This window comes from Amblyomma americanum, chromosome 8, assembly GCF_052857255.1.
Source record: "Amblyomma americanum isolate KBUSLIRL-KWMA chromosome 8, ASM5285725v1, whole genome shotgun sequence".
NCBI classification, from domain to species: domain Eukaryota; kingdom Metazoa; phylum Arthropoda; class Arachnida; order Ixodida; family Ixodidae; genus Amblyomma; species Amblyomma americanum.
In genome coordinates, this window is record NC_135504.1 from 50,191,230 (window position 1) to 50,334,136 (window position 142,907).

The 142,907-nt window shown below is 45.4% G+C and overlaps 1 protein-coding gene across 5 annotated transcripts; it reads right to left on the bottom strand.

The window, feature by feature from the left end:
- Positions 1-21,681: 21,681 nt before the first annotated feature.
- On the bottom strand, positions 21,682-107,969 carry LOC144101598 (luciferin 4-monooxygenase-like). Of its 5 annotated transcripts, none has more exons than XM_077634742.1 (11): positions 107,780-107,969; positions 57,335-57,484; positions 48,784-48,991; positions 45,877-45,983; positions 39,323-39,519; positions 35,654-35,822; positions 34,963-35,134; positions 33,418-33,518; positions 32,196-32,340; positions 25,648-25,905; positions 21,682-21,854 (listed from the first exon to the last, which is right to left on the bottom strand). In XM_077634742.1, the coding sequence occupies exons 1-11, from the start codon at positions 107,780-107,782 to the stop codon at positions 21,715-21,717; spliced, it is 1,650 nt and encodes a 549-aa protein (XP_077490868.1). In that variant the 5' UTR covers positions 107,783-107,969; the 3' UTR covers positions 21,682-21,714. The 5 variants fall into 5 exon arrangements, with proteins under 5 accessions (XP_077490868.1, XP_077490870.1, XP_077490869.1 ...); XM_077634744.1 differs by having other exon boundaries at positions 57,335-57,477; positions 107,780-107,968; XM_077634743.1 differs by lacking the exon at positions 107,780-107,969 and adding an exon at positions 70,419-70,571.
- Positions 107,970-142,907: the final 34,938 nt, after the last annotated feature.

Sequence of the window (142,907 nt, forward strand, 5' to 3'; positions counted from 1 at the left end):
TCTCGTAATCATTGAAGCGACTCAGGCTATAAAGGACGCCGTAGTGAAGGGCTCCGGAAGTTTCGACCACAACCACATGGGGTCCTTTATTGTGCACTGACATCGCACAGTACACGAGCCTTTAGAATTTCGCCTCCATCGGAATTCGACCGCCTCGGCCGGGATCGAACCCGCGTCTTTCGGATAAGCAACCGGGCGACATACCTAATCAGCCATCGCGGCGGCTTGAGGCACAATGGATGGTGTTATAACCGTGTTCACTTTGAGTGTGGGTTTTGGAGTTCTACTCTGCAATGCGAGTCAGGTTATGGGGGGAGCCGCAGTGAAGGGCTTCGGTAGTTTCGGCGGCCTGGGGTTCTTTAACTTACACTGACATCACACTGGGGGTGTGGATTTGAATTTGGAGGACGAGCAGACGAGACCTTTGAAGACTTTTCCGAACGCGCAGCCTGGTGATAACACGACGGCGTCGCCCCTGCGGGCTGGGGATGGTGAACACTTTCAGGGAGCTTCGGGAGGCCCAGCTCACCAACCAATACACTCGTCTCACAAAGACAGGGTCGGGTCGCCGCCTTCTAGCCCGACTGCACATCCAGCACACCCAATTCACAGAGGAGAGATGCCGCCTTCCCGTACACTGGAGACGCGCCCTCCACGTGCGGCCTCTCCCCACCAACATGTCCAAAGAGGACCATAATGGCAGGCGCCAGGCGCGGGCGGAAGCCTTGGACCGCCATTTTGGGAATAAACCAGGAGTCTTCTACGTGGACGCCTCCGGCCCGGACCCCAAGGAATGGTACACGGCCGCGGTCGTCCACGAGGGCAAAACAGGAGACGCCCTTACTTTCAAGGCCCAGTCAGCAATTCACGCAGAAGAGGTCGCCATCGCCCTGGCAGCCTCAGACTCCTCCTCCAAATACATAATCACCGACTCGCGAGGGGCTTGTCGAAACGTCGAGCAAGGGTGGGCTACTCCCCTGGCTTATCGCATCTTTCAAAATTGTAGCAGAGACTCCGATCCTGCGCACCGATCTATTATTTGGGCTCCAGGTCACCAAGGCCTCCACGGAAACGAAGCAGCCGACGCCGCCACCCGCGCGCTCTCTCTCCGGGCGTTTCCCTCGGGACCCGACGATGACCAGGACTCCGATTTCAATCCGGTTTACACTTTTAAGGAAATATGCGATTACTACAAATCCACCCACCAAACTCTTCCCACTCCTTGCAAAGGGCTGGGGAAGGCCAACGAGCGGGTACTCCTGCGCCTGCTCACTAACACGATGCTGTGCCCGGCAACTCTAAATCATTTCAACCCTCAATTCGACGGGCGGTGCTCACACTGTGGGGAGGTGTCGGACACCTACCACATGGTGTGGGCCTGCCAGCAGACCCCATCCCTACCCCCTATCCCAAACACCACCCGAGAGGACTGGGAGGCGACCCTGTCCGGCTGCTGCACCCTCCAGGCCCAAAGGGCCTTAACGCAGCGTGCCCGGGCTGCGGCAACCGCCAATGGGGTGCCTGACTAGGCATCCCCACCTAGTGGTTGTAAGGGCGTGACCCTTCAGGTCACGGACCCCAACAGCTCTCTCTATAATTAATAAATGTTTTTACCACCACCACCACCACCTGCGGGCGGCAGCGTGGGTGCAGCCCATTGCTACCTCTTCGGGCATCAGGCGGTTAGGCAGCGGTGACCGGACCTGTGTACATTGTTTTGCGCGGGTGTCAACCACTGCGATGTCATGGAACCCGTACCACCCCAGTGGTTGTGATGACGCCTGTGTGTGCAGTTGTGGCCAACGAATGCGATGCCAACGGAGCCGCACGAACTACGGCGAATTCAGTGAGAAAGCTTTTTTGTTTCATCCCACCTTCATCCCCTCCCTCACGGCGCGGTTCTGTTGTCCACAGGGATATGTGAGACACTTGCTGCCTGATGTCATTTCCTTTCCTCAAAACCAATTTTCATTTTCATTTTCACTGCAGCCGTTCGTAACCTCTTCGGGAGGAGGATGGGCTGGTTTCAGACGCCTCCTAGAGACCCCGAGAGTTTTGTCCAGCGGGCAAGGCGTCGCGCCGGACGGGCGATGGCGTTGCGTGGTCTCCCTGGCAGCGCTGCAGCACGCTGTCGCGTTCCACTCCTAAAGGCGAAGCTTAGGCGGCCTGCAATTCTTTTTATTTTCGAAACTTCAAATTTCAGCTTCTCCCTGGCAATTAATGGAATCATTAAAGGGGAACTTCTGGAAACCGATTCTGGGCGTTAACCATCAACTAATCACGGGCGCAACGTATACACATTTCTTAATGTGTAAATAGTTTGTGCATATTACCTCTCCCCCTATCCTCTCTTCCTGTCCCCTGACCTCTTTAATTTAATTTCTCCATTCTGCCTGCTATCCTTTATTTCCGCTGCCCCAGCTCAGGTGCTTCAGTATCAATGGCAAATGCCGGGGCTAGCAAAAATTTTATGCTGCCTTTTTATTACTTTAATAAACCACTACAACTACTACTACTTAATTATCATTGTGGTGAATGCTGGCAAATACGCCCGACATAGGGAGCTAATTGCGTTGGTCGCATGGGTGACAAAATTTTCTTATTCAAAAACTCTCGGTGCCGGCAAGCAAATTTAGAAATTTTGTCTTTCTGAAAAGTTCAGGTGTTCGATCTATGACGAGATTCACCGAGCCGACAGTTTCAAATTGTTTGGTAGTAGACCAGAACGCAGAAGAACCGACAACTGAGCGAATTGGTGCATCATGGACGTGGTAAAGAACAGCGCAGCGACGACGGACACGTACGAAGAAAGAAGACGGACAAGCGCTGATTTACAGCTGAGGTTTATTTGTTTATTTGAAAAAACGCAGGTAATATTACACCCCAAAAAACAACCAGGATACATGCTTCTCCGAAAACACTTCTAATCATGGGAGAAGAGATACTTAATCTCACAATAATGAAGAAGCAACTAAGCTGTGCTTACACGTTTCACCACTCAGGTGGATGTGATACGCCTCACACAGTTCCCTTGTTAATTTTTCCTTATGCCTGCAAATAACTTTTGCAGGCATAAGGAAAATCCATCATAGCTAATCCATCAGAGCCGTCAGACATGAAGAGACATGCGGTCATGCCATATCTTCAGCGTTGTCACATATATTAAAAAATGTAGGCGCCAGATATGGCATTCAAGTGCTATTCTCAGCTATTCCCGAAAAAAACATGGAAAAATATTTACCATAGTAGATAGGAAAGCAAAGGCTAAAAAACAAAAAAACAACCGGGAGTATAGCCTGCAAGTTAAACCACCAGAACAAGTTCACGCCATGTGCTGAAAGGGTAGTCTATAACATTGAGTTTTCTTGTGGCAAGAAATACGTAGGCCAAACGGGAAACTGTGTGAACTCCCGTCTACGTCAGGATAATACCTCGTTAAAAGCCCCCCCATTGTCCAACCTTGAGTTACATTTCAGAGATTGCCCCCTGAATAATATCCCGGATTCCCCGATAAGAAAATGTGCACTCCTCTTTTACATGAGACAAAAGTTATGTTGGTGCGCCCTGAATCCATCGAGTACATGGCGCACCAACATAACTTAATACTTGTCTCAGTTCATCTCATTTATCTACCCCCGAACAATGCATATGAACTTGTTCTTTACTTGGCAAAGAATGCATCAACAGAGTTTACTCAAATGCAAGTAAACATATAAAATTGAAATGTTGCATGTTTGAAAAAAATTAAAATGCTGTCTTTGTTTGTGCTTTATTTTTGTGCACTTGTCTCCCATGGCATTACACTTTTCCGGGGCTGTTTGATTCACACCGTCGTTCTTTAATATCGCATAGATAGCTGCAAGTAGACTACAACTGCAATACCTATATTACTCAAGAAAAGTGTGGGCTGGAATACAAGGACAGCGCAAGACAAAAACGACCGACAAAGAAAAGGAAGAGAGACGCAGACGCTTAACTGATAACCAAATTTAAAAAAAAAATAAAACGCCAGTCCTATGTTTAGCGCCTGTCTGTCTGTTTCTTTGCCTTTTCCCAAAATGCAGTCAACTACGAGCAGTTTATTCCTCTTCACAACCACTAGTATACAAAGTGAGGTTGAGGTGCCCATTGAAAAGTGTTATTCCTTTTGTGTTATGTTGGAAGACCTGGTAGCCGAGTAGCCTTTAATCTGGTACAAAGTCTCCAAGAAGAGTTGATAACGTTATATCTTTAAGATGTTCAAGAAATCACTGGAGACCTTACATTGTGGTTTTTCTAAAGCCACCTTGCGTTTCTTGAGTAGCGCGGTCGCGATTCATATTTTGTGGTACGCTCTGGTCATTTTTTTTTCTATGAATTTCTTGAAATTTCCTTATTACATATGCTTTCGCTTGTGGTTCAACGTTCCAAAGCGACTAAGCCTGAGAGTTCTGTTGCGTTTCTTCCCCTTCCAGTGGTTTTGAAAGCTGAAATGTTCTTACCACAGGATCAATAGCCTAGAATCAGTGACTTGTCTTTGTTCTTCCATGGTCATTTCAGCGCTGGTAGCTTTAATATCCCTTTTAAGTGACTCCACTAAGTCCGCTGAGGTTTTTAATTCCTGTGTCTGTGTTCTTGCTTTAGTCTGGAGTTGTCCCAGTCCGTAATTTTTGCTTTGTTCAAGACTGATTTATGCTTTGTTTTCTACAAGGTGGTAGCTATAACGTAATGGTCAGCCTAGCGTGCGTCCTGTGTTAGTCCACTTTCCAGTTCGTATGTTCCTGACCAGGGCGATGTCTGGCGAATTGTCTTTACGTGCTCCGTTGCCTAGCCTCGTCTATTTTTCGGGGTTGTTCAGAAAATTTAGGCCCATGTTTGGAACTGCCTGCCATACATTGTAGCCTTAGGGGCTAGCTCTAGTGTAACCCCATTCACGGGTGCGGTGCGTCAAAGTCTTCTACTATGAAGAGCTGAGCTTTAGCTGCTAGGTTTAAAGTCCTGATAAGTAACTCCAGTATACCAGTGACCTTAACTTTCGGTAGGCTATAGGCATTAAGCTGGAACAAATTTGTATCTCCGCGTTTCTTGGGGACGTAGTCTTCCTTTTAAGTTTCTATGTTATGTTGTATTGCCGTAATACTGCGTTGTATTAATACGACGGTGGACACGCCCGTGACTGTGTCGGCATTGTAGCCTAGTGGTAGATATGTGTTGTAGCCCGTTAAGCTGACCGCGCCACTTTTTTCTTGCTTTGGAACGTCCTGTGGACGTTATTGTGCTTGAATGTGAAATTGTAGACTAGCCCGTTTGAGCCAGAAGCCTCTACAGTTCCACTGCCGTACTTAAATTTGTAGCCAGGGGCCATATTGTTAACCCACATTTTGTTGTAATGATGGTAAGCCTTTCTCCAATGCAGTCAGCTTTTCCATCACTTGTTGGAACATACCATTACTTGTGTCTGGAACGTTCTAAATTCTGCTGTTAAGGCATCTACTTTAGCCTTTAAGTTTCCTACTCTAACCTCTAGGTTGCTTACCTTGATCTCTATGTTATCCATCCTTTGGTAAGAGCGTTAAGGACAGCCCTTAGGGTTCGTGCGGCCTTAGCTGGCTACAGTATATCGCCTTCAGAGGCTTCAGCAGCTCATTTGTTTAGGGTATTCTCTGGCGGGGGTTGGGGGCTTTTAGCTGGGGTGCATTTCTTCGTTTCGTTAGCCTCACACGCAAGCGTGTGTGTTCTCGGAGGGGTCTGCACAACTTTTGGTTGGGGCTGTGCTGCCATCTCTTTCTCTAGTCTCTCGTTTTCTTACCTCGTCGCGCGCTTTCAGTTGATTTTGGAATTGTTTGTGAGTTCCTTTTCCCGAGCCCTCATTTGTTGGGATGCCGGACTTTGCCAGCTCACCATTTTGTTGGGTCTGCTATAGTGCTTGTGCCTCGGCTTGGCTTGGGCTGATGCTCCACGTTGCACGGCGGCGCACCCTAGCTAGGCTAAGGTGGTTGGCTTTTCCGGACCACGAAGCGTTGTTTACAGTTTCGGATTTCGGTGGGGTGCACCTTGTGAAACTATGCAATCTGATATGCATGAGAGTGGCTCCAAATCAGGAGGTGCAGGATGGTCCTTGGCGCATCATTGACAAAGGTTAGCCTTGGGGTCAGTAGCATACGTAGGCTCCCCATCCGACTCTTCTAGAGTAGTAGCAGGATTCTATATGTTCACGGCAAGGGTGAACACGAAAGACTGATCACCAGTAGTAAATCTGGCTCAAAATTTTCTTCATTTGGAATATGAACTAGGTCATTTTGCAGGGACCCATTCGACGAGCGTCGACGATCATGACGAGTCACGTTTCATGAAGCCCTTGTCGGACCTCCTCCGGTGAGCTTCCATCATATGCTTGGTAAATTACGCCTCGGACAGAATCGTCCGTTGCCGCTACATACGTCGCCACCGCAAAATTCTGATTTTCCACCTTTAAAGTTCTGACTCCGGAATACGCTGGAGCTCGCTAGCGTGCCGGGGTTCTCACGATGAGCGTGTTATTGATGGAGTTAACACGAATGGTATCTTCAGTTGGCGCGACCTGATTCGGAACCTTGGCTGCCTCGCACATGGCGAGTTCGAGTTGGTGTGGTGCAAAGGTGTTTAGATTCCAGCGTCGCGGACGGCAGACTACTTTATAGTCGCCCAGGAAAAGTTGTGGTAGCGGCACTTATCTTTTAGTAGCGGGCCGCTTCCGTGTCTTTTCCGCGGGAGCGCCAGAGTTAGGCTTGTCCCAGTTTGGTCCTCGCGGGCGGGGTGGCTTGGTTGGGGGCGTCTTGCTTCAGGCTCCTGGCGCGGTCTTGTAGGCGATGAATGGTTTCCCATTTACCGGAATCAAGCTCTGTAGGTGAAATGTCGTCTCCCTCGCCTCGACTGTGTAGTTTATCGTTGGAAGTTGTGGGCTGGCTCGAACAAGCGAGCACAAGGCCCCGACGGCCGTGAAATTCACAAAAAAAGCACGGCGACTTGCCGAAATTCGTGTCCACGGGCGCGGGGCGGTCCGAAGCCCTTATCAAGAACGGCAAGTCCGAGGATGCAGCACATCCGCCAAAAATTGGCTGTGAAGCGGGAGCTTATGTTGTTGCTGTTGGAATCATAAAATGACCTGTGCTTACAAGGGAGATTGCCAATAACCAGGCGGTGATTACCTGTATTGCAAATTGCATGCAGCGATCATGGTATGATCTAAAAAGAATCGGCAACTCAGTTTCCGTGAGATGGGTGGTTGAGGGTTGTAAGGTGGTCTAGTAAGCTGACGTTTAAGCGAGGGAGTGAGTAAAAGAAAGGAGAAAAAACACACGAATGAACAGGAAAATTGAAATATAAATATAAAGGGTAAAAACTGTAGGAGGCTTAAACTTCGTCTTTAAGAGCAGGGCGCGACAGCATGCGGCGGCTTTGCCAAGGAATCCATGGAACGCCATCGTCTATTCGGCGCGACGCCTTGTCCGGACAATTTAAGGAAAGGAAACATATCTTGGTGGGCACAACGCAAGGAAAATGAAAATAAAATTGGTTTTAAGGATAAGAAATGCCGCCTGTCTCACATATCTCGATGGACACCCAAACCGCACCGTAAGTATAAGAAAAAGTACCCTTCTAAGACAACACCGTTTTCACTAGACGCGCCTTTGTTCATTCCAAACCATCGAGCTGGTGGATGAAGTTATCGAGTTGATGGGAGAGTTGTGTTCTCTGAAACTGTTTTGATTTTCTCACGTGAGTGAAATGCATGTCCGCCCTTGATGTTTGCGAATGTAGCGTAGAACATGTTTGTGATCTGTTGTAAACTGTCGAAACAGGCAATTAAAAAAAAGAAGCTGGCGTGGCGGAGTGGTTAGCGTGCACGTCTTGCCCTCCGGAGGCCCTAGTGCGATTCCCCAACTCGACCAGTCTCCTACTGGGTTTTATTCATTAATGCTTCTGGGATCTTCCGCTCATGGCCAACACCGCCGACGCCGGCGACATCGGTTTGTCTGCGACACGGGACCCTGAACGCTATCGCATTAAAAGGGGCATTACGATTTTTTATGATGGGATTTCTTTGCTGTTGTTGTTGCCTCTAAAGCGATGACATGAACTCACGGTGGCGGATTGGCCAGGGTTTAGTTCTGATTCAAACAGGTGAACATTCATGCAGGTTTATTTCAAGCGGCTCATAAATATAAACAGACGAAGCTGTGAAAACAAATAGCGAATTTTGAGAGATCTTGTTGAAATCGGAATGACAATCGAGGAAACAAAGCGGTGAGGGATGAAATATTTAAATTTTGTAGGAATAGTCATAAATAAATTAATTTTGCGAGAAAGTGCCGGAAACGAAGAGTTAACCCGAAAATCGCCCAGTTTCAATAACTTACCTGTGAGGGAGCTCACACACCTGCTTAAGGGCGTTCCCTTTGACGGTTGCACCGATGAAGAGAAGGAAGGGAAGAGTAAACGACAACCCTAATTGAGCGAGAGGCACCTTCGTCTTCTTTTCGAAGTACTATTAGTTCGCCCCCCAAAATGTTACGTTCTGAAATAAAAACGAATAAAATTTCAACAAATTTCCAAGATATACAAATCGAAAAGCGCTAAACCTTATGTATGACGCAATAGCTAGGGAAGCACTTTTTTGTCCATGTAGTACGCAATACTCTCCAAATGACCATGAGGTTTTAAACGCTTTGTGAGTTGTCATTTTAAATGTGAGAGCGCAATCTCGCTTTCAGGTACACTCTGGTGGCTCGAGCTGTATGGTTAATGCGTCACAATCAGATTTCACTACGATTCCGGCCGCTCGGCCGTAATTTAATGTACAGAAGCGCGGCCATCGCAACGAAAATGAGCTGACCGTAACTTACCGGGCGATGTGTGGTTAGAGAGTGAAAGCAAAAGCGAAAAGTAAAAGGACGCGGATGGCGGGGCCAATTATGTCTGTCAGTTACAGAGATTCTGCTTGAATAATACACATAAAAAGCAGATCATTGAAGCTAAACAAGCGAGGAGTGCATAACCACTAATACTACCATATGCACCATTCAAGCGATACTACACCGCCCTGCTTTGCGCTGTTTTGTCGTCGCGCTTCCTTTTCTCTGTGATGTTTTGTCCCCCTGGTGTTTTTTTCCTTGCTGTTTTGCCGGCTACCCGCTTTTTGCCCGGTTTTCACAAGTGCTGTTTTGTCGTAGGCTGTTCTTTCACGGTGCCATATTCACCATAAGGCGCGGGGGGGGGGGGGTGCAAGGGGGGGCGACCTTTTTTTTTTGGCTCAGCGCATTCCAATCCTGTCGTAAGAGCGATCGCGTCTCTTTGAGTGCAGTATATACACGACTTAAGACCTGCACGCACGTGGCTTAGGGTATTTTCCGTAATCAGATTGACAGGCTTCAGTACCCACCGGTGATACAATAGATACAAGCTTTCCCCGGCCTGGTGCTCTTCTTGTGTATAGGGTTAAATGCTTGTGAAATGTTTGTTTTATCACACCTTGTGCAATAAAAACCCTTGTACCATGGCGCTCTGTAGCCAAACTGCTCTTTCGACATAACAGTCATCATCAGGCTTTAGTGCGCCAGCTTCCCAAGCTCTGTCATTGTTGGTGTACCCGAAAGCGTGCTTCTAAACATTAAAGGCAGAAATGAGTCATGCCGAAACTATGAATGACAGGCGCAGCGGTGATCCCACACGTCCACCAAGTGGTGCATAGCGTGACTAATGTATAAATAGGTAAAGTGTGCCTATTGCTTTCGCGCAAGAAAAGAATACTCAAACGCATCGCGCTAGAACAGAATACTCAAGGCGACAGCAAGAGTGCCATGACCTGCGGTGCCTGCGCGACGTGCGTGGCCTTCAAAATACCACTGGCGTGGGACGGGTCTATATCGGACAGACAGGTCATTGTGTCAACGACACAGCACGGTAACAGGAAATATCATTAAAAACAGGATGTGAGTCTAATTTACCATCGCGTTGCTCTGTGGCATTCGGGTACCGGACACGAGTCGCGATGTTGTTGTGCGCGAGATCATCGACGCTTTACAGATTGGAAAGAAATGCGGCATGAGTGTTAATGATGTTTTTATTCCCGACCATGGAAATTTAATCGCTGCCCTTGACCGCTTCTTGCAAAGGGACTTTTTGTCAAAGCGGGTACCACCGGCAGCGGCAGTTGCACTTCGGTGGAGGTTAAGCCTGACCATGAATAGTGCCGACATGCGATGGCTACCTACTTTCTTAAAGGAATCTGGTTGATCTAAGAGGGTATGACTAATATATTTCTACCCTTTAGCGTTAGAGTTTATTGCAAACGCGTGATTTGGATTTGTGTTCACTCCTTCCCCCCCAAAACATTATTCTCATGTCGCTTTGAATGCTTCGCTGCATTTTTGGAAGCTGTTGCTTTCTTCCCTGACCACTGAAAAATTCTTTTTTATTTTATATATCATTTGAGACCCGCGGTAGTACATTACATATCTGTCTCAATCACACTCTGCAGTTGGTCATTTGAGACACCTGACACAGCAATGACATCAGCAATTCGGATAATACTGAGGCGTTTACCATAACCCTTTACGACTTCTTCCCCCTCTGCTTTTCGCGACATATTCTTGTAAACCCGGCCGCTCTGAATGCTAGTGGAGGTAGTCTCTTGCAATTGGAGGGAGGCTCTTGCCATTGGAATCTTGTTACTTACCCTTTCTGAAACTTTGGCAATGAGAAGAAAGGCAAAGGACGATAGCCCACTGCGTCGTACCAGCTGCCTTCCTTCGTACACAGCCCCAAATTTCTGAATTTTTATTTCACCGATAAGGAAAAAAAAAGTTCAGATGATTTCAGGTTTAAACTGAATAAATTACAAACTACAAGACTTGCCTACACTACTGATGATTTTGGACTTTGGTTAGTATTATATAACGGATATACTGAACTGCAGTTGAAGCACTTCTATTGTCACGTGTTGATGACGGCAGTAAAGCAGTCTGGAAAACAGCTAAGAATGGCTTTGAAAAAAAACTATTTATTCGACTGGCTAGTGCGCAGAAAGAACTGAATGGCTCGGCAGCGGCGTAACGGAGAGGTTGCTCTGCGGTCGTCGAACTGAATGCCTCCTGCTGTCGGCCACGCTGAGTTCAAACCTGTCAAGGACCCTTCGAGATACAAAACAAAAACAACGCCAACAATGCAGAGCAATGTGAAAGCAGAACTGCGTGGCCGGAATCAATCTAGATAAGACTGGTTGCATATCGCGTCAAAACGAAATTATAAAGCCACGTGGCAGCGGCTTTAAAAGGAACAAATAAACAGTAGAAAGCTCCGCAGCAGTAATCTTACAAGATACAAGAGTATACTGTGAGGTGCCGCCCGTGTGTCGTTACGTTTGATGTTGGAAGTTTTTCAGAGCTGAGTGGTATATATTACGCCAACTGCAAAGAGTGTTTTAGAGTTTATTACATATTTTTTACACTGACCACAAAATGACTGTTTGCATGCACTTACTAAAAAGTAGAACTATTACGGGGCTAAAAAGGTTTATGAATGCATCAGCTTAGTATAGATACCTCTTCTTCCCCTGAGGCACAATAGCTGTGCTCTTCTCAGACCTCAACGCATTACGCGAAAGCATGGCCCAGCAAACCTGACAATATTATAAGACGACGGCACGTTGTGTGTGTGGACACAGGTTCTCATTTATAAACTGATTAAAACAAGAATGTGTGCTATCTTATGCTTAATCTTCGGCCTTATGTTCCATATGTGTCTTCGTTGGTGGAGGTAAAACTTTATTTTTAAACAGATTCCGTAAATAATACAAGTGCTGCGCCATATAAGAACGCTCCGCGTTTCCATCTTCCGTAAAAAAATGTTTGCCCACTTCCGAAATCAAGTAGTTGCCTTCGCTTGCTGTTCCAGATGTTAGGAGCATGGTCGCTGCACAAATGAATAAGAACATAGGGCTTTCGGGCTTTAATCTGGGGCTGCGCTATATTTAAGCGCTTAGATCGTAATTGCATAAAAACCTACTTCACCTAATTCTTGCATCAGATTACTGCCTAAAAATGCACCTTCTAGAAACGTAAATCTCCTGTAGTCGAAGCTCAGTTCATTGCATGAAAATCTGCGGGTCTGCAGCGCCTATTCAGAAGTGTTTTCTCGTGAATCTATTTTAAAACTCTTTCAAGGACAGTAACATTGATGTTGCTCTGATCTTAAAGAATGTTTCCGCAGTGTAGATAAACAGGCAGGTGGTCTCCACTGACAGCGGTACTTTTCTCAGAAAATAATAATTTACTCGACAAACTAACTGTAATTACTCAAGAGAAACAATCTATTTCGCAAAGGGTATTGTAGTGGATCCATTACTCGCATAATTTATCGCGCCCAAAAAGAAATGAACAGTTAACATTTAGGGTAAACAAATAAACTAAAACTAGTAATAGAAGTGTGCGCGGAGTAACCTGTTGTTAACTTTCTGAACAACGCGAATATTAACCCTAAAACGAAGGTTTGGTTTGGTTTGGGATTTTGCCTCCCAAAGCGACTTACGCTTTGAAGGACGCCGTAGTGGAGGGTGCCGGCAATTTCGACCACCTGGGGTTCCTTAACGTGCGCTGACAATTACCAATGCACGGTATTCTAGCATTTCGCCTCTACCCAAGTGCAAGCACCGCGGCTGGGATTGGACCCGCCTCTTTCGGGTCAGCAGCCGAGCACGATAACCACTGAGGCACCGTGGCGGTTGAAAACGAAGGTTCCTAAATATATGCTTGAAATATTTGAGCAGATATTGATAGCGCCTAAATAATTATTCGGCAACAGATGAGAGCATCGCGCATTACAAAAACACGCTGCAGATACATTGACATGGCAGCTGCGCTGTCACTGTTCAGACCGCTGACTGCTGTTTAGTCGCAAATTTGTCGCCTAAAAAAAAGTGTTCTTGAAATACCCAGTATTTAGTTGCGGCACGCTTCTTGGTAGTTGCCAAAAATCATAGACATACTTGTGGTTGGCCCGAATAAAAAGTAGCTCACCTACAGACAGACATGGCTTTTCCAGGTCAAAAACAGCAGATCAGCGTATATTAAGTTACGTTGTCTCAACGACACAATGCAGTAAGTGCGATTTTTCACGTGGCTTCGTTGCATCGGTTAAACATTCGAAACAGCCGATTTTTTCAGTTGATAAGAAAAAGTTATAAGATATAGGTCGTCTCTGTAGAACACTCCAACTGTTGTACGACTCGCATTTAACACAGAAGCTGAATGAAGCTTCGCTAGAGTAAATACAATAACAAGAGCAAAATCGCTCATTTTCAATGCGTTACAAAAAAGGGCAGTTTTTTATCTTGGAAGAAGACCTACAATACTGCAATCAGCTTCAGAAGACCCTCTATAATCTTTGCATATAAAGCCAGAAGTTAATATGCAAGAAAGAGTTGTTTCGTACAAATTTATTCTTATTAATTTAGGTATTTTAAGCAGCTAATTCGGCCCTAACACATTTGCGGGCCAAAATAAAACATCACAGAGACGCTCGAGTGATATGCCTCTTCCATTTTTTTCCGCAGTGTGTTTCTGTCGGCGAAAAAATATTTGGGCAGTTTACTTACATTTTGACACTTTCAGTGCAATCCTATTCACCACTCAAATTTCATTTGTGCCCCACTGCTTGCGAAAACTGGTTTCCAATAGTGGCTGCCGGAATATCTTTACAATTGGTCTGTACTTCGAGGCCGGATATTTGACTGTTTTGCTGTGCAAGTTATTCAGAATAAATGATTTTATTAGTGCGCATCCATAAGAAAAGCCACCAGGTTGATGAGTCCTCAGAGGCTTGCCATAGCTCTCGATAACTGTAAAGAACGAGGAAAAGCTCATGTATTGTAGGGTCTTAATTGGGATACCTCGACTAGGATTCCAGGATTTTGTGACTCTTTCAAAGACTCTTACTCTTTGAATACAATAGTTAAGAGTGAGCTGCGAGTACGCGAAAATTACGCGATGCCGTCACGCGACGAGTGGCGCTGTTGCGAGATGCGTTTCACCCGTCTTACTTGCCTCGTCGCTCGGGGCCCGGAAGTCCACAGCTATTAGCCAATAACACCTCCGCACGCTGTTTCCGGTTTGTCGTGTAACTCTTCCCACGGTGTCTGTGTTCGCCTGAAAAGGAACGTCGTCTTCGCAGCGGCGAGAGTACGCGGCGCGCACACCAGCTGCGGGCTATGACGTCCCTCCACGCATGCGCACAGCTGGCGGAGCGGTGGTGCCACGGCTCAGCGCCCAGCTACGCTGACCTAGAAAAAAGCAAGAGGGCCTTTTTTCCGTTATTTCAGTTATTGGAGATTTATTTTTGAAATAACTTGGCACGACGGGTGTAATAACCGTTTTCGGAACATAGAGGTCACAATGTCACGACTATCCTCATTTGCACGTAAGAGTACAAAATTTCCAAAGGTGAAGTTGATTTCCCAAAAAGCACCTTTCGTTGTGCTTCAGTGCTCATTTCGGCGAGTAGTCCAATGTGCTGATGGCACTCATTGCAGGTGCATGTAATCTAAAAACATGCCTAAAAATTACCGCCATTTTAAGCGCTATTCCTTCAGTAATATAAGGCTGCTCATTTGCAGAAAAAGTCGACGCGTTTTAAATATAAATTTTTATTTTGTAAGTTAGCCTGGACGCTGTCGATAAGCCTTATATTTCTATGGTAATGTGTTGCTTATCACCGAGAGAAAAACATTGCCAGTGCGAAATCTCACACCTCACAATGGCGCCTTTTTGAAGGAGCGTCTCCCGTGCTGTGAAAAGCCCTAACGTATAATGAAGCGAAAAGAGCTAACATAGTCGGATGACACACGTGAAAATCTCGGCGAATGTGATTTGTTCGAAACGAAAGGCGCCTTCCGGACTGTTACCTCGGTAGTCCGAATTTTATTTTTAACAGGACTACACTGAACGCCGTTAGAAAAGAGTGAAAGAAGAATATGAATGATGGAATGACACTCGATGTCATGATCACTTCAAATGAGGTAATTATGAGTAACCGAGCACTATAATAGGCCAACGGAAAGCTGAAGATTTTATTGTTGTATTATCTGTTGTAATTTTATGGGTATAGACTATCATGTAAATCTTCCTGAAGTGTACTTGCTACACATAAGGGGGTATATTGTAGTCGGGCATATTTGAAATGCGATTGACAGGGAGCGTCACTTCAGCGAATATCAGATTCATAGCCTTATTTGGTATCATTGTTTTATTCAGAGCACTTTCAATGGGTAACCTACTAGCTGCAATTTAACAGTGTGTTCGCGGTTGCTGAATAAAATAATCTAAAACTATATATATTCTCCAGACATATTATTCCTTCTATTGCTAAGATTCGCCGTAAGAAAGGAAAACCTGAAACCTAAAAGTTGTACTGTTATTTGAATGAGAACGGCAAGGTCAGCTACTACTAAATTCAAACATGGAAGAGTGACCTTTTGTAACACTGGCTATCATGATGACATTATACTACAACGCGCTCCAAACCTATACCAACCTCACTATAACTGATCTTTTAAATCTCCTGTTTTAAAATCTGCCAACTAGAAGATTGTAGGGAGGAAAAAAGTTAATATCTAAGGCGCCGTGGCTTGGCTATGTCTGCTGTAATGCGAGCTTAGGAAAACGCCTTTGAGAACACAGCTTAGGAAACGCCTGCATCCGAGAGGAGGAGGAAAAAATTTTATTGTGTACAGTGTACTTGTCTTCGTGAGTGGAGTCTTCATTCCAGGGCTTCATGTGCCGCCGCAATTCTTTGTGCCAGCCAGAGCAGCTGTCGTTGGTCTATCTTGTCCGTGCTGGTCAGACAGATCTCAAGAAGAAGGGCTCCCACTCCATGACCCCGTTGGCCACTGACATCTTCTCGGCACGCTCAATGACCCGGCAATGGTCGCTCGGCTCCGTGCTGAACAGGTTATCTTCCCAAGAGGAAGAGGTAAGGAGGGATATGGGTGGGACATCACCGGGTGGTTTTGTGCAGGCCCTAACGGAGCGATACAGTGTAGGTCGGTGTTCTTGCCACCTCCGGCATTTGTCTGGGTAGAGGTTGGGGAAAACCAAGCGTTTGTGGCATAGGCTTAGATACGTTTCAGTTTGAAGTTGACGCCATGCCACCGCTTCGGCCTTGGTTAGTGTAGGGTGCGGTGGTTCTTTTCTTGGCACAAACTATAGCAAAAGCAGAAACACTTCGAACTCGTCACCAAGCCATCGTTTAAACCTTACTGCTTCCATTTCTATAATTAAAGCCGCCCCTCTATTCCGGTCCCATTCGGCCATGAGGAGGAGCTTAAAAACCCTTGCGGTTCTGAACGCTCGGAAATGGCACTGCACGTCTTATGGATGAAAACGTACAATTGCCTATATCTACGAAAGACGAGAGAAAGCGCGAAATGATTAGATGGCCGCTGGGTGCCGCAATGAGTCCGCGACCAGAGTACTAGCGCTCAAAATGGCACCTCTGCTAAAACTTTATGTAAGCTGCTTTTTCGATTCTCATAAACAGAAGTGAATAAGACGAATTGTAACAATATGTCAGTAATGAAGTTCAGCGACTTGTGCAAGTATATTAAAATCGACTACGTCTACAGCAGAGGCGAGCTCGCACACAAGGAAGAGAAAATAAAGCATTGATAATAGTCTTGCGTATGTAATTAAAATTAAGGACGGAGATGTTATCAGTATTGTGGGCAAGATAATTGCGGTCGCCGAAGCGTTGAATGTATATTTTCACATTGTTCCATTTATTCATGCCTTTAGTAATACAGGCACTGGTGCAAAAAATGTACATTTTTGAATAATAAATAAAGGCTTAAAACTACCGAGACGGGATGTGGGAAGTAAGATAAAATTACTCAAGGTGTATTGAACAAAAAATTGGGGCATCGAATAGGAACATTTTCCAAGTTTTCAAAGTGAACTGAAACTGGTCACAATGAATATATGACCTCAACTGAGAGCTCGCCGGAGTTAAGATGAAATTAACACAAAACATTGGTTGTGGTTTAGCTCTGGTTAAGCCTGGAGTGGGGCGAAAGCCACATCTGGCCGAATGGAACTCGCTCAGTCGAGTTGCAAAGTCAGTCTTTCGCCGCTCCGTTTCGCTGGGCGTTCCTTGGTCATCTTTATCCCTGGACGTGCATTCACTCTCTCTCTCCCTCTCCCCTTTTCCATTCCCCCCTATCGACACGGCGCATGCACCCAGCTGTTGCAGCTCGGTTTCACGGGCGCGCCGCGCCGCCGGCAGCAGCAGCTGCTCCGCACCACGTGACCAACCGGCTCAAAGCCACGGCGCCGCCACGGAGCTCAAGGAGTGCCACGCTGAAGTTTCGAAGAGTTGGCGTAGTGTAGCTCTCGCTGCAAAACGATAGATATGTCATCACTAGATGTACCACAATCCACAGTCGACCTATTCAGTACAGGAACACACGCGCTGGTGAAAGTTAAATCTAACACAGATAGGGTTTGTGCGCGTAGAAATGTGGCCAAACCAGAATGCATGCATGAAAGGTTGTTATCAGTAACCCAATCCCAAGGGCGCTTCCCTTAGGTATGTGTCTTATAGCCTCACGACACAAGATGAGAATTAAAGTCGCCGGCCAAGAGAACTGACTTCTGACAATTAAGGAGCAGGAGATAAAGCGGCCTGGTATCCTGTACACCGCAAGGAAAATAAACATTCACCAATGAAAAGGAATAGCACCCTGGAATTTAAAAGTCTAAAGCCAATAACTCACAGTCTAGAGTCTGTTGTTGTTAGGAAAAAAGAAAAGGAAAGTGCACAGGCCTGCTCACTGGCTCAAGCCTAGCCACAATCGCTACCACGTGCAGATAGTAAGAGAGTTGAAAGATGGGATAGAAAGACAGGATATTAAAGACGCGCTAAAGACAAGGCCGAACCCGGAGGCAGTAGTGCAATACCGGGCCAACCGGTGGCGGAAGTGAAGCATCCTTCAAACTCCCCGCCACATTTCCAAAAATAAGTCCAATTGGACCCGTAACAGATACTCTACGGGGTCCGGACATTCGCAAAAGCACATTGCGAAAAGGACTGCTACAGTCTAGAGTAGAGGACTGAAGCGCAATCTTAGACAAAATTTTGAAGAAACTAGTGTGAGTAACCCTCCACATCTTGACTGTCGATCTTGTCGAAATGAAGAATAAATTTATAAATAGAGATGTTTTTAAGTCGTAAGCCAAGTTTCTTGTAAAATAATTATGTGTGGATTATGTTGAGATGTAAGGTACAGTAAGTCTGTTGAAGCTGAAAGAAGTGGCCGACAGTTCCACTGGCGAACTTAACACCCGTATGGCTGTGAAATCTGGGCAGTAGCAACTGCCTGCCCAAAATATTTTCTTTTGGCTTAGAGTCAATCTGCTGCTTCTTTGATTTCGGCCGAGGAAGTGGAGAAGGGTTAGACATCGGGGATCCATGCGTTTGACGATTCGCGTTTCTGAATACACCGTCTCTGCATCATGAATGACTTGAACATAATCTGAATTAGCGGACTGAGGAAGAGGAGAAACAGCAGTAATTTGTTCCTGGGCTGAGAGGGCACAGGCAAGGAATGTTGGGTCATTAACGAGGGCATGGCTGACATGGTAGAAATCGTTCCAATTTGCATGGCCTGGGTAATCTGAGTTGTCAGAGCGTTAGATATGCGCTCTGTAACAGTGCACCCTATCCTGTCAACCATCTTAGCAATATAGGCTGCCACAGCAATCGCTATAGCTCGCGAGATAGACGAATCTAGTGTCACTCCTTAACTGGCTGACACACCTGCATAGCCGAGAGCACTCTCTTTTATTTTTGATATTGCCTCGCGCCGCGAACAGCGTGTGCGGTCGGTTATGTCTAGAACCTGTAATTCATGATCCCGAGAAGGAAAATCCATAGAGTTTGCAGCGTGAGATCCACCACAAAGGTAATACTTGTCGTTTTGATCAGAGCGAAAAATCGATGGATGGTCACTGCCGCATTTGCAACACTGCAAGGTGGACTTGCAACCACCAGCACTAAGGCCATACCGGCAGCAGTTGTTGCACTGCAGTGGCTTATAAGGAAGGGGATCTAAAAGGTCGAGGGTCTCAACTGGAGACAAGCAAGAGTCCACACCGCGAACCAAACCTTTTGTGCAGACCAGATGAGATCGAATGAAGCTGTTTACCAGAAGAGACATAAAAGAACCGCAGTTTAGAAGATCATCTAAGCACGAGAGGTCTGGTGAGCCACCTTACCTGAGTGGTTACTTCATGAAGGGAAGTGGCTGCTTAAAGAGCTGCTGGAGCAGGCCCAGGATTGTTAATTTTGATAGCACCATCATCCTTTGGCACTATCGCCACAGGAATGTTGCGGACGCCAGATCTTTGAAAAGCTTCCAGGGGCATCTCATGAGGCGATAGGGATGGCGACTAAGGGGAGCTGCCCTGGTCGAGAAACTGCGTTGACATTACCTCATATTTACAAACTCACCGCTTGCGTTATCCACACAAGACAAAAGGCGCGAAGGAGCAGGGTGAAAAAAAACAGGGCCAGCCGCCCAATACTTAACCGATCCCGCCAATGGCTCCTCAGCGTCACACGCAGCTTCTTTGCTAGCCCAGCTGGCACGTGACAGAACTTTCACTGACGTTCGGTGTCAGCGTTCTGATACAGAACAACTCCTTTCTCTTCTCCCTGAAGCCTCCAAGATTGTGCTAACTGCAACTGGGAGCATCAGTGAGTCGACAACTACTTTGTCTAAGAAGAAACTAAAGCTCTTGGCGCGAAAGGCTGGTGGTGGCACAAGTTGCGTGTTCTGATGACATTGCCATTGTTGACTTTCGGTTAGATTCATCAAGCATGCATATATATATATATATATATATATATATATATATATATATATATATATATATATATATATATATATATATATACATACACACACATATGCTCCTGGTCATTAAGTCTTCAGTTGAAAGATACCTCTCGTCCGTGTCCTCACGTTTGACCTGTCTTCTTTTCTGCGCTATAATTTCTTTTAAGTGGGAAAAAGAGCCTCGCTAAGACAGGAATGAAGTAAACGTGTTAAACCTGTGGTGTTTGGCTCTTTTTGTGTTTCTTCGTGCTTTTTTTCCCAAAGCAAGCAAAGTCGCTGTGATACAACACATTCCAAACTGCTGAAAATAATTTACAAAGCCCCATTTGCTTCCTTTTGATTTAGGTTTTATTCGCTGCATGCACTTGTCAAACTGCGTGGGAGATTCCAATCGGTTCGCCAGAGAAACGAAAGAAGGCTCGCCAGCTCACAAGGCAACAAGGCGTATTCGAAATTTCGATTCGCTGAAAGAACCTAATGTTGTACCGGCTCAAACTTACAGCAAACTACAGCGCTGCAAGATTTCAAATATATTTTAAATACTCGATATGAAGAAAGACAGCAGTTTTCTTCGATGTCTGTTTCTACAACAAAGCGCACTTCGACGCTTTGCAGCACGCTATCCCGATCGTGGTCTGCGCAAGAGCGAGATTTTGGCTCTGCGACGCCCCGATGCGGTGCGGCGGTGTGAAGATTTTCAATGTGTCGCCTAGAAGACTGCAACGGTGCAAAGCATATAGCGATTTGTAGGGATCTCTACTGCAGGTTTCGCTCGCACAATATAGCAGCGACCATTCTTTACAAGTAGCAAGTATTAGTACGAACATTGCAATAGTGTGCTGTCCAGTAAAACAGCTACATTATTCGTATTAGACTAGGATTTGAAAGTGCACTACTTGCACAACACATGAGCTATGATGTGTTGAAACTGAACAAGCCTACTACCCTTTCCACCGCTTGGTGACGTCTTTGTCTAGTCCAGCAAAATATACGGGAACATAATTTACGCTGGGGTAAGTTGTACCAGTCAAATAAAAATTCAGCAGGCCCCATGCTTCGCTGAAATTGCGTTCTGCGCGCAACCAAATTAGAATTAAACACCTTTTTGATTTTTCTCTTGCCAGATTCAGTTTCCAATGGCGGCCTGCTCGGAGCGAGAGATTGTTAGCACCCTCTACTGCGTCACAGGTCTAACCGCCACCTTGGTCAGTGGCTCCAAAGCCGCTGGGGACTGATGGCCAAGGGTTAATTGGTTAGTCCATAGAAGGTTGTGGCCCAGTACTAAATCAGGGTGGACATGTCCTGTTCTGATGAGGGAGTGCGTTATCGGTTTTGATCACCGGGATCAGGCCGCACCTCAGGCCTGGCTATCTAATTCCATCGACACGCGGCGTTTTTCTTTCAAACCCGGTGGAGAATTGCGCGGCCCCGGGATTCGAACCCAAGTCCTCTTGCGCGCGAGGCGTATGCTCTACATCAAGGGTACCCAGTTTCAGTCGTTTTTTATTTTGTTGGGAGGCAGACGAATATTGTTTCGCCAAATATCAGTCGCAGCAACAATTACAATCAAGAACTTTAACCTAAACATAACACAAAAACACCTCACAAAGTGCAAATATTGGGTGTCGTTTCTATGTCCTTGATTTAGGGCGAGCGGTGAGTTTCATTGTTTTTGTCTTCAGTAACTCACAGAGAATGTGCGTCGGAGCAGAATATTGACAGTGGCTATTGCAAGACCAAAGAGAAACAATCCTTAAAGTATTATAAGCAAGGGACACATGGCCGAGCTGGTTTATTTCCTAAATCCTTTAATTGGCCGTAGCAGCTGCAATCCTCTTCAAGTATGCTTCACAAACCTCTCGGCGTAGGGCCTTGCCAGTGTCAGTCACCGGAAGCTTGTCCAGGAACTCAATGCCGCCATGAAGCTGCTTGTAGTTCGCCACCAGTCCTGAAAATGTGGGTGCAATAATAATCAATACGTAGTTATCGACGAAAAGCTTATAGAAATTCGTCTGATAATACAACAGCAGACAAAAACGGGCATTATATTGACAGGCAGCAGCAACGCAGTACTTAGCTCGCGTATAAGTTGATGTGAGTCGCACGCGCATAGAAACACCTTCGCATATGTGTGTGTGTTTTTGTGCGTGGATTAGGGGGTAGGGGATGCAGGCCGAAGGCCTCAAGAAAATGTCGCGGAAGTGAACATCGCGCCTTTGTTCTGTGCCTTTCCAGGTCTACCCGCCGTGCTTCCTCAGCGGCTCTGGAGACTGCTCACCTGAGCTGAGAGGGTGCAATCCCCGCGTCATCTGCTGCTCTTAGCGGAAAAAGAAAAGTTCTATGCCATCTCACCTTAAAATGAAAAGCCCCAGGCGGTCGACCCAATCCGGAGTACTCCGTTCAGACGTTCCTCATGACTCGTCTCCCGCTTCAGGGTGGCAAAATTTACATCGAAATGCACCTTATGTCCTGCTGTGTTCAGTTACAACCAGCCCCTTGCCAGGAACGTGATTTTGCACCTCATGTGTAATTTTATATTAAAATATCAAATTATTAATTATGCCGCTCTATCTCTGCAAGAATGTGTTCGCGGCTGACATACATGAAGGTCATGCGTCTTTGAGATCGATACACAGTTCTTAGCTATGCAACCTAACCAACAAGTGCCTTCTTTAGGAGAAGAACGGCCAACGAATGAAGTGTCGAAAAGCACAACAAATATGTTGATTTTAATTAGTGGTGTCCGTTACCTCAATAATACTAATTCCAGAATGCGCATAAAATAAATTTTGTGGGATTGTAATGAAGACGACAACATGAATTCAGAGCACTCTGCCGTGACAGACCTCCAGGCCAAAGCTTGCCTCAAGGGCAAAACACGCATTTTTTGGATTAGTTGCGTTTCCTACGTACAGCCTTGAACCGTGTCCATGGGAGTAGCGAAGAGAGAATTTTCACTCACGAGAGTACAAACAGTGCGTTTCATGCGGACTGAGCAAGCCCAAAAAGGAGGGCGTACACCACGGCTTGGTGAAACCAACTACGCATTATTTGCTGTCGAGTTTCATTCTTACAGTGGAGTTTAACAGCGATAACACGATTCTGATGGGTTTATCCCGAGCAAGGTCTTGGAATGTTTGTATGCATTAGTTGTTTTGTGGGTGTGTGCCAAGTGAAAGTAATAAATAAAAAGAAATCGAAAAAATATCGATGACTGCGAGTAGAACCAGCGGCGGCGCGAAGAGATCAGCTTCGCAGCACTAGTATATCGCCGCGTTCGAACGCGCTCCGCGTTTAAGTGCAACGCACTGCCACGCTGTGCATTGCGCATTGGCTTCTTCGTTTAATAATACTGCTATGAAATTAATCGCGTTTTGAGCTATATGGCAGTAGTAACAGATGTGCACTGTGGGCATCGGCTTGGACAACGTTGTGGCAGAAACACGGCACTAGAGCAATATATGTTCACTTTGAGAACATTGGTGCAGAAACGTAGGACTAGAGCATAGGCCTCCGGCGTACATTAGATAAACTGGCATTCACGATAAAAAAAATTGAAGACGCGCATAAGTGGCTCCCTGGGTCAGTGTGTACATCAGTCGCGCCTTCAGGTGCGTGGCTATGGTGTCCACCTGAGAAAAAATGTGCATTCGCTAAATATTACGTGCTTAGCAATGCCAAGTCGCCGGCACTTTTTTATGCCCAAATAAGCGGTATTTAGGTTAGAATAATTATGCTAAATATTTAATATTCATTTGGCTCCAAAAGCTTTTTATTGATATTAAGGGGCGATCCAGCAACAGGGATTTTCTTGTAGCAACGTATCTCCTACGTGTTCCTTATTTCCAGCATTGAAGAAAGCCATCAACGTAACAAAATCGCTAATACACTCTCATGCTACCGTATTCCGTACTGAAAAAGTTGTATGATGCAATAAACTGATATGGTTTGTCACATAAATGTCATACAGTAATCAATACAATGTCACACAAATGTCAGTCATTCTCGCAAAATCATACATTTGACATACCTTGCCATGCAGTAACATACAAATTGAATGACATTTGTATCACGGAGCCTGTATAAGCTTATTGCATCATACAACCTTTTCGAGGAGCGTTATAGCGTTTCCAAACAGGTTTGTTGGAAGCGCCACGTACAGATGCCCACAGAAGATTTCGGAACGCCAAAATCACGAAAAAGCCGAATTTCCTTGCTACGTAGAGGCACAACCAAGCATTCAGAAGTGTATTGTTCAGGTCGCGTAGAAAAGTACGGAGCAAATCCACCACTTTATGACTGCAAACTTAGACTCGCAAGAAATTAAGCCTTCTTGTGCATACCTATTCGTGCATACCTATTGTGCATACCTATTCGTGCTCACCGCCTCAAAATGAAAGGCCGACACCGCTGTTGGCGCAGTCTTAAAATTGATCCACCGCATTTATTAGGAACATAGAAAGCACATGCCATGACGTGCGATATGTGCTAGGCATGCAAGGCAACGGAACCCAGTTCAGACAGAGCTTTCATTTGCCCATCTCAAAGACTTAACTAAAAAGGATAGGAAAGTAATGAAGTGGACTCGCTCATTGTATCTTCTGTGTTCTTTATGCTACCATTGTGCAGCCCATCTAGGTGAGCGGCGGTCGCCCACTTAGGCAGGGTCACGGCGCATGTTTCGTTTATTCAAAACACGGTTACAGTACTATGATAAGGCTGTGCAAGAGCTCAACAACGTGTTCTTTTTTATATTTTGGAGCCCCCCTAGGAAACTTAGCAAAAGAAAACTGGTTTTAAGGAAAGGAAATGGCATTGTATCTGTCTCACATCTCGGCGGACCCCCGAGCCGCGCCTTAAGGGAAGGGATAAAGCAGGAAGTGAAAGGAGAAAGGAAGAAAGAGGTGGCGTAGCGGATGTCACCGGAATAATTTCAATCACCTGGGGTTCTTTAACGTGCACTGACATCGCACAGCACCAGTCATAGCCTACGCGGTCGCTCAGTGGTTTTATGGTGCTCGGCTGCTGTCCCGAAAGACGCTTGTGCGATATCGGCCGCATAATAATAATAATAATAATAATAATAATAATAATAATAATAATAATAATAATAATATTAATAATAATAATAATAATAATAATAATAATAATAATAATTGGTTTTGGGGGAGCGGAAATGGCGCAGTATCTGTATCTGTCTCATATATCGTTGGACACCTGAACCGCGCCGTAAGGCAAGGGATTAAGGAGGGAGTGAAAGAAGAAAGGAAGCAAGATGTGCTGTGGTGGAGGGCTCCGGAATAATTTCGACCACCTGGGGATCTTTAACGTGCACTGACATCGCACAGCACACGGGCGCCTTAGCGTTTTGCCTCCATAAAAATGCAGCCGCTGCGGTCGGGTTCGAACCCGGGAACTCCGGATCAGTAGCCGAGCGCGCTAACCACTGAGCCACCGCGGCGGGTGATCTCGGCCGCAGAGGTTGTATTTCGACGGTGGCAAAATGCAAGAGGCCCATGTGCCGTGCGATGCCAATGCACGTGAAAATACCCATTATGACAAGTTATCTGAATTATTCCAGTACGGTGTCTCTCATAGTCTATGTCGTTGTAGTTCGTTAAATGAAATAATCCATAAACCAAATCTGCCACTCTTTTTCTTCAGCGTCCCTCATAGCCTGAGTTGCTTTGGGACGTTAAACCCCATACACCATCTTTATCTTTAAGCAATTCCCCGCTTACCTTCGATGTACGCCTCCAAGCTCTTCTTAGTGGCCTCGTCCTGGCTTGTACCGTCTCTCAGTACCACGAATGCCCTGGCGGCCTCTCCGAACTTCGGGTGGGGCACACCGGCCACCACCACTTCCCTGACGTCCGGGTGCGACAGGAGGAGCGTCTCCAGCTCCGCGGGAGCCACCTGCTGGTCCATGCACTTGATGATGTCCTTTATGCGGCCCGCCACGTGGAAGTGCCCTTCTTCGGTGTAGTACCCGGTGTCCCCTGCGTCACGAACGCGTGTGAGATTAACACAAACCTTCGCTGAGTTTGTTTCTTTCTGCTGGAAGCCTCCATATCGCCGCTTTATCACAATGTATGTTTAGAGGCGACCCGATACGGCTGGAATCAGTGCCGCCGCGTGCAACTGGTTCTACTGCTTTCGGCGTTGCCGTACGTTCTTTCGGCGCCTTATCTCCAGAGTTCTTTGTGAACTTAAATCTAAGAATGACCAACAGCGGCGGTTCTTAAGCCGTTGACCAAGCAATCTACTTCTTCTTATCACCACCGCCAACTTTCATCGTTTTAGAGCATAGGTTGGGACAATAAAGTTTAGTTTAGCACGCCTCTCTTAAACCTTCATCGTCAGCGTCATTGCATTCATGTCAGCCGAATGACAGTTTTTGGGTTTCGTTTGGTTTGGTTTATGGGGGTTTAAGGTCCCAAAGCGACTCAGGCTATGAGAGACGGCGTAGTGAAGGAGACCAGAAATTTCCACCACCTGGGGTTCTTTAAGGTGCACTGATACGGGCCTCAAGAATTTAGCCTCCATCGATATTCGACCGCCGCGGCTGGGATAGAACCCGCGTCTTGACAGTTCTTGGGGTAACGCAGGCCCCTGGAAAATATGATAAGAGCCCTACATTTCCGCTAGATGTTTCTAGCCACTGCCAGCTTTGTTTTTCTTCTATGCAATGCAGAACACATACTCGGAACTATTATTAAAGACCGGGGGAGGTGGTGGAATTTGTGCAAGCATTTAGAAGGGTGGAGAAGAAGACTATGCTTTCTCAAATGCAATGTCTTAGACTCTTTATTCAGGAACACTTTGTGGACAGGATTTGGAAATAAATATCCTGTGTGTTATATGTTGTCAGACACAGCTACGTTCAGGTGCACACAATAAAAAGATCCAATACTCGAGACGAATGTAGACTCTGCGTATATTGATAATGATCCCTTATTCAAGAGCGTTAGCACTTACTCATCACGTTTCAAGATTTTCTGGGGTCTGCTAACACCCTTGATCACAGCGCCATCTGTGGCAGCCACTACTCATCACGTTTCGAGATTTCGTGAGGCCTCCTACCACCTTGAGACCAAAGCGCATCTGTGGCCGCAAGTAGAAAACATCGCATCTCGCATTGAGACTTGTAGCGCCATCTCCAATAGGTACCCCAACCTAAAGTTTGCCGCGCTACGACAGCGCCGTGCTCCTCGCGTAGCGGCGGAATGCTGAAGCGTCGATCGAGCAGGACGGCGCCGGGGCGCTCTGACTGGCTGTATTCGAATGCTGCCCGCGCTTTCTCCGCGTACTTCTAGCGCCCGTCTCCTCGCGGGCGCGGCGTATGCGAGCGCAGCCTGACGACTGCACAGTGCGTCGTTTATGTCCATCGGTGTGCAGTGTTTACGCGGTGATCGAAGTGGCACGCGGCACCGTGGTTACACAAATGTGGGCAGACGGACGGACGGACGGACGGACGGATAGTTGGATGGATGGATGGATAGATGGATGGATGCCTGGATTGACGGATGGATGGATGGATGGATGGATGGTAGGAGCGTCCCCTTTAAAACGGGGTGATGGCAGTTGCAACCCTTGCTCAGTTTTATTCATTTATTTTTGTTTAACTGTCTTTAAAGTTATTAAAATTCGCCATTTTCTTTAAAATACGCCTTAAAGTTTTTAACCTTAATACACCTCTCTGCTTTAGAGCCATGAATCTTCCAATCGCTTTTTGCTAATTTCCACCGCAGATATATTTACATGGCTATTGTTATCCGCGAACCCTAGGGCCTCATGAAGAGTTACTGTGCCTGCATCGACATCGGGATGGATACCATCACATTCTAGTATGAGGTGTTCTATTGTTTCTTCAGATTTACCACACACAGATGACGCCATTTGTTGGCGCCATCTGCTGGCGATCTCCAGCGAACAATGCGGAAATCTATGACGATGCTTTAGACTTGTAATTTTGAGGAATCTAGAGACTACCGGTAGAATGTGTGCGAACACGGTGATTATCATGACCTACTCCTTCTCGTCGCTGAAAAATCAGACCTATAAAACTCTTACGCTCACACCAACTATTTCCAGGAGGAGGAGGAGGATGAGGAAAGGCGGGGAGGTTAACCGGAAGAATAACCGGTTTCCTACCATGCACGGGGAGAAAGAGGTGAGGTGATAAAAAATGAAGGAGAAAAGAGAGAAGCAGGAAACTGAAGTCACCAAGCTTTCCCTAAAGTCACAGACTATCCTGTAGGCGAGATGATCTCAAGAACAGGAGCAGCGCCTTGGAGGCCTTCGCCGCCGACTATCGCCCCGGCTAGTGGCCGAGAATCTTCATTTCCGTCAGTTGGCGTTGATCTAGACGCTCCAGTGCACGCCAGAGAGGCATTTTTCTGGGCCAGTTGGTATTAATCCATGATTTGGGCCAGCATGAACTTTGGGACACAAACGAAGAGAGACACGTGGAACACGGAACACAGCAGTGTGTTCCGTGTTCCACGTGTCTCTCTTTGTTTGTGTCCCAAAGTTCATGCTGGCCCAAATCATGGACGCCAGAGAGGCTGCTTTTGGGGCTGTAGGCAGGGCACCCACGAATACTTGCGGCCAATGGCCACAGAAATCCAAAGGGATACACCAAAGCGTCGGAATTCCTGCGATGATTTAGATCTTTCAGCGCCACGCGGCACGTGGTTGCGGCCGTGTAAAGTAGAAGGGTGTCTCCATATTTTCTATGCTCGTTAACGAGCAGCAATGGCCATGAGTTCTTTCTTCTTCTGCTCCTCCCGGAAGGCTTAAACCAAACAAGAAGATTCAAATCCGATCCCGTGGAGTGGTGCTCAGCGCGTCTGGGCTCTATATCAAGCGGTCGCGAGTGGCGTTCACAACTTCTGCAACGGTTTCCCGCCTTACTTTCAAGCCTTAGTTTGTCATGCCACGTGAAATGTAATCTGAGGCAGTAAATGTCTCCACGTTGCAGCAACAGCTCGAAGCCACTGTAAATTTGCACCTTAAAAATGCTGAAATCTGGCGTCTAAGCATTTTCTTTTGCATTTTGAAGCGTGAAGAAATATTTTTTTAAACATACCTGATAATAGCGTAAATTAAAGGGTCTCTTAATTTCCAATGGGAAATGGACGTAGCTGCGGCTTTATCCTGCGCCTGCTCTGTAACCTGTCATCTATACGGATCAGAATTCTCGTTTGCACAAGTTTGTGGCCGTTCTTGTTTACTTTGCAGCCCGAAAGAGACAAAACAAAAGACACGAAGCGACAGGGACGGGCGCCTATGCGGCAGTTCTGTGCGCCAGCTCGAATCCAATCAAAAGCTTCACCCTACAAGAAATTTGCTGCTCTTAAATTTTGCAGTTTCATACGGGGTTCGGCTACGCCTCGCCCATTGCACTCATACTGCGCCACATTTGTGTAGACTCTCCCAAGCAGCACAGATAATCAGCCCAATATTGGAAATGGATGGTCTCACTCTGGTCCTTTGTCGGACCGGCCTTTGACAATGTTTTCAATATTGGGCTGATTAGCTGGGCTGCTTGGGATCTGGGGCCGTGTAGCTGCTAAGTTGTTTTAATCTACACGCCACGGAATTTAAGCCACGACCGCCATACTCGTACTATCGAATCTGGTGGCAATGTAGAAACTTATATAAGGGCGCAATATATGCCAACCTCAAAAAAACCCTTATTAATGGTACGAAGAAGTTGTGCACTATCTCCTTCTTGATGTAGCAAATAATACTGATAGAAATGGCTGTGGTTACAATTAACCTGCAAGCACAGCCTGATATAAGAACGAAGAAAGGTTAATATTTGTAACGCAAGCCCTATTAGATATACCGTTAACAACCTTCGGCCGTTGATCATTATATCAATAGAACTTCATTTATGGCATTCTGCTACCCTTGATTTGATTTTCTCCGTTTAATTATCGATTATGCCACATTATTGGGTTATTAAAATGAAATATTCATGCTGATCTTGTAATACGGTTCAGGAATTACACAGAGTAAAGGCAAAATTTAAAGCTGTACTCTAAATCAAATCTGTTACGCTTCTACCGCGGCGCCTACAGTATTCGTACGCTGCTATCAAAAGCACAGAGGGTGACATTGCACAATGATGATTGTGTCATATTAGCGGTATTAATCTCACTGCACAACTGCATTGCGCAGTGCTCTTCGTTACTACAGGGTGTTTCACCTAATACTTTGCACAATATCTAATTTTTTTTAAATTGGTTTTGGGGGAAAGGAAATGGCGCAGTATCTGTCTCATATATCGTTGGACACCTGAACCGCGCCATAAGGGAAGGGTAAAGGAGGGAGTGAAAGAAGAAAGGAAGAGAGAAGTGCCGTAGTGGACGGCTCCGGAATAATTTCGACCACCTGGGGATCTTTAACGTGCACTGACATCGCACAGCACACGGGCGTCTTAGCGTTTTTCCTCCATAAAAACGCAGCCGCGGCGGTCGAGTTCGAACCCGGGAACTCCGGATCAGTAGTCGAGCGCCCTAACCACTGAGCCACCGCGGCGGGGCCAATATCTAAATAGGAAGAGTGGTTTTTCGGCATTTGCGTTGTCAGTGGCCTAGTGCATCAAAATAGAGGTATGAGGTGCTAACTAGCAGGTTGGTTAACCAATATTGAATAGTAAGCTGTTTTACTATTACAGTTAGGCTCCGTAATTATTGAGAGGCGTGTAGACTACTGTAAGTAACATCCATATCAGTTTTAGAATTTCAAAAACGCGGTTACCCTCAGCGCTGAGGGCGAACAAATTTTGGCTACATCGTGGCAAAATACACGGGCTTCCGAGAAGCTTGCAGGCAAAGCAACCTCTCCAGTGCACGTAGCTCGTCGAAATCTCCGAAATTAGCGGGACCACAGCGCCGACGGTAACCGCGTTTACGAAATTCTCAGAATCCAATATGGCCGTCATTTAAGGTGGGCTACACGCCTCTCAATAATTAAGGAGACTTAGAATAACAGTTAACAAATTAAGTATTCAATATTGGACAACCAGCCTGTGAGCACGTCTAGCTGTACTGAGATCTACTACACAGCTGACAATGGTATGCAAAAAAAAAAGCTTTCTTCTAATTCAAAAAGCCTGTTTTTAAACACTGTGTAAAATATTAGGCTAAACGCCCTGTGCATGATTACCCTGCTACACTGAATGAGTTCTCCAAAATTTTCTAAAACCGACTTCTTATACGACAAAGTAGACATCGGTTTTTTGTCTGGTAGACAGAGGAACAAGAAAGGGTGTTCGGATTATCTGAGGCTTCTGGAAAATGAGAAGGTTACACAGGTTTCTTCCTCTATTAAAACATTGCAAGGCGTAGGTTGTTGCCTACGCATTCAAATGAGGAGAGGAGTCTAGTAAAATTTCATTCAGTCTATGCCAAACTGAATATTAGCAAAGCCACAGAGAAGCCTCTTTCCGCAAAGTTCACCAGACCCCCAGCAGAGAAATTTGGCATTAGGACTTTTTTAGGCAACATTGGGCACCGAAAAATTTTTCTACACGCTGCATGCATTACATACAGTGCAAAGCGATGTTTCTTGCCCTCCACACAACGATCATCAAAGAGTGCATACAGAATATTTTTTTGTGTGTGTTAGTCTTACAGTCACGAAGTTCTCTATTCACTTCCTTTTGACACAATGTTGTTGAAGTGCAGTGTTTCATTTAAAAAAAAACGCAGTGTATCATAGACCTCAATTCTGCATGTTGCAAATATGTCAGTAACCGACACATGCCTGAAATTCTGGAAAAAAGTGATTTGCCATGTCAAAACTGCACGTCGCCGCTACAGCAGCAGCCTTTAATAGGTTGGATTATATGCGGCGAAGACGCGACGGAGGCTAGCTGTTTACTGCCGTACTCACCGCTTTCCGCTTCGGAAACCAGTATGCTACCACTTGCATGTGCTGTGACAGGCACATGTATTCTCCGAGCGAGACATTGCAGACGAAATGGGCAAATTAAGCTGAACAAATTGATATGTAAATAAAGGTCATAAGTAATGCAGGCAGCATATAAAGATAGCTACAGCGTGAAAGGAAACAGTAACGTTCTAAAAAGAAAATGATTTTGGCTGCTGTTGCCTTTTAGTGAAGTTGAAAAATTATGGTTCAGCATTATTTAACAGAATAAAAACTATCAAGGAGGACTAATCACTGGCGGAACATCTGTTACGTGTTCCTTCAATATCGAAGTTGCCTGTGCATGCACAATGGACAGTGAGATTTGGCTTGTATTTAGTGTCACCTGTGCAAAAAAACCCGTCCTCGTCAAAGGCCTTCGCCGTGGCCTCAGGCATATCCATATAAGCCTTGAAGACGGTTGGTCCCCGGATACAAATTTCACCGCACTCCCGGGGTCCGAGGATTTCGTTTGTAGTCACGTCCACTACCTTGAGAAAGGACAAAGGGCGAAACGCCAATGTCTTCCGGCGTACGACAGAACAAACAAAATACAGTCCCCAAGTAAAGTGCACACAATGAAAAATACAATGGTGCCATAAAGATCGCAGGCAAAAGCGTATTTGCTCAATAATATTGCGAGAAAACGGTATATACAGGGCCATGAAACACTAATATGGCGAGTTTTGAAGCGGAAGGTTCAATACGCCAGATTTTCAAGAGAGGCCGTCAGTACACCCTTGAACAACTTGGGTTGCACAATCCCTACGGGGGGCTGTGATAGGAGCAGCCAACTGCCAGTGCTCTGGCGCATCACTTAACCGCTGCCGCACTGCGCTGGTAGTGGTATGAGGACTCGCTGCCATTTATTAATGTTAACTAGACAATGAGAAATTCCGCATACATCGACATTAAACCACAAAATACATCGCCTCAAGCCCTTAAGGCGGATTTTAAGTGCCTACTGCAATTGACGAATCACCGCCTGTTTTCGCACATCTGCTCGGTGTAACTAAGTTACCCCCCTACCAATTTTTCTTTTTTGTAAGGCTCTATCGTGACGGCATCAAGCTCTATGAGTTCATTTATGGCAAAGATGGCCGACTTTCATTCAGATAAACATAAAAAAGATAGTATGGTGATTTAAATGTTCTAGCACTGTGCCATACGTCGTATTCTGGTACGTTAAGAGGTGCCCATGCCTTTCACACGTCGACTCAGCTTCAATTGAAGAAGAGGGCAGGTTCATGGCTGCACGACTTGAGGAATAATGATTGCGACAGGGCATGAAAACGCCGTGTCACAATCCATGGAGTTCAGCATGCAGAGAGATACACACCGAGCGCAGAACAGATTGTTATCAGCGGGAAATCACTTTTTAAGAGACGTAATGTCCAGAATGCGTAAAACGTGGAACTTTCAGTCAGGACGCTCAACAGTTCTCGTAGCTTAGGTGAGAAATGGCTGGGCTGACTCAGTTCTGTGCATAAGTTTTTTTCACTAGCATTTTTAACTCTTCTTTGTGTTGAGATTTTGTATTGGGTGAACAAAATGTCATGATTTCTGACCTTCATCTCTACGTCAGGAACAGGTGGGCCGACGCAAGTTGCGTCTTTGCAAGGGCGTCTGCAGTATGCAGCAGCTGCAACCACTTCTGTGAGGCCATACCCTGAAATAAAAAAGACAGCATGACTACTGGTGTTGCTGCTGTTCATCCCTGTTCATTGAGAGAAGCACTCAATCATTGAAGCACATTGCCCATGTTGCAATGTAATTCGCTTCAGAACTACACAAAAAAAACAAGAATTCAGCAATTCTGTGCCTGCCCGATAATCGATTATATTACGCGCTCATCTTCGGAAATGACAGTGACTGCTTCGTTGCCTTCGGGCACTTTGCACGCAATGCTTTTGCGATGAGCTCTTCATCAGTCAGAGTCATCAGAGTCATCCGTTTGCTACTTTATCATTTCGGAGAACGTCGATCAGACACCATTGCCTTGACTTATGACTGGTCGCTGACAACGAGACACGTGAAATAAAACTTTTCGGCGCAACAATTTTTCGTTGTGACAGGAGTTTTGATGTACAGTTACAGTAAAGTACTTGATAGGCGTCCGCACGCGCACAACAAGGAAAAAAAAATTAAAATGAAAATGCTAAAAACGTAGGTTCGTAGTATTTCAGTGGTTCACCAAGTTACCCCCTAGCTAAAGGCTCAATTAAAGTACATTACATTTAAAATTACTTTCTTATTAATTTATGGCCCAACAATGACAGCTAACTTGAAAGGATTACAGCAACTGTGCCTAGAATTGACATCATAAATGACTGGGCATTTGTTTCAGGGTTACCTTTCCACCTTAAGTGGAGAGTTCAGGGATGAATTCTCTGCTTAAATGCCAATATCATTTGGGTAATAGCAGTAACAATGAGGCGAAAACTAAGAATTTTCACGTTATGCTTCCTTTTCTGCACCTATTTCATCGCAACTGTTTCTTAACTTGCTTGAAGTATACAGGAGCAAGAGGTTGAAGGTAATGTGCGGTGCACCCGCGCATTCTCCCCAAATCTGACTCCTCTACAGACATCAGCATCTTGTACATTCCGAATACGAAGGTGCACACAAGAGCCGGGTTCTCATATATAGCGTCACATGGCTGGTCCAGTATGCTACGCCAAATGCCATACTACTTCGACGCCATTACGCTTTCATTTTTTCGCTGTTTGAGACTGTGTCAAGCAGCGCGGCATCACACGATCTATTTCAGTTATTGGCCCAGATTTAAGTGGTGGAAAAGAGGAGACAAAAGAATTTGTTTCAAGCTTAATTCCTGGGATTCTTTTTTAGAATAATAACAAGCGCTTCTTTGATTTTTATGTTTACCTTATGCTTGTGAGCAGTGCTTTACAAAGTGAAATTTTTACTACAGTGGAGTATATATGCAACCGACAGATGCAATGCAGATCACATAAGAAGTTTTTCTTTGTATCCTGCATAAGTTTTCCTTTAGATATTTGGCTGCCTAAACTACATTACTGCTGCATTCCATATTGTCCAGGTAAATTTGTGCGCAGTGTAGAGGCATTATTTGTAAACTGATTTTTACTCACCGCATACCACATTGGCGTGGGGAAACATAAGAGAGAGTTCTTTCAAGTGCTTTGTCGGAGTTGTGCTTCCTCCGATCAGGATGGCCCGCACTTCGCTCAAATCCAAAGTTCTTGGCACAGGAGCCTCCGTAAGGTAGCGGACGTACGTTGGGTATAGGAGCAACATAACATTCTGCAATAAACGCCATAGAAACATTGACCTATAGTTAATTGGAACTGAATGACATCCCCATAAATAAAGGTGTGGCATCACATTGCGAAAACAGTGCGCTATGGACATCTTAATGGTGGCGGTATGTTGCTCGACCGCCCTAATTAAGAAAATACTTTAGCATTTGGTATGACATAGAACAAGCACAATGTTGTCAAACATTGTTTTCCCGTAGCAATGGGAGCCTTTTCGTATTCACAAGTTTGGCATAAAGTTGTGAATCTAAAAGAAAGAGCTTCGTGCTTTCTGCGTCTATACATAACCAATTGTTACAGAGAACAAACGACATTGTGTCGACTCTTGTTACCAGCCAGTCCTACTAGCGTCACTGAGCTTATGTTACGAACTAGAAAGAAAACCTAGTTCGCAATGACTCCGTTAGACAAAAAGACCCCTTACCCGCGGTCCCGAAATCAGGAACTCGTCCAAAAACCGCACCTAAATACTACATTTGTAATCAAGAGTTTACTTTATCCATACCTTGTATTTCTGCGCCGCTGCGAGCAGTCGGTCGATGGCCATGGTGCGAAGAGTGATTGTCTTAGCTCCGAAGATCAATAGAGTGGAGCTAACAAGCACACCCATGGGATGGGCCATGGGCAACAGTGCTAAGTAAACGGAGACCTCATGGAACATAGAGTCTTCGGACCTGAGCATGTATGAACAGGAAAAAGAACTCTGCTTAAGGTTTTGCCTCGTGGTCACAACTTCGTAGACAATCAAAAAAGAATAACTTAGGCTCCGCCTAACATTATGACGCTACACAGTTAATTGTTATTTGATACATTATTAATTACTTCCTCTTTCTAATTAGACACTCATTAATATACATCAGCAGCTATACTAGACAATGCGATACAGAACAAGGCTATCCAGGTCTACTTTTAACGAAGTCAAACAAACGTGCCTTAATGGCCTAGTGTTAGCCTGTCTGACTCGAAACCAAAGGCCCATGGGTTCGAATCGCAATTAGTTTTCACAGTGTTCTTTTAAGGGTGACTAATTTACTTCACATCCCTATATGTAATAATAAGATTTCAGTCATGCTGGGACAGCCGCCGCGATGGCTTAGTGGTTATGGCGCTCGGCTGCTGGCCCGAAAGACGCGGGCTCGATCCCTGCCGCGGCGGTCAAATTTCGATGGAGGCGAAATTCTAGAGGCCCGTGTACTGTGCGATGTCAGCGCACGTTAAAGAACCCTAGGTGGTCGAAATTCCCGGAGCCCTTCACTACGGCGTCTCTCATAGCCTGAGTCGCTTTGGGAAGTAAAACCCCCCTTTAACCAAGCTTAAAAGTCATGCTGGGGCTTCAGTGACAATCTAACTGAGTTTTATTCAGTGTCATTCCACAGCTGAACGTGTTACATCACAGCCCTTTCGATCAATTCTGAATTAGTGTGAAAAGGTGCACGGCGTTTCCTCTGAAAGTCTGCTCTAAGGCTATCGCGTTAAAACAAGCCGATTCATCGGGAACTGCAATGCACTGTTTACTAGTGCTGACAGCGCCTGCAAAGAGTTGAACTCGACGGCGGCGGCGATATCAATACGCGTGCTTGGTGGCAGTCCAAGATGTCAAAACCCGCTGCTCTTGGCCTCGCTAAATGCAAAATTGGCAACAAACCTCGGAGTTACGGCGTGTTAAGTAACCACAACAGCATAGGCAGGAGTAGAATCAAAACGGCATGGCTGCTACCATTTAAAATAAATCTAGTCTTATCCCACGTAACAAAGCGATAAAGCCGCGTGGCGGCGGGCTTTTAGCATGAACTAATATACATTATAAAGATTTCGGCAAATTGAGTATGCTCGATGAAACCTCGCGATTAACTTTACAGGTGTGAACTTTTCTTTGTTTACTTTTGAAACATTACTGCATCAGCATTTAAGATGTGATGGTTGTACGATGGTGCTCCTGGTGATAGGCACAAGAACAAGCAACGGTTATTTTGCAGGCCAACCTGTTTTTCACTGTCCAAAAATAAGTGCTCAAGCGACGACTACCTCTGTATTCAGTTACCTCTGTCGCCCTTATTTAATTGCAAATTGTTTACGGACTCCTAGCGAAGAGGCTTGATTGTATCTGAAGGAAGCACTCTGGTGAATTTTGAGTCTTGCTAACAAAGAGAAAGCTTGGTCACAACAATTAGGTTCCTTTAAAGCAAAATGACGGTTAGACGGCTGACGCCTCACCCCAGCTCAAATGCAATGCGGCAAACCACTTAATGTGATAACCTTGACATGGAGTATGCCACATTGATTAGAACGGTACGCAAGAGTATCTTTGTATTTGAACCGACACGCGAAAAGAAATAATGCCAGGAGAAGAGACGTTATATAATAGGAGTTTTGTGCACAAATCCATGAACCTTTGCAATGAGGCCGCACGACCATATTGCTTTCTCCTTCTTTTAGTTTATTGGAGTTACTATGAAGATAATACCGAAAGAATATATTTTTCTGAGTCTTACAACAGTGCGTGCAACAATCGTTCCCCCATCTTTTTTTACTGCTCAGCTCTGTGTTGCTGCTACTTTTCGATAAGAGGCAGTTACTGCAATCTGTTAACTGTCAGTCCCGGCAATCCATAAGGCTGGTTAAAAAGGAAATATATTTGGCAGCGACAAACAACCACTAAATAGTCTGTTGTTATAATATCGCTGTTTCTTATCTGTGAATGCGTGGCTTACCTAATAGCTTCGCACTTCACAGATTGCTCCTTTACATATCATGCGGAATCCTTTTCGTGATCCCTTTTATTTCTCAGTGACTCAGTGGTTATGGTGTACGGCTGACGACCTGAAAGACGCGGATTCGATCCCGGCCGCGGCGCTCGAATTTTGATGGGGGCGAATTTGTTGAGGCCCGTGTAGTATACGATGTCAGCGCACGTTAACGAACCACAGGTGGCTGAAATTTCTGGAGACCTTCGCTGCGGCGCCCCTCGTAGCCTGAGTAGTTTTGGGACGTGAAATGCTCTAAACCCTAAACCATAAACCTTAACATTGCAAAGTTTACATCAATATCTTTTGTTAGAGGACTATCTTCACGTTACAACTCCTTATGCAATTGGTGCTTCGGAAGAAGAATTAATAATCACAAAAAGCGGGAGCACGCTTTGGGAAATTCGTCGCCCTATATATGTACAATTAGAATACTTTAAAAGCTTCTCCGCGGCTTCTTAAGCTACAGCTTTCTTCTTCGTAAGCTTACCTTTAGATTGACCATCGCACCCCTCCAAATCAAAATTCTAGAAGGCCTCACCTGGAAGTGTACCCGTTCCTTCTTTTCTTCCCAGCGATTTGTTGAACCATGCTACTCTTTGCAACACCCCATTCTGCAGGTGATAGAGATATTGTATGCGGCACATCCAGCGTTCGTGCGCGTGTGCTTATGGCGCAAACATTCGCATTTCTTGGGAGCTGGCCGATGAACATTTGCGATTGTACGCCGCAGATCGTGGAGAATAAAAGAACACGCGCCGCATTATAGCGGCAGAGTACATTTTTTGGTATTTCTTTGTGTGGTGAGAGCAAAGAAGTCGGGAGAACTATGCTACTTCCGGCTCTAGAGGCTCTGGTCAGTTTCTTTTTTCTCAGGAGCAAATATTGCCTGACACAAGTTTCATTGTAGCACTGAAAAAATCTAATGGCTGAATTGGGTCGCCATCATGCTGGTGATGCAGAAACACGCGAACAAAAAGCTTGCATCAGGCGCCGAGCTGTATAACAGCGTATAATAAGGGCCTCTTGCTATAGGAGCTGACTTACCGCGATTCATAAACATTTCTAGCTCTATTACTCCGAGCAAAAAGCCTCCGCGGTGGCTCAGTGGTTATGGCACTCGGCAGCTGACCCGAAAGACGCACGTTCGATACCGGCTGTGGCGTAATTTCGGCAGCCCTTCACTACGGCGTCCCTCATAGCCTGAGTCACTTTGCAAAGTTAGACACCAAAAACCTATTCTGAGAAAACGAGGGTTCATTTGCAAAAGCACCCCTTTTTCTGGGTCACTGTACAAAACTTCGCAGCTAGTAGCACGAATGCAATCGCGTAGATGATTGAACATCTCGCAACGCTGTTGAGCTACTTTTTTTTTTGTTTTCCACTTTGCAGTCAACGTTGTGCTTTGGGCAATTGGTACCCCCGCTTACTTGAATCCGAACATTATGGCGACGTAGTTGCGGTGTGTGATGAGCGCAGGCTTGGGGTGTCCGGTCGTTCCGCTCGTGAAGAATATGAAGAGCACGTCTTCAGGATCCCTTGGTTCGGGTCGCTGGATCTGGTCAGGATGGTTCTTCAGCGTCGCGAGCGAGACCATATCGTCGCACTCATCGAAGGAGACGAAGGCCTTAAGGAAATAAAAGGGATTCGGAGCGCTGTCACCTTTAAGAAGACGTCGTTTTTTAATGACTCCACGCCTTTTAATTAAAACAAAGTCAGACATGACTCAAGACGCACAAACAATAAACATCAAAATTACCTCCGGCCTCGCGAAGGAGTTCTGTGTTTTCTGTGTTTTGAAACGCATTATAGATTGTCTTCCACACTGCCAGCGAAAAAAAATTCCTTAATTTTCTTTGCTTAGGAACAGAAGTAGTAACCAGAAAACCGGCGGTAATAATCAAAACAAATTCGAGAGAATGAAAACGATCACCTACAGAGAAGTATGTTCTCCTTGCTCCTTACTTCTATCGCTTTAAATCCACGGGAGATACATTAAAAAAATGCGCATGTGTTTTCTTTGCGCCTTGATAGCTTTAACGATTGCAAATATTTCAAAATAATGCAATGCTTTTTCGTGAACTCTACAGGGCACGCCAGGCGTAAAAAGATTCCGGGGCACATGTGTCACCTAAAACATACTAACGATTACGATTCTCCATAATACGAAATTTGAGCGTTGATGTGTCGGTGCCAAGGCTCTGTAGTCTCATTGTATACTTTGATGGCGTCGGCACGTCTGGGGACGATATTAGTTCGACAGTAATACCAGTTGATGAAGACGACGATTTCAGACAGAAAAGAAAGGCGCTAAAGCTAGACAAACACAAGACGTACGCAGGACAAGCGCTGATTTCATCTAACTTTTTTCGCTACCAAGCCAGCAAATATAAAGAATTCCAACGCATGCGCAGAAACAAGAACAGGAGGCATCAACTAAACCGTTAACGATATGACATCTCAGTCTTGAAAAGGCAGACGGAAGTATCGCTCACACAGTCTTTTCCTCTCTTTTTTTATGTCGTACGCGTTCAGAACCTCCCGCGCCTTTGTATCTCTGCTCCCACCCAGAATCTTTATCTCCCAAAGTCGTGGTTTGACCCGCCGCGGTGGCTCAGTGGTTAGGGCACTCGGCTACTGATCCGGAGAACCCGGGTTCGAACCCGACCGCGGCGGCTGCGATTTTATGGAGGCAAAACGCTAAGGCGCCCGTGTCCTGTGCGATGTCAGTGCACGTTGAAGATCCCCGGGTGGTCGAAGTTATTCAGGAGCCCTCCACTATGGCACCTCTTCCTTCCTTTCTTCTTTCACTACCTCCTTTATCTCTTCACTTACGGCGCTGTTCAGGTGTCCAATGATCTATGAGACTGATACTGCTCCATTTCCTTTCCCCAAATCGAAATTATTCCGGAGCCCTCCACTACGGCACCTCTTTCTTCCTTTCTTCTTTCACTACCTCCTTGATCCCTTCCCTTACGGCGCTGTTCAGGTGTCTAACGATATATGAGACTGATACTGCTCCATTTCCTTTCCCCTAAAGCCAATTATTACTATTAAAGTCGTGGCTCACACGTCTTGCAGTGCATGCATCCCTTTTCCGCCGGCGCATGTTCTGCCGCTCGGATACCCAGAACGAATTTTGCGCAATGCCTTGAAAGATGCGCACCTCCTGGTTTTTTTCGCGGTCGTGCATGTTCAGCTGAACGGTCATTTACGGAGCGCAATGTTTGGCCCACATGTGCTTTTCCCGCAGCTCTGTGGCATCTCGTACACTTTCACTTTCACTTTATTACCTTAAAGGCCCCCGGGATCGGGGGTATTACATAAGGGGTGGATTACATGTATAAATAATATTTAATAAACAAAGAAAACACGTAAGGCGCATAATATCTTCGCTGTAAATATAGTCGCTAAACAACATTTATACAGAACTTCAAATAATGCTTGCCATGCTTTTTATAGCAACACCTCTTCTTTTCATCGCTCGCAACGCGCGCTTACCTGTGCAAGCTTTTGTGGAGCAGAAAACACGACTCGAATGTCACGTCGATTCGCCGCGTTTTTCACATTGTGCGCGATCCCGTGAACATAAGCTTATGTACCACTTCTGGTTTCACGGTTAGCTTTCTCGGCTCACACGACTTTTGAAACATGCAACATAGGATTTTTCGTAGGAGGGCTTCAGCAACTGCGGTGATGACCGATGGCGGGGTTCTTTTGGTTAAGGAACTGCGGCACATAATACTTCCGAAGGCGCTTGCCATATCTGGTCCGTGCCTTGGGTGGTACAAAGTGATCCTGATTACGAAGATCGCGAACAAGAACATAAGGTATACAAAACTGTTTCGTCCAGATATAATTAGACATAACTGTTTCAAAGAACAGATGGTTAAAGTCAGGCATCAGCAAATATTGAAAAACACTGCAATCTTCATCCCGTGTCATACCGTACATTACAGATTTAAGGGCTGGTTTTACTATACAGTTGACCGTCTTTCTCCAAATGGTTGAGCAAAAATGAAAGCAACATATGCCGTAATGCAACACACTGTAGGCCAAGGCGTGCAAATTTTCTTGCGAATATAGACAGGACAATTTTTTTTAATATGCAAAATGGGAGGACATTAACGTTGTACACAGTCCGTTCGCTGAAAAAAAAAATTAGTAACTCTTGAGAAATAACATACTGATTGCTTTTTATTGTTCACTGTGATTAAGTTATTGCGGAACAACTTCGTGACTTGCTCGCAGTCGTGTTGTGCGCATGATATTGCATTCGGATAGTCCCTGTGTGTACCAACCAGAAATTTGTCATCGGCATACTGGAATACGCGGAAATGTTTACAGGCATTGCTCAACTCCTCCACATATATGTAAAACAATATAGGCGCTAATGCAGATCCTTGCGTAACACCAGGTATTATTTGTTGTAAATCACTTTTATGTTTACCTAGCGCAACGATTTTCTTCTCATAATCCGTATCAGCGCTCACTACCAGCCCTAAGTAGACGTTTTCCGTTACCGCTTAGAGCACCCCGCTACGAATGGTGAACTACTGTTCCGTTTCTAGACTGTTAAACATTACTTTCGTTTTCTGCATGTTAATCTTCAGATCCACCGTTCTGCTCTGCTGGTCTAACTCATTGATCATACTTTGCTGTTAATCTCCTGAATGGCTCAGCAAGGCAATGTAATCAGAAAATGGAAGATTATTTACGTATTTCCCACTTATTCTTATCCCCGACTATTCCCAATTCAGGCTTTGGAATAGCTCTTGTAATTAGGCTGTGAATAGAATTGGCAAGAACGTGTCTCCCTGCCTGACGCAATTCCTTATTGCAATTTTATTGCTGACTTTATGTATGGCTATGGTAGCCGTGCAGTTGCTATAGCTATCTTACATTATTTTTCCATAAGGCTCTTCTACACCATTATTCCGATATGCTGGCATGTCTGCAGGGGTTTCCGCTGAGTGAAATGCTTTCTCATAAGAGATGAAGGCTATTATAGGCGTTGGTTATATTCTGTGAATTTCTCTGTCACTTCATTGATGGTGTGAATAAGATCTACTGTGGAATATCTTTTACGAAAGCCTGCCAGATTCTTTGGTAGATTAAAGTCTAAAGTTGCCCTGACTCGATTAGCGATTACCTTAGTATATGCTTTGCAGGTTAACAGACAGTCAGCTGATCGGTCTGTAAATTTTTAAGGCCTTGGCGTCCCCTTTCTTATGAATTAAGATATCATTAGCGCTCTTCCAAGCTTCTGGTACGCTGGAGGTCATGTGGCATTGCATATACAGAATGGCTAGTTTTCCAGCACAATCTCCCTTTCGTACTTCAACAGATCTGCTGTTACCTGATCCTCACCAGCTGCTTTTTCTCTCTGCATTGCTGCTGAGCCTTTCCTTATTCCTCTTTTGTTACTGACACAATGACACATTGCTGTGCTCAACTGTCTCTCTTATTAACGTTCTGATTTTGTTGGCTACTGTATAGAATCGTGTAGAACTGCTCGGCTATGTTAAGTAATTTATCCATATTGCTATTGACACTGCCCTCATTGTCTATTGACGCATATATCTGGTTTTTACCTATGCCTAGTGCTCTTCACCGTTTTCAAGCTACCTCTGTTCTTTAGAGCATGCTCAATTCTCTTCATACTAAACTGTCTTATGTCAGCTACCTTGCGGTTATTTATCAACTTCTATAACTCTTCTAGATCTATTCTCTCTGTAGGGTTTGACGCCCTCGTGCTTTGGCGTTTCTTAATCGAATCTTTCGTATCCTGAGGTAACTTGCCGGTATCCTGCTTAACCATCCTTCCGCCGTCTTCTACGGTGCACTCCGCAATAATAGCCGTGAGATTATCGTTCATTGCTTGAACATTAATGTCGTCTTCCTCAGTTAGACCCGAATATCTGTTCTTTATCGAATTCCAGAATTCCTCTGCATTCCCTCTTAACGCTAACTCATCAAGGCGCTTCCGCTTCACTATTTTCTTGCGTTCGCTCTTCAAATCTAGACTAATTCTAGACCTTACCATTCTGTGATCGCTACAACGCACATTTCCGAGGACCTGCACATTCTGCACGATGCCAGGGTAAGCGCATAATATGAAGTGTGTTTGATTTTTAGTCTCGCCATTGGTGCTCTTCCAAGTCCACTTCCTGTTTTCTTGTATGCGGAAGCAGGTATTCATGATCAGTAAACTATTTCCATCTGCGAAATGTACTGATAACATTCTCCTGCTATTCTTAGAACCAATCGCACAGTCGCTTACAGTGTGGTCCCCAGCTTGCTTCTTGCCCACCTTCGAAATGAAGTCGGACATCAGTACAGCGTAATGTGATTTTACTTCGTTCATTGCTGATTCCACGTCTTCATAGAAGCTTTCAACGATCTGGTCATCATGGCTTAATGTAGGCGCGTAGGTCTGCACCAGCTTTAGCTTGTACCCTCTATTGAGCCTAATTACGTTAGCTGCCACCATTCAGTTATTACAATAGAACTCCTCTAGGTTGCCAGCTATGTCCTGATTGATCAGAAATCCAACACTTAGTTCGCATCTATCCGCTAATCCGCAGTAGCTCAGTGTGCACCCGTCCTTTAGTACTGTATAAGCCTCACCGGTCCTCTTAACTTCACTAAACCCTATGACATCCCATTTACTACCCCACAGTCCCTCGAACAGGACTGCTAGGCTAGCCTCACTAGATAAAGTTCTAGCGTTAAACGTTGCCAGTTTCAGATTCCAATGGCGGCCTGTCCGGAGGCAGTGGTTTTTAGTACCCTCCACTGTGTCGCAGGTGTGACCGGCGCCTCGGTCAGTTGCTCCGCAGCCGCTGGGGACTTGGGGCCGAGGGTTAATTGGTTTGTTCATAGAAGGTTGCGGCGAAGTACACAACCAGGATGTCCAAATCCTGTTCCGGTTATGGAATGCGTTGTCGGTTGTGGTCTCTGAGATCAGGCCGCACCCCAGGCCTGGTTGTGCAGTTCCATCGACAAGCTGATTTTTTTTTTCAAATCCAGTGCAGAATTGCAGGGCACCGGGATTCGAACTCTGGTTCTCTTGCAAGCAACGGGAATATCCTACCCCCTACGCCATCGCTGCACTGCTAGGTAAAGTGTTAGGCGCCATTCCATAAGGAAATCAGAAGAGCAATTACCACATCAAATCAATGTGTCGTAGCACGAACGCATTGACGTGTGTGCGCTCTTTCGATCAGGATTTTGAACGCCAGCTCCATCGTGAGTTCACTGCATGTTATTACGGGAGAAAAATGACTGCCGGCGATGGCGTTTAAATAAAAAAAAATGTTTTCTCGTTTAAATAAAATTTCACCAGCAAAAACGATTGGTAGCAACTGCAAATACCGAAGCTGTCTAATGCATTTTGTATTTTTACTTAGAACACGTCTATGCGAAATTTAAAGCTGAATCTCAATAAATTACACTGTTTTGCTGCTTCAAAAAATACGCAATATTTTCGGTACTACTCGAGGTCAAAAATTCCTACCACGTGTTAAATAACCAAGCAAGCCGAGGAATTCTTTTATAGCGTTGAGAAATGAAACCTAGATTTTCTATTAAAAAACTAAAAAATAGTATTTTTTTGCTAAAATTTAAGAGCTAAATATGGACAATAATATTGTTCGTTGCTCAGTTTTACCTGTTCCTGAAGTGCAATGCTTAAACATTGCTCATGAATACTATCCAGCTAAGAAATAAAATAAACAGTTTAAAAAATTTCATTATAGACCTGCTGTTCTCTTTTTTGTGAAATAAGTACTTTTTTCACCAAAAACATTGAAGGTAATCATTTTCTCGTGGAAATATGGGAGGGTCGACCGCAAAGTGTAGTGCGTCTGGCAAGGAATGACTAAAGTTGGTTCCTAAAATAGCTTTACTAAGTAGTGAGCAAATATTTGATCCTGTTCATTTTCGTGTGACTGATGACTAAGATAGCATAGAAATAACTTACCTTCACTGATGTCAGTATTTCGCGTTGCTCTCTCACTTTTTCGGTGTTATCGCTATCGCAAAAAACCATGGTTGGGCGCAACTTGTTGAACAGATTTCCAACTTCCCCTGTAATGAGGAAAGATAATTCCGTTTGTATCGTTAACGGGCTTTTCAATTTTATTGATTTAGGCGGGCACTGTGTTAACATTTGTTGAAAGGGTGCTTCAAGGTCGAGTAATGAGGCGGAGTGCTTTTTCTTAGCAGAATTCCTTCAATAGAACCAAGGTGGAGGGCAGCACATATCGTCACCTTGAAGTTTCAATTTCGCTACTACAGTTATTCATTATAGAAGTTTTAAGCATCGAAAGAGCATTCAGAAGCAGACTTTCAAGCTTGGAAGAGCTCACTATTACAACTAAACCAAAAGTAGCCCAAAAACATCGCGCCAATGTTGCCCTATTGGTTTTGTTAGACGTTAATGTATTGCTCTTATTGTAGTTTTGTCTAATATCTCTGCAACGTTTTAAACAACCTTTAAAACACACACGCCATAGGCATAAATCAACATTACGCTAAATAAATACAACTTTCTCAATGTAAAGTTACAAGAGCGTGCAGGCCCGCCAGTTGTGAAGGAACACAACTTAATGAAAGCTTTGTGAAGAAATGCATTAAGGGCGGCACGAGCTGAACAGCACACCAGTGGCAGTACATGCAACTCACTTTCCAATGGATAACATGGGGCCAAGTTTATATAGACGTCATTAAAGTGTGTACCATGAGTTATAGTGGCGAATGGGGAATACGAAAAGTTGTAACAACACAGTTGCGCTGTGCATGCTGAATATGGCAGCCGCAGTCGAAAAGATTTAATTGTTTATGGTTTATGGGAGTTTTATGTCCCAAAGTTGTAGTGAAGGGCTCAGGAAATTTCGACCGCCTGGTGTTCTTTAAAGTGCACTGATATCGCACAGTACACGGGCCTCTAGAATTTTGGCCTCCGTCATAAGTATTGTGAGTTGAGGAATATATTTCCTGCAGGAACATGGAGACAGTTGTAGAACTGTATGCTTGAAATATATGTGTAATTATGTCTTATAGTTGTCATTTTAAAAGTTTAAAATTGTATGAAACTAAATATCATAACATTGCTAACTTTGAATAAAAGGCTTATGGTTTATAGCATATCTAGCGTTATTTGTTAATTATTAACATTATAATAGCGTTTAAATGAAACATCTAAATTCACTGCAACATACATCACAATTTCGTCACCATATTTTATTCTGCACTGCAACCAGAAAATATGCTTGTTTGTTTTTTATTAGCAAAAAATATTTTTGATTAGAAACGAATTTTGAAGAGAAAGGCCGCTTATAACGAGTGTTTCAGGGAACCGAGCGACTGATCGAAAAAAATTGCTTTTTTGAGGCAAATATTTGACACTTGCGTTATTGTATTAACAGTGTTGAGGTACGCCAGTTTCAAATGTGTCATCATTGACTGAATAGAAAAAGTAATCTTTTTAACAGTAGACTTTGGGACTCGTTGCAATTAGATATTTACAGTTGGAGATTACTAACAGCGATGTTATTTCTTATAGTTTAGATAATCCGTTTACATTGGCTGTGTGGCTCAGAAAATTTTAGAAATTTCGCGCGCGAATTAAAATTTGCACGCCGACTGTGAGCCTACGGCGATGCCCAACCTGAATGCGGCAGTGCTTGGCGTACTTGCCACGTGGACATCTCTGTGCCGGGTGCGCTAGATTGCTCGCCACTGCCCGCTTCACAAGCCGAGGCGTTGTGGTAAAGACCACCTGACACATGCGCCATAGACAGGCACGCAGGTGGACACCGCTGGGCGCGCACCATTCGCGCGCAATTTTGGAATCACCCGCCAAAATTTAAAAATTTATTCAGCCACATGTCATAGGCTATCACATTATCTAAATTATAAGAACTGAAGACAATTACTAATGACAGGGTAGAGATCTCCGTTGACAGGCAGTGCCTATCTCTAATAGTTAAAAAGCTAGGTAGTCAAATTGAGTTAAGCGTGTGATTAATTAACATTGTTCGCATTTTTTTGAGACGTCCATCAAGACTGATGTTACCAATGCGCAGATGCGATATTAATAGCTCAAAAAAGCTTATTTCAGAGAATTAATTGTTGGCTTCTGTGAGACAACTTGTACAACGATGTTTTTTAACGGCGGTAAAAGAGAATGCTCGAATGTTATATTGCACCATGTCCCTTCAACCAGAAATTTCAATTTTTTTCCAAACGATCAACAACAAAGCCTAGTACTCCTTACTGTTACGAAGGGGTGCGATTCAGTGCGACACATTTCTCAAGCAGGTCACCCTGTATCATTCATGACCTAAGCTTCCTCAAGATTCCTATACAAAACTTATTTATTCAAAAGTCTTAGCCGCCGCGGTGGCTGAATGGTTACGGCGCTCGGCTGCCGGCCCGAAAGACGCGGGTTCGATCCCGGCCTCGGCTGTCAAATTTCGTTGGAGGCGAAATTCTAGAGGCCCGTGTACTGTGCGATGTCAGTGCACGTAAAAGAACCGCAGGTGGTCGAAATCTCCAGAGCCCTTTACTACGGCGTCCCTCATAGCCTGAGTCGCCTTGGGACGTTAAACCCCCATGAACCACAAACCACAAAAGTCTTAGGGCGCATAGTACGACTGGAAATCTTGGGGAACCGATGATATACAGAAAGTAAGTCCTAATTCCAAAATTAAATAGATAGTACATCATGTATCCATAGCTTGCTATCAGAACTTGGCTTGTAACTTTCCGAGCGAGACCAATCCCCTTCACAAGCTTTCTTAAAGACTTGATGATGCCTTCGTTTTGGGAGCTGTTTCCCATGTGGATATCGTTACCGATACATTTTTATCGGCCAGCAACTCACGTCCAGTGAGGTTTGTCTTGATGAACGTGACCTTGGCTCCAGCGAATATAGCGCCGAAAAGAGCCACCACCAAGTCCAGGGTGTTCGTAGAGATGAAGGCGGCCACATCGCCCGGCTTAAATCCCAAGCTCAGCATGCCAGCCGCCACGCTCCTACACTGGCGATCCAGCTCGGAGAAAGTGCAGCTCTCGCCGGACATGTCGTCCACCTGCGCAAAGTGAGGAGCCAGCGTCATCGACACGGCCCTTAGGGTCTCCTTGCAGCATCAAAGCAACGGGGCTCCCGTAACGCGTACGCTAACATATGCTTAATTTTTTGTAAACAAACAAATGGACGCATGCTTTCGAAACACGGTGAGACGCCACAGCATTCGTAGAAAAAAAAAACTTATTCGCAAAACTTTGTTGCAGGCGGGACGGAACATTTCAAGGCAATCGATGAAGCTTTCTGAAGAGCGCGGCTGGTGCAGTGGTTGCAGGGAAGTTGAAGGGGAGCGTAAGCTTCAAATTATTTTAAACGGCGAGCAAAAGCCTACCGAAAGGTTGTAACAAGATGAATGAATTAACTAATTAGTGTAGAGGACAAACAAAGCAACTGCCGCAGACGTTTTCAAAACAATTTCTTATGTTAGGAATGAAAACCTGTCATCCAGTCACTGTGAAAGCGAGTTTTTTTGCGCACCCAGGAGACCAAAGTATACGAATACAATGTACTCTTACAAACTCACTTGAAGCACAGGAGATCAAGAAACAAAAACCGGATGTCTCTCACATCGGAGTTTCACGACGAGTGCACCATGACTCGAAGAGCGATGCAAAAGAGAAAACTGGTGGGTTAATGCAACAAAAGATATCGACAGGAACATATGATTACTTTATTTTTTGAAGGCGGAGAACAAAGTGAACAACAGCTTAGGCGAAACCCTGAGCTCGCTTCGCGAACATTTCGACAACATGGCTTTGCCCAGACAAAGACAAGTCCTGTTGTCAAAACATCGTCTTCGCAAACTAAGGCGGCCCTTCAACTCTTGCTCACTTTGATTTGTGCTGCCTAAAAACCCATCAGCCTGCTCTCTTTCTGCTAGGTGTCGGCTCTGCGATAGCAATGGAAGCTTTTTATGCCTTTACCGGAAGTGACGCCCTTCTTATTTTGGTGGCGTCACTTCCGCCCAGGAAGTGGCAACGTCACTTCCCTCCATCCTAGGATGGGGCCCCATCCTCGGAACCGAAACAAATTACCACAAGAGGCTCCTTCTGGAATCCTGGCATATCCAAACCACCCCGAACAATATCAACCGCACAAAAGGAAACCTGCCCCCAGTATATGCCCAGGGACTTCGCTCGTCAACTCAACGAAAAAAAGTCGCCATTCAGCACCTCCCTGCAGTGCGCCAGCGTGACTAACAAACTAAACCCCCATACCCCTCCCCCGCGCATTTTGCGACACAGCTGTCGTTCTTTTCACCCCCCCCCCCCCCTCCCTTCCATACTTAAAAGACGCTAGCTACTGCCCTTAGTCACCCCTGATGAAGGAGCCGAGTCGGCTTCGAAACGTTGGGTTACAGTTAAAATTTTGGTTGGAGGTGTGCAGTTTATTATAACACCTACATTTTGTATGCAGCCTGTTCCTCTGTGCTTAGTGCAATTCCTTACTTATCTTTTTCTCGCACTGTTATGTATATTTCGTTTGCCTACACGAAACTACGAAAACTATTGAGGTACACCTTCCTGCACCCCCCCCCCCCCTCCCCTGCAATGACCCTGTGGGCGAATATTTTCAGCACATATGCAAATGTGTACTGAATGTATAGGAATACATTCCTTACGCGAGGTTATACAGCTGAAGATTGAGTGTTATCAAAATTTGTAAAGATTTAGCCCGGTTATCAGTGTCTACAGCAGCCCCATGGGCTGTGAGACGTCATATGCAATGTGCTGAACTAACCCACAGGGGCCCAGCTGAAAGCACGCGCATCTGTGGTTAGAATTTGGCTGTCAAGAAGATACAGGCAAATGGACATCTGGAAAAGTCATGAATGAAAAATAGTGATTTCATTTGACGAATATAAGTTATTGTCATGCGATAATGATGCTATTAGTTCTATACGTCGCCCCGAGCATAATTCATATATATAAACGTCCCACGTTAGGCCACAGAGACTTAAACGTAATGCCACGAGGCTTTCTCCGCTTGCGGTAATTGTCGGTTTGAGTGACTTTAAAGTACCATAAGCAAACAGGTCGATTAGGCAATTCCTTAAAGGTTTATGTTTCCATAGGCATGTGAGAATCTGGTATCTGGATATGTTTAAACAGAATGACTACCACAAGCAGTCTTCTACGCTTTTAAAAAATTGAATGAAGAGTGCGGCGGACTTTACGGAGCGGCCACGGCAGCTTTCTGAGATTTTTTGAATGATATATGTTTGCATAAGCGCCGCGCATCGTCCGAGGGACAAAAAAAAAGCCAACAGCGCCGGTCAGACAGTGCAGAAACTGCTTATGGACTCTATGCTTCGTCGGAGTCAAGAAGTCATCGCCAGAAAAAGCTTGTGTGTGAAGTACTGATACGCTAGGTTATTATTGGCAGTCTTGAATTTCTTGCCAAATTTCTTAATAAAAAAACATATGTTAGCCGATACTATCACGCAGCGTAGGAAGCAGTTCTTCCTGTAAGAACTTGCTGTGAATAAACCTGCTGTGAGAACAAATTTCCGCTTAATACGGTTACAAACAGTGGTAGCCATTTTGTAAAATTTCTTATATTGTCTTGCCACGAACATAGTGCGTAAATTTTAGTTCTGTTAGAAAAGTTAAATTCCAAATCTGAAATATCACCTTTTGTTCTCTATTGTATATATAAACCGCAGAATTATTTCAATGAAGACTGAATAATAAGGCGTCTCCATCTGACACTTATGTTAGTGTCAAGTAAAGAAAAACAGGTACTCGAGATTATATAGAATCAAAATAACATGCCATGCATTACAGGTTTACATACCCAGAAATTGTGACATGTGCATTTTTTCAGCGGGAATTTGTTTATGAACACAATTTTTGGCATATCGTAGGGTTTAAAAGCAACTGTTACTATATCCGCAGATCCCTCCTCGGGGCGCTTGTAATTTTCTGCTTGTCAGTGTGAAAACGCGTCGCATTGGTTCTCTAGGGCAGTCTTAAATACTCGGTGCGAGCGCAGCAAAAACTTTAGAAGCTAGACCTCGCCACGAGTCGGAAAAATACACCAACGATGCCCATCAAAATGTTTTTAACAGTATTATATCATATTCCACAGTTGTCTCACAGAAGCGATGTCCAAAGAATGTAGACTTGCGATAAGTAGTAGCACTCTCTAGAGTTTCTTCCTGTTTGATTCAATCTTGAAATTTTGTGGAACTGAGTGTGAACCTGCACCTGGCGCCGAGCTCGGTTTGTAAAATATGTATAGCAGTATTACCGGTGCTATTGATGTTACCCTACCTCAGTCTTAGTTCTAGTCTAACCTTGACCCTAAAAAGAAGGCGCCGCGTACGTTAAACTACTTCAGTGAGCAGCATCACACTCGTGCTCTTCCAGTTCTGCGTGCACTCGACAGGTCCCTGACTTATTATGCCCCACAACACTGAAAGCAGACTGGGCAGGATTCTAAATACTTAGGGAAAGAGAAAACACTTCCTGACTTGCACGCGTGAGCACCTTCCGCTAAGGTGAGAGGCTCCCACGCGATCGGAAAGCTTTTGCCAATGGTGGGGCACTGAGTAGAGTTGCTCACGGAGTTTGCTATTTATTGCACCAGCCGTGGATGCGTGCCTCTTCACTGTCGAAAGGTGCATGACCATGTACTGCAGTTGGAACTGAGGCAGTGAAGTGGCGAGCTACGAACGGTGTGCTTTATGAGGCCATGTGCCGCAGGTTCAACGGTGCTCACGCACTGAAATGGCTGCAGACCTTATGGAAGTTTCCTGTTTAATTGTCGTTTCGGTACGCTTTAAGCGACGTTTCCAGTTGTAGGGCGCTCATAGCTTTTTAAAGCGATAGCCTTTAATGGCTCATACTCGTGGTGGCCGTCCGTCCGTTACATCGCCACCTAGGTCACGTGACCTTGTGATGTGAAGTGATCTTAAGGTCACGCCATCTTAAGATCACTGACACGTTGCGCATGCGCACCGTGACGTGAACGCTTCCTTTGCAACGCTCGCGCCAGCTGCACTTCTCCGCTGTTGTGAAATGAATTCAAGCGCGACAAATTCAGATCAGTGCAATGAGCCGCAAACGGCTTTCGCCTCCCCGCAGTTAAGAGATATCGAAGTGCCTCCAATGATTTTGTTGCACCAAAAGGATATTAAAGCTTCAAAGCAACATAGAATATTGCCATTTCTAAAACCGTGCACAACATGCTTAGACAAGAAGGAAAGGCTATTTGGTTATTCGTGGAATCCATGCGAGATTGGAATATTAGGAAGATTAAGAAGAAAGGCTAGATGAAAGGAGCAGTTCCTCTGGGTAGTAGGTGCAGATGGCATTTTGAAGTGGTCGCATCAAGAGTTTCGCTTGTGTTGCTGCAATTTTTTATTTAGGACAGATTTGATGCAACGCTAACTACTCCTCTACACAGTATATACGTAAGCTACGCAGAAAGGGTTGTTTTCAATTTCACTTTTTGGAGAAGCACAGTGTTCATTCATACTTTGTGCACATTCAGTCAGGCATGTGCAGAATATTCGACAGCCCTGTTTTTATGACGTTAAAAGCATCCCACGACTTTTTACCTAAGAAACTAAGAAACGACGCAAAATATTTAGAGAATCATGCTCATGTGTAAATATTTTTATTCGACAAGAGGAGTTTCCGACACCCGCGGCCATTCCTTTTGCGATTATTCAGTGCCACCACATTGGTCTCGTGCACAGCGCTTGTTCGAAAAGCTTGAGAAGTTAAACGAGTTCTTCCGAAAATTACGTTCTTTTTTTTCTAAAGCACTGGGCGAAGATCGGGAAACATAGGCTTTTGCAACGTGTAAATTATGAAAAAACCTTTATACTTTTTAAACTCTTTACTTTCTAAACCCGGTGCATTTCCTCCACACTGTTTTATTTTACGGCATCCGATCATTAAAAAAAAAACGCTCGCCAGGGATGACGTAAAAGCAGGGAAGCGGGTTCATTGTGCAAAAACCGTTATTTGTTTTAAGACAATGCCCAGCAAAGCCAAAGTTTTATTTAGTCGAAAAGTAGATTGTTTAGAACACAGTACCGGAAAGAGTGCGCCGCATGTCACCAGCTTCAATTTAGGCCGATTACCACAGGTGAAAGGAACCGATTATGGCCCGGGAACCAAAAAGAAATGTTCATTTCTGTAAAGGTCCTGAAAATGGCTGAAATTATGCAGACGCGGTATCTATGAAAAAATGTGATAACTAAAATTCAAGCGAGCGCAGGAAATCACAACGTTCTGGCTTTAATTTTGGAAGCAAGACAGAGAGAACCGTATTTATTAAAGTCTAGAGATACACGACGAGGATCACTCAGAAAATTAAATTGCTTAATATGAATCCATGATTTCGGGACATTGTAAATAAATACCAATTTTTGTTCCAATGAGGATCTCCGTGTGCACTTCTGCGTGCAACAATTGAACAGCTAAGCTACATGATATTAAGGAGGATTTATCTAAGTAGCCCTCAGAGGAGATGTGTTCAGGTAAGAGTGTGGAAGAACTGAACAAACGTAATGCTACACACACATAGCGGGTGGTGCTGTCAGTTATGACAGGAGTAACCACTGTGCCGTTTTTAAAGCAGGAATGCTTTTAACCACTACATTTCGACTTCCAACTGTCAGTCCGGAAACTTTGCCCATCCGGTGCCCGTACGCCTCTCTGTTCGTCCAGGCAGACATCTAGGGTTTGCCAAAGTGCATAAAGTTCCCCTTAAACGAGATTCGAAATTTTCGACACCTGTTTTTTGTAAGTTTGTGGTTCAAGACATCGCCGGTACGAGGTTTGCCAATTACGCCAAAATTTAAAATTATCTCCTGCAATTACGACGTTGCGTAGGCCACGTCGGCAAAGTGGAATCTTGTACGAACAACGATAGGCAGCGCAGCTTCAAGCGACCCCGACCGCGGCGGCAGCGTTTCGATGGGGGCGAACCGCAAACGCGTACCTGTGCTGTGCGATATCAGTGCAAGTTAAAGTTGCCCAGGTGGTCGAAATTATTCCGAAGCCCTCCACTACGGCCCCTCTTTCTTCCATTCCGCTCAGAGTCCCTCCTTTATCCCATCCTTTAAGGCGCGGTTCAGGTGTCCGCCGAGATGTGGGACAGATACTACGCCATTTTCCTCCCCACCCCCACAAAAAAAAATAAAAAAAAACCAAAAGGACGTGCGCAGTGGCAGCTTGCGGCACGTGGCCGTCCAGAAGAATTGCACCTGTTGCTATGGGGGGCTATGGAATGCAGGCGGCTGTCATGACTGCTTTTCTGTTCGAAGTTGGACAATCACGCTCTGCAGCCTTTATTCGAGGCACGATTTACTCTACGCGCTTAAAGCGTCTTTTTCAGGGAAGACAGCCACTACCCACAACTGCATTCCAATGAGTTAACGACAGTGATATTATAGCGCATTTTAACAGCCAGCTACGGAATGACCACGGCTGTGAAGATTGGTTTTTCCGCTGGGAGTGAAAACGCTCTGCAGGACACATTCGAAGCAGGGTTCCGTCCTCGCATCCAAAAGGTCCTTTTTACAGAAAACAAACGCTAACTCCAGCTGCATTCTTCTGTCGAAACGCAAGTAATATTATTTTTCACCTTAACACGAAGCTCCGTACGGAATGAAGACGACTGCGAACACGACTTTTGGGTTCGGAGTGAGACATTGACGCTAAGCAACGCACATTCTAGGAAGATATTGCTGCTGGCCCTTAGAACGTCATTTTTGCAGAAAACAGACGCTACCCACAGCCGCAGTCCTGTGTCAGAACGACAGCGATACTATTGTGCACTTTAATACGAAGCTATGGAATGCAGAGGGCCATAATGATTAGATTGCCGTTCGGAGTAGGAAGATAACTCTCTGCGTGAAACTTTTCAGAGACTTGGCGCCTCGCGCTTGAAACGAGATTTTCACGGAACATGGACGCTAAGTATAGCTGCATTACTAGAGAGTTATAGCATATCGTGGCCGTGTTTACGTTACCGTGTTACCGGACGCCGGACTTTCCGGTTAGAGCGCCGCACGCCAGAAGACGTTTTAGCGTGCCGTCTCTCCCGTAACAGGTTACCGTAAGGCTAAAACGACTGATGATAATGGCAGATGCCCAGCTTTTATTGAAAACAAAAATACGGATGCATTGCAACCATTCCTATGAAGTTAGATGCTGCATGCACGTTAATAATCTTTTTCTCTGCATATAAAGACGTACTGACAACACTTCAGCTCACAGCCGATCAGCGGCTTTTCAAATGTGCCCTTGAAGCTAGACACCTTTGCCTGCCCTGGCCAGTAGACAATTTCACTACGTAGACCTCAGCAAGCTTGCATACGCAGCGCATGTTGCGTTGCGAACGCTGTAAAAAAGCGCAACAACGACACCTGTTTGCCGTGCCGCATCGTCGCTTCTTTTTGCGTTTGGATGTGACACAGTGGTGTCATCTAGTGACAGTAAGTTAAAGCGCGCCAACTCCAGGCTGGAGAAACTTTTTATTTTCTGCAATTACCGATGCACATAGTAAGGGAATTACCAGTCTTTTTTCTTGAAGGAAAAAATCATGAAATGTACAGAAAAATGTTAAATCGGGCATAAAACTGAAGAGCTGCAGTGTCGTCGTTGCTATTTGGCTATGTACACGACATATTGTTAGGCTTAACTGCTCAAGAATTTGGAAATTCTTTTAAAACCATGGCCTAGTTGTTACTCAAACCTCAACGTATGAGTCAGAGTTTGCGAATTAAAAGCGAATTCCTTCCTTTATATTGAGAAATAGCGCCGAATAACGCAGCGGCAGTGCTGTATTTGGTCTGAAGCGGCCGTGCAGTGCGCCATCATATTTGTTTACGAGCGAACGCTAACTCTCCGCAACGCTAAAAGAGATTCCGTAAAGTGCTAGCGGACCGGTAAGTGTCGGCGCATGCGCAGATATCTTAGCCGGGCCCGGTAAACGGTAACATAAACACAGTTACTTGAAAACACGGTTATTTGAAAAAAAAAAACAAAGTAACAAGCTCATGAACCAAGCCTGCGGCTCTGACATCTGCACGACTTCATCTTGCGGTATTTATGGAGCATAAAAAACGAACAATCATTCACATTAAACTGAAAATAAACAAGCACTTATCATGCAGCTACGGCAGGAGCAAAATGTCTTTGCTATGCGCAGGTTGGCTGAGCGCATGCTGTGCAATGTTTTTCTACAACCTGCACAACCTTTCCGCAAATAGAGCGCAATGGCGCGCAAGATTAAACGATAAAGTCGTCGCGAGACACGTGGTTGCAGTCCTTGCATGGACGCGGTATGCAAGTGAAAAAGAGTGACAACTCCTCTGCACACTCACCACGGCCGTTTTGTCTCCATACTGCAGCCATGAGTCCCTCATGTACGTCCCGAAGTCGACTTTTGGAATGTCCATGCCTCGCAGAGCAGGTTTGACGATTCCATTTTCGATGGTGCCGTTGCAGGAGCCGGAGGTGTTTCCTTCTTTGTCCTCGAAAAAAGACAAAGAGGCAGATACTTCTTTAATAAAAGAAATGAAGGGAATCACAATCGCGAGTTCAATGTGCAACGTGACAAACCATGAGGGAAGAACCAGGGATGTAGATAGCAGCTATACTAATACACCAAAGTTTATTAAAAACGACACGGATTATACACACCTGCCTACTGGCTCAGGCGTAGAGCACGCCAAACAAAACAAAAATTGTCCAAACAATAAAATTTATTTCCTAGCAGGGTTCTTGTCGTTTGTCCTCCTTCAAGCTTTGTTTTGTTCGTCCTCGTTATGGTTGCACTGCAGCTAGCTCATCCCACCAGCCTGGGTGTTCTCTCGATGCGCTAGTTATAGATGTATCGCTTGTTTTCCTCCTACTGCTTCGTAGCCGGTCTTCGTAAAGCGGTCAGGTACGTGCAATAGAACGCTGGACACGCTAACCAGATGCGGCATTAAACAGATGCATGCCTGTTTTTCATGCATCCTTCTCTCCCAAAGATCTTATTTTGACATAAACTATGCCCAAACGTTGTATTTCATATTAATGATATTGCCCTCGCATTTCATTCACTTATATCAGCAGCTACTAACCGGTAATCTACCTCTCTGACACAATGGGCAGTCGAAGAAGAATGAGGCAATCGTGGAGTATGCAAATAAGGCTGAGGCCTGAAAACAGTGTTTTTATACACTATGAAAGGCTATTCCTCGCGGGCAATGGCGAACCCTGCATTCGTGCTATATAGGCTGCTAAATAGCAGTAGAAAAATAAACGAAGCATCTGCAAATGACATCGTACAGTAATGCTTGGTCATCGCACCACTACTTGGTACAGCGATGGTTGGTACTTCTACCTATGGTTACCAACTCGTTCGCGTCAGCGACGAAGAATGCAATTTTGAGTTGTGTTTTTCATCATAATATGACCTACCAACACAATATAGTCAGGAAGAAAGGAGAACAAAAGGATAAGGAAACCATTTGAAAGAGAAAAATAAATTTCGTGCACAGGACGTCAACCTGCCATTAGTAATTGCAAAATAAGTCCGTTTGCTCTGATCCTTATCGAAACGTTCCACTCTTATCTGTCGTTCACCAGCAAGTTTCCGGCCTGAACAAACTGTCCTCGTACTTAACTTTCGCTTTAAAGAATAATGGGCTGTATATACGGCGCACGAAAATTGTTTTTGACATTTGTTAGGATTGCCATTTTGTCTCTGTTGCTACCACTGCGTCAAAGCTTATACCGCCTTTATGGGCCTACAGCAACATCCCTCGGCCTCCTTTTTACTGTTTTTTAGAATAATAGTCTTTGCAGGTCATGCGCGGTGTTTGCGGTGAATTTTGTATAGCTCTAAAAAATTTATGGTGGTTGTGCTGAGCACGTGGTTCTGGTATTTTTACCTGCGCGGGCAGAAGAGGGCAGCTGCTTCCTCCTTGCTTAGAACAAAAGGAAAACATTCTCAGTTCGTTTCCACTTTTAATCGCTAAAAACGCATCAAGGGCACCAAAGAACGTAGCGCTGGCTACGCTTGTCTCCTATGAATTAGTTTCCAACTAAGTCGCTCCGCTTGTTTAACACTGCCAAGACAAATATATCTGCAAATGATAACTACATGGGATAGCAACGGCGTTTCCCTTATAAAGCTTTAAGTATCTTGGTTAAACAAAACCGTGCCGCTGTATTACGGCCGCCATGACACCACCAACTCTCATGCTTATCTCGGCCACATACCAAAAACAAGGAGTATTGGAGAACGCTGATAGCCATTCCCTCCGGGTGCTTAAGTTGCCGGTATACTTGAACCACAGTGTGCCAGATAGCGCTTGCCTTAGGCCAAACACTAGACTCGACAAACAGCACTTGTGCTTAACGGCCACCTAGAAAACACTAGAAACTTGTTACCAGCGGCGAACGCGCCAGTTTTCGCAACACGCTGCGATATCATGCAGACGAACGCACATTCTCTCCATCGATCGGCCATAGAGCTGCCTTTCCCAGTAGTAGGCACAAGCCCTCAACCCCCGAGATCACCTGCTGGCCCACAAGCGTGCACATTATACAGTTGAGAGTACGAGTTCTGTGCAGTGGCTTATTTGGGCTTTGCAGACGGTTCTTCAATTTTCCGCTAAGGCTGCAATAATGGCATTAGGAACAACTCGCCACGTTCTTTACCCTCTATCACAATAGAAAGGTTAAGATAGTGCCGTCATAACGCTTTCCGCTTTCCCTGCGACAGCGTCTTGCACAAATCCCCATTCCTTACAGACATGCTACAATGATGGAACCGTTCTTTATACACCTCTTGCTATAGGTTGTTTGTTCTTTGTGATCCAAAGAAATGAGAGCAGTAGATGGAGAGCGCCCGTATCTGCTAACGGCATTGCTCTTTTCAAGCCACACTGTTGTCCTGGGCCATTTGTTTTACGTGAGCTGAAAAGACAAATTATCAGAACAGGAGAAATCCCAACTTACCCCAGCCTCAGTTTCATTTGCCTCCAGACTGAGCTAGCAGTTTCCGATTTCGAAAACTTAAAACTGACAATGCCAAAGCAGTTCGCACGGGCGAAATCACCTCCCACCATAATCGCTATAGGATAATGAAAAAAGAAACACGTACGTTCCTAAACAAAAAAGGCAAAGCTGAGAAGGTGGTAGACAAATCCCACCCTCCCCTCATATATTCTTTTGCTGAGCAGAATGAGTGTGTCTCAGTATACGAACTAGTTTCAGGCGAAAGCACCAGCCTCATCCTGTTACAACGGCCATGCTTGCCCATACAGCACATGGCCGTGGTCACGCGTAAGGAATAAACATGTTTAATTTCAGCGTAAAATCTCCACCTTTATTGGCATATTATAAAGTTCTCTTGAGTTTACGTTCGTAAAGAAATGAAGAAAGCATAATTTGCGCCGAAGACTAAAACGACGTCCATATCTCCTTTCAGCTACTGTTCGTGTTCTCTTCACGGTTAGTTTCCTCAGTCATCGCTATGAGCGCTGCTCATAGCAACAGATACGTTACAAAGCAGTTGTGGAGTCTGCAGTTGAATGCAAAAGGACGTCAGTGGCAATTAGACAGCGCGCTTTCCACGGCTTCTACACTCGCTTAAGTGACAGCTTAAGTGACAGCTTAAGTGACTAGCCTGGTAAGTGCGAAATCAAACTGCAAACGCTGCTTCAGTTACAAATTACGGCACTTCGAACGCACTGGCAGTTGCTGGAATCAGAGCCACCAGCCCGAAGGTTTCCTTTGTGCGGCCTAGAGCTCGTTTGGAAAAGTGACCGCCCATGACTCCGGGCGGTTGGGGTGAATACCGCGCAGTTTTAATTTTGTTTAGCCGACCCGATTTAAATATTCATTTGATTTTTTTGACACATCGAGCTCCATGCAAGGTTTGGTTTGGTTTGTTTATTGGGTTTAACGTCCCAAAGCGACTGAAGCTATGAGGGACGCCGCAGCGAAGGCCTCCGCAAATTTCGGCCATCTAGGGTTCTTTAACGTTCACTGACATCGCACAGTACACGGGCCTCTAGAATTTCGCGTCCATCGAAATTGGACCACTGCGGCTGGGATCTAACCCGCGTCTTTCGGGTCAGCGGCCGAGCACCATAACCACTGTGTCACCACGGCGGCTAAGAGCTCCATGCATGACGGCGGAAGTGGGCACTGGCTCGGCAAGGTTGTACAGCAGAGGGTAGCTCGAGGCCACAATTTTGTGTGGCCATTTTTTAAAAGAAGAGGTTGATATATACGCAGCAATATCTGTACTTTGGCTTGCCATCTCAAATGTGTCAACCAGGCCAACTGGCAGCGTAAAAGCTCTAACCAGCATTTTATAATATGAAAGACGCCGAGACTGTTCGTAGCGTTGATTTGGATTTGCTTCCGATTAGATTGTTACGCGCACGTTATTCCAAGCATCTCTTTGCGAGTAAACGAAGTGAGCGTTATGGTCTGGTAAATACAGCACTCAATGACTTCAGCCGTTTTGACGGCGTTACATACAGTATATGACTGTTAATAACTGTATCTGAGAGTTTTAACCAGAAGGGAGCGATAAAAAAGAAACTAATCAGGAAACGGACACAGATCAAATGACATACGCCGAACTGGATCGGCAGCACCATCGTGTTCTCGTTGGGAATTTCTTGGGTTTTGGTATATATGAAGTTCAATGTCTCAAAGTGACTGATATCTGGGACGCCGTAGTGGAGGCTCAGGAAAATTTAGATCCTCTGGGGTTCTTTAATGTGCACTTACATCGCACAATGCACGAGCCTCCAGCATTTCTTTCCCATCGAAATGCCACCACAGGGGTCGGGATCAAACCCACGTGTTTCGGGTGAGCAGCCGAGCATTATTATCACTGAGCCACCGTAGCGGCACGTTGGGGTGTTCCGGTGCTAAAAGCTTTTTATGCAAAAATATAACATTTGAACACTGATAAACTGTTCGTAGTATTTTTGATCCAATCCTGATATTGGGTACAAGGTTTAATATTTTGTTTTAATCGAAGACAAGGCAACTTCACTGATTTCTAATGTGGAATCATCTTCGCTTTTCAGGTTATCCTCCTGTTTTCTGAGACGAATTTTTGCGCATTGTTTTGCAGATAGGTGGGACAAATTTGTTTGAGCTAATATTCGCTGCATTTCGAATGACTGAATAGACGATTGACGATTTCTGCATGGTGTGTGCACTAATGAATTCGGGTCTTCACAATTATCGAATGAAATTTCATCATCAGTAAGCCTTCTCAGAAAGTCGAAAGGCTGCTTGCACTGCTTATTGCTTGCAGTAAGCAGTACACTGCTCACAGAAACATACTCCGGAGCAGTGAGAGGCTGCATTCTCCATCGAAGTCCGCTGGATCTAGCGGGCATATGTTGCGGCAGTGGCCGCTTGAGCCCTGGAGTCAGGAACCCCCTCAATGGACTCGACGTCGAATTTACCCGGAAGAAAAACAGTTTTCCTCTTATGCGCTCACTCTATCTACTAGCCGACGTTTCAACACGTGGACTTACCTTCGTCTGAGCCAAGACGAATACAAGACCTTTTGCGGAAACTTTGGCTAGTAATCTGAGGCATTTAAGCTCAACCTCGCCCTTTTAATATTTTGTTTTCTATTGTCAAGATTCTAATCTCTTTACGATGGCTACATAGAGAAAAATGTCGCCCACCCGCTCCAAATGATCATAGAAGTTGCTTGGGGCATCCACTCCTCCTTGTTCCGAAACTTATATCTGCGTTGATTACTCTCGAACAAGTAGCCCCTAACAAGTTATCACAAACGTTCCGGTAGGAAAATATATGCAAAAAAATGAATGTTAGGAGACTGCTAGTAATGCGATAGAAAATGATCGCCAAGCCGCAATTGTCATTTCAGGATACGACATAGGTATGACACTAAAACATAAACTCAAAAGACGGCCAAACTGCATATCAATACGAATGTTGCAAAATGCCGAAGTAAAAAAAGACAGTCGATTTGGGTAATTAGGCCAAATGCGGATATGTGCGCTAGCATGACGTAATACTGTCGGCTGGAGCTACGATCTACTACGCGGTGCCAGGACAACACTTAATTACCACCCCAATTTCTACCGTTTAGCTACTATACAAGCAACATTCGAATCACGTTATCGTCCTAAACGCTGCTGCTCATTGCGCTTAGCTCGGGGTGCTTAGAGGCACTCCCGACTAATTAGCGCCCCTGGTTTTCACCTGGTTCCCACCAGGTACGCCTTGGCAAGTAAGACACCCGGTGCATAGGTGAACAGTGGCGCTCTGACACAAGGCAGGTGGTATGGCATGTGTTGCCATCGGCGGTACAAGGGTTAGGTTGCGACCCAGGTTGCTCTTACAGAGCAGCCTCTCACAATTAAATGGGCTGCCGTGTGACAGAGTGGACAGGTGAGCAGCCTGCCACAAACCAGGCTTCAGACAGAGAGACAAACGCATACAGAACGCCCAAATGCGGGTAGTGGCCACTGTAAGTGGACCGCACTAAAATATTTGACGAGACACTTCACGTACGCCTTAAGACTATGATGCGATAGCATAATTGGTTAATTCCCATATTTGCTGCAGGTCATTCTCTGTTTCATATTCGTAGATCCATGGGAGTCCTCATACCCCTCCTGCGCAGTGATGCCGCGGTTAAGCGATGCGCCATTGCCCTGCGATGGCAGATTGTCCCAACGGTGAGTCTTGTGCGACCCGAGTTTTTCTTCCCGAAGGAATATTCATTAATTTAACTGCCACCTGCCACGGTGGGCAGTTTGCTCACTATCCGGTGATTGTGATGACGCCGCAAGGTCACGACACCTAGGTGGCCCACCTGCCTCTTAGGTTGCACTCTGGGGACCATTTGCCCGAGCAATCGCCATGGTTTGCCGCACACAACGCCAACGCAGCCAACGCCTGCTTCAAGAATGCCGTCACCGCATATTCTGGTGAACGTGACCTTTAACGTTATGACGTTTAACAGTGTACAGCTGACATGTATGAAGTTTGGTAGCCCCAGAAATCACTATGGGACTATGTACTAGGAGAAATCAAGGTTCGAAATCCATATACAGGAAGAGCATCTTTCTTTTGGCAATGAGCTCATCCGACGCTAAATCAACGACTTTCTGCGCACGCTCTGTTTTTCGTTCACGAGTACAGAATTCGCCAAAGCAAAGATAACTACCACAAATCCGCCGTATCGCTAAACACTCAATTCCAGAATGAATGTAACACACTCGGGATTAGCATTACAACCTCTCCGTTTGTGCTAGCTCACCTGATGGTAGCTGATAAGCGTTTCATTTACGAAATCTCCGCCTATTAGAGGGAATGTCTTCGGTTGAAGGTAGGGCTGCCAGGTTGTCGCCGTAGCTCTTGGTGTCTGTTCCGCCGCTCGTTGGGCCATTCTAGAATCCAAGAGGAGCAAAGGCCTTCGCTCCGGCGGGATCTTGACCTCCGGAAAAGCCCGGAGCCTGTTGTGATTAACCTCAGCACAACATCTGCAACTTCAACATCCTCTTTTCTGCCGAAGTAGTTGAGCGTCCGCAGAAAACTCGTTACGCTGTCGTTCAAAATTTGCTGAGGTTACCTTGGTATTGAGCGCAGTCGTGAAATGAATTACCTGACCCACTGTGTCAGTTGCATGGCGCTTCGTTTTTTAGAGTTGTTATGGTATATATACCAACAAAAACAAACAATATTTGTTGCTTTATGGCTCCCCAGGCGTAGAGTTTGAATTGTTTTCGCCACCAAGCAAGGTTTCCGGCCGATGTTTGCAGTCTCCTAGCAGGTACATTTCTGCATAAAACAGTGTGATGTCGTCGTTGCTCTTCTTCCAAAGAGGTCGACGCGAATCAACCACCTTTTTTGAGACGAGAAGAGGTGAATTAACCTCTGAGTCGAGTAACAAGTACCGCTTCCATTAGGTTTTTGTTCATGATCAGAAGCCTTCATATTGTAATTTTAGCACATTGATAGCACTCTACCAAAGTTCGCTGCACTATGATTTGCGGTTTTCTCGCAACGAGTTTGTGTTCGTGCTTTTACGCCAGGCAGCCTGCCAAAGCAGCGAGTTCCTCGGTACGAGCTGCGTAGTATGTAAAATTCTCGGATACCATGAATGCCCATTGCGTGCGAACACGTTCGGGTGTCAAATTGCAATTTTACAAAAATAGCTATTCCTGTAAAAATGATTTTCTATGGAAATTCCTCCACAGATGGTCCAGCTCTTGCGCCTGAAATCGTAAGTCGCTTCACAGGGCCCTTGTCAACATCTGTTACCATTGGCTTCATCGGCCGTTCATCACTTTCACTGAACGCGTCATTCCAGCCGGTGCCACACTACGTTATTCTGGTAGCAGCCCTCTGCTCTGCGGCTGTGTCTGCTGTCTTCAACTGATGGCTCTCGGTGCATGACCACTGTTGGCGCCGGCTTTTACGTTGTAAGCGTGCTAGTATGCAGCATTATTCTACGCTGTTACGGGTGTGCTGTCAGGTCGGACACGTGAAGATGGAGGGATCACGTGAAGGAAAAACCGCTATACAAGTACTGATTTTGTGACTAACAAAGGTGATGTGGAAAACTTTGCAACAGGGAGGACTTTCGCGAAGAACGTATCTGCACCGTTAGGTCGAGGTTTCACCACCGCAAGATTACATTCTGAGTTTGTGAATAAAGTCCATGGACAGTCTACTGGCATCCATGGAGACTACGTGTGAAGCTTAGTTTCATTTGGAGCCTGCTATCGCATTTGGCAAGCGAGGCTTGTTGTGGTAGGGCGCTCTCCTCCGGGCAGGTCGGGCACGTGCGCTGATGTTTTCGTGCGCCTCACTAAGCTTGTGCCCCTCCATATTCCCTCAGGAAAGGAAAACCCCAGTTTCCTCCACTCTTAGTGCTAGTGACAGTGCCAATTACCATGAGCGAAAGTTTTCTTTAACCAGTGACTACCTCTGCCTACCACTGAGACGGGTTGCCGTGCAGTCTCATTTCATTTAACGCGCCGCAAACAAAGCTCTTATCTGCAAGCAAAACACCAAGCAACCATAGAAAGAACTGTGTGTAAACTGCGGGTAGAGTGTCTTTACTGCGTCCCCGCTGTCAAAAGAAATACTTGTAGCTTCCACTGGCCTCACTAATAGTGGCTTCGCGAAATAAAACCAGAAGAGGTCTATAAAATAAATAGTTTCAATTCAGGTTCGCCCATGCAAACATAAAGATGCGACGATCATGAAAAATTAAACACCTACTGTGCGACACAGCTCTTTTATAGCATTCACGCCTTCGGAAGTAGTAGAAATGGATTTGGTCTATCAGAAAATTGACGCACATTACCTTACACCTACCTATCCAATACCTCACCATGTATTCTCTGCCGAAAGCCGACAAGCTCCAGCTCAAGTAAAGGACTTGTTTGGGGAAGGCTTTGTCTCTTCGACAAGTCCACGCTCTGCTCTTGACGCGTTAGTCACGAAGAAAGCCTGCACAATATACTTCTTCGACTACAGGAAGAAAAAAATCATCACCAAGCGCGATGTTTATCCTCTGGCATCATTTATACAGACCCAGAAAAAGCTAAATGGATCCACTTTTTTGTTATTTTTGACACGAGATAAGGAGACCGACTAGTTGCAGTAAGCGATGTCGACGACGAAAGATCTGCCTTCCCCGCGCAAGGCGACCTATTCCATTTTCACCGCAGTCCTGCTCCTCCTGTGCAATGAAACAGCCACGTTCCAATTCCTCATGAATACTGTACTCGGTCATTCAAAGTGGCCTATGGCTGTCATTTACACTGGCGACATTGTCGTCCAAGCCCACGGCTTTGAAGAGCACATCCACAGCATTAGCAATCGTCTGGGTGTCTTATCGGTCGCTAACCTCGAGTTGAAACACAGCACATGTTGTTCCTGCTTTAACGAACATTTTCAGCAAGGATGACATACAGCCCGACTCTGAACCCCCCCCCCCCCCCCCCCCCCCCCCGAAGGCTGTACAACCCTTTCTTCAGCCAAACACTTAAGCATGCTGTGCTTCTCTTCCCCTGCCTCCGGAGATTCGTTCCTCACTTCGCTCCATAGGGAAGTGGTCTCTTGCATCCTCTCCTGAGAAAAAGGTGATCTCTTGAACTGGAGCGAAACAGGTTTCAGGATCCAATATCTGCTGCTCTTGAGCCCCCGATCTCAGCTGATTTTATTGAGGGCACCGCGGCGTTCGTCCACGCAGACGTAAAATGTTTCAGACTTGGTCCCATCTTAATTCACGGTGATTATGACAGCGTTATGACAGCGATCTTATGCAAGCCACACACTCATAAAGGCAGGAATTTTTTGCCATTCATCTGAGTTGGAGCGTTTAGCCATCGCGTGGCCGGTGCAAAAATTAGGCTGCTACATTTACGGCGTCCGCTTCATCGCAGTCTCGTACAGCTCTACCTGCATTGGCTGCTTCCGAAGCATAACCTCTCTCACGCCTAAACTCGCACGCTGGGCCATCCAAATTCAGCAGTGCAACTTCAGTATCCTGCATCGCAGCTGCCCTGTACAAGAGTAAGCAGATCTTAAGAGCGCAGCTATTATACGCCCGTTCGGGTGTTGAGCCGCATCGCCGTCGCCGTCGGTGTAACCATGCGCAAGGGGAGCGGAGGGAGGAGAAGAGAGCGAGGGTAGTGCGTACGCGTTCTCCACCAGAACGGCCGCGCCGAGTGAACGAAAGTACCGCCGCTCGCCCATAGACGGCGCCAGAGTGGTGCGCGCCGTCTTTCATCACCCCTCCATACGTGGAGGTAGGGTGGATGGGGAAGGAGAGGAATGCCTGCGGAGGAATGCGCGCTCCCGCGCTGCCGCCTCGCAGTCGCGTCGCCCTCCCTTCCGTTGGCGGGCGGTGCCATGAAATATGCTGCACGCGATAGATTGTGCCTGTTGCCCACGCCACTCACAGCGTTTTCTTCTCAGTATAAATCGTCTGCTTAAGGGTCAGGGATTGATGCAGCACGTCAAACCTATCTCCACCCATTTCTCCGAAAAAAGCCACCTACATGACAAACACTGAGAGAGGAATGTTACTTGATGTAACAGTGCGTGTGGGAAAAAAAAAAGTGCGCTTTGCAACTGACCATGCATACACGCGTCTCTAGTTCTTTGCCTAATATATCGCAAAAAAGCAGCTCAAGAGCTGCTATCAAATTTCACATTAGGTAGTATCGTAATCGCCCCAAGAATTTTTCATCCAAAATCCCACTGAGTATCACGACTGTAGGTTTTTTAGTCAGTAATGATCATGCCCAAATAATAGATACTGCCCTGCTTGACATTCGCTCTTTTTTCTAAGGCAGATCTCGACCTGTGGGAGAGCTGTGCCTTCATGCTGCTTACGGTAGATTTGACTGGCTGGTATCCCACAATTCATCACCAGAGAATGACTACGTTCCTCTCGCCCCCCGTACCTTGTGGCCTTCTGTATTCACGACGCGCTATACTGCTCAGAGATCTGGCTACCTGGGGGAGCTCCATACTATCCGTATACTATATGAGCTCTTCTGCTGGAAATCCAGGCGCACGAACTTCAAGAAGTGTGCTGCTTTCTTTCCAATCTTCTTGAACACCAAACCATATTGCTCGGTCTGGCGCTCCCTTCTGCGCGCATCACTACACCTGGATGCCCATTCGAGCTGTCCGCCTAGATCAACTCGGTCCCTTCTGAAAGGGCAGTGGGAATGGCTGAGTTATCATCGCCATAGACTGCCCCCCGAAATGGCTAGAGTGGTAGGCAGTTCCGTACACCAAGTCTCCTGATCTGTAATTTTTGCCGGGGCACAATCTTATAAAACATAGAGCTGCCGGGGCACAATCTTGTAAAACATAGAGCTTCGAAAATGGTGCTCACCGATTGACGTACTGATTGAGAGGAATAGGAGAGAACTGTGTTGTTGGGGGCGGTCGTGGCGTTAGGAGACTGATACAGTTTCGGTCGTTTTAGCATAAAAATAACTGCTTTAGGTAAGACCGAGGCAAAACTTGTCAGCAATTCAATATCTCCCCTTTGTCCTATTTTCAGAACTATCAACAAGTAAATATTACACGGGTAATTGCCACTTCTCTAGAATCGCACTTAGTGAGTACGAAAAGGCCACCTGAAGCGCACGCAAGCTAATTTTCTGTTAATAAAAAATTCGCAATATCCTGTTGCGCTCAAACCCCGCAGTGTAAAATGAGGCAGAGAAAGAGGAAATGCTTGACAGAAATAAAAAAACAACTCCTTTCTGTCATCCAATGAATGCGCATTAATTTGGCTCAATGGGCATCAAAACCTCGTCTATGAGTCTCGCCGTAAAAAAAATATCGTGAATTTCAGCACACAACTTGCGGCCTAAACATCAAAACTTAAAATTTATCGCTTTGAGGTATATCTCGAGCTAGTGATTATATAAAACTTTTTTTATTATCTCTTATTAGAGGATCAAATGCCCAACAGTATTTTACGTGCTAGGCGTGGACTACAAACCAGGTGCAGAATATGTAGTGTGTGCAGCCGATGTGATTATATTTGGGTAACAATTGAGCACAGCAGGATATAGGCTAGGTGTTAACTGTGTAAAGGAAAGTACGCTATTCTATCCAAATGCTATACCAATTCTAAGACTCCCATCAAGCTTAGTAGTTCCACAGCCAGGTTTCACGTTCATTTTCAATTTCGTCCCTTCGTTCCCACTTTTTATGTTTTAGTGGCACTGCTGTTCGACTTGCGCTATACGTCCCTACCGAATCGAAATGTGCTACTGATCGATTTACTGTACGTTAATATGTGGCGTTGGATTTATTTGCACGCCACACCGAACCCAGGTTGCTTCATCCCTCCATTGTGTTGCACGAATAGCAATTTTGCTAGTCCGAAAGAAAAAAAACTACTTAGATCGCAACGAATCTTCGCGGAGCTACTACTATTAGCATGTGTTGATTTTCTTCTTTGGAGGGCCTATATTTTTTACCGTAAGAATGCGAGAACCAAAACCCTTTAACTTTTCAAATTTTTATAGGCATAATATATGTACCGAACAAAATGTTGGCGTTAATGCAGAACTCTGTTTTTTTTTTGTACTGTACCGTACCGAGATAAGTGGTTTCCTGGAATTCGCTTCTTATCTGCTTATTTCTTGTTTCGGAAGTCTACGTCCGGAATCCCGTTCTATCCTTGAGGCAAGCTAAATTTCATATACAGACGTGGCAGGTCATATGTGCTGAACATGCAACAATTTGTGAGTTTGAATTTAGCAGGACGTTGAAATGCAAAATGATACGTCCCGCCACATGTTGCATTTTGCCCCATGTCCATAATGTGTTGTAGCGAGCTGCTGAAAACTCTATAATTGAAATCAATTGAACAAAAAATCGGGCGCTCGAAAGTATGCATCCCATACGTACCATCTCTCTCGCTGTCACGTCCCTGTGCCTAGGTTCTGGGAAATGAAAATTCGTGCCTCTTGCCGGAGCGGTATTGTCGCTTTTGCGCCGCACTACCTTATGGCTCAGCTGTCGTTACAGGCCCACCGCCAGGAATGACGCTCAAAAACAGCCAGATATGTGCGAAACGTTGACACGAGACAAAAAAGTGTAAAAAAAGATGATCTAAATTTTGTGCTCTTTATTTTTAATGGAAAGCGGTATATCGTGATGCTCCAGCTGTGTCATATGCTTGAAGCCCGTTCACATTCTCTCCCAGTAAGCGAACCGACACAAGAACAGTTACTCAAAATGGAGAAAACCGAGCTGTGAATTACATCGGCCTAAAAAAATCTCTCATGAACCAGTTTCATTTCAATTGGCACAACGTTTTCTGTGGAAGTATTGAAATCGATTCCTGAGCTTGGCAAAGGTAACTCCCAATAATATCCATATAGCGTTACGTATGTAAGCCTAAGATGAGAACTTTGGTGTTTAATAAAGTCTTTAATCTATTTCAGTACAATCACTTAGCACGCTTTGACGAAATTTCTAGGGCTACAATTTATTTATTGCAATTATTTCCTGAACACTTTCTTCAGTTTCTTGCGCCGCTACCACCGTATTCGATATCTCGTACACGCATTGTTTTCTAGGTCGGTTAAACAAACTGGCAAATACCTCCCTTTTTTTTAAAAAAAATAATCCAACTCTCCTTCCTCATTTCAATAATGGTTCCTGATCTTCCCGAGCGCTTTTCAGTGACTACTGCTTACTGCTGCTGAAGTACAGAGAGCTTTGAAAGCTGTTATGAGGAAAAATAAAGAACTAAATAAATAAAACTGATACATCCATACCTAAACAATACAAACAGTTGCGTCGGATTACTATTCTGAGCATTACCGTAAAAACCGTGCAGCAAGTTCTCCGCCAACCTGGTATCCATCCACCTTGCTCCGATGCTCTGGAAAGTATAGGAGCCGTAGTTTAGCGTGTGTTCTTCAGTAATTAAGCGTGGAAACGTAGATGTTTTTCTTTCCTTGGTCACACATGGCTGATGAGGAGAGCTCCACAAAGAACTGAAGTTGCACAACACCACATCTCTGAACACTTGCTTGACTTCTCAAAAGGTCTCAAAAGGTACCAAGCCACTTTGCTGCACCGCGTTCGCACGGATTCTGCTCGTACGCCGGCGTCGATGTATAAGACTGGCCTAGCGTTGTCACCATTGTGTTCAACGTGTGGTGTGTGTGGTGACATAGAACATTACCTCTTGTGCTGTACTTTGTACAACGCGGAACGGGCTGTGTGATTCGGATCCCTCAAGAAGGCAGGAGTTCCTCACAGTTCTCCTCGGGACATTGTTTTCCCGCGCGGGAGCCAGTCGAGTAGAAGGGATGCTTCTGGCCTTCTTTTACTTTACCTGCAGGACACGGATTTGGCCTACACATGGTGACCTCAGGAGTGTCTATTTGGGTTTTTGCGGACAGTGTTTCTGAGATTTCTATTTAAGTGTCGCTACGGTGGAGCAATTGCCGGCAGCAACTGCAAGGCTAATCCCACCGGTAGCTTACAACCACTCACCACTCACTTTTTTCTTTCCTTTCGTTGCACCAATTTTTAAACTCCTGATTACGTACTTCGTTTTCTAATTAGACCAGATGTGAACGGGGATCAAGAGAGGGCCCAGGGTTATCTTGATGCAAACACTACAGACAATTGTTGCCGATAATGAACAATTTCCTCTTTCATCTATCTCGATTATCCCTTTAGTTCTGAACTCAGTTCGTGAAATATCCAAAAATAATTGGTGGTGGTTTAGCTCGGTTAAACCTGGAGTGACGCGATAGCTACAGCTGACGAGCCACGTGATCAGGCACGGCGTCGGGCCGCCGGCAGACGCTCCGCACCACGTGACCAACCACGTGAGAGCGTGGCGGCGACGCCACGCTGACGGCTCGAAATGCTACCGTAATGTAGCCATCGCTACAAAATATTTTTTCCTCAGTGGGAGAACAGCAAAATTCAGTCACCGTTTTATTTACGTGTGAAGAGGGGTTAAGAGATGGTCCCGAGTTTCTTGATGCAAAAACTACAGAAACTGTTGCCGATAATGAACAACTTCTTTAATCTGTCTCGATCACCCCTTAAGTTCTGAACATCAGTTCGTGAATATAAAAAAAAATTCTTTATTGCGAGAAGAACAAGACAACTAACTCACCGTTTTATTTATGTGTGAACCGATATTAAGAGATGGCCTAGAGTTATATTGATGCAAACACTGCAGCACATTGTTGCCAATAATTACCGATTTATTCTTTAATCTATCTCGGTCATTTTTTCAGCTCTGAGCTCAGTTCTTGAATATAAAAAAAATTCTTCCTCACTGGGAGAAGAACAAAAGACCTCACTCACCGTTTATTCATGCGCGCCCCAAATCAGTTGCAATGTAAGTCGCAGCATTGAATGATAAAAGCTCCTGAGATTGAAAATTTTTTGTGCCAGATGAGTGAATTTATTAATTCACTACACTGCTATAGACGAATGACCTTATTAAGTCGTTCTTCTATTACAGCGCGCTTTCTAACTCGAAATCCACAAAAGCTTCTGAGCAGTAGCGCTCCTGCAGCAGCAATGACTACAGTTAGAAATCTGCGAAATGAGATCGATAGCGAGTCCTGGCTATTTATAAGATAATATCTCGCCTCTTGATCGTTTGGATTTGCAAAATGACAAGAAAAATACATAGAATATGAAAGCACACCTGGATACTGCCTAAATAGAAGCAATATTCCCGACCTTGACGTCTCCGCAGCAGCGCACACATGATACCTCCTACGCGTGCTCCAACTTGATCACTACTGAGAAGAGATATGTCTTGTTTCGTGGCAACACTTCGCATTTCATGCTTGTGCAAAAATAAATTCCAGTACACTGACTACGTTATGCAGGCAATCCCATCTATTTGCATCTGGACACTAGTCTCGGAGTGCAATAGGGATAAGAGCTACACTATTGTGGTAAATTATTTTCATCAGCATCCTGCTAGAGTGCCCTTTTAAAACCACATTTCGCCCGATAGTGGCAGAGAAAATGCACGTGACGTGCTAATTTACACGTTCATCTTCGGCACGAATCTGTGCAGCTATCTTGAAGTCAGTGGCTTTCAAATAAAACAGTACAGCCTCATTGCGAGCCACCTGTGTAGAGCTGACGTGAGGGGGAGGGGAAAAAGGACATTTAATTACTGTTGGATGAATCCTCCTTTCATATTTCGAGATAGACTGGCGAATAATTTCTCAAATCTGCTGCACAAACAATTGCCAACATCTACTCCGGCCCCATACAGTCCTCCCATCGCTGAACGTTGGTTTGTGGTTAATAAATTTTTAAATGTTTGTCGCACACTAACCACATAGTTATCGCCCGAAAGCTTTTATATTTCACTTCATAGATAATTGCTTCCGCACTGGCAGCACACGCCACATGTTTTTTTTTTTTTATACCTGGGTTGCAGCTCTGTCGAAATGACAGCAAAGACGCCAGCCCTAACAGCAGGGGGCTATGCAATGGATCAACAATTTAATACGGCATGTTGCAACATCAGACCAGTACTGCACTAGAGTGACCGATACAAACTGCAAACTGAATTTTTTTTTAATATCCGGAAAGAACGGGTGACGTGTACGAGAACAGACGTTTCCGAACAGCCTTACTGCCATGCTGGATAGACTGAGCTTCTATATTGCAGTGGCTATGCAGGGCGTTTCAATTAGATTTCGGGAAAACACTCGACTCGGTCCAAAACTCAGTATTCATGTAGGCATTATGAAATCAAACTGTAGATGATCCTTGCGTAAAAATAGTGGAAGATATATATTAGGGCAGCACAACTGCCAACGTCCTTCAAAGGCTGTTTCGCCTAAGATTTTACATGATTTATAAAAATACAGTTTTTGAGTTAGAAGACCGCTTTTTTTCGGCATAGTGTTGTTAGCGCTATAGTACATCAGAATACAGTGAAGATGTGCTAACTAGCAAGCTGGATAACTAATCTTCATTTTTTGCCTACTTAACAATCACTGTTAAGCTCCCTAATTATCGAGAAGCGTGTAAACCGCCGTAATTAATATTCAAATCTGTTATAATTTTGGAAAGGCGGTTACCTCAGCGCTGTGGGCCAACAAATTTTGGCTATTTCGACGGGTTACACGCACTGGAGGGGCTGCTTTGCCTGCAAGCTTCTCAAAAGCCTGTGTATTTTAAGCACGATGTAGCCGAAATAAGTTGGGCCAAAGCGCGGTTTCGAAATTATAGAAACTGATATGAATGTTATTTAGGGTGGGCTATACACGCCTGTCAATAGTTAAGTAGACAAACTGTAACAGTTATGAAGTTAACCAATAGTAGCTATCCACAATGCTAGTTGTCAAGACTGATCTGTATTCTGATTTACTGCGTGCTGACAATGTCATACCGAAAAAAAGCGCTCTTCTATCTCAAAAAGGCCATTTTCAAAAACTGTGTAAAGTCTTAGGTGAAACGCTCTGCATAAGTTTTGCGTTGCTACAAACCCAGCGTGCCCACTTTCTAAGCAGGCAGAAGTTTCTGAATTATTTTTGTGAATAATATAATATGCCTCAGTGGCAATACAAAATAACCCTGATGGCCAAAATGGACTAAATTCTCGCGTAGGTTATTTCGGAACGTGCTTATTTCACAAACTGCAATGCGCTCACAAATTTAATCAATTAATCTTAAATACGGGAACATCAGCTTGTGCCGTATTCCTATCACATTTATTTCATTCTCTCATCCTGTTCGGTTCTTGGTTGCCACAAAATTCGAACATAATGTAATATAATGCAACCAAGAGGTACACAGGACAGCGCTGTTCTGTATACTTTTTTGTCTCTTTTTTGCTGCATGTTACATTATGTTTTAGCCACGCCAACTAGCTTCAATGGTTAACTTGCTGCGGTAGAACTTTAGAAGCATTATTTTGTGTTTCTTATAAGCCGCTCAATTTAGTCATTACCAATAACGGAGAAGGAACCCATAATTTCTGGTTAATCAATGATGACTATTTAAAAAAACGTCGTAGGATGTGGGTATTAATTTATGATTTCCACGTATATCTTCCTTCTTCCATATCCCTCTAAATATCATACCGCTTTCATTAAATTTTTTATTTGTACTTGCAGCTGTGGTAACATTTATTCTTAGTCTCCTGTTGAGGTGGCACAGGCTGCTAACTATATTTACTTGAATTTCGATTGCAAGGCATTTTTCTAAACTGACATTTATTACGCACAAAATTTTGAATTTCTGAATATGACTGTCTTCGTTATTTGCGCTCGTGAAAACAGAGAATGTGCGCTAGCCCACCTTTACTCTTCATGACTCAATATTGACACTAAAGCAAAAGCGCAAAGGCGTGACTTCGCACTCTTTTTTTTCGCTAGGCATAGCGAGAAAGAAAGCACAGAATAGAAGAAGATGCGAAGCGGAGAAGAAAACGCGGAGAGAAGATTGGAGTAGTGGAGGACAACTAAACAAGCTACTAAAAGAGGAAGCCAAGAAAGCCGCGTGCTAGAGTGCTAGAGAATCCAGCCAGAAATATATCGGCAACCCTGCTTTCTGGAGGTTTTCAGCACTTTGGCACTTTTGCGACCTACTGATGAAGCTATTTACTCTTCCTTTACTATTGGGTGTTATTATCTATTATCTATTATCTGCGCGTAGCCATTGGTAAATAGCAACATAGCATATTGGGCGAGTGGTTGTTCCTTCTTGAAACAATGAAAACGCGGAACTGAAATATTTATTCATTTATTATTGTTAATCTTATTATTATTATTATTATTATTATTATTATTATTATTATTATTATTATTATTATTATTATTATTATTATTATTATTATTATTATTATTATTAAAATAGAAGTAAACCTTTTGGGGAGTAAGCCACCGGCTGGATAGGATGTACTGATGTAAGGGTTCAACGTCACTGCATAACGCACATTGACTCGACGGCGTAAACACGGAACGTCATAGGACGTGGAATCCTGCAGCGCAACAGCGCCTCGGAAACTTCGCATTGCCTTGTTATACTTGAAGGCACGTTCTGAGGGAATCTTCAACGTTCATAGTCCACTATCAAGCACAGGCGCATGGCTCAGGTTGGGAATTAGTTGCAAACGTTCCAAACGGGTCACAGCGGGATAAGTTAAGGATGGAGGCAACAAGGCCATTGATGGCCGAATTTCCTATGAAATAGGCCATCGTATTTGGGGTAATACGCAATGACCTGGAATACACTGAAAACGCACTGAATATAGATGCACTGCTTTCATCGCAGCTTTTACGCGCGCTTATTTCCACCTCCGCGCCTCCGAGCGCCGCGGTAACGCTAACCTGGCGCGTCTCGCTGTACTTTCCAGTGTAAAGGAAATATGTCAGTTTTAAAGCTACTTCCATGAAGTAAACTTGATTGTACAAGAAAAACTCGTCCATCACATTTACTGGGTGGAGCCGACGAATGAGACTGACGAGGCTGGACTGAATGCTAAATGTGTTCCGCATGTTCAGAAGTAGCATCGTTCTTCGCGTGTGCCCCGATTGTGGTCTGAGCGCTTCGCGACTGCGTCATCAAGCAGGCTTTGGCTTCATTGTAGCATACTTGCAAACGTATTAGTGTGTAGTCGGTGCTGATAGTGTACATGGAAAAGTTTTATCCTGTGGGATCAGGAAAACCAGCCAACGGATACTGACTGGCAAAGTAGGGAACATGCCTGCTCCATTGAATGTAATGTTACCCCCCATTTGGATTAAGAAGTCGCCGAAATCTACAGCTCCTTTCGCTAATTCGGCCTCTCCCGCAATACTTGACCATTACTTTGGTTGGAACGCAATGTGATAAACGTAAAACTTGCCGCCCGCCCTTTGCCTTACCCGCCCTTACGCGCTTAACCGCTAACCAACTATTCCGTGGCGCTATCTATGGGAGCCACTGAAGCCCCCGCACACTCATTAAAAAAAAAAGGAAAACCTGCGTCCAAGCTGCGAATCGAACAAGGGTCTTCGGCGTTTGAGGCGGAGACACTACCGCTCCGCCAAAACGCATCTAGTGAATGCACGGGTTTCATATATTAACTCTTCCGATCCAGAAGTCGCTCCGCTTTCCCCACGTATATCCTGGCCTAACAGAGCTAGGCCATCATCATTTTTTTTTTCTTTTTGCTCGGGCCTGTACGCCTCAGCAGGTTTAGAACATATGAAGTGGAATTCTTTCTTAGCACGCCGTGGCATGTCACTCGAAAAGCTTGCGATGCGTGCATCCTTTTTTCTTCCCATTAGGTTAGTCATGACGCATTGCATCTGGCACTTATTCTTCGTATGGTAAAAAAAAGCAAAAAGAAAGCTTGTGACGTTTTACTGATTAGTTGCTGCCATTCATTTAAGGTACATATGGACTTACAAATCTTTATTTCCGAAACCGTTCATCTCGTAGTTTCACCGGCACGTCCTGCCTTTTTTGCGACCCTGGCTGAATGCATCTAAGTATGGTTAGTGCAATAGTAATAATTGTTGTTGTCCAAGAATACGTAATCACTGATAGTCGTGTTTGTTTCTGCGTATCTGGTTCCTTGTAGCGCCACGTGAGCTCTTATCTGTAACTTATTTCACACGATCACTTGAACTAGATACATACATGGGAGCATATGCTAATACGGGACAGAATATTTCATGTTCTGCACTCTGCCGACCTGCATACTTATCCCGTTTTTGTAGCGATAGCTACATTACTGTAGCATTTCGAGCCTTCAGCGTGGCGGCGCGCAACCCTGGGCTGGCGCGCCACCCTGAGGCGGAGCCGACAGCCTGTGGCTGCGCCGCCACACTGTCACGTGGTGCGGAGCAGCTGCTGGCGGCGCGGCTTCATGGCTGAACACGTGGTTTGTCACGTTGTTGGCCACATGACCAAGTTCCACTCGGCAATCTGTAGCTATCGCGTCACTACAGGTTTAACGAGAGCTAAACCACCGCCAATTTTTCATGATGCGGCCACTCGCCTTGATTGCCCTAGGGAGCGGCCGCATTCAATAACTGTGGTGTCTAATCGTTGTGCTCTCAGCAGCTTAATTATTTAATGAAGCATGCTCGATATCATGCGTTGTAGGCCTGTAGTCTAAACGATACCTTGCTCGATTGTTTCCTATTGCATGCTGCTCTGGATATCTTTGTGCTCTTTGAGCTCACGCTATTTGTGGTCTTTGTAACTGCTTGTGTGTATGAATAGTTTACCCTTATCCCCGCAGACAAAGGGCGAAACTGAAAAGTTTGTTGGGGAAGCGGCCATGGTAGGCAAAGGAGGGTGCTGATGAGAAATCAGTGGACGAGGCCTTTGCTATACAGTGGACGAAATTTAAGCGGGATGTTGAGAGTGATAATTAAAGCTGAATGGATGGTTTCTGAGCGTTCACTGGGCCGTCTCGCTGGGCTTTTTCTCCGGGCTGTATATATTTCTGGAACGCAGAATTGTAAATGGGTTGTGACGTCATAATTTCGCTCAGCTGTACCTTTCGGTACTTGAGCAATCGTTTTACCATGATCATTTTTCCTGGGCTTCCTCCTAGGAAACATAACTTGCTCTGTGGCATTTAGTTGTTGTGGATCGTATTCATTCCAAGTAATGACGAAAAAAGCTATTTAGAGCAAAAATATTTCGGGAGATGATATTGCGACTTTGGAATACTGCTAGGGGTGCATTAAACAAGGAAGGTTCAATTAATAAAGAAAATTTTGCTTCAATCTCTCATGCCTAATTGTTAATACAAATTTCATGTCATAAATTTGTAATATTTGGGCCATTTCTTGATTAAGTTAGATATATTTCGTCTGCATGTCTGGAGAACTGTCCCATTTTATTCGGTGGTTCCATGTTCTATCTCCAGCAAAATACGAAGGCATTTTCAGCAGAGTCTGCGTTTAACGACTGTGGTGGTTGGCCTTCTGATCGCGCAGTGCTCCTACACAACATATGCTACACACTGTTGGCTGCATGTGGATTATGATGCCGCAGATTGCCTTTCTCTACAGTGCAAGCGTTCAGGTTCCGCGAAAATTCATGAACGCTGCCGAGAGAATTTGTCCCTGTTCGCGCAATGAAAATGCTTTAGCCTACTTTTCTCTCGGTGCAGCCTTTTTCCTCTCTAAACTTTTCTGTGCATTCGGAACACCTGCATGTGGATGTGTATCCGTTTTCAAGAATCCCGGGCAGCTGCATGGCACGACTAAGACTTGCTGTCTTTGTTGCTTCAATGGTAGAAGTTTTTTGGTGTAATTAATCTTACGGGTAACGCACTGTGTTTTTCCACAGTATTTAGGTTATTTGCGTCCTCCAGAGCACGTCAGCGACATAGAGGTCTCAGTGCTTGACCCCACCTATGTTTTTTATTGAACTTGCATGTTTGGATGCCAACTGAAACTACAGAAGTTTAGGGCCCTTTTGGCTTAAAAAAAACCCTGCTTTTGAATGGTATACACCTCCACTAACTATTTTCAACGTTCTAAAATATAGAAGGACTGAGCTTCATTCAACGTTATATTTGTCGACAGAAAAAGGAAAACTGTGCAAAATATTTCATTTGAACAACATGGTTGCGTCTTGCCACGGTGCAGGGATATTAGCCAGCGCATCCGCAGGCAGATGTTCTGCTGTAACCGGGCACATCATCGTGCAATCAATACTATGAAGAGATTTATGAGATTTTTTTTTTTACTCAACAGCACAGCTTGTGAAAAAGGGGCATATTTCGCAAAATTTCTTAGCACTTCATTCCCCTCAGAAAAATTCAGGTTTAAATGATGTGCCAAAATATTGTGGTTTTCGACTGTGTCTATCTCCAGCGTTTATGTGTATTCTCATCTTGCCATTTTCTTACTGTGGGAGTTTTGTATAGTCTGTGTTATGCTTATTTGTGTTTTCTGTCAAGTTGCTGTAGCGCAACCACGAGCTGTCTGCTTTATGAGTAGTATTTGTATAAACTAGTGCATTCCTGCACACAAACACGTGTATTAACTACCATGTTCTAAGAATATTTACGCCGTAAACGAATGCTCTAACGCCGCAAAGGACAAATTAACTGGTCCTCGTAGTGAGCGTTCCCTACCAACAACTATTTTTCTTGACAAAAAAAATATATTGCTGCTAGTTTCTTGCCTTGGTCGAGATGGTTGATAAAGAAGTGATTAATATCGCTGTCCTGAGTTTTAGCTTAACATGTCTGGCTTTTTTTTTCTCAACTCCCTGCTATACATTTACATGTAAAAGATATTTCACTCGATACTTCACAGAAAATTATGAAGCAAGGGTGGGTTAAAGTGCTAAGTGGTTAAGGTGCTCGGCTGCTGACCCTAAAGACACGGGTTCAATCAAGGCCACGGTGACCACGTTTTGGTAGAGGCGGAACGCTAGATGCCCGTGAAGTCTGCTATGTCAGTGCACGTTTAAAACCCAGAGGTGGTCGATGTTTTTCGGAGCCCTGTACTACTGCGTCAATTATTGCTTGAGTCGCTTTCGGACATTAAACCGCACAAAACCAAACAAAGCTCAACAGATAATTGACTCGCCATGAGAAGTTATACTTCACGCTGCTGGTAGGACATTCTTGCTTCCTTGGAGACTTGTTAAATTTGAAAAAAAATACCACAAAGCCGTCTACTTCTTTTCAGAAAGTAAACTGTGCACATTGGGTCAGGACTAACCAGAGCCAAAAACCACTTCCACTCGGACTGCTCTTTAAAATCACAAAGTGTCCAGGCGTTAGGTGCATTCACGCTGAGTAATTAAAGCACGCACACTCAACAATACAAGAAACCGACACCGGCCTTTGAATCTATACCAAGATGCGGCGGCGCTGCTTTCGCCAGTTGGAGGCAATAGCTTGAGGAACGGCGTAAAGGATTAAATGTAAACAAATGTTTTCGAAGTGGTTTTCTTACGTTGTGGAACCATTTTAAAGTGACGCTGTCATAAGCACTGACCTTTTACAATCTAGAACGCTAAATGGATTTGTGGAACGTCACATCAAAGTTTACATATTTAAAAAGCCCTTTAGTATGCGCGAGTTCGAGCTATCCCGAGGTGCAGGAACAGGCTTCACGGCTCTTCCCCCCGATGAGCCCCGTAGAAACGGTGGTAAGCAAAACTTTCCAAAGAAATCATGTAATTACACAGTGCAGCTATAAAGCGGACTATCCAGCGACGGATAGCGAAGATTTTTAAAAACACTGAAAAGTATGCGACAAAGTTTCGAAGCTGATACACTTTTAAACAATCAAGATGAACAGGTATTGTCGTGCAGGACATACAAAATCCTGCTATCAAAGTGTCAGCTCGGAGACTGAGGTTCCCCCTCGACCCTCGGTTTACTTTTTATGTTCTAAAGTTCTTGGCGCTCAATCCTTCTGTTCTTGAAACCCGAATCGCGCAAAATTCCCGTGGATAGGATAATAAGCCAACCGTACATTGTAGTAGATGACGGCGCAGATTTTGTCTCCGGCCGCCTATAGCGTCCGTGTCCGCCTCCATTGTGCTAAACACGATGCACGGCTGTAAGATATTCTCAAGTTTGTTTTTTCTCTTCAACTGCAACGTGAATGCTCAAGAACTCACACGAATCATCAGTTTTGCGTTCATTCTGCTTTGTTTGCGACTTGAGAGGCGGAAAGGCTCGGAGGCTAAGAAGAAGAGATTCCGCAAGTGCAGCAATTGCGGACAAAATTTTTGAAAATTGCAGCGTTTTAAGATATTTTTACGATAATATTGGACGTAATGGTCCATTCTGATGTGTAGCAAAATATTTCTTTAAATATGTTTCCATCGGTCGCATCGAACAGTTAGGACTGCTATAGACAACCAATCGGGAAAGCTTTTGACGATAGCAAAAACGTTAAGAAAAAAAATTGAAGACGGCCGTCGGTGATCTCTAGATACTTTGATTGTTATGGTGAAATATTACATTATATGAAACAATTGCGGTTATAAATGGTTCCTCGCTCAAACATGCCTTTGTCCAGAATTCCTGTGTGTGGAGTCGGCTGTCGGAGGATGGTTATCAGCGATTTGCATCATAACCACACCAGCTACTCAGACATAACGACACAGTAACGCCCAGTTCGCCTCTAATATGAGGAATGCGCCGATACGTTACATTGATAGTAGGAGCTCCAAAGTGTATCGGATGAGGTGCTCGCTATGATATACGCATGTATGAACCCAACTGTCAACCAAATTAACGTGAGCATATGACAATAGTTCCTTTTATTTTGGTACTGATCAATCAGAAATTAAAAATGTCATCAGTTTATGCCTGAAATAAAATGCATTGGCAAGCGTAGGAGACAAACAACGACATAATTCGAGTGGGGTGTGATCGCACAACCTCCGTATGTCGCTAAGGGTGCAATGCCAACTGAGCTTTGGCGGTGGCGTTACAGTCTTCTGCTTCCAGGGGTGTTTATACTGAGCATAATCTAAGCTTGACAGCGTTGACCAGTGCCCGTCGTGCCTATAACGGTGAAAATACAATATACTCTATTGTCGTAAGTTCCATGTTGAACGTGACAGAGCAGTACGGGCGGCAGCTGCCCGAAAACTGAGATACGAACCCCCGATCTCACTATGTATATCCAGCACGGTGCTCTACCAACTGAGCATTGACAGACGCTACAAAATGGTCTCCTCATTAGCGTATTTATGCTGTGCGTAACATAACCTTGAAAGTGTCTATCCGCGCCACCCATGTCCTTAGCGGCGGGCATTGCACGTCCTCCTGTAGCGCATGTGTCACGTAGAAAGTGATCGACCGGTGAAAGCCGCAGCTCTCATATAACGTTCTTATCTGACTTCGCCAGAACTACAGCCCTCTTTGAGCTGTTGATCAGACAAGGATATGAAAATGAGGGTCTCGTTATGAAATACAAATGATTGGTTTGCTTTGGTTTATGGGGGTTTAACGTCCCAAAGCGTTATGAGGGACGCCGTAGTGAAGGGCTCCAAAAATGTCGACCACGTGGGATTCTTTGACGTGCACTGACATCACAGAGTACACGCGCATTTAGAATTTCTTCTGCATCGAAAGTCGACCGCTGCACCCGGTATCGAACCCGCGTCTTTAGGGATCAGCAAGCCGAGCACCATAACCACTGAGCCATCGCGGCGGCGACATACAAAAAAATGAAGCCAACTGTCAAGATAATCTTGGAAAGCTTATGGAAACTCTTTTTTCATTGTTGGTATAGACTAGTGATAAATTAGCAGCGCCATCAGTTCGTGCTTGTAAGATAAGTGTTTAGGAAGCACAAGAAAAGCAACCACATGCCGCCTGAAGGAGTGTGCGAATAAAAAAAAATTATGGAATACGAATCGAATATGAACCAACAACATTGAATAACGAATCGGATCTCAAATTTTTAGTAGTCGACAGAACTGATCATAATTGCCTTCCTTTTTGCTGTCTCATATTTGTGCATTTAGCGCAATTCAATAAAGTGCCGGGTAGAAACAGCGTGAACGGCATGCTTCCTGCCTGTTAGATTACAAGTTGTGACGTCACATTTGTATCGGACAAATCTTGTTAGGCTAAGTCGTTCGCTATAGTCGCCGCAAGATGAACAGATGTGGACCTTTTGTGCTTAAGGGAAATAAGTAAGAACTGCTCTCTAAAGTTACTACCATTCGTACTTCGTGCACCCAGATTGTGTGATATAGGTCACAACAGCTGCAGCAGCTCTATTTGCGAACCTAAAGTGGAAATCTTGGTCAAGTCAAAAGTCGTAGAGAAGGGCGGAGAGATATTCGAGGCAAAGCACCGTAACTCCATTTGGAATAAAAAATGAAAATATCTCATGAAGAAAAGGCATACAAATCATCGCATTCTATCAGGGAAAAAAAGCCAACTAAACGCGCTAAGAAGCAGCCGTTCTGTTAGCCTTCGAAAATGTTCTCTACACCGTAAGAATGCGTATTATCATGAAACTCACATACAGGGTTTTGCAACTTTCATGGCCTTTGCCGTGCTGTCATCTGTGAATAAATGCGAAGTTAACAACTAGAAGCTTAAGTGCTGCCAGTTGTGCAACATTTACAAAAATTGACGGTATTTGATTATTACCAGCCCCATGTGCATAAATTTTGGATCGATTTACTAACAATTGCGTTCACATTATCAGCCGGTTATTTGTTACATCGCTGAGCCCCATCAGCGAAATGAGTACAGTTTTACGCGAACGAGCATGCCAAGTCGTGCAGCAGCCAGAAAAGGAAATTTCCGAGTCATGTTTTCATGAAGCACCATGCCATGTACAGATTGTTTGTGAAGAAGGTCATTAAAAACAAAGTAATTTTGTCCTTCATGTGGCTGTTGTCTTCCGCGGCAGGAAAATTTAGGAACACCAGAAGTACGCAACGGCTCGCAACTGAATTTGAACGCAAAAAATTGGCCTAAACTCACCGTCCTAATAATCAAAGATTAAAAAGAAACATTAAGAAACGATGGAACAATAATAAAAATTCGATGGCACAACACTCTGCGCTAGAGCAGAAGAGTGGTTTTAATGTGATCTGATGGAGGGAAATCATACCATCTGTGGCTAATGCACGGCAAGCGGTGTAGCGCTCGCTGTGTCACCCGGGTCACCCGACAGCTGGAAACAGATGGTACGCAGTCCCGAGCGAACCCAATTACTAGAACGGATGTCACATATAGGATGTTTCAGTGTCTGTGCAAGTTGTGAAAGAGATTCGATGTGGAGGAGAGACCTTTATAACGAAAAGTTTATGAGCTTACCTGCTTAATACATACATCATACGAAGGTTGCTAAGAAACTACATCAAGTAGCCTATGTGAAGGTTGACTCTTGCTAATGCAAGAAGCACAACTTAACTGCTCCCGTATTTCTATTCACCCACGAACAGAAAATTTGACAATGCTGTGTAATTTCCTTAAAGGTACGTTTGATCAACAGAAATGTGTATTTAAAAGCAAACAGAAACTTTTTAAAGAATTGTAGTACATTTAAAAAGTCCAAAGAATGAAGTCTGTAGCTGAAGTTCCCTTCAAGTTGTACCTTGTCCATCCTCTATATTACACGCCAGCCTACTGATTTAATAACATCAATTAGAGCTGAATTATACAGAAACCTGTACAAACTGGCAGAAACACTTAACGGAGCGAATCTACTTCAACTTAAAGTGAAGGCTGCGCCGCAAGCGGTGGACAAAATTAAGATTGAGAGGAAGGTCACTGTTGAAGGGATCACAGTTTTTTAGACAATAGTTGTCCTTTTGACATGTTTTATTTGCTAGGATGAGCTATATTAAAGTCGTCAGCCGGTATCAGGCTTCGAAATAATATTTTGTATTCTTTTAAGCACCTATTATCCCTCATTGGTAACTCGCATACAAACTAAGGTACAGAGTAAATCTTTCGCATTTATGAACGTCAACGACCAAGTCTGCAACGAACTACAATAAAAAGTCAGATGTCTTCGCAGCCAACGATCACGAGAAACTTCAACCATGCACAAAAGTTGGCTTTTAGCAAGCATGAGTTTTGAAATGACAGGCTGTAATATTTAATTATGCCATACAATAGTCCAAGTTCACTTCTTGCTCTTATATGTAATGAATCTGTGTGCAAATGTTTTTATAAAAAACTTACAATGAGAGAAACTACCCTTGTTGGCATAACAGAAAAAAGAACATATTTGCGTTTTGAGAAAACATTCAAGGATATAAATTAAATATGTATACGTTCTGCTCTCATATTTGTTGTGTATCGAGTCGCAACAAAGGAGGAAAGAAAAAAATCTATCAGAGAAAAAGAGAATTAGTGTACTTAAGATGTGAAATCCTGAGTGTCTCCTTGAAATAGTGAGGGCCGCATTCTTCACATGCGTTGGAGAGAGCCGGTTTCCTTTAATGGGCACCTGGGATACCCTCGTTAAGACCTCCAAAGTGGAATGAAAGGCTTGCCGACAAACACAGCTTCTCTACGTACTGCAAGCAACAAAAAACTGTTTGCAAACTTTTACTCTATCTCATTCTCTCCCGGGCAACCTAAGAAGCCATTGCTCGGAAAGCCTAAGCAAACGTAGACTTTTTCTGGGCGATCTTTATCTTTCTTAGGACGTTGCGATAAAACAAGTGGTGTACATAGGCTTTTAACGTAAACCTTGTAGAGTTTTAACAAAAATGCGCTGCGAAAAAATCAAATATATTCCTCGTAACGCGCTGCTACTAGGACTGCATGTAGAATGGATGTAGAGAAAGAGTAGTTTCCTTTTGGTTCTCTTCCCATGCTTCAAATGACAACAACCCAGAGTAATATCTTGCAAAATTATACAACTCCACGGTTAAACAACATGACGAATTCGTATATAGGCAACTTGGTGAATTGAGAAGCGGTCCAGGACTATCTATCTGCAGCAGTGAATGGTCCCGGTTTACGCGAAAAATCAAAACGAAGGCAGTCTTTTTCAGCCACGTCCATAATTTGTTAAATCGAAGATAATCTTTTCCTTAAAAGTATTCCGTGAGTAAGGGCCAAATACACAAGCTGATAGCCGTAACTCCAAATTAAAGTCTTGGACCGTCTGGGCGCTGTGCGTGCTCCACTTAGAGCACTTCGCTACGGCGACTACTTCGATGTTCGTTACCGGCTCGGGTAAATTGCGGGCTTTCCTGGTGACCTCTTCAACGAGCTTAAGGCCGTTTCGGTGGGTTCCAGGAAGTGTTCTTTTCGCAACCGCCTCCCCCGACAAAAGTCGCGTCGCTGTAACCACAGACATAGAGTTGATAGTGGGAATTCAACTCAACTGTATTTTGGAGCGAACACGAATAAGTTGTGTTTGTATGACGCTTTATGTTTGACACTGATAGCGAATATTTCGGTTAAATCGTGCACATCGTGGACGAATCGAAAAAATACTGAAACGTCTGTGCGTGGTCTCGTATAGTCAGGAACAATGTAGCAACGTCTACGCGGTCACCGGTCATATAAAAGAAAGACACCTCTGAGTCAACATCTCTTCAAGACATTTTTATACAGTTCTGAGCATCCATAAATCACCACAGTGCTTGAGCAGTTTGTTCATACAGATCAATGCTGTTTTATATTTTGTCCGGCAAGCATTCGTTTACTAGATTTTCCCTGATTTCTTACATTGTGCTCTGGCCAATGCAAGAGATTGCTCATCTTTAAAAAAAATGCTAACAATTAGTGACTGGCCTTTCGTCCTACTCTTTACCTTCTCTCACTTTTTATAATAGTGTCTTTTTCATAAAATGATTCCTGTTATATAATAGATGTCCTAGGTGGATCTTGGAACGCATCCCTGTACCAGCTTAAGCTGCTTCCTACATTTGAGCTGCCGAAAACATTCATAGGATCTTTTAAATACCAGCTATATTCCTTAAAAAAAGAAAAGCAGAGGTGAAAAAGCGGGAAGCATGCAGCAGGCCCATGTGGCTCACAATGTTAATATCAGGTCGGGCTAATATCAGCTCGAAGTACAATCATGCATGATGGCAGTGCCTTGCTCGCTTCTGATCCCTGAATATGTCTGCTTGTCGATTAGCCTTGCTGCAGAGAACGTGCCAGAAGCTGCAGTGGTAAAAGCTTTCCTATCATGTTCTAGATTCGTTTCAGTACGACTCTGGGAACTGTACCAGAAAAAAAGCCGTGCAACACAGATCTGGCGTCAATCCATGCAAGCATCCTTGCACCGAGAGCTTCCTAACCTAGTGCTACCGCGCTCTAATCAAGTTTTGTATTGAAAAGCCTGCAAGTCGCATTGAAAGTGCATTTAGGCAGCCTAATATAGCGTTGAGTATAACTGTAAACACTCACGATTTAAGGGAGCGGATTTGGTGAAGCAATGGAAGCCTGGCGCTACTGAAAATGGTTGCAGATCATCAGGGGCAATACTTCTTATATTGCTGAGGTATGCTCCACGACGCTGTTGGCCACGAACTGGTGCGTCCCTTCAGCAACACGGGGAAAAAATCACGCGATCGAGGGTGGGGAGTCGTAAAATAGCAGAAAAAGAAAAAGTTCAGTCATGCTCCAATGATGCAGCCTGCCAATTAAAAGCTGTTTTTGAGAAGGATCAATAAAAACTGAGCTTTTTTTTTTTGTTTTAGACCCTCATGTTCAGTCATGCTGCAGTGATGGAGCCTGCCAATTGGAGACTGTGAAAAGTATCAATAAAACCGATTATTGTTCCCCTGCACAAGCGTAGTATCTTCAGTGGCAACCAAACTGAGAGGCATCTAATATGCAAGAGTTTCCAACAAGTTTTAGCTCAAAAAATTGCGCCGAACTCGCTGCACTAGTCAAAGATGACAAATAAATGTAAAACACAGGATGTAATATTATAAAAAATACCAAAAAATACTGCGGCTGAACACTGCGACCTTGTGCAGAAGAGTTGTTTTTATTTGATCAGAGCGCAAGAGAAAATACCATCTGTAGATAATGCTCGGCTAGCTGTGTAGCGCTCGACGTGCCAGTGAGGTGGCGCAATGGCTCTAAACATATGGCACGCATACCCGTGTGACCCTCATTACAGGAACGAATGCGTCGTGTATCATGCTCCAATATCTGCAGCAAAAGCTGTGCTGGAAATTTTAAGTGGAGCAGAGAGTTTTGTTTCGGAAAATTTATGAGCGTACCTGCTTAACACAGATATCATACGAATATTTCTAAGAAACGATATCAGGCAGCCCGTGTGAATGATCACTGATCTAAAATCAAGAACCAAAGCTTAGATACCCCTTTTTCCCGTTCACCCATGAACCAAAAATTCCGAAGATGCTGGGTGCTTTTGTACAATATGTGTTCTCTCTACATCAAGTTTATTTACAGGCAGCCATTATGTTTTTCAGAATTGCGGGATGTGCAAACCAAGGAATGAAGCCTGCAGCTCCGCCATAAGAATATTACCAGATAGCCTTAATGAGGAAACGCCCACATATGCGAAATTTGTTATTCCCAACTTCATATTCAGAGATCCCTGGGAGTCCTCACATCACTCCTTTCGCAGCAGTGCAGCATTGCGCCACTGCCATGAGATGGCAGGCGCTGTCACCGCGGTGGTAACAGCCACCGCTCGATGTAAAGGGTTCAGCCGTATCCATCCATCCATCCATCCAGGTGGTTGTGCGACCGAAGTTGCCCTACTCGAGCAGCCTCTCGCGAACAATAATTAATTTAGCAGCCATCTGCAATGCCGGTGACCTTGATCACAATCCAGTGGGCAGGTTGTCGTGATGCCACAATGCCACGTGACCTGCGTGGGCACCTAGGTCGCTTCTCAGGCGGGTGGCCATCTCAGCCACACTGTTTTCGCTCACAGCGTCCACAACGCTAATGCCAGATTTTTTAGGTAACGAGCCTTTACTGCTATCGCGTTGAAGTCGCCGGAAATGGCTCGCCTACTTTCGCGTATGATTCTCAGCTCTCATGCCTCTAGAAGTGCGTTATTTGGTTGAGGTGTTCATGACAACACAATGCAGTGATAGAGCGAGTAGATTGCTCTCCTGAAAGGTGTTTAGGGGTCCCTTTAAAATTTCATTTATTTTTTTTGCACATGTAGGTGCTAGCCTTATTTTCCAACCCTATTCTGTTCAATCAGAGAACTGACAGGATACATACATGTGACGGGAGAGATCCTTCAAGACGACGATTATCACAGTGAATTTTCCAGGTTGAATTCAAACTTTCCGCAAGATATAGAAAGTTGGCGGGTTTCTATAGGCGTCCAATGTTGAAGCGGCTGACGTCGTCAAGCAGACCGAATCTGAGCTTTGGCTGGCTAACGCAGAAGCCCTTTGCAACGCTTTTGCAATATCATACCATTACTGCCGTCATTCGCGTTCTCAGTCTTTCCATAGGGGCAGTTTCTCGGATCCGCATCTGAGCGCACATAGATCGCTGAATACGTAGGGGCGACAACAGAAATGCTGAAAAATGTAACCAGGACATTTAGATTTCAGTTAGCGGGGTGCAGGTAGCACTATAGCTTTCAGCTTTGCAACGGCACCATACAGCATTATAAATGAAGCGTATGGGGTTACAAAACTGACACTTCAACAGTGTCCGTATACGTTAATAGGCAATAGGAGTCCAAAGTGAGACAGGGAAGAAAAGCGAGTTAATTATATTGCCCCGTAATTTTGTAATGTGTATTTGTCAATGTGCAAAGCTTCCAGCACGCGGCTTTATCACTGTTGCTGGCGGGAGATTCTGCCAGATTTTTCAGCCGGAGGAGGAGGAGGAGAACATTGTGCCAGTTCACAAAAATGGTCCTCGATGCGAAGTTGAAAACTACCGGCCAATATCGCTACCCATGTGCTGTGCAAGTCTTTAGACCACATTCTTTACTCTTCCATATTTGGTCATTTGCAGGATTACCAATTTTTGTCAATTTTCAACACGGCTTCAGAGCTGGATTGTCATGTGCGACCCAACTTGTTGAATTTTCAGATGACATTGTTTTCTGTTAGGATTGTGGTAAACAGGTTGACTGCAAAGTGCTGGACTTTCAGAAGGCTTTTGGCACGGTGCCCCACTCTTTATTGCTGTTTAACCTTTACTGCCAATGTTTGCGTTACATGTTACACTGGGTGAAAGACTACATTCACGACCGCAGTGAAAAAGTCGTCGTCATCAACAGCGTAGTCACACTGTGTACCGGTTACATCTGGCGTACCGCAGGGGTTCGTGCTAAGACCACTGCTTCCCTTAATTTTTATGAACGATATCGGTTTGGGTATAACTTCATAAATTACACTATATGCAGATGATGGCGTACTATATCGAAGAAAAGAAAATGAAGAAGATACAGACGCTCTACAAACAGTAATTAACCGGATCATAGCACGGTGCTGTGAATAGAATATGAATCTAAATGCTAAAATATGCTGCCATATTCGTTTTAGCCGAAAATATACACATCCTGAATAGTTACTTGTTAAATAGTCATTAAGTAGCCATATATCAAGATGTTAAGTACCTCGGCGTTTATTTTTGCCATAATTTACCCTGGAACAAGCATGTCGGCTACATAGCAATGAAGGCTGGTCGCGTACTTAACTTAGTAAAAAAAAAAAAAACTTTCGTAATAAAACAAGTGACGTGAAAGAAACCCTGTATATCCCGAACGTGCGTTAAATTTTAGAATACGCAGCGGTAGTGTGAGATCCAGTTACTAAAATCCTTACCAAGAAACTTGAAGTGATACAGAATCATGTAGCATGCTTTGCTTTGAACACTTATGAACGTCACACAGCAGTGTCAGCGCGTTAAAAAAGCACTTAGAATGGCATTCCCTGCAGCTCCGTCGTACCTTCTACAGATTAGTCTTATTAAACGACATTACGAACAAAAAAATAGGCATTGACTGTTCCGCTTACCTTGCACCTCCCACATACATTTCCCGTAGAAGAGACCATAACCGTAAAACACGCGAATTGTCAGTCGGACTCCTGTATTTAAATCACTTTTTCTCCCAACCCACAAAAAACTAATGGAACAGCCTCCCAAATGCAATAGTTTCTTTAGATGACAAAAACTTTTCAGCCACTCCTAAAACACATTTACGGAGACTAACTGATGCATCATTGTACCATGCACCATAAGCTATTGACTGCTTTCCTTATCAAGGAGAGTTTTTGCATGCTGCTATTTCGCTTTATATATATTTTATCCTTTTCATGACTTGTCCAGCATTTCTAAACTGTTTGTTATTGTTTTTAGCTGCATTGTTGCTGGGTCATTCGAATAAATTTACAACTGTTCACAGTGCTCTCGCCTTTCACTTTGCGTACCCCCCGTACACTAATGCCCAGTGGGGCGATTTGTACTTACTCAAATATATAAATAATGAAACCACTGAGGCTATTGATCTCGTTCGCATGACCGAGTGGGTAGCTTCCTCATTCCAGGACTGTTTTGGCCATGGCTGCTGGACGAACTTGCTGCAGGAGCGTTTATTTTTTCTCCATGGTACCGCCGCGTAGCTGTACTTCCCACCGCTCAAGTGATGTGCTAGTTGTCTTTGACTGTTGGGCTTTGCATCCAGCGCCCCCTCCCCCCACCTCCGATACCGAGAAGATTGTTGCACGTGTGTTGGCGCACCAGGGGCAGACACCACGATATCTTAGTGGGTACATCTTGCTCTATCTGTTGAAGTTTGAGAATGTGTTTGTACAAGTCTGAGAGATATGACGACTTCAGTGCTGAGCTTTTTGTGGTTGGGATGATAAAGCCTGCGGTTATTCCATTGAATCTGGAAGCGCTCTTCGTGAATCAATGGCAGGAGGGTGAAGGTGAAGGGTGGGGACTGATTTGACGATTGGTTTTGCTTCACTCGTTCGTTTAACGCTCCAGCTAAGGCGTTCGCCCTTTCGTTCCCCTCATGTCCCGCGTGCACGTCGTCCACGTGATTTAATGGTATTCTTCCAGCTTCGGGCCCACTACCGGAGGCACCATCACCGGTGCTCACGCGAAGGTAATGTTCCGGCAGGCCTGTTGGGAGTCGGTGACGACGTGAACACCCTGCCCACCCTGTCCTTGTGCCCGATGATGTGCTGCGGCTATGGCTTCAACTGCAACTGGGCTCTCTGCCTGCATGGTGGCCGCGAGGGTCAAGAAGTTCCCTCTTCCGTTCGCGGCGGCTACTGCAAAAAGAACCTCTGAGGTGCGCCGCCATAAGCACGCACGTTACGTGCGGGTGGCACTTGAATTGTCGTCGCTGTCGGTCAGCGCGAGCCTTTCGCCGACCTGAGTGAGGTTCGTGCTTCATGCGGGTTAGGACGGAGTTCACCTTGATCCTACTTCTGACATCTGACATCGTTCCGGAGAGATCCTTGCCCATCGATAGCGCGGAGCTAAATTACCGTTCCGGTGCGGTGGCGGATTGCTCTGCCCGCCGGCGTGTTCTGCAGTCTGGCATTTTGCTAAGCCAGAACCTCATCCGAAAGCACCACAAAGGTGCTGTGGACCCCGAGAGCTCACTTGTCTTTCGACGTAGTGACGGGAAGATCCAGCGCCATTTTGTATCCACCTCTGATAATGGACTCGGCTTGTTCTTGGTCACGTGTGTTTAGCGAGTGGCGGCCATACCTCATGCCGTACTTCAATCTGGTGATCACCGGAGCCGAGGAGAAGCGTGTCTTCTATGCTTTTGGGGCTTCCTGTCACTCTTTTGATCATTCGCGAGATCATCTTCGTGGCGGACCTTGGGGTTTGGATGGAGTGGGAAGTTTTCATGTTGCTCTGGACGATCCGCGAGGTCTGCTTCGTGGCGGACCTTGGGGTATGGGTTGAGTGGGAGGTTTTTTATGTTGTTCTGGACGCAGAAACCAGAATTATTGTCTTGCTGCGCTCCGTGATCTCTTGGCCCTCTAGATAGCTGTCTATGAAGCCAGATGACTTGTAGATTCCTTCTGCGCGTTGCATGTCTAGCGCATGGCTTCTTGTTACGACATGGCGAGTTACCTACGGGTGGAGTGGGCATGTCCAACGCAGCCTACGATTCAGCGGTGTGCTCCCGGCTCGAACACCCGCACTTGCCGTCTACGACCGAACATCGGTGCTGCACAGGCGGTTTGCGCAGTGGGCAGCATTCCGTTTGCTACATGGTCCAACTCACGACCCTCGCCGGCGATGCGCGCACTCAGGCCACGCGCCATCACAATGGACAGGGCCATGTTTTCTAAGGGCGTCTTCATGTTTTGTGTGCTCAACTGCGGGAGCGTGTTTACGCTAGGCACCAGCCCCTCGAGCTGCACATGCAAACGCACGCCAGGATCGTGCCGTGATATGAGGCGCGCCGCAATAAGTCGCCATGTTTCTGTGCTCTGCTCACGGTAGATGACGCAGATACTCTCTTAACCAGCTGATCTCAATTAGTATGACAATCTTTGCCGTAGCATTGGCTGGAACTGCGTCCGATGTCTCAGAATCAGCTCTAATCAGCTGCGACACCTGCTCCTCCTGCGACGCCGCTACCACTGAGGTCACTGTTGAACCAGGTCAATGGTGGAACACCCCTCACGCACTATTGCGTTCACAATGTACACCTGCACCTGGCGAAGCACCCTTGTCTTCATGCTCACGCGGTTGGGCGGAAATGTCCGTCATACCCCCGCGTACATCGCCTACCGGACTGGTTTTATCGATGGACTCATTGTCGGCCTGTCCGTCCACGGGGCTCACCTACATTCCAGCAGGTAAGGACTGTTGTTCTCTTTCAACCTGGATTGCCAACACAGCAACATTCGGCAAATCAGCGCCCGATATATCTACATTGTTTGCCGGGACCTGCACTTCACCTGGAACGCTCTCAATCCCCTCTTGCTTCAAACCGCAGCCACTAACCAACGCCTATGTTACATTGTTGAGTGCGTTGTTGTCATCTCTACCTGGAGGGGGTGATCGGCTCTGAGCTCGCTCTAGCAGTACGACCGCCTTCAGCGCACTTCGCGCTTTCTGCAGAGTTTCCTTCATCAGGCGCTTGAAAGAGTCCACGCTGGCATCTTCCATTTCATTTTCGGGGTAACTTCCTCGCCTGGACGCTAATGCGCGCCTAGCGTAATAACCCGTCGACCGTACGAGCCTAGATATTGCGTCTGCTGCTACCTAACCTTACGACTCGAGCACTACGGAGGCAAGAAAAATGGGAAGGGGGCTCACTTTACCATCGCGTTGGAGTCCACGGCTTCTGCGGCTTCCTTCGATTCGTCTCACTCAGATGCCCCCTCGTCATTTCAAACAGCTTCAGCACTCTGTTGCTCGGAGGCCTCTCGTTGCGTCCACGTTTCTCCGCAGAGTTTCAGTGGTCTTCGTCCAAGGGCTCTCGTTAGCTGTCGTCGTCCCTTCTTCGCCTTCAACAGCTCCAGAGGTCTCGCACCAGAATGTCGCCTCTTTACGATCCCAATAGCCTCCGAGGCCCGTCACCAGGAGCTTGCTTACTTCCTCTGCAACGGGAGCCCAGGTGTCGGATCAGCCACAGCGGCGGGGCCTCTGACCAAGGTGTTCCCTCTGTTGGTGTCCCATAGTGCCCATGTTCGTGTCCACTCTGCAGAAAGCGACTGGAATTATCCTGTAGACTGCGCCAGTTAATTTTCATCATGATCAAATGATCGATCCATGTTGGTGATCGACAGATCGGTGGTGTTGATCTTGATGTCTTCTGATAATTCCGTGATTCAGCGAAGGTTTGCGGAACAAACTGGACAACTTCTTCGGGACACTGCGTACATTATTGCATGGACGCTCATCAGCGATATCCCCTCATATCTCCATTTTTCCCGGATATCCCTGGTCTCCGACGGTTCCTCCGGTCTCGGCCGGTCCCGGCTGGTCTCCGGCGATCTCCTGAGCCTCTCTCGAACTGCCCCTACCTATCACCCCCTTTCGCGCCAAAACACTGCCCTTAAATCCCCCCCCCCCCCTGAATTCTGGGGTCCCTTTTTGCAACCAATAGGAAATTCGCTTGTCTGAGCCGATCGAGAGAATTTCGCTCAACCTGAAGGAGCCGATAGCAAGCCGGTGCTCTTAGGGTTGTTGTCTAGAGAGCATCGCGCGAATTACGTGAAGACGTTACGCATCTCAACTTGGTTACAGCAGAGAGACACAAACGCACCAAAACAGCATCAAAGCGCACCAAGGGAAAGCGAACGCCCAGTGAGAACCGCGCGCACTGCCCTAATCGCGCACCCCCTTCCCCCTCCCCCCTTCGCTGCTCGCTCTGAGGCGTCCGGTCCCCTACGCCGCGCGCGTTAAAAGCAATGAATTTACACGCGACCCCCCTCTAAGCCCCAGGGGACAGCGCGCTAGCTCCGTTTTGCGGATCGAACACGACCTTGCAAGGCCTCGTCTTCGCGCAGCCGGCCAAGCTGCAGTCGGCTAACCGCCATTCTTCCATGCACTTTGCCATGTTTGTTCTACTAGCGAACCCATTCGAACGTCGTCAATGTGGCGGCTGCTAGAGGCGCCCGGACAAACAGCTAACACACACAAAACCAAGGGGGCCAAGCTACCGGCTTCGGGTTTCGTGCGCATAGGTCCCTGAGCAACAACTCTGCAACTCAACTGCGAGGCTGCTTCAGGAAGAAGCGAGTAAGATTCTCTAACGACTAAAACGCACAACGTCGAATCCGCAACGGCTACCCGTAGGGCCGAGTGACGCAGCAGTGAGAAAATAACATCTCCCAACGAAATATCAACGGCCAGCCCCAGCCCTAGTCACAGTACCTGACGAAGCCGTGACCCGACTTCAAGGCAAGCCTGTAATTCAGACAGGAACCAGCCACATTGGGGTCACTGTCGACAGCCGCGAGGTTACTTCCATGGTTGATAGAGGTTGAGACTCCCAAGATGCATTACTTCTGGAATAAATAAAGACGACCTAAGTACTCTGTCAACAATGTACAGTCCTCCACTCTGATTATTGATATGATGACCACATCTTACGGGCCAGAAATGGGCAACGCTGTAGGACACCTTTTAGGCCAGAAGGACAAGGCCGAGCAAGACTTACGGTTAACGAACATACTTATCCTGCCAGCTTCGTAGTCCTGCCACTGTGTTCCCGCGCCGTAATTTTGAGCACGAACTTCTGGATAAAAAATCAAGCCATTATCGCCCTTCGATTCAAACTCATAACGCTTTCAAAGGACTAATGTGCACGCTCCAAGACAGCACAAGAAAGTTGCGTTGCCCCGGATATTCTTAATGAGAAAGTGACTGTCCACACCGGTCAGTCAAAACGTGGATCATCGCGAAGATTGACTAACCTACCTCCTACGCCGAAGCCACGCTGGCCGTAGCAAAAGACCTGCCGAAAGGCGCAGCGCGAGATGTCACGAAATTTTTCGTAGATTGTGCATCCTTCCGTGATGCGGCGCCCCGAAAAGCTCACAATGGACATGTGACACGGCGGAGCTGACCAAAGGCATCCTGGACTACAGCCAAACAAGCCACCGGAGGAAAACCGCTTATTAGCTACAGGCAAATGGCCTCATCGAACAGTTCAACAAGACCATCGCAGACATGCTTGCATTGTACGTCAACGCAGAACACAAGATCTGGGATGTCGTCGTCCCATACGTCAGCTTCGCCTGCAACACTACAACAACCGAGATGACACCTTTTAGATTCGTTTACAGCAAGGAGGCAACGACCACTCTCGCTCCCATGCTTCTGAATGTCGTTGACGAGGACAATCTCGTCGTCGTCGCCTACACCCAGCGTGCAGAAGCTATGCGGATTGCTCGGCTACGGAAGAAGGAGCAAAGCATAACCGAAGGTGGCCACTACAGTGTCTCGTCGCCGATGCCGCACGGAATAAAAGCCGGGTGACCGCGTGAGGATATTGATGCTCATTCGCCCCTGCGGACTGAGCGAGACCCTTTTGCGCCGCTGCTTTGGCGCATAAAACATCCTTCGTGAAATCCGAACCTGACTGCGAAGTCGTTCCTGATGAAGATACATTTAGGTGACGGCGTCGGTCACACCTAGAAGTTGTACATGCTGTGCGCCTAATGCCTTATTATGTGGTTTAATTGACGCTTTGTGCATTTTCAGCCTAATTTTCGCATTTTCTCTCGTTACTGTGTTTGTTCTTGAGCACCGTGTCGATGTGTCTTCATAGAGGAGATAATTCCCCATAGCTTTCTAATGTTTATATTTCTATCCGGTAATCCACTCGGACGTGGCTGTGGCTTTATCACATTGCTTCAGACGGGAGATGCGACCAAATTTATGAGGAATGTTGGTAGTCACACAGAAGCCGTTTGAAGTTCATCGATATTGTTCTAGCTTATTGCAGCGCCTTATCAGGAAAGTTCTTTATCACGTTTAAATTGAGCGACGCCGAGAACGACGGCGACTTTGTCCCTCGACGATTGCCTAGCGCGTTTGTCGCTGTCGCAACCGTCTAGTTGTTCAGTGCTTAGTGGGCGCAAGACCGCTGAGTAAAGATTTTCAATGACTTCTTAAGCGCTAGGCTGCCGTCACCACTACGGAACATTCTTGTCGAAATCAACCAATAAAAGGAGATGAACATGGGCAGAGAAGCGAAGCAGGAGAGCCAGTAATCGACAGTCACCTAGGGTGAAGGAGTAAGCGACAGTCAGATGAGCTGAAGAGATAACGAGATTTTGGGAGTAGCTAGCAAATACTGGCACAGTAAAGAGTTATTCGCAGATGGGAGGGGTTTTTGTCCTGCAGAAGACGTATTTGGGATAATGATAATGGCGCCGCCTTCTGGATTTTTTCACCGGACTGTGGTCTTCAGTTTAGCGAGAGGCAGAGCTCTTTCATTCAACATGTTTTTATGATTTCAGGCAGTTCTTCAAGCAATCGTAGATACCTGGATGTTTGCCTAAGTGCCTAAATGTTTGCAGCTGATTTATTTTTTCTAGGGGGGGGGGGGGAGGGGGGAAGTATTTTTGCGCGATATTTTTAATGATACATGTATATAAAAATGAGAAGGGGGCATTTAACCAAAAACAAAGCTGTGAGAACCCGTCGACCGCGTTTATTCAGGAAATCATGGGTTGAGTACAGAAAAGAGGGAGAGAAAAAATAATCAGCTGACATTTAAGAACAGTCAAATCACTCTGCCGAGTTTATTACCGATAGTGTGAAAAGTTGTGTTTGACTGCCGTCGACTAGAGCGACGCGGCATTTTTGTGGGTGGCTGAAGCACTCAAAGACAAAAAAAAATTACTCATTCGTTTAGAATTGTGTGAATAAAGTTGCTTTGGACAAGCGGAATCTACAGCAATCATGGTTCTGTTATTGAATGCGGGGACATTGGTATTCAGAAGACCGGTGACTTTTTTAAAAATTACGACGACAGCACTTTACGCACTTGTGTAGAAGAGTGGTTTCTATTTGGTCTCAGAGCAAGACAACGTGGAGGGGCGATGGCATGAAACGCGGACACACCGGAGCCTTAGCCGTTCTCCTATTCGCATTTCTTTTCATCGCGCTTTTACTTTAGCGGTAGCAAAAAGACGCCACAGTTTCTGTGATTCATTCTATAGCGACTCTAACGTCTTTTGTTTCCCAACCAGGTAAAAGCCCAATCAAAATAAATCCGAACAACGGAGCGCTTAGGCGCCGCGTTCGCGTTTCTTTCCATCGCGATAGTACCACCTGTGGCTGACGCAATGTAAGCGGTGCATTGCTCAATGTGTCATTCAGGTCAACCAATGGCCGAAGGCAGATGGTAGGCATTGCCGCGTAGCCCTCATTAGTGGAGCGGAAGTCACATATTTCATGTCCTAATTTCAGCGGAAAAGTTTGTTCAGTAGAAGTTGTGCGGGGCAGACAGCGTCAAAATATAAAACTCACGAGCTTTCCTGTTCACCATAGAAAGCATGCGAAGGTTGGAAGCGAACAAATATCAACCAGCCTGCGTTAAGGTTCACTGTTTAAAAATCGAATAGCATAACCTACATAATACTAATTGGTTTTTGGGGAAAGGAAATGGCGCATAATCTGTCTCATATATCGGCAGACACCTGAACCCCTCCGTAAGGGAAGGGATAAAGGAGGGAGTGAAAGAAGAAAGGAAGAGAGAGGTGCCGTAGTGCAGGGCTCCGGAATAATTTCGACCACATGGGGATATTTAACGTGCACTGACATAGCACAGTACACGGGCGCCTCAGCGTTTTGCCTCCATAAAGACGCTGCCGCCACGGTCGGTCTCGAACGCGGGATCTCCGGATCAGTAGTCGAGCGCCCAGTTTTACTTTTCGTACAGGTCTACTAGTAGCTTTCGTAGAGGATACCTTCGTACCACAAAAAAGTATGTTTTTAATGAATGCTGACAAATTTTTTGTTTGAGTGCCGCATTAGCTGCTCCCAAATATCGCGTTATCGAGAAGAAGAATGATCGCCTAATTTTTTATGCACATTATCATCCTGTTATTATTTTGGGGAATGTGCTTGTACGCAATTGTTCTTTGATCGCAGGCAACGCGGGCAGTTTCAAGTCATTTCTTTAGTTTAGTTGTTTGAGCCTGGATAGAGAAATTCGCAGAATATAACTAACCTCTAACATAGCCTGCTTAGACTACCAAAAAGTATTTAACTCAGTCGGAACCTCAGCAATCAAGCAGGCATTGCGCAATCCCGGCGTATAAGAAATTTTTGTGAAAATACTGGTAGATATCTGTAACAGCTGTACAACTACGAAAGTCCTCCATTCAGTCGGCAATCAAATCCCTATACGAAAGAATGTCAGGCAGAGAGACATTATCTCGCAGAAGCTAGTTCTCGCCTGTTTAAAGCAGTATTCAAAGGCCTGGATTGGGAATAGTTGAAGATAAGCGTTCATGAAGGATACCTTAATTATCTGCGATGAGCGGATGATATTTCCTTGCTAAGTCACTCAGAAGATGATGAATCGAAGTTTACCAATATCCCCCAAGAGAAAAGTATGCAACAGTTGCACATTACCGGTGCTGACCTACGGGGCAGAAATGAGGAGGGCAAAGAAGGACAATGCAGCGAGCTATGGAAAGGAAAGTATCAGAGGTAGCGTTAAGAGGCAGAAAGAAGGCAGAGTGGGTCAGGGAAGAAATGCGAGTTAATGACATCCTAGTTCAAATCAAAAGGAAAAAATTGGTTGGATAGGGCATGTGTTACGAAAGCAAGATAACCGACTTTCCGCAAGGGTAACAGACTGCATTCCAAGAGAAGGCAAACATAATAGGGCGGGGCAGGAAGTTAGGTAGGCGGATCAGATTAAAAAGTTTGCGGTCATATTGTGGCAGCAGCTAGCGTATTGTGGCAGTCGCTAGAGTGGGATAATTGGAGAGATATGAGAGAGGCCTTTGCCCTGCACAGGGCATAGTCAGGCGCAGGATGATGATTACTTACTCTTGCGTTCCTACACGGCTCGCTATTCATTTTGTACACCACAGGAATCCGTCTTAGATGCTGGCAGCATTTTTGACGCCTGATGCAGACTTAACGCACCACAGCTGCAGTGCTTTCGACACGCTCCGTGCACATCGCACACAGTTGTCAACAACCCAGCGACTTCTTTTCCTATGGTTAAAACACTTGTACACAACACAGTACTGCCCAAATGACTTCTTTTACTTGCAAAAGCATCCTACTTACCTGTTTATGCACTCACAGAGGCTACAAAGGTCGCTTATGGTGCACGGCAAAATGCACTTCGCAGCGTTTTGGCGTGCGGAGTGTGCCTCCGAGAGTAAGTGCAAACCAGTCCTGCTGTGAGAGTATGTTATTCTGAAAGATATGTGAGGACATAGTGGCCGCGCCGCTGGCTGATGAAGGCCCATAATTCTTCTTGACTCGACCAGGTGGCTCTTCGCTAGCGCACCTTTTGGGACTTTTTTTGGAACTGTTTACGAATGCATCAGCCGCAGCTTTTATGCGACAACAATACCCATCGCTGACACTCTCTGGATCTTTGATGTTTTCAGTCTGGTTCACTACTCCGTATCAGCGGTTACTACCTGCCCTTAGAAAATTTGTGCCACAACCATTTCAAGCGCCGCCCTAACTATCGTAAACTGCTGCTTCTTTCCAAGACTACAGAATATTAATTTACATTTTTGCTTATTAATTTTTGGAACTACCATTCTTCTTTGCCTGTGTATGTCATTGATCATGTCATTGCAGTTTGTCTACAGAGTTACTTAGAAAGACGATATTATAAGGGAATCGGGGATTTCTGAGGTATTCACATTTTACCCTTTTCGCCTACTGTTTACAATTCAGGTCTGAACAGCTCTCGAAAACTTGCGGTGAACGGCATCGAAGAGATCGTGCCTATTTCCCTGACACGGCTTCAGAAATGATATTCAGTTCCTCTCTATATTGATGCCTATATTGATGCCTATGGTGGTTGTACAGTCAAAGCTGTGAAAGCTCCTGTGCCTCCCGTATTAGAGACAAAAGCGCCAGTTCCTGCTACAGTTGCGTTCTTATCAGGCGGTGCGGAATAACTGCGTGTAAATGTCCATGGAAATGAACACGTCAAACACGCGGGCACGAGACGCGTTCGCATGGTATCTGCTTCTGAATTAATTTCTGTTTCCGTGCCTATGCCAGGCTGCCGGTACCTCTCCGCTTCTCTCGACAGCTATCTGACATCAGAATACTTTCGCAGGCAGGCGGCGTTCAAGATGTCGGATATTTACATTATGTGCAGCCCGCACAGAGGCACTTGCTACTTAAACACACGCCCTACGGCTACCATCGGTGCACTTGCGTCCCAATACAAACTTACAGAGCACGAGTTTTGACCATGCAAACGACGTGGGAACAAATAAACGTGCATTACATTGGAAGAGAGGGAAATGTTGGCTACGCCTAGAATACGAAGCGGAGAGGATTCCTGAACACGTTTCTTCTTGAGCAGCGGTAACATCGGGATTTACGCGATCTATACGACCTGCCCTAAATCAAAATTTACTAGTTACCACAGCAGGGTTTGTCCGCACACTGCCTTCTGTCGGCTGACACCACAACAAGTGTCAAAAAGGCATTCACAAATGAAAAACAATTTTCAGCACAGAAGAGGAGTAGAAACTTCTTTCTTTCTCAGAATAAGTCATAAAACATTTTTGCGCTGGTAAAACCGTTGAGAAGAACAATTTTCATAAATGTGTATACGCTATGGCGCCTTGTATTATTTCACCGAGGACGTTGATGCGAAATCGCCCGAGGTAGTTATCTACAATGTTCCCATATTTCGGCCCGGTTTATTCCGAGAATCTCCTCGAAAGCATTTCCCCCAGACAGGAAGAGCAGTGGAACTGGGCAAATTTTGCACCCATTCGAAAACCAGTGGGTACCAGGCGGCAGTAAGCACCGAACGCAGCACCTCCAGAATTCAAGGTGTTTGCTTCAGCATAATGGCAATGCATTGGAAAAAAATATTAGGTACAGTCATTTCATGCTGTGTGCGAAGTTTTATGTTCAAACCTAGACCTGAGCTGAGACTCAGTCAAGTCACTCTTCGACGGCGCGGAGACTCCGCCTACCGAATGCACGGAAGCAAAACACACTGCCCATAACATTGGCAGAGATGAAGAAGGTGCTTGAAGCCCAGAAAATGTGCATCAACTTGAGTGTTGAAGCAGCATTGCACCAAGGCATACGAGCTGATTTTCAAGCGATTCACGAGGAAGTGGCATCTACTTCGGTGACCTAGGATGAGCAGATTATTTCCTTAACCTCACGTGACGAACCTTCAGATGTTATTTGTCACCGTTCGTGGCTCGCCGCGTATTTCTTTTCGTTAATGACGACAATAGACCAGAAGCCCGAAGTGCCCGCGGTAAAACGACAGCCATTTACGAGAAGCCCTCGTCGTTGTCCGGCCGGCAGCCTACAGAGGAGCGCCCCGGAGAAACAATAACTGACATCTGCCACAGCTGCACCAATCACTCTGCAATCAAACCGTCAGCGAACTTTACAACGCAAACTTATGGCGGTTCGACAGAATTTAACCCGTACCTCTGTCAGTTCTTTTGCTATAAGCCGACCAACAAGCCGGAACGTCTCAATCTGAACACGCTCGAGACGCAAATTGGTGGCAGCCCTCCAGCATCAATTCACATCGTCTTCGTGCTTTGGCGACGCCCACCGGCAGCAGTTTTACTACGCCCAGCTCCGCGTATGTCGTCATGGTTTCTCGGAACGCCTCCCTGACCTTGCTTCGGACATAGAGAATCTCTTCATGAACGCTTATCCAGGTGCCCCTTAGCTGACCGTGGAGACAATTTCTACTGCCTCGTTTATCACCGCCATCGAATGTGAGACGTGCGCTGCGGCTACCACGCCTCGACCATATTAAGAATCCGCTGACGAAATCGCTCGAGACGTAAACGTCGTATTGTCCAACCAACTACCGAGTTCCTACACGCGCAGCGTTTGAGGCGAGGTCGTTGCTACACCTGCACAGGAAACAGGCTGTTCTCACAGAACTACCGGGAGCCGCGACTGCCATTGGGAAATGGTCAGGCCAGCCAAGAGGTTTAGGGTTGACCGCAACACGTGGAATCTCGTTTTTTTTTTGGCTAAAACTTCCAGCTCGTTTCTCATTTTGCGCTGTAGCATGCTTTCCTGAAAAAAACAACTTATCTCTTCGAATGGAGCGAAGCGGCTGTTCAAAGCTTTCTGGAAGTGAAATCTGCTGTGCTGCAGCCTCCTACCTTTGATCATTCTGTAGAGGGCGCTGTGGCGTTCCTCCACACTGGTGTAAGAGGTTGCTGATTGGTGGCCGCCTTAGTTCAAAAGAATCTTCACGGCGCGAAGCATACTGTAGCATATGCAAGCCGTAGACTGAACGAGGATGAAACTGAGTGCCATTCCTTTTGGCTCGCGCGTTTAGCCGTCGTGTTGTCAGTGGGAAAATTTCGCTGTAACAGTTACAGCGGCCACTTCCCTGCAGTCTCTAACAGCTATGCCCTGCATTGACTTCTCTCGAAGCAGAGCCTTACTCACAACATCATTCGAACGCTGAGCTATCAATACTTCAGATGTACGGCCTCTGCGTCTGGCATCGCGCAGCTCTGCACATCAGGACGCCGACTTCTTTTCCGAAGTCCTACTGAATATTACGGCCGAGAGTTGCGTAGGCGACATCGCAGATGGCCAAAAGACCATTCGTGTCCTGCTCAACATGCGCTCCCGTCTCCAAAGCCGCACCTTAAGCTGTGCCAGACTGGTAGAACACTGCCTCTGTGAGCCTGCTCCTATAAAAATATTGTGAATTCCGGCAGATAGTCCGCAGTCTATACAAAATTCTGGCTTTGAGAACTATCTCCAACTGTCGACTACATGGAATTTTTTTTATAACTCATAGTACAGCGTAAAATTTCCAAATCAATTATAAAATCAAATATTTGTACCTGTAGCGGACTACACACGAAGCGGAGAATATGGGACGAATTCCTTCAGCGTAATATTTTCTAACCACAAAGGAGACAAGTCGACTATAAACTAGGTGCGGACTATATGCAGGAAATTTCGGTGCCCTCTCCAGATGCAGCGAGGCATTCTTTTGTTTTCTGCCTGGCATCAAGCTTGATAGTTTCGCGGCTAGGCATGGTGGGTTCCCTGGCTTTGCGCTCCCTTTGAATTTCTTGCTTGCTTTATTGTTTTTTTCTTTTCAGTGTCGCAGCTACGGTTCTTGCTCTACGTCCCCATCCTGAATACGAGAACAAAATACGCGAACCCGTGATGCTCGATGTGGTTGCAGGTAACAGCAAACAGACGTTCTTGCATCCTCTCAGTCTGTTGTAAAACTAGCCGCTCTTGGTAGTCGGAAATAACGAACCACTTGAATAGTCAAGAATTTCCTGCAGATCATGCTATTGAGACTCGTTAATTTTCAAGTGCGGAGGGCTCATTTAGAAACATTGAAACGGCACCGGTGCCACTTGATGGGGCTCTCCCAAACTCTTTTCATGTCTTCTTAGTGCCTATTACCAATTATTTTCTTTCTATTGCATGTTCAGACCATACTACAGAGCGTGAAAACAAAGAAAGAGCTTCGGAGAAAGTGATAACACTTTATCTTTAGACACTCTAGTGTGTCCCAAAGTTGCGCTTCGGGGAAGATGACCTGCTGATAAAAATATTCACCTCAAGAACGCAAGAGCCCAAACCCTCTAACTATTGTTAAGACGCATTTCTTAATGCACTGAATTAGTGCTTAAGGTAATGCATGACGCTGTTTTTCTTGCGCTGCACCGTACCTAAAAAGGCGGCCTGTCGGTGTTTGCTTCTTTTCTGCGTATTTCTCTTTCCCGAAGTCTTACTTTGGGAATTGTGTTCTTTCTTTAGGATAAAATTATCTTGGCCGCTTCAGCAGGTTAAAAATGCAGACGTTTCAGGTAATTTGAGGTGCATATCCAATCTGCGGGTTTTAAATTTAGGCGGCGTTAAGTAACAAAATGATGCGCTTCGCAGCCTGTTGCATTTGGCCCCACTGCCCCAAAAACCTTTTGCAGCCAGCTACTGGAATGTATCTCAGTGGAAGCAATGAAGCAATGAAAGCACTGAATTTCTTAAATACCGTCTCTATCCCGTTTTCAAGTCCCTTTAAATGGGCGCTCATAAATTAAAAGGCGTGGCTCCTACCTGAACGGTTCTGCCACTTTTGCGTCGCACTATCATTACGGCTCCGCCGACTAAACGGCTTCAGGACCGCAATGACTCTCAGCAGCAACCGTCCATGTGTGAAATGTAGACAGGGGACAGAAAATGGTAAATAAAAAAAAACAACTTTTCGCCCCCTTTCGTCGTATTTAGAAGTTATATTACCATGATTTACCAGGTGCGGCAAATGCTTGCAACCGATTACCTTTTGCTGCCAATGAGTAATCTGACAGAAGGATATTTTAGACCGAGTGAAGAAACAGAGCTTTGATGCTCATCAGGCTAAAACAATGGCCCATTTCACTTTTACGTTTCATTTAATATATTTTTTGTGGAAATATTCAAAAGTGCTCGTCTAACTCCCAAACATATCTATTTTTCTGGTATAGGGATACGCATATAAGGCTGGGATGTGGACTCAGGTGTTTAATCGAGTCTTTAATCTATTTGTTTGTACTAAATTTTTATGACCACGATTTATTATTTCTTTCATTATTCAATACCACCACTTTGGGCTAAAAGGATCTCGCCCACTTTCCTCATTTCAAATAACTGGTGCCTGACGTTCTCGAGCACTCTTCCGCTATTACTACCGAGAGCTTTCGCAGTGCCGAGAGCTTTGAAAGAGGTTTTGTGCAAAAAAAAAAGAGCAAAGTGAGTAAATATGATAATTTCATACTTTACGAATACGAACAATAACGCCTTGCTACCAGCTTGAGCACTGCTACAGAACGCGTAAAACATGTTCTGCGACCAGGTGATAGCCACTTGGGATCGTTACCCTGAAAACTGCAGACACAAATTAGTTTAAAGGGTTCGCTTGCGAGATGCACCATGGAACAGCAGGGGCCTTTTTTTGCGTTTGTTGTACCAATTCTTCTATACTCCTGATGCAGCACATCGTTTCCTAAGTAGAGTAAATTTGAACACAGATTAACAGATAGCTCAGAGCTCTCTTGAAGCACACGCTGCAGAAAAATGACCCTGAGAATAAAGAAATTCTTTTGTGATCAATCCATGTCATGGCTGGTTTTCTGAATTCAAATCGTGAATAACAAAAAAAAAATTTCTTCCTTTGATGAGAAGAAGAGGCCAGCTCACTCACCATTTTCTCTAATGTGCGCCCCGATTCAGTTCCAATATGAGCCGCTGATTTGAATGGCAAAAGCTATCAAGTTAGAAAAATATTTCGTGCTAGTTCAGTGAATTAATGAAGTCCTTCGTCTATTCCAGTGCACCTTGAAACTAGAAAGCCACGAAAGGTTCTGAGCAGTCACGCTCCTGCAGCAGCACTGACTAGACTCCGAAATATGCGAAATGAGAGCGGTACTATACCTGAGTCAAGCTACTGATAAGAGAACGTCACGCCACCTGATCATTTGGATTGCAAATGACAAGAACAATATATAAATATGAAAGCACACCTGGATACTGCCTGCATAGAAGCCAGACTCCTGACCGTAACGTCACCATATCAGCACATGTGCGATACTTCCTGCTCGTGCTCTCACCTTGATAAAAAATCCGCTTGTCGTATGTTGATACTCGGGCTGCATTAAAACTTTCGCATTATTCATTACGGAGCGTCACAATCAAGTGCATGCGCACTTACTAGCAGGGCTCGAGGGAGTCTACTTTTGTACAGGAATGGACGTTTGTATAGCAGCTTGTCTTTCGGTTCCGCCTGCGACCACTAGATGGCGTTATCAGTTGCAGGTCCGCGCTGCTTTGATCTTTGAAGTTAGTGGCACACGGTTTGGCTTAGCCTTTCGGGAGAAAGTGCATTTCATGAAGTCACTTCTTGCACAAATGTAAAGTACATACTTGTAGATTTAGTGACCATTTTCCCTTTGCATGGGTATACAACTGGAGGCCATCGATATCACGAGCTATTTACTGAAAAAGTGGTCAGATAGTGGAATAGGGTGCACACAGCAACTTTACTGTTGAACTCTTCCTTTGTGCGGTGTCTTGTTTCGTGGCAACCTTTAACATTTCATGTTTGTGGAAAATAATTGCTTCTACTGACTAGGTTATACAAGCGGCCCAATATATCAGCTGCTGGAGACTAGTCGTGGAGCGCATTAAGGTTGAGAGGTCCGCTATTCGGTTACATGGTTTCATCAGCATCCATCTATAGACTGCTCTTCTAATGCTGCTTTTTGCCCGATAGTGGTAGAGCAAATTAAGTTCACATGCTAACTTACGCGTTATCTTGGGTTCGAATTTTTGTCGGTATATTCAAAGTAGGCACAGATTTTTAAATAAAACTGTACAGCCTCAATCCGCGCAACCTATGTTTGTAAAGAAAGAGGGGGGGGGGGGGGGCACAGGGGGCCAGGGGCCATGCACGACTGTTAAAGCGTAACGAATTCTGCAGTTTTTTTTCTCGATGTGGTGCTGAAATAAATCTTCAAATTTGCGACAGAATCAATTGCTAACACCTCTTCTTCCTTCCGCACGATATTGTCAGTACTGTTACACGTTCCTCTAGACATCAGATTGCAGCTCTGTCGCAGCAACAATACTGGCGCCGACCCTGACAGCAGGCGATCCTTACAATTGATCAACAATCTAATGCGGAAAGTTACAGCTTCTGACCAGTACTGTAGTTGAGGTGCTAATACAATAATTGCATTTCTTTGTAATAGCGGGAAAGGACGCGTGATGTGTACGAGAACAGACATTTCCGCAGAGTCTCAATGCCAAGCTGGATAGAGTGAGCTTCTACATCGGAATGGCTGTGTAGGTTTGCTTTGTAACAAACTATACTGCACACTTTCTAAAAAAGGGAGAAATGCTGTAATTTTTGTACACAGTATTCACCGCCACAACGGCTACTCTTATGATCGTCGCTAGTGGATGAAATAAACTAAGTTATCACTGTAGTACGTTTAGAAAGTACTGATGTCACAAGCAGCAGTGCGATCACAAATTTATTCTATTTAATATCAGAAAAATAGCTTTTACCGTATGCCAATTATATTTGCTTTATTTTCATATCCTCCTGGACACATGGCTCCCACTCATTTGATCAATGTAATCAGAAACGAAAACGGGAACGCCAGAAGCGCACAGGGTAGCGCTGTCCAGTATACTTTTCATTACCAGTAAGTTTTCATTGCTGGTTACATTATGCTTCATCTACAACAAACAGCGCGCATTGTTACCTGTTGAAGTACGAATTCAAAAGGCGTATTTTTGTTCAGCTCAAAGAAAGCGAACTCCAGCTATTACCGAAAAAAGAGACGCCGTCCATGTCTTTTAGGCTAACTTTTGATGCGTATTAAAAGAACCTCAGAGGTGATAGGTTTAATATTTCTAATTATACCTTCTTTCTCATTAATCTGTCTATATATAAAAACACCATTAAGCAACTGTAGTTGTAGCTGCTGAAACATTCACATATATTTTTCAAAAATCTCTTTCTACTGGCATTGTCCCTTCTTCATGGAAACTCGCTAATGTACTCCCGCTCTTTAAATCCGGCAACAAAATTCGTTCTAACTATAGACCGACCTCTTTAACTGCACATTCATGTAAGATCCTAGAGCACATTATTTATAAACAAATTGCGGAATTTCTTGAAGCAACTAGTCTTCTATCAAGGGCTCAACATGGGTTTCGTAAGAGGTTTAGTACAGTGACTCAGTTAACCGAATTTTTGCACATTACAGTCTTCTCAGCATTGATGCCGCTAAACAAATTGTTGACATATTAATCGATTTCTCAAAACCTTTTGACACTGTCCTTCACTCTAAATTATTATGCAAACTAAAAGTCATTCTCAATAACTCTCAACTCGTTGATTGGATTGCCGATTTCCTCTCGCACCGCTCCCAGTCTGTTCGCTTCAATTCCGTCGATTATTCATTAGCTGATGTAACCTCAGGTGTTCCCCAAGGCTCTGACCTTGGCTCTTTGTTGTTTCTACTCTACATTAATGATTTGCCTGACACTATAACATCAACGATCCGTCTGTACGCCGATGATTGCGTATTGAACCACACTATTAACTCTGTCAATGATCACTTCCGTCTGAATGAGTATTGTGGTATGTTCTGTGACTGGTGCAACATCAATTTCAGCAAAACAGTTGTCATATTTTTCACCAACGCCTATAACCTTCTAATTACGACTAATCATCCATGCAAAGGGTACTATAATATTAATATCTTGGCGTCGTTTTTTCTCTCAACGTGACATGGTCAAAACAAATCAACCACATCACAGCTACAGCTCTTAAAAGGGTAGGTTACTTGAGGCGCACAGTACGGGATGCTCTTAAAGAGACCAAATTGCTCATGTACAAAACTCTAATTCGCCCTATTCTTGAATACACTTCAAATGTTTGGAATCCATTTAAACATTGTGAAACTGACCAAATTGAATCTGTACAACGAAAAGCTGTAAGATTTATTTTCCGCCGCTACGGCTTTCATTTTTCACCCTTATCCGCCAGGCCTTCCCTAAACGAAAGTCCGCTCGCATCCCGCCGGAAAACTGAGTCCTTAAATTCTTCACCCAATAGTGCATTCTGATAATTGCCTTTCAGAGGGTAAGCATATCTCGTTTTCAAAACCATCTGCAACCAGGAGCCATAACGATCTTAATATTCAACCTTTTTTGCCCGTATGTATACTGACATTTTCATATAGGGCATTTTTTCCGCGTACTGTGCAAAGTTGGAACTCTTTGCATGGAAATGTTCGTGCATTATCAATTTCTGATTTTTGTCGGCAATTGAGTAGTAGCGTTGTATGGTGAGTGCAGCGTTTATATATGTAATTCTTGTCATTTTATGCGTTTATGCGTGGAATTGTTCCACATCTTATGTACTCACTCCAGCTATAGCCCCTATAATGCGATGCAGTATTTTCAAATAAACAAATAAATAAATGAATAAATATATCCTTTGACGCAGGTTAATGTGGCCCAGGCTGTTATTTCTACTGATTTCAATTTCAATTGGAAGTTGTTTCTCCATGACAGCGTTTATATTACGTACATGGTGTCCAATTCCACAATCCCACTGTCTCCTTTTTTCCTGTTCGTCCAAATGGAGAATATGGGCTAAGCCAACACAACCTCTGCGTAACTCAACATCGGCATTAAAACAAAATTAACTGGCAAGTGAGAGCGCCATGTCCTGCCTTTGTTTGGCTAGGTAATAACAAGGAAGAGTACATTAAGTAGGAGATGCGAAGAGAAGAAGAAATTTCGGGGAGAAGAGAGGAGCAGAGGATGACATCAAAACAAGCACAGAGAAACAGAAGGCCGTGCGATAGACTGACACAGAATCTGGATTTTTTTTTTTTTTGTGCGAAAGCATTCATATGCTCACCAACACAGACCAAGGATATTGTCATGTTTAGGTTTGGTGATCTTTGAGTCTGGTGCCGTCGCATATCAACAGCGACGCCATGTTAAGGTAAAAAACAAATTGTATGAAAAGCGACGACTGCGAGTCGAACCCGCGGCAGTGCGAACAGGTTAGCTTGAAATGAAACCGCGCGGCATCACTTGACTATCACCGCATTTCTTTTTCTAACAAGGTGCTTACCGTACGAGGATATGTATACACAGAAGGGGCTATATACACGTTAGTTACAAAGCACTCAACTAGTGTCTGCACTGCACTAGGTTGGCAGAAGACAACACGACTAAACGGTCGGCAACGATGAACACCGCATTAGCAGCGGAAACTAGACCGTTAGATATTAATGCCCCTGAGCTGGAACATACTTCGGCTAAAATGGCGTCTCGTTTTCGTTTTATGTTGGTTTAGCGTCCCAAAGTGACTCAGCCTATGAGGGACACCGTAGTGAATAACTCCGGAAATTTCGACCGCCGCGACCGGGATCGAACCCGCGTCTTTCGGGTCTGCAGCCAAGCACAATAACAACTGAGCAACTGCGCCGCAAAAATGGCTTCTGGGTGAAACAAGAAATTCAATGTTGCTGTGTAGCATGCGCTTTTTTCACAAGGTTTGAAATGCAATGAGGAAAAACATGTCGTAGGGATCATAATCAGCTTGAGTGGCCACAAGGTAACGCACGCTGTAACAATTTAAAACAACGTCCTTCTTTGCCGTCCTTTCCTGCACGTCGAAAACAAAATCGCATCCTTGTAGTTCATACAACAGTGTTCAATGTCTGCTGGTATAGTGCAAAGACTAAAGTTAACAGAAGGCTCAGAAATGTTCTCCCTATGTAGCCTCGTGTAAGCAGGTATAGCTTCGGACTCCAGTTTATTGAAAAACGTTTTGGTGCAAGGATGAATCGGCATTTTGCACACTCTTTAACACATCATCACACTTGAGGCAAAAGCACAAAAAACGATACGAAGGCGGCGGAAAGAGCATCGTTATCAAATATCTGTATTGTTTATTATGCGGATAAGAATATAAGTGCTGGTTAGAAAATTTTATTATGGGTTTTTATGGCGCAATGGCATCTGCGGCCAAACAGCGCCATGGCACAAGGTATTTTCTATTTCTCAAGGTGGGGTCAAAGACCCATTTCCCAAGCATTTCACCCTAAAGAAGCCGAGCACCAGACCAGGGGAAAGCTTGTACCCATTTTATCACCGGTGGGTGCCCGGGGGCACTGGGGATCGAACGCCGCACCTCCCGCATGCGAGGCGGATATTCAACCACTTGGCCACCGCTGCGGTCTCGTTAGAAAATCGAACTGTCGTAAAAGCCCGAAAGATGCACAAACTTCCTCCATAAAGGCTAGTACAGAGGGGCGTTGAGGACATTTGAAGAAACGACTTAGTTTGGAAACAGGGCCATGAAATTAAACTGCAAGAATGCTCTAATAATTGGACGGGAACAATCACGAAAAAAAAAGAAACGGGCCAAAAAACGGGCATATAACTGTCTCACAAGCACGCGAACTAAGCCTAATCCTCCTGCACAAACAGGCCTGAAAAGATAATCATGCCGCATCGGTTCGAAACAGTATGCTTAAATAGAAGTCCACAATATTCGATGAAAACGCCGGAAATAATGTCTAGCACAATGCAAGACTTGGAGCGCATAATAACTTTTTGCTGCCAGAAAGGTGTTTCAGGCCTGAGGAAGAACAAAATTCAAAAGGCGATGTGAGACTAAGCTCTCAGCATAACGCTAAACGGCTGAAACTCGCTCTTTCCAATAGTGTGCACTTGAGTTAGATGCATTTCTTTTATTCTTTCAGTCCCTCCTTTATCCCTTCCCTTACGGCGCGGTTCAGAAGTAAGCGGAGATGTGAAACAGATACTGCGCCACTTCCCTTCCCCAACAACCAATTTTCTTAAATGCATGGAGTGGAACGCCAAAATAGTTGAGGGCACACACGATTATTCTGTTCCGGCAAAACGAAGTGGCTTTGAGCCTCTGAACCGAACTACAGGCCCGAACATTTAGAGCAATTCATCTGAGCGCTACAAACGATGTAAGTAGATCTACTGCGGATAAAGCTTTGTCAATGCTGTGCTTCTCAATGCAGATAAAAGCAAGATGTTTAGCTTGTGTAAGCACTTTGAGTACATTACTTAAACCAGAGAAGCTATAGATGTTACGATTACAAAACACTCAAACAAAGCGGCTCCAGTAATAGACCTAGAAACTTGCAATTTTAGTTCATATAATTTTCAGTTCACAATACTTCACTCCCTTGTTTTCTGCACGTGGTGAAAGGCAGAATGTAGCTCCAGTACCCATTGTTTCAACTGGTTTTGTAAAGCTCAGAGAGTGCATGTTTCTCGCCAGAAGGCTAAGCCTTGTCAGACGTATGTGAAAGCCTTTTGCTTTGTCTTCATAGCATAGAATGTTCCTTTTCTAAAATTTCTTGCTTTTGATGTGCAGATATTTTGAACCAAAATAAAACGCAAAAAAAGCACAGGGTACATCGGGCAGCCTTGCCTCAAAAAAGAGCTGGTTGGAGGGGATTGGATAAATAGTCATTAATAATTAAGCGAGTCGAATAATGCTAGTGCAAAGTTGTACCCCTTTAAGTACAGTAGCCCCAACATCTGGTTTGTTTGGAAGGAAAAACAGGAAGGAATGGCTAACGCGGTCAAGCTTCTTCGTAATATAGATCTGAAGCAAACGAAGCTGATCATGAAAAACAGGAGCAATTTCGAAAGTTGTACGTGCACTGTGCACAAAAAGTGCTTAGGAGCACGCTGGAGCACCTGGAACAGACCATCGCATGGTGGCAGTAGGGGTGGGAGCACAGCGTCTTGGCGAACAAAGACGTGCGTGCAGCGCTAAAGGCCGGCGGGGGGGACGAGGGGAGGAAACGTGGGCACGGCGAGACTATAGTCGTTGACATTGGAGAACGACACTGTGCATAGCGCTGCGTAGATGGCAGGAGTAGTCGTAAACGTCGACAGGAGTGGGTGGCGAGTGATAGAAGAATTCGCCAGGGACGCGTAGAGTAGTGCCAGGGAGAGAGAATGATGAACGGAAATGCAGGGTGCGGAAATGCTAGGGAACGCCCAGTATGCTACCCTTACGTGGGAAGGGGGACGAAGGGAGAGGTAGAAAGGTGAGAAAGTGTAGTACCAAATATTAGCTCGGCTTCAGAAGTGGAAGGATAACTGCAAAGCGCGGCACGGTGGCCAAGCAAAACAAAAAGAAGGCGCTCAATCCAGGTAGAAGGGAAAACTGACGCCATAAGTGATGCTTCTGACTGCCGGCGAAAACTTTCGATGACACAGTCGGAAACGGGTGGTATGAGGTCGTCTTGACGTGACTGACGGTGAGGAGCCGAGATAGGTTGGCGAATAATGTGGAGTCTAATTCACGACCATGGCCAGGCGAAATGGTAGAGGGACACCGTAGCAGCTAATCCAGAGTGATGAGTACTTTAGCGATTGACGCCGCCGTCAAGTCCATAGGTGCATCGCTTCAGGCCACATCTGACGAGCCTGCCAATGCAGTCGAGTAGGTAGCGGTGGTTCCCCCAGGGCAGACAGGGACCAAATATGTCGACATGCAAGTGGCTGAAACGGGCGTCCACGCACTGCTAGCTGCCAAGAGGAGAAGCAGTGTGTCATTGCTCTTCGGAATGGTGATAGTGGAGCCACGCAGGCGACCAGCGGCGAACGTCGACGTAGATGCGAGGCCAGACGTAACAAGCTATGACGAAGCGTTGGGTTGCGCGAAAGGGAGGATGCGGCAGAAAAAGTGGAGGGCATCAAAAGACTGTCCAGAGGCATTGGCGAGGCATGTTGAGGTGAGGACAACAGGACGACCGATCTATCGCAAACGAGTGGCATGGCACAGTCTGGGAGGAAGACGTGCTCCAACACAGGAGACGTGGCGCGCGTTCAAGCCAGTTGCAGCTCGCCATAGGCTCGCTGAGCAGCAGCCATAGCCTTGAAGTCGATGATTGGCCGGCCATGGTCCACCACACTAAAAGAGCGTCCGAGAAAGAGCGTCGGCGACTGCGTGCGACTTGCCGCTGACTTATTTCGCGAGCTTTCTTCTTTCTCAAGGGGCATAGGAGGTTTTGCTGGGCGGAAACGCGGACGTCAGAGGTGTGCAGACAGTGAGGGTGTGAAAGGTGCATCCATCAATAAAATGACGGAAGTGCTCGTCCAAATGTGCCGTAGCGGCGCTCAGAGGTCGCAAGATTCTTAAAAAACAAGGAGACTGTCTGCCAAGAACCAGCGACGAATTGCTGCCAGAGCGCGCCGACAGCAGTGTTCGATGAATCAATCATGACGGACGTAGAGGCACATTAGGGACGGACTAAGAGTGTCAGGTCGGCAATGGCTTCTTTGATGCCGCTAAACACGCGGTCGGTGGTATCGGTTAAATCGAAAAGAGCAGTCGGCTTGCTATGGCCCGAGAGCAGGTAATGGTGAGGTTGTAGTACTGCGGCACAGCAAGGAATGAAGGGTCGGCAATAGTTGGTGAGGCCGAGAAATTCGTGCGGTTTACGGGTGGTGGTGGGCTGGGGAAACTGACTTATGGCCGTGACTTCTGCTTGTAGCGAGCGAATACCATCGGCGTCAACACGATGCCGGGGAAAACCAACTCTTCGACACCGAACCCGCTTCTGGGACCGTTGACGATAAGCCGAAAGCGGCTCAGTCTTGCGAGCACCAGACGCAGGGGGAGATTGTGGACCTGTGATGTGGGGCTGAAGACAACGATGCCGTCAGGGTAGGTGAAGCAACACGTCAAAACGCTTAAGACTTGGTCAACAAAGCGCTAAAAATTCCGGGCCTCATTGCGAAGGCCCAAAGGCATCCGTAGATATTGAAACATGCCAAAATTCGTAATAATCGCTCTCTTCAGAATATCGCACGGCTCAATAGAAATATTGTGATATGCCTTAACAGTATAGAGCTTGCTGAAGATTATGCAGCCGTGAAGGGCCGATGTAAAACCCTGGTTATGGGAAATCGGGAAGCGGTCAGAGACTGTGGTCTTGTTAAGAGCACGATAATCGCGACACGTTAAACAGTCGCTGTTCAATTTGGGCACCTTGTGTGTTGGGCACCTTCAGTCCACGGTCAATGCCCGAACAATAAAGGAGGGAGGGATGAAGCCAAGGTCTAGCGTGTACTAAGTTTCTTGTTTGGTGACAGCGAGGTGATCCTGTGCGAGGCGATTAGCGTGAGCAAATACGGGAGGCTCAGTTGTCACATCATGACAGGTCACACGGTAAGCGACCGGTGCTTCAAAGAACGGTGGTCAGAATACATTCGAAGCATGGCACTGGCGCCGGACCAAGGGCCAGGAACAATGCTGTGAGTCTGGAGGAGCTTTAGAGATGAAGTGCGGCATGAAACGCCTCGGGCGACTAAGCTCGTTACAGAACCCACGATGCCGATTTGCTGCATGTAAACTTGGAGCCTATAGTGGTATAGAGCTGTAGAACGTCTGTTCCAATAATTGGCGAGCGTTTGTCCGTGATGAAAAAGCCCCAGAAAAAGGTATGCCGGATACCAATCTCAAGAGTCACCGACTTATGACCATATGTCCTCATCACCGACCTACTGAATGTGGTCAGAGCAGGCGAGCCTGAAGGACGGCATCGCTTGACCAACTTAGGTGCAAGGACGCAGATATCTGTACCCGCGCTGATGAGGTAGGGAACTTGGGTAACACGATTGGCGACTTGATACAGGCGACTGGAGCTTGGAACGAGAACACCGGCCGCGTTCAGTGTTCGGCTCACCGTTTTCCACACAGGCGCAGGGCTGGCGGCATTGGCGTTCACGAAAGCCGCAGTGACGGCGGTACCATCAAAGCGTCCCAGTCGACGGAGATAGGTTGGCAGGACTACTGGGATTGGTACAGCGGGCTGGAAACGATGAACGCGGCCAGCTCGCACTCAGGGCGGTAGCATCAGCTGTAAGTAGCGCTACTTACCTGGTCAGTTCCTTGAGACGCGCATAGAAATCGTCAGCAGCTGCGCTAGGAAACTGAGGGGTAAGAGGGCGATGAACTGCGGCCACGGAGTAAAAGCCGATGTACACAATATTATCCGATGTCCACAATCTGAGCCAGAGATTGTAGGGTGTGAGACGAAGACACGCTCAAGATAATGCGCACCAGGGAGGCAGTGGCTGCAGGAATTGTTCCCGCAGGAATGTGCTGTCGCGTGAAGTATTCCACGTCTCCAGCCAGGGCGTTCAAGCGACGCAACAGCTCCGTAGGCTTGCGATCGCTGAGCTCCTCCGAAGGAGCTGCAGCAGACGGCGTGGCTCCATTTTAGAAGTGCGCTGGATGAGCGTCGCCTTAAGGTAATTTTAAGAGAGATTCGCAGGCGGAGAACGTAGGACCTTGCGAACAGTAACAGCAGTTGTATGCGTGAGCGCACTAGTGACATGGTCTAACATAGTCAATGGGAAGTGACGCGGCGCCGACGGAACAAGGCCTAGATGATACAAAACCAAAGTGCCGAGTCGGATGACCAGAAGTCGAGGAGCTTGGGGAAGGAGACCGCGGGCTCACGGTGTGGTGGCGTAGCAGGCGACGGAGACGGTACATGAGCGGAGGAATCTATGGCAATGACTTAGACGATGGAAGGCAGGCACAGGCAGGACAAGGCAGCCGGAGTGTGGAGCTCCGGGCGGAGGTTGACCTAGCGGAGCGTCTGAGGCAAGCGCGGATCAGGAGCAGAGAGCGAAGAAGCGAAGTCGGGAGTCATCAAATTTGTGAAGAAACTATACAAGTCGTTGTTGGGTCTCCACAAATATATATTTAGGACTCGCTCAGTCAGACAGGGCAGGATAGCGCATCACCGCCATTCCGTTGTGCCCCCCCCCCAAATCGAATATTCTCGCCCTTGGCAGGCGTGCTGGGGCGTGTTATTGTCGTCTGCGGCCAGTCTACCGCACGCACGCTACATCCTAGGTGATATCATGAACACCAAACTGGGATAGGCGGGGTTGTAATGCATAGAACACATGATAGAGGTTCACTTAGGGTAATGAAGTAGACTTTATTTGAAGGAAAGCACTTCCAGCGGCTCTAGAGAGTCATCTGGGAGAGATTAGGAAGTTATCATAATAGGGCAGCTGCAGTAGGCACAGGACAGGGTTAATTGCAGGTATATGTCAGAGGCCTCAATGCTGCAATGGACGCAGTTAGGCAGCGAAGGATGATCATGGAACACTGTGGAACGTTGGTTTGCTTGCTCACGCTAACTTGTCCTTTCATGCACACATATGCAACTTTGTTACGATTGTAATTACAGACTTCGTGTCTGCGGAGCCTATGTTTCAGCCTAACTAAGCCAACTAAGCGTATGTCCGGCGCTAAGCTGCTCTGTATTTGATGTAAACATAAAGTCACGGAGAGACAGCGGAGGTTATGGTGAGCCGCACCAGTATACTACCGTCATAAAGAATTTGACTTTGGCGCTATACGCTCCGAAAGCAAAGTCGAGTGGTGGAAGTGCAGCTGACGTGAAGCGTCCACTGTTGATGTGAAATAAAATCTGGCTCGCATGTGCTCAGCCACATTAATCGGCCGGTGGCTAGGAGGATGTCACTTGCCACTGCGGATGCATTGACTTGCCACGCTGATAAAATTCCAGGTAGCTCAACTAGGACTCTCATTCCCATATGAAACCTCCTTTTGCAACCGCCCCCACTTTCCAGACAGCCATTGAAATCGGCCCCAACGTTTGCCGGCAGTACAAAACAAGGAGCGAAAAGTACTTGTTTCCTTTCGACTCCGCGCACTCTAAGCTGATAAAGCGGAACATAGCTCGTGCCTGTTTCAAGCATGCGCTAAAAGAGTCTTGCCATCACAAGATTCATGACAGCGTTAACTTGCAGGCTGCAAGAATGAAGGCTGCTGGATACTGAAGCCCATTGCTGGTCTCGGTCGCGGAAAAAAGTTTTGAAGACATTCATTAAGGGGAAGGCCACAAATTTGCAAGAAAGAGAAAAGAGACCTGTTGTTTTGCCATATGTGCATGCCTTGTCGCACAGGCTAAAAAAAATGGCTAAAAAGTATGAAGTACCCGTTGTATTTCCCGTGCCTCAGAAACTCAAAAGCATCTGTGCAAAAGTCAATTCCGGCCAAGAAGAAGAGCACGACGCATGGTCTTGTAGCGTGACGCACAAGAAGATGTTTATAGCATGCGTTGAAGGCGTCGTGTATAAAATACCACTGTCTTGCAGCAGGGCCTATGTCGGCCTGACAGGAAGGTGCTTAAATAAACGGTTGCGGGAGCATGATTACAACAACTCTCTGGTCAGTTCCCCTGACAACCTCGTGGCACACTGCGCCATGCACAAGTGCGAACCTCTTCTGGATAGAACCACGGTTCTTAAATCGAAGGACAAGACGACAAGGGAATTGTTAGAAGCAATTTGCATGGCTTCAGAAAAGGACCGTGGCAGGTTCGTTAGCGACCCGTCTGTGGTTTTAACAAAAAATAAAATTGGTTTTAGCCGGTCATCTGTAAAATTCATTACTTGCGAGGATAGTTTGTATCTCGCATGGATTACGATTGCTTATCTATCTCGGCTCGTTTTAACGCTTTTGTGTTTGTGTATCCCATGATTAGATGCGTATAAATATGCGCCATGTCGAAAATAAACTCAGTTCGAAGTTTCCGCTCGTGTCTCGTGGTATTCCTATGTAGCGTTGTCCCTTTGTCTTGAATCTAGCGTTCCTCAGTCTCAGATGCAATGCTTTCATCGCAGCTTTCCCGCGAGCTTACATGCTCTTGTGGGCCTCCGATCTCATTGCTCGCGTAAAATTACTGGGGTGTTCCACTCTATTGTCCACTATGAATAAAAAGTTCCAGCATGAGACCTATTTTTATATACTTAACTTGCTTATTCAAGAAAAAACTCAGAAATCACATTTCCTCTGTCGAGCAGACGAAGGACAGTGACGAAACTCGAGCACGAAATTGGTGCCGCACGTCCGGCAGTTACATAGCTCTTAACGTGTGCCTTGATGGTGGTCTGCGCTGTTGGCGCCTGTATCAAGAAGCATTCTTTGGTATCAGTGTAGCATACTTGCAAACGCATATGTTTGGAGTCGGAGATGGTGGTTTCTGTTCACGAAAAACATTTGGTCCTGCGTGATCAGGAAAACCAGACAACTGAAATGAACAGCAGACACGCGTCCTCCATGGGCTACAATATTAACAGCCTGCTGTAATCCGAGGCCGCTGCTATTCATCTCCTCCCATAAGTTCCGCTTCTGACGCAGAACTTGTACATGACTATGGTGAGAACATATTTTTATAGACGCAAAACTCGCCAAGCCAAAATGGTGCTGAAAGTTCGTGACGCCGACCGACGTGCGCCAGACGCGTTTATATAATTAGCACACGCGTAAACAATGTCTTACAATGGAGACTATTTAAAGAAAGGTTCATTTAGCGTCAGGGTAGGGCGATGACACTTTACGGACTGAAATGTGATGCTTTGATTTTGCTCTCATAAAAGTGAAAATGAAAATTTGTTTTTGAGGAAAAGAAATGACGCACTAACTGTATCACATAACTGGATGGACACCCGAACCAAGCCGTATGAGGAGGAGTCTACCACTATTCTTGAAAAATCTACCCAAGCACTCGTATGAACGCTCGAACACCATTTACAGTAGTGTCAACCACATTCATTCTCTCTTTCTACCAGACATGATTTCGGGCAGATAACTTTTGTGTACTTGTTTTTAGCTCCAAAAGAACAAAAAAGCGATTCTAACGAGTTTGTACTAAGTATCATAGAAGATCATGCTAAAGTCAGTTTTCTAAATCTGAACTTTAAGGGCCACTGGCCTGCTTTGGCAGTGTCACATTAGTGCCAGTCGTCCCCGTCGTACACATTCGTTTTCATAGCTCACGGATTTCCTCGCTTGGAATTCTGTGTAATGTTAAATCATCGTACAACACATCAAATTTTCGCAGCCCTGTTCTGCGACGGCCGGAGGGCTTCTGCTCTAGCCAAATGCCTTTTCGTGCAGAGCGCCTAAAGAACGAGCATGTCGAGCTACCGTAGCGGCGCTTGACCCTGCTGCGCCAAGCATGACTGTAGAGGAGTGCACGTGCCTATAACCATAGAGTTTATCACCATTACCTAGAAAGAAAGCCAGCACTACCTTCTATGCAAGTTTCTTGACGAACACTTCACCTACCGTGGAAATTCCGGGAAGAGGAGGTTTCTTGTTTGGCTTGGCTAGTGTTAGGCCGAAAACATGTATTGTAACTAAGAAGTGGTAGTGGCGCCGCGAGAATTTCTGCACGCAGGTTAGTTTCTTTGGATACGGCATTTTGCACTTATTGAATAGATTTAACGCTAGTGAGAGTTCAGTGTTAGGCGTATATGAAAACTTTCATGGCATTTCTTCGAGGTTTCCCTCGAGCAGAGTCGTTTCGTGGACTCAGCCTTCAGAAGAGGATAAATCCGCGTTTTGTGTCCAACAATAGCCAAGCCAAGAAAGAACCCTCATCTTTCCGGCATTCGTGCGCCACTCCATGGTGGATGAAGTGGATCACCGCCAGCCTTCCCTGTAGTAACATCAAGAAACTCTATGCCTAGAACTACCGTTGCTGCGCAGGGCTAGTTTCAGGGCTCAACGCTTAAGCAGAAGTGCGGCGCAATCACCCGGTGACCAAACAGATGCAAATATTCCCCATTGGCAAAACCTATTGCTCAAAGATTGACAGTACCGCAAAAAACGCAGGCAATAAGTGTTGCTGTACCTGTTGTGCATAACAAATAATGGGACAAAAATGAGCGCCTTCAGCATTTCATTTTACTTCAGCAAGTTTAAAAACAACTTCTGCATTTCAAGCATCTTGATCACACAATCACTTGCTTGAATTACATGTCGTGACATGAGAGCAAAAATAGAGGATCCTTGACTGTATCATGTTTCATGAAGCTGCGGCTGTTGTGCTTTATTTTCTGCGCGTACGTGTCAAAAGAATAGGGGGTGTATAGCCCTCGCTTTATTACGATATTTTGCCATTTATCTAATTTTCGGCTTCATCGTCTAATCATTGAGCCGAGGCACAAGCGCGAGCAAAGAAGTTGAGCAGACGTGACACCTCCGGAGCTTCAAATTCGCAACACGCGGCTGGCGCGGCGCTGTTAATTGCGAACACATCTGCCACTCCGGTGGCGCGTCACTTGTCCTAACCTAGTTTGCTCCGCTCTGTGCAATGTACAGGTTCAGGCTATACGAAAAGGAGCTCTTCAATGTTGCGCCATGGAATGTTACTTGATGGGACCCATGCGTACTTTTTGCTTCTAGTTTGATTTAGTCGGCACGCATGATGTCCGTCGCATGTTATCTTGTAGAGTACAATGGAAAAGAGAAAGTTTATAGGTGACTGCAGTGCAACAGCTGCAGTTTCTTCTTAGAACTGCTGTGACGAACATACCAACCCTTCTTGTCAAAATGTTGGCAAGCATAGCGAGGCTGCCACGCAGCCCTTGTTCCCTTTGTTTTATGTTCACAACGGCTCAGCGATCAATCTCTTGTTTGTCTCTACAGGGGTCGTTCAAGTTTCTCATGTAGCGCAATATGCTGCCACCTAGGTTAATACATTCGTTTAAATGCAAAGCATGGTCAGCGATAAATGGAAGGTAAATTTCAAACGACGTGGTAAGCCAACCACGTGCCGTGGCAGACAACAGGGACAACTATACCCCCGGCTGCCATCGCCGTAAGTGAGCGCCCCCTATATGCTAAACGCGGCGCGCAGCTATAGCAAGTTCCCATGCCTCATCTCCTGGGCGTTTGTGCTGCACAGTGCGCTGTGAGTTAGACTGAAAGGCAGAAATGTCAAGCAGAAGGCGATTTTCAGTAGATCGTCTGAGGTTGGTTCACGGCGATTTCTATCATAATTACACAATTTACCCAGAACACAGTGCACTGAAGCAGGTCCCAGTCGCTTCTATGCAGAGGAAAGCGCAAGTAAAACTGTGAAGGGTAGTTCATGAGGGCTGGTGTAGAAAACCACTCCACAACAGTGTGTGAGAATGTGGAGTATGTACGTGCTTCGTCGGATGAATTTTTACTATCCGGATGAGCAGTGAGCCACTCCACCTTTACCTCCTTTCATAAATTTCACGTACGCCACGTGTGCACATGATTTAGTGAGAAGATATTTCGGTTCACTTAAAACTTCCGACGCAGAGGTGCCAACCCACCGGCGCATCACAATATTGTGCGCGAGTCTCATTTGTATAAATAGCACAATATTACAGGCTGTGATAAAAAAAACTAATCATACAAATTTCTTCAGACTAAGGACATCCGGATGGTTGTTGAAATAACCAGCTTGGTATATTTTGATTGTGCCCTTAAAAGACGTCATGATTCGTGCAGAATCGGTCTACCAAATGGCTCACTCGTATGAAGGCTGGAAGTTGAAAAATTCAATTCCCGGCAGTCTTCGCCAGAGTCTGACTACCACCAAATCTTTTCCTCCTTGTACCCGCTCGTTTCTGGAACTTGCAAAAGCTCAGAGCTTCTCTCTGTGTTTCAAAAATAGTGATAGTCCGCCTAAGATAATCAGTCCTACAACCAGAAGTGTTTCATGAACATTTGAACGCACAAGGCGCTTTGTGCGATGTGGCATTCACCCACGTGGACACCGCTCTGATAATGGTAGACTTTCAAGTCTATCCTGAGCATAAGAAGAATCACAAAATGGAGGCCGATGCCAAGTAGTCTTTCAAAAGGGAGTTTTTAAACAAGCAGTATGGTGGAGGTCACATGTCAGAATTCTGACGGCGAGGCTGATCCAGATTTTGCATGCGAAATGAGGTGCATTAAAGAGATGAATTTTGTGCGAAAAAATACAGCAGAACTACATCTGCACAAAATTTGGTTTCATGCAGAAATCTGTAAAAAGGGCTAACTGAAGGCTAAACGGTTCTTAAAAGTTCCGTTGAGAATGAAGTAATGCATTTAATAATTATTTGGTTTAGAATAGAGTCCCAGTTGTTGGTATCCGCCTGGAAAAGTTCCATAGTTTTAGCGGGATTATAAACATAAAATATTTTGAAATATTTCGGAAATATTTAAAATGTTATTTTTTTAGTGCACAGATCTCATGGAAGAGCCCAAGCCAGGTGTCTCAAGTGACCGTGCACCACGGGACTCACATGTCGTCTATTCATCGCCATGAGATTACGCGAGGAGAAGGCAACATTGCATAGACTCGGTGGGTCATCTTCTCACGTCCTCTGCAGTAGCATACTAGCAGAAATATTTCGCATTAAATTTGAGCACAAAAAAACAAATATATTTTACGGGCTAACTTAAGATGCTGAAAGCGTCCTGCCAATGGGACCAGTAATAATACCATGCGAAGATGTGTCCCGTGTCCCGCGTACGACTATCTCTCCTCCAATTTTAGACTCGCACCCGTTTCCAATAAGCCTTGGCAGAGGCCCGGGTGCGGTTTGAATGTGACTTCGAAATGTGTACCTTCTCCTAAGCTCCTGAAAATCTGTTCCTTATTCTGCGTTGCGAAAAACGAATTCCACTAGACCACCTTTCTTTTGGTACAATTTGCTTGCAAATGATTGCAACTTCACAGGTGAATCTCATCGCTCGGTGTCCATGTAGTCTTGAGCCAGCCAGGAAACGTCGATAATTCGCAACCTCCTTTTTTCACGGCGCGCGGCTTCTGCCTTTGGGAAAATGCCGCATTGCTCAGAACGCCATCCAGAGAGCACACCAAGCTACAGGAGCGACGCTGTCCCTCCTGTGCCAAGAACACACTTGACGAACCCCACTAGCACGTGTCCGCTGCCACGTCGTCTAGTACTGCCGCGGCTGCGCTAGCTAGTTCTGCGGCTCGCCGTTTGGAGAGGAACGGTACGTACGCTGTCATCGGGTGACGAAATTTGAGCTACAGATATCCTATTGGTAGTAACTAATGCTCAAAGTCGATATACACTATGACAAAAACGCATGAACCAAGTAATTGCCCTACATTTAGTATAAACAAATTATCCCTCCGGAAGGGGTACCTTTAGCCATAGAGTTTCTTACTATTAACTAGAGGGAAAGCTGGCGGCGCTGCACCTGTACCTGCATGGGCGCGCAAAACATCATGGAGCGATTAGCTACTTGGTGTGGGAAACCAGGTTTTTCTCAGGAACATAGAGTTGAGTTACAAAGATGTTCCATTGCGTATCCACGGGGCGCTCCGCGCGCAGACTTCGGCGTAAAAGTAGTGTGCAAAAGCCATAGTAGCGAAACGGTGACAGCACACGACGCCAATAAAAGGTTTTTGTTTTTCGAAATGCTGTGGAAAAACATTTCGAAATGTTGAAGCGACGACATTTTTTTTAAAACTTATTTCTTTTCAAAAGTGTGCTTGTTAAGCATGAAATATTGGCTTTTGTGGTCTGCAATGCTTGGCCAATAGGAGAACAAGCTATTGCTTATTATCAGCAAAATTTGCGTTTACATGCTTTTCTGCTCGTTTGTTAAAATTTATAGACAGGATATTGAATGATAGGACATTCTTAATTATCGAGCAACGTTTGTTTTTTCATTATTTTTTGTCCAAAAGTTTTAGTTCTGCAGTCGGCAGCTTTCCACCCCATGATGCTTAGAGCGCCCATTGCGGTACAGCTGGTCTCGAGGAAGCTCCATGCAAACTCCCATAGGCGGGGCGCCAGCTTTTCCTCTAGTTAATAGTAAGAAACTCTATGCCTTTAGCATCCCATTTTACCTTCAACAGCTTAAAACAACTTGCAGCATCTCAATCATATAATCGGCAATAGTCTGTATCATGTTTCGTTAGCATACAATATAAAAGAAAATTTTCGGCAATGTTTCCTATTCCTTATTGCTATTTCTATAGGGCTTTCATTTTTGCGCACATGTTTCACAGGAATGCTGATCTGATGGCTTCGTTTCATTGCATTACTCTGCCTTGTTTGCTCCTTTGAAAGTGTTACGATGTAGTGACTCAGCTGAGGTACAGGTGCGAGCAAAAGAAAATGAGAACAAAAGACTCCTACATAGCGGCGAAATTTCACCGCGTGGCAGGCTCGGCGCCGCGGTTAGGGAGCGTGCCTGGCCATTTTGTGATTGGCATGTTTTTAACTGCAACGCCAAGCTTTTCCGCCTGTCGCTCCGGTCGCACCTAACTTTTGCTACTCTTGTCGCACCTGTAAGATCTACAGGCTCAGGCCATACGTAATGGAACTCTTTATTGGCAAGGCGTGGAATTTTACTCGACAAGTATGCGACACATGAATACTTTTTGCTTCTCGTTAGGTTAAGTCTGGAAGCATCATCTGGGATTCTCATTCTCTTGTAGTGTGCAGAAGAAATGCGAAAGGTCATCTCAGACTGCAGGCCAATTGCGGCCGTTCATATCGATCACTTCTAGAGTTCAGTTTTTTCATTAATTTTATATTTCTCCTACTATTTGTAGAAAAGTTTCAATGGGAAGCTTCGTCTGTGCGACGTGCTTTTCTTTCACAAACCATGCGCAATTCACTTGCGTTTGGCAAGTGTAAAATTAATAATTCTGTCGACCAAGAGGATAAATCCACTGACGGTTACGATTGTTTCTGTGTGTCTGGCGTGTTTAGTACCGCTGCATGGGGTTTATTGGTCCCCAATTTCTTCACGCAACAATTGTCGGCCACTCAGTGTATATAGATGGCGGTGCATGGTAATACGGCATCATCATTATCCTCATTATCCTGATTACGCCCACTGCAGGGCATAGTCCTCTCCCATAGCAATCTATTTGTGGAGAGTTATGCGCGTTTAGTGAAGCAGCTCCACGATGCGATTTGAAAAAGCTGCAGCCAGCTGATGGATGTGAGAGCTCTGCGAGGCCGCCATGGATATCCACTCGAAGCGCTCTCACCTCATCGTCTTCGACACTATGGCACCAGAGGTGGCGCTACAGTGCCAGCGCTCCAAGACCTTTGTTGATAAAATAAATCTAAAGAGAGTAAACAGATAGAACGGAGGAAGGAGTAAAAGTGATGGAGGCACCATGTACTATCTACTTGTATCTACAGTAAGTACGCGTTCAGGCCGTAGTCCGACGGCTAATCAGGAAAAATTAAATCTAAGCTCAGGAGGTCGCACTTCTCCAGAATGCAGAGGTCCGGGAAGCGGTAAAGCAGAAGTCGTTGTGGGTATGGGCTCGCATTCGGAAGACGTCGAAAGAGGGAAGATACAGTGAAGGTGGAAGTAACTAGCGCGGGCTGTATTTTGCCTGGCAATGTGGCATGCAATGTCTGGTGGACAAAGGCTGGCGAGACGGTGCGAATCTAGCTTTCTTGGGGAATCCACTTTGAGTTGATAGTAGCAACGCCGCCGTGGCCAAAAGGCTGAGAGCGTCACCGCAGTGGAAGTCCTTGAGACACAAATGTGCACGGCATGCGCGTTGCTCAGCATGATAGGTCCCCTTTTCATGTTGAGGTCGTCACAGCTGTAGGCTGTGGTTTAATACCGCAAACAATTTGGCGACGCGCTCGGTGGACGTCGGCCCTGATACCGCGTACTGCAGGATGCAGACGATAGAACACTTGAGTCCGGCCTTTTGAGTTGTGGAGACGGCTGCGCGGAGGAACTAGTCTCTAGAGCTGCCAGGCCGGGAGCAGTGAGATCCCCTCCAGATGCTAATGACTTGACACCACCGCTGCGGTTGAAGGTAGGAGGCGTTGAGATACAAAAGTCCATAGACATCTCGCTGTTGTGCGAGAGAACCTCAGTGCTTGAGGCACAGGAGTGTGGTGAGGGGTCAAGAGATTGGTGCGAATCCGGCGACGCCAAGTCCTGAGACGGACGTCCCAACCGATGTGAGATGGTAGACCAAAAGGAATGCGTCGGGGCGCAGAAGGACTGCTCAATACAAAGCAGTGGCTTCACTGGATCCGTCTCGGCACGCTCAAAATGCGACTGCAAGGTGACGGCCGCCTTGAGGTCATCGTACAGGGTGGGCCGAAGAGGTGGCGAAGTGTGGCGCTGAAAGAGGCCACCCGGAAGACCCTTGTCGGTGAGGTAGAACCGGCTGGCTTGGCTTACGATGCCGTGGTTGTAAAAATAGGAATCGAACGTCACGAACCAGAGTGGGGGGTTGGTTGATGTAAAGAGGCGCTAAGCCCTGAAGCTCAAGGTAATCGGTCTGACTGCAAGGCATTAGAATGGAGGCGCCATGGCTGGAGGGAGCTCGTTGTGAAGTGGCCATGGTGCCGCAGGTATCGATGAAATGACTGTGGAGATGAACTCGGCGTGAAGGCCAGATAAAGGCAGCGTTTCCACTAGATGGTGCTGACCCGCTTTTTTTTTTTTACTAGAACCGTGGTTCATTTTTTTCGGTCCGCGGCTGTACTTTGTCGTTAATACCCGTGACCAGAGGCGACAACAGAAAATTTCCTGAGGGGAAGCTCTATGGTAGGCAAAGGACAGTGCTAATGACAAATCAATGGACGAAGTTTTTGCTATGCAGCAGCGGAAAGCGGGATTTAGAGTGATATGATTAAAACTAAATATGTTTTACCTGTGCATAGGCAGCCAACAATTGTGTAGAACATGCATATTTCATGCTATGGTTCTGAGTCCTCCTCCGTCGAAAAGAACATTGCTTCAACATTTAATATTAGAATAAAACAATCGTTGCCCCCATCAGCCCCATCGGCACTCTAAGGCACACATATGGAATATTAAGCCGCAGTTCGCCTCTTCGCACTGGGAAAGCTTTTGAGTTGCATGTAAATAGCGAAATACTGACGACAGATTTCTTACACCTTCACGTACTGAAAAAGTCTTCTTTGTGTTCCGCCACAACGCGCGCTTTTTCTGCTGTGATGTTCCCATGCCGGTCGAAGCACCTGCACCTGGGACTGTATCACTTCTCAGGAGTATCGGTCAGGAGCTCTATCGCCCCAATAAGCCTTACGGCATGTGCCGCTTACAGGGGAAAATGTTTTCTCGCTATAACTAATCGTACGGGTAACAAACTTGTTCTTTTTTCAAAAAATTCACGTTTTCTTGGGACGGCTTGTTGTACACCCTCATTTCTTGCGATGAATAAACCTCACAGTTTCATCCTGCTTTCCACGTACTTTGCGAAGACAGTAATGGCTTGCTTCACGGACAATCAAAGCATGATCAGCAAGTTTTTAACAAAAATGGTAACACACAATGTGTTTTTTTGTGAAGTTGGGGTGAACCAAGTGGACACTGCCCAGGAAAAAGTAGACTGTTGGGCCTATCCTGAGAGAGAAAAGGAACTGAATATGGAGGCAGATAGATGCCAATACAAAAACAATGCTCAAGGTCTCAATTTTTGCATCCTGACGCTGAGGTCCTCATTAAACTTCCTCTGCTCTAATAATATTTTTTGCACTTTCAAGTACCGGCTTTTGTGCAACGCAAAGACCGTAGAATATTAACTTTTGCCGAACATCTCGATTTATATACAAATCTCTTCTTTGCGATAGAAATAATGCATTTATTATTTGGCTCTAAAGAGTGGCCCTGTTTAGGCTATCGCAGCAAAAAGTGCCATTCCTTTAGCTTGATTATAAAAAATAAACAAGAAATATTTTCGAACACAAAATATGCGTACTATATTTTACGTATTTTTACTTCAGAGGACGCAAGGGCGGTGAAACACGAGACGTCTTAAGTAAACGCCCACCGAGGGGCCGCCACCTCGCCATCTCATCGCTCTCTACATTGCGCGTAGAGGATCGAGGCTCGGTGCATCCCCTTCTCTCGCCTCTGAAGTAGCGGTTATGGGCTGAGATGTTTTGCACAAAATTTCCTCATGAAAAGTAGAAATACTTTGCAAGCCACCTGAAACTATTGAGTGCGTTTTCTCAAAGAGAGTACATACACTACGAAGACACGATGGGACTCACATAAACGCATCATCTCCTGCAATTTTGATTCGCACCGTTCTGTAAAATACGGCGGCAAAAACCCCAGTGTGGACCTCAATTTTCCGGAAAAATTGTGTTATGTTTGGGGCTGGCTTTCGAATACTTGTTCCTTAGTCTCTGCAAATTTAGAAACACTTTCTGCTCTTGCAGCATCTTAATCATAGATTCAAACACATTCGATATCATGCGCTTTTAGCATGAACTCTAAAAGATATTTTACTCGAATGTTTGCTATAGCATATTGCCGTGGCTGTGGGGCTTGTAATTATACGCGCATGTTTCTCAGGAAACAGACGTGGTGTTCTCGTTTTATCTCATTATTTTGATTTATTTGCTCATTTGAAAGGGTGACGACGTAGTGACTTAGCTAAGGGGCAGGCGCGAGCAAGAAAACTTGAGCACAAGCGATGCCAACGTAACGGCGCAATCGCACTATGTTGCTGGCGTAGCGCCGTTTTTGGTGAACAAGCCTGGATCTCATGTTATCGGCGTGCTCGTAACCACAGTGCCGAGCATTGTCATGCGTCGCTCCAATTGCACGTCACTCATGCCACTCTTTTTCGCCCGCGCCTGCACTCCGTGTACATGTTGAGGTCATAAGAAATGGAACTCTTATTAGCACGTCATGGAGTGTTACCTGATAAGCAAGTGGCACATGTAAGTAAGCTTCTTGCATCTCGTTTGGTTTAATTGATGAAGCAGAAACTCTATCACATATTCTCTTGTACGAACCAAAAGGAAAAGAACATATCCTGCTGCAGGCCAGTTGCTAGCATTAATATCAGCCACTTCGAGTTCTGTGTTTCTATTTATTTGCTATTGCTCCCAGAGTTCGGGCTAGATGTTTCAGTAGTTACTTGATTCTGTGTGGTCTGCGTTTCACTTTCGAGTATAGTCGCGCCATAACGGAATGTTCTAACGTTACACCGCACAAATAAACTGGTCCTCATTATGATCGTTGTCTACCACCAGATATTTATCATTAGAGAAAAAATACGGCAGCTGGTTTCTTGGCATGCCTTTGGTGCTCACCATTGATGTCAACTACACCACTGTCCTGAATTTTTGTTGAAGATTTTTAGTGTGTTTCTTGATTCTTATTTTTTCTTTGTACACCTTATGGGAAAAAAATTTATGGTGCATGTGTTTGTGCACCAGGTATTTAGATCAATTGTGAATATTGTTAATAATAATAATAATAATTGGTTTTGGGGGAAAGGAAATGGCGCAGTATCTGTCTCATATATCGTTGGACACCTGAACCGCGCCGTAAGGGAAGGGATAAAGGAAGGAGTGAAAGAAGAAAGGAAGAAGAGGTGCCGTAGTGGAGGGCTCCGGAGTAATTTAGACCACCTGGGGATCTTTAACGTGCACTGACATCGCACAGCACACGGGCGCCTTAGCGTTTTTCCTCCATAAAAACGCAGCCGCCGCGGTCGGGTTCGAACTCGGGAACTCCGGATCAGTAGTCGAGCGCCCTAACCACTGAGCCACCGCAGCGGGTGAATATTGCTACGAAGTCGAAGAAATTACCAGTCGCGCGGAACGGAGCGCTCGAACTAGGTCCGCAGCCCTTAAATCATATTTTCATCTTTCTTCATGTCGTCCTATTCCTTGGCTTACCACCTCGTACCATTTGGTGTGAGATGCGGGTTACTCATCGTCATCCTGGTCCCTGGAGCATCGCCGCCTTCTCCTCGCCCTCGTCGTCTGCCGAGGGGACTTGGACTTGACCGCCCGGCTCAGCCCCAGCTCGATCAGAGCAGAACCTACCAGCCGCTTTCCCCTGCCCTGTCCCCAACCCCGACCACAGGGCACGAGGATCAGGACCAGACGCAATATGACCGAGCCGACGACGACACGAACCAAGACGGCACTCCCGCCCAAGCTGTACGGCGAGTCCTTAACCCTTGGGATTCGGCAGTGGGCAAGCGACCGCTGGTTCTCAAGCTGAGCTTGCGTGTTTTACTTAGAGTGTTCTACCAACTGAGCTGCGGCGGCGTTGTTTCAATATTAAACTTTCAGAGGTGTTACGGTTGAGTGTAGCCTCAGCCGGAGAGTGTTCAGCAGCGGTACTTCTGGATAAACCGATGGAAGTATAACATCCTGCCTTACCGCATGTTCCACGTGCACTGGTTGAACGGTGAGGGAGGCAGCTGTTCGAAAGTGGGATCCGAACTCATTACCTTATTATGTATATCGCATGGGATGCTTCACCAACAGAACTATGCCGGAGGGAGCCCAATAGTCTCCTTCCGAGGGTATTTTTATTTCGTGTAACATAGCCAAGAGAGTGCTCACGAGTGTAAACCTCGTCTCAGTCACGGACATTGAACGTCCTATAGTACCACAGGTGTCGCCTTGAAAGTGAGCTACCGGTGAAAGGTGCAGCTTTGAGAGAACCTACTTTTGCTACTTATGGTATCACGACAGCCAGAACTAAGCACCTCTTTAAGCTATTCACCAGAGAATGGTAGCCAACTGAAAATCTCCTTACGACACATATGTGAATGAAGCCAACAGTCAAGTGAACCTTAGAAAACATACGAGATTCCCTTTTCGTTAGGTGCATTAAGAAGTGATAACTTAGTAGTGTGGTCAACTTGTTCCTAAGAAAACAGTTTTTCTAAACAAGAAGAAACAACCACATAATTTAAGAAGGAGTGCACGAATAACAAATGTATGCAACACGAAACTAGCATGAACCCTTTACGTGAAATGAGAAATCAGATTTTAAATCTTTAAAAGCGAAAAAAATCTACCTAAATAACGTTCTTGTTATCTCATGTTGAATCATTCGACGAAATTCATTAATGAGCTTGGAGGCAACAACGCTAAAGGCATCGTTCTCATCTGTAAGATTCCAGGCTGCGTTGTCATTGTTGTATTGTAAAAAGCCTGTTGGGTTGCGCCGTTCGCTATGAGCACGCGCAAATTGAAGACCTCTCTGCCCTATGCACCCTTCCGCCCAATAAACACGAAATTCTCTCAAAAGTCAGCGTGATTCGTACATCGGTTCACCCACATTGTGTGACAAAAGCAATGCAGCCGCCGCTGCTCCCTTTAAGAATATAAAGTGTAAAGACCCTGATGGAGTGAGAAATAACATATTAGGATGAAGTACTGTGAGTTTACAATAAGAAGGGAGGAAAAGGCACAGAAATTACCTCATGTTATGAAAAAATGCCAACTAAACGTTTCCTTAGGAAGAAGTAGCCGTTCTTTTCGTCGTCTAAATGGTTTACTATCCTGTAAAAAGGCCTTTCAGACAAAGATTTAGCGATATGGTTATCTGACCTGATTTTTGCCGTGATGGTATCTGTGAAGAAATGCGACATTTACAGCTAGAACTTAGGTGCTGCCCAGCTCCCGCACATTTTGAAAAAAATTCACGATATTTAATTGACGGTACCTCATTGCCCACAAATTTTCGCTCTATTGACTGGTGAATGCGTTCACGTTATGAAGGTAATATATATGTCTTGACACTCTCATCTTTATTTCACTACTTGCAAGGAAAAACTGGAAAAATACAGAGAGTTACATTCGCTTATAAGATCGTTAACTTATGTTAAAAAGGAAATCCTACACCGGACTAAGTTATCACCGGCCGTACCGAAGGTAAACATGCGAAAGCTCGATATTATGAAGATATATTAGGACACACACTGCCATTCACACATGATTTGTCAAACTGATCAGCAATAATTATTGTATTGTTATGTTATAAAATGGTTATACCGCGTTACTCTTTTCAGTGGTTAAAATCATACAGGAGCACCTGAATTTCGCAATGGTGTTTATTAAAACGGCATATCCTGCCGATTTAAAAGTACTTGCAATTTCTCTCATGACACGCGAAAATAAATTGCTGTAAGCTGAACTATGAAACAAAAAGATGGCAGGAGCAAAAAAAGGAAAAAGAAGCATCACGAAGGAGTGTGCTATTAAGTGTAGATTGCGACGTACCAGTTGCCACACGTCCTTTGCAAGCGTTGCCCAGTCCTGCCCGTGCGCCTAGTGCATGGCACTAAACACGGCGACAGAGAGTACGAAGCGCCGTATATCGCTCATTAGTGCAGCGGAAGTACCTCATAAAGCTGCCAAATTTCTGTAGCGAGAGTGATGTAGCACTTGTGCGAAGGGTTCAGCGAGCAATATTACTGACAGTTTATTTTGACTCGCTTCTCCTTCAGCAAGAAGCGCGCTCGAATATAGGACATTTGTGATTCACCACGGAATGTTTTAAATTCTTAAGGTTCACGACTAAGTTACCAACTACGTGCAGCACCTCCGTCATGAGCACGGAAAGTGCACCATCAAAGCCGTACTCAGATAATTGATTACGTCTACCGTTTGTGGGACACTACATTGCTGTAGCAGCATATCATTCGCACATGCTCCCAGAAAAACCCTGCAGCTGCAACCGTCACCTTTTCTAATCGTGTTCAACGTGATGAAATTTTAAAAGCTGGACAGCCCTCCGGATTGCACTTTTCCCGCGTGGCGAAGGCCAGTCGATGTTTTGCAGCGAGACATCAGGCACACCTCTCCTCCTAAGTGAGCATTGTGGTCTTCGCAGGACGTCAGACACGGGTATGAATCACTGCGAACACTGCTCGAGTGTGACAGACATGATAATTCGAGTGATGTTTGATGCAACCGCGCTGTAGTCCGAGCAGGAACTACGGATACAGATGCTTCGGGCCTTTTATCCAAATGGCTACAAAATGCTCTTTAGACGGACAACGAGGTTTTTAAATGGTTTTGTAATTGTCTTTGCACGAATATCGTTCCATACGAAGTTACGTTCTTGCAAACCTAAGCACATAACTATTTAAGGACGAAGCTGACAGCCACCTCATTGCCGAAGCTACCACTGCAGATGTATACAAGTAATACGTGCTCTTCATAGTGATTGTGTCAGGTGTACAGAACTCCTACTACCTTTCTAGAAGGAAGTACATTCTAGAAGGTAAATGGCACATATGTGATGCATGTCAATATACACTTCTTAAAGCGGGCAATATCTGTGTTTTAACTGAAAAAAAAACCCAGAAGTAGTCTTTACGTTCGCCTTCTAATCTGTTAAACACCGATTATCGTGCTACAGTAAATGAAGTATTCGGCTTACAAGCTGGGAGTTGGAAAACCTGAAATGGAAAATATAATCTTTGTGAGTGCCTCCTAGTTCCTTCGTTTTTTCGCGCTTTCTTATTAAAACGCTCAAGGTGCTTAGTGGACGTTTCTCCTGAGAGATTGGGGGCGACCTGTGAAGGAGGTGTTCGAACAAGAAAGCGCTGTCATATTAGGACAATTGCGCGGTGTGCTGTAATCTTGCGCTCTATTCTCGGTGCGTTTCCTGATAATACCTTGATGCTCTCTGTATAAACTAAGGAATCACTTCAAAACCGTGTTAAAATATGGCGGCTAAAGAGAGCACAATTTGCAGAAGTGCAGAGACAGCGCATAATTGTAGGTTGGACGAATGTCAGCAGAGTGTTTATCACTAGCGAGCTCGTTTTGTTAAACATCAGATGCTTGGTTCGCTGCCTCATCGTTAATGTAAAATCGGTTTCGCAATCATTCAGTACTCGCCGCGGTGGCTCAGTGGTTAGGGCGCTCGACTACTGATCCGCAGTATCCGGGTTCGAACCCGACCGCGGCGGCTGCGTTATTATGGAAGAAAAACGCTAAGACACTCGTGGGCTGTGCGATGTCAGTGCACGTTAAAGATCCCCAGGTGGTCGAAATTATTCCGGAGCCCTCCACTGCGGCACCTCTTTCTTCCCTCACTCCCTCCTTGACTCCTTCCCTTACGGCGTGGTTCAGGTGTCCAAGGATATATTTGTTTATTTATTTATTTTACCTTCAGGGCCAAAGGCATTACAGAGGGAAGTGGGTTTAGGATAAACAACAATGAAATTGAATACAGTGAAAATCGGTACTACAAAATAAATTTCCTCCAGAATAAAACAAATAACAACATCCAGAAAACGTAAATAGTATAGAAACAATGTATACAATACAGTGGAAGCAGATAACACACACTCAACTTTCTTCAGAATAAAAAATATTAGCTACAGCGTCATGAAAGATTTTATTATCAGGAATGGCTGCAATATCGGGGGGAAGGCGGTTCCATTCCACAGATGTGCGAGGAAGATAAGACTGAAAAGAAGATTTGGTGTGGCATGTTGGGATGCCAACCTTGTGGCGGTGATCGATGCGACGTGAAATGTATTCGGGGGGTGACATGAAATAATTGTGAAGCGCAACGTGATGATATAGCTTGTGAAATAGCGTTAGGCGACCAATTTTGCTGCGAGATTGTAACGGTGGGAGTGAGACGTTAGATTTCATGGCTGTGATGCTTGCCGTACGGTGGTAACTTGAAAGAATTTGGACTAATTCCAAGGAATATGTGAGGTTTTCATGCGAGATACTGCGCCATTTCCTTTCCCCAAAACCAATTATTGTTATTATTATTCATTCTTTATGCACTAAACCAAAGTTATGTTGCGCCGAAGCTGCTCCCCTCCACACAAAACGACTTCCGCATAAACTTTTGCTTACTTTGCATCGGAACATTATTGCAACGCCAACAGCTATACAAATCTGAAAGAAGACGAAACAAGTTGCTTAAATCCTAACTTTGATACCTTGCGCATTTGTGCAAGGTATCAAGGTGAATTAAATCGCAGTTGTCGGTATTTAGGATAACGTTCCTAATATATTTAGGATGACGCTCCTGATCGAAGAAGCCATACTCTGGCTGCAGTAACTAGCGCACGGTGCGCCAGCGGCATCTGACGAACTGCAAACGGAATGACCGCCACCGTTCCCACGATGTATTCCGGAATCATTCCTTAGAGCTCCGGGAGGAGCAGGTTCGGGGTGAGCCTGTCGGTAACATCACGTCTCGGTTATGAGGCGAGAAGGAGCATATCTGTAGCTGCGGGCATCAGAAAGCTTCCGCCGTAGAGAATGTAGGCGGGGGGGGGGGGGGGGGGGGTATGGCGCAGCCAACACTGCTGGACAAAAGCAATTTTGAGCAGAGAACCGTTTATGAGCGCAATTTTTTCATTTAATGCAAGATTTCTCTAGAGCAAACAATTTTTCCGCAGATCACCAGACGGCAGTTTTCGCTATTAACGTTTTTGATGTTGTAAAAAGCCTTAAGCATTGGTTTCCTATAGCAATCTTAACTGTTCTATGCGGTCGCTGGAAATTTCCAGTGATTTCCACTGTAAAAGAAAGTTTTGGGTACACATCAAAGGAATGAATCATTAAGTAGAATATTTCATTAGGAGTGTCTTACAATTTTCCAATTTCCAAAATGTTCTCCGAGAATGTTGGACGTGAACCCAAGTTTGGTCCCCGCGGTGCCCGTATTATTCTTCGCATGTTAGTGCACGCTCAATCAATCAATCAATCAATCAATCAATCAATCAATCAATCAATCAATCAATCAATCAATCAATCAATCAATCAATCAACCAATCAACCAATCAACCAATCAATCAATCAATCAATCAACGTACTTCCGTGCTTCCGTGCTTCCGTGCCTTTGGTGCCCAAACGAGAGAAAGTCAGAGAACACGCAGCGAGATTTTGCGAGCCATTCGTATTTAGGGTTCTCGTTTCCCATTTTTACCATACGTCGTGCAGTTAGACTGCCACAGCTTTTGGAGAGCAGTGCCCTCCAGCCACGGTCTCTCCCGGCCAGTGATACAACCACGAGAAGTATTAGGGCACCAGTGTTTTATGGACCGACAAAAAAGCCTTTTGAGCCTAATGACAATATCTTCTACCTTCTCGCAAAAGGTTCACACACAAAAGAAAATTTTTAATATAGCATAGATACGATATTCAGGAATATCTAACCGTTTGTATGAAGCCAAACAAAGTGATCCTTAAAGCATTGCAACACCTACTAAGTGACACTAGACGGCGAGTCTCAAATACCGCGAAATATATTGCACTTAAAATGCACCAACACATGAGAGAGGCAAATATATAGAATACAGTTTTCTCAGCGAGTACTGCGACGACCGAATGATCACGATGGCTCGTCCCGCAGACTGTCACCCGCTCACTCGCAGGTCTGTGGCTGGGCGGTGTTTCCCGGGGGTCGTGCGGGAGCGCTTCTCCGCAGCTTCTCCGCAAGGCACCGGCTGACAGATAGTGTTCGACGTCCTTCAAATATAGGGCGCGCGACCTGTGTTCGTTCGTCGCGCCACGGCAGGCGTGCACAGACACATAGCGTCGGCAGCACAGCGCTCTTTCAACCTCCTGCAGAGGCTCGCGTCGCTATTGGTCAAGTATGGAGAGCGGCTTGCAGAAAATTCGAGTCACTTCTTTCCGACCTGGCGCCGCCAGCGCGTGTGGGAGGTAGAGAAGGCTTCTCTCTCAGTACTGCGTCCATTGTCCCACCTGGGAATGCTCCGACTTCTACCCGCTTATGACCTTTTACACGCTCAATTATAGTTCTTTTGCACCTAGTGATATTGTTACGGTACGCAGTCGCCAAGCGAAGACGACGACGTTGTGTCGTTGAGTAGTCGACGAAGAAGCTGCTGCTAGTGCTTGTGTGACCCATTTCGTGGTGTGTCTTGTGTGTACGGCGTACCGTTTCTGCTGCTGAACTACCTCGTAATATTTGGTGGAGGTTGTGCTGGGTAAAACTTAAGTACAGAGGCTGAAGTTGGGAATCGGAAGGTAGGTGCCGTTACCGATGACGGTCATGACGGTGTGTGGAAGGATGACATTTCGCTGAAGGACAACGTCCTTGATTGGGAAAGTAACGTAGGCACCATCAGAAACGGGGGGAACCGGGGACGTTGGAACATAGACTGCAGAATCGCGCGGCAGGCGAGTAAATTCAGCGGCACGTAAGCGGGATGGCTTGGAATCGACGCTTTCAGAGCAGAGCGGCAGGTCCAAACGAAGAAGGCCAGTGGAGCGATCAATTAGCGCCGCTTGGGTTGTTAAAAAGTCGATGCCGAGGATCACATTGTGGGGACAGTGGTCGAGCACAGTGAACAGGACAGATGTAGTACGCCCGGCAATGCAAACACGCACAGTGCACATTCCAACGACGGCAGCAGCACCGCCGTCGGCGACACGAATGGCTGAGGAAACGGCGGGTGTCAAAACGTTCTTCTAACGACGGAGAAAGGAAGAGCTCAGGACAGAAATTTGAGCGCCAGTGTCAATCAGAGCTTTAACTGGTGCACCGTCCACGCAGATATCGAGAAGGTTGCGACGAGGAGTGGGGGTCAAGAGAGGATTTTTGGGCCGGGTCGTCAATGCAGCGTCACCTCCTGGAGCTGCATTGGTTAGTTTTCCGAATGAGAGCCAGTTAAGAGCGGAGTGGACGGGCGTTACGAGGTTAGTTCAGCAGCAGAAACGGTACGCCGTACACAGAAGACAGACAACGAAACAGGTCACACAAGCACTAGAGGCAGCGTCTGTCTTCGTCGACTACTCAGCGACACAACAACGTCGTCTTCGCTTGGCGACTCGTACCATAACAATATTTGTGTCACTACCGATAAGCACTACGGTATTTCCTTCCTCTCTCCTAACTTCCGGATTATGCGGCCTGTTATCATTGACTGCGACCTCAGAAGCGTCTCCCACCGCTCAAGAAACGTGTTTTCCGTCTGTAGAGCGCTTGGTTTGGCCCCACATCCCCACGAAATCTGGAAGAGTGTAGGGCGGGCCTGGCACCAAGGACAGGTGTCGGAGTGTAATGTTGGGTGTATGAGATGCAGTCTATGGAGGTTTGGAAATGTCTTTGTACCTACCGCCAAGTGACGGCATCTGGGGTGTATAATTTCCTAAATGTATTGCCTTATAGGTAGGAACGATAGCGTTGCAGCGCAAAACCTGCAAGGCACTTCTGTTCGGCAACTGTGTAGTGGTGTTCCGACTTGCTCAACGAACGGCAGGCAAAAGCTATCACAGGCGCACGTCTGCCGTGCTGCTGGCGGCGGTTCCTGACGCCCAAGTGCGGGCTCAGTGTATGCTGAGTACTTAACACTATTATTAGGATTTCTAAGCTGGGAAGCACTAGCGAGGGGACTATAAATGCTCAAATGCACTGAGAAGCTCTACTTCCAGTGGACTCAAGGATTTCAATTAGTTTTTTTGATGAGGATATCATATAGATGAGACGAATTCCACCAGTCAACGAACAGACGTTAGATATGAGATTTTGCGGACGGAGCTAGGCGAGTATTGCAGGCTGCAGCGTATGAAACCTAGTGTCCTCGATACTTTGTCGCAGAAAGTTGAAATTTGACAAGACCATGAAATATTTGATATGAACTGAATTTAGCGATATTTTCATAACTTTCACATAACTTTGATTAGGAAGGTATTATTTATAGAGCAGCTGAAGTTATAAATATTATGCTTCCGTCTAAAAGTCAAATACATTTAGCAGGGTCTAGAGTTGATGGACAGTTATTAAACTAGTCAACAATAGTGTTATCATTTTGAAGGCTCAGGTGGCCACTCTCTGAATGGGCATAATGACCTGTATCAGCGTTATCTACAAAAAAGACTATATTGTAATACCTCCTTAAGGGTATGAGGGTCAAAGTGAAAAGTTTGCTATTTTTTAGAGTTCGGTCTCTAGCACATTGATTTTAGGAGGTCTCAAGGATCAGTTGTGAACTCGTTGTCTACTCAGCAGAGCTGCGTTGTCGCTTTTTGCAGCGCCAGGTGCTTTTGGACTCTGTACACCACATCTGAAACTGCACTCACCGCAAGGCCTCAGGGACAATAATAAGGAAAGCAAAAAGCGTATACAGCTCGTGTGTCATGTGTTGGAATTCTAATGCTCAAATTTGCGAAGGAGAAAAATAGTTCTCCTGCTGCTGTCTTCCTCCAAGTTGCATTCTACAGAAGCGTACTCCTTTGTTGTGTCGTGCCTTCTGCCTGTGCTCTTCCATATGAAACTATCTTTACTTTAAAAGAAAGCATTGAAAAAGAATTGAGTAAAGTATTAGAACAGTTTTATGCTTTGTTGCGCTTAGGTACCGCCTTCGCACCGGACGTGACGACAACATGTAGTGCACGAGTCACACGTCAAGGCTTTTTTACCGACGCGGGCATACGGTGAGCTAAAACAAAGGCCCGCTGTTTCGTGCCCAGGTGTGCGACATATCAGCACTCCATCCCGATTTCAGTCACTCAGCGAAGTGAACGGCGATATATTTTCCTTGGTCATCTGAACAGTTTGCAAGCCGCATTCTATGTGGAAGACGAAGCGGAAACTACGCCTCTGTTGTCGAACAATCAGGGCTTACGAATCACGAAAAATGTTTTTTGCATGTGGCGGAGACCCTTCCGTGAGTGTTACCATCACGGACTGGTCAATCTGCAAGCGTACAACATGCTCCTGTAGGCTTACGCGTAGGATTATTCCTTGGGTTACGCGTAAGCGTAGCCCTATGAGATGTCTAGCTATCTCCAGATATTTAGATATCCGGATGGAGGCGCCGTTGTGGCTGAGTAGTTATGGCGCTAGGCTGATGGCACGGAAGACGCGGGTTTGATCCCGGCCGCGGCGGTCGAATTTCGATGGAGGCGAAATTCTAGAGGCCCGTGTACTGTGCGATGTCAGTGCACGTTAGAGAACCCCAGGTGGTCGATATTTCCGGAGCCCTTCACTACGGCGTCTCTCATAGCATGAATCGCTTTGGGACGTTAAACCCCCATAAACCAAACCAAACCAGATATCCAGATATTGAGATCTTGAGATATCTACATATCTCCACGCTGACGGCAGCTTTATTCAACCCATATCTGGAGCAGATTGCTTTCACTCAGAAGACACCACGTTTTTTTTA

Coding starts and splice junctions, on each gene's coding strand:
- LOC144101598 (XM_077634741.1), bottom strand. CDS start 64,407: ATGGCCCAACGAGCGGCGGAACAGACACCAAGAGCTACGGCGACAACC. Junction 48,992..57,334: donor ATGGAGACAAAACGGCCGTG/GTGAGTGTGCAG, acceptor CACTTTGCGCAG/GTGGACGACATGTCCGGCGA. Junction 45,984..48,783: donor CAAGACAAACCTCACTGGAC/GTGAGTTGCTGG, acceptor TCCTCATTACAG/GGGAAGTTGGAAATCTGTTC.